Raw genomic sequence first — 144,179 nt, 5'->3', positions numbered from 1 at the left:
TACCAATTTTATTATTTGATAATATTGCGACATAGTGTCCACTTCTTAGCTAGTTTACGACCATGTAATATAGTCAGACGAACAATATCTCAGCTTACACGTAACAATGCATTGTTGGAATAAAAAACACCAGCACGCTCACTAACTCGGATTTATCTCAAAAATAAAATTCAATGTTTCATTCGACTATAAAATAATTTTTATCTATACGTTATCATTGGGAGCGATCTGTTTATAAAATATAAAAATAATGGAGAATACAAATCCCGCGCTCACGTCTTCTCTTTCAAAACAATATATCACGGCGATGTAACAATTTATAAAAGTCTCGAATCAAAACGGAGATCCGGTTGTCGTATCTTAAGCCCGTGTCTACGTCAGTGCTTTCCTGTTGAGTAGGTAGCTATTCTATATTGTGCGATATTGAGAACACTAGTGATAATTGTCGCTATATTTTCTTAATTTTTATATGTGCACGGCGATGCGTTCTCACTGCACCTGACGGTAAGTGGAGTGGGTTCCAATATAATGTCGACGGTCGATATATCCCTCGGCAGTCGACACATTATGCCGAACTGTATATATACAGAATGATTGCGGAACGCGACTTACTTACTTACACTATATATTGTTTCTGCTGTTAAAGAATCGGCATAAATGTTGATCATGAAGTCAGAATGTAGGACAGCTTTCTGAATGGACGGTTGTCCTCGTTTACGTAGCATCGTTCTTTATTGCCGTTATTTTTAAATCTTTTTAATTGCTTCAATAGTGAATTCGAACGTTTTATTGTGGAATGGTTATTATTAGGTTTGTTCGCGACTTTGTCCACTTTAAATATATTGTCCAAGTAAAGGCCCATGGACACGATACATATTACGGAATAAAAAGAGCCTATAATTCATGTTCACAATTCTTCGACCCTATAAAAACGTTTTTGCGTAAAAGGACCAAACATTAAACATTTCACATTTAAAATACAATTAAAAATTAATTTATAATGTTACTACTTTTTCTAGTTTTAGATGACAGCGGTGTGGTAATCTAGTAGGAATGAGGACCGTAGTTTTTCTTGGCCTTACATCAAAAGAAGGTATAAATTGCATAAAATATGCTAATACTCACACGTAGTAGCTAGTCTGGCGTAGGTATGTCAGGAGATCACGTTTTGTGGGTTTGGTAGCTCTAAAAAATTTAGTATGACGGTATCTTGTAACTAGTTTCTTTGTGCAGCCCTACCTAGTTAGCTATTAGTATTATATATGTGTGTTATGAATACATATATCAGATATTTATTATTTTAAGACGTGCAAAACCCTAACATTTTTCTTGCGAATTAAACAAAGACATATTCGCTAGTATTTGACTAACATATCCAAATGACATGACCAATAGAAGCGAAATCAATCAAAAAGATTTGCTGCGGTCCCTTGTACACAACACAAACATGTATTTCAAAGCGCAGTACATTTTATATTTTCGAGATTAACATTTCTTTAGAATACGTCCCTCCATTGCATACAACGAACGCCTATAATACATTGAACACGCCTAATGCATAAAATATGAATCTCCTCTTTGAATTTGTCATATCAAAATGGTATCAACCGATGAAGCATGATAAGCCACACCTCCCATACAACACTGCAACAGTATTTTTGCTTAGCACAACGACGCAGACAATGTATGCGCATAACTTTATATTTTATCGAGTGAGTTCCTATGATCACTATGCTTTCGAAATCAGCACCTTACATTTAGTCAGGTCGTATAAACTTGGGTGTTTTGTTGCCGATTAACAAGATTGATAACTCTGTTTGTTAATCCATTATTCATCAATAAAGAAATTAATTAGATGTGTTTTATAAATTACTTTTTGGACGCTGGCTGAATGAGTAGAGTTGATGGCCGATATATCCGAAAAAATGTAAACATGCGCTCTGGATTCCAGACGTCGAGCCAAAGTAAATTTAGTTTTCCGTATATTCGCACAACTTGACGTTCCCTAACTGCCTTTACTCGAACGAAACCTCGCGATGACCTTCAACTGTTTACTGTATTTTAATGCGAACAGAATTCAGAAAACCAAAGGAATCTAATTTGTCTATTGAAATTTGAAATACCTAAAAGCTTATATAAACATCGATTCAAAATTATTATCATGACTCATCATTAAGTCATAGCTAGAGTACAAATTGTTTAAATGATTTTATGTAGCTTTGATTTCAATATAATAACTTAATTTTCTGTCAATAGAGGCGTGATTAGACTTGCATCTTGAAAATTACATTCAGTATTCAAGCAAAGTGACTAAATAAATACTCAAACACGTATTACAATTACAGCAACCATGAGTCATCACTCGACTTCGTAAAAGGCCTGTTTGGAAAATAGTTTTGAAATAAATCTTGTTTCAATATAACCTTAATTACCTGCCCATACAAAAACAAGCCAAGTTAAGCTTAATAACCTTATAAGTATTTCGCTGGTGTTTTTCTTAATAACTAATGTGAAAACATATTATCCGTAATATAGTTTTTTTTCGCACTGATTAAAAATATAATTTCCTAACAAGGAGTCGGCAGAGCTAATAACCCATTCATCATATTGACAGGACACACCTTGCGAAGATGCCACACTTAATGACATTCGAGATGAAACAAAAACTACTAAACCCTGCACATTTTGTTAAATAAAAGATTTTATAATCAACATTACTGCTTTATGTTCAGTATCTAACTACCTCATTTGCAACGCGACCCACGCACACAAACCCATAGAAATTTAAGCTTCGTAACATCAGCTCACATTAAATAAAGCGAAATCAAACAGACGGCAAGTGGCATTTGCATTAAATCTTTGTTTATTTACGGTCCACATCGAAGCCTCGGAGTATTGTAAATTATTACGAGCCGAGTTTTAAAACGATAAAATGTACTTGAAATACAGTGCGATTAAGCGTGGGGTGTAAAGACCGGAAAGCAATTAAAATTAGTCAAACGGCAAAACTGGAGAACTTTATTGGCGGTTAACATCATAAAATTAGTAGATTTACGTCATGGAACCTGGCGGTTGACAGAGCTCTGTGACAGTCAGCCAAAGCCAGGTGGTTTAAAAATATGGTAAAATAAACATGAGTTGTAGATTCGGATGTGGCAGCATACATTTGCTAAGAATTTGTGTTAACGGTGTTGGAAATGTCTTAAGTCTTTGTATTTTATGTAGGATATAAAACTATATATCAATGTATTTATAGCCATAAGTTTATTTAGAATGTTACGACTATTGTAGATTTTTTCCAAGGCAGGATTTCATACACTAAAAGTAAATTAAAAAATGACAAACTCCAAGAAGTTATTTATTGTTGAAATTACTAGTAGTTTTGGTAGTTTATAGTTACATAATAAGCTTCCATGCACCTATATAGAAATGAATAGTACATCCGATGTACGGAATTCGAAGTATACATTAATACGTATGCAAAAACTCTGTACGCCTTATTACGAAAATTACGCGGATGGTAATGATGATAAGTTTATACGGACAAAGAGTGCAGATAGTATAATTTTTATATAATTTACATTAGAAAAACATTAGATTAAAAAAAAACATTACACACACCAAGTATTACACTTTTTTTTAACTTCGTAGTCAAACTGAGAATAGGTTACTATCTTTTAAGAATAATAAATATTATTCTATTATTAAAGTAAGTAAATCACTTTTCGTAATTACTAATTATTAAAATTGTTTCTAAAATCATAATATAGTACTAAATTCTAGTTTTAAACTATTAATGGATTAAGATCATGACATATTTCAATTTTAATGTTATGCTAATTTTTGCCTCTAGCAATAATAAAGAACATTACAAAATCATTCATTATCATTCAATTAATAATTATTATATATCTAAAGTATCAAGACAGGATGCTTCTATGGTTTCATTACACGTATTTTTTTCTAGGATTTACTACATTACTTGATTTTGACAAGAAACATAGTCATAAAAATAATTAAGACCTGTATAATATTAAACCCGTCGTGTTTTGCATGTATTTAAATAAGGCATCGCACAGACGCTGACGACTTGTTGCCGAGAAACACTACACTACTTTGACATTGACACTTGCTTGAAAAAATCAACCGCAGCTAAATTGAGTTACAATTTGGTACATTTTTTCTTGGCAATAAGAAATCGCAGACGTTGTCGTCTGCGCGATGCCTAAAAGAATTTAATACTTATGCAAAATTAAATTCTCAGCCCGATATGAATTTTTACCACGCATAATTAATTCGCAATATTTAACTAGCAGTTAACTTACGAATAAGACAAGTCGCATAAAACATCGATTAAATATTAAGCTATAAACTCGATTCAAACGTCACAATTCGATTTAAAAGTAAATTATCTCTGAATCAGCGCAATGGTAAATTGAATATCCGATCGTAATGACCTTCGTTTGTGCATAAAGGTGACTCTGAAGGCGGATGCCGACCGACTTCTTATTACCACCTTGGACACACGGATCGTACGGTTATGCAGCCCTAACAGCCCTTATTTGACAAAATCCTTTACAGTCCTGGTTGGATTTATTGGTTGTTTGTTAATGATTTCGATTGTTATTGTAGACATTATTACAGGCGAATTATATTTAATATTAATATTGTGAATGAGGAAACCTTGTAATAAAATTGTTTAAATGCAATTACAAGTCATAATTTAATCGGAACCGAAACTGGTTATATGTTTTCATCCGAATGTTTTGGCAGGAGCACAAATGCATCAAAACCCAGCCAAAGTTATAGTAATTCCTGTATGTGATAAACTACGTCTAAATATCAAAGTAGAATAGAATCAAAAGAAACTACCTATTCAAATTGATTTTATCCTAACTAAATTTTGGCCTCACCGGCCAATCTCAAAGGAGATCAGCCAAGTACACAGGAGATATCACAATGCACAGGGGTGAGCGCAATACACACGGGCTCTCTGTTCCTTCTGTCTCATAGTCCGGTAAGACGGCAATCCGATATGACCGGTGAGAGATCAGACGCAGTACCAATGGCTTTACGTGCTTTCCGAGGTACGGGTATCACACCACCATCTGCATGACTCCGAACTGCTACTAAGTAATTTATAAGATGTCAAAACCAGTTACAATTATTTTGGACCGATTCGAACCCAGGACCTCATATATAGGATAGTCGTATCCGTACTATGTACAATTACAACCACGCCACCGAGGCAGTCAACCTATTCACATTAACATCAAATAACAATGGATTAGTAAACGTATCGACGATCTTGTAGAGAATCCAGAACTTAGTGCATTAAGGCCTCGAAATTATAACCAAAAACAAATTAAAAAATTTAATACCCTCATTGTTAACTCACGGTAATCAACAACACTGCGAGAATCCCAGGCCGTAATTTAAAATTGGACCCTAATTATCTTGAATATATTATCATTTTAATCGGAAATTTGGATTTGGTATAATGAAACAAAAAAGACTCGGTGTCTCGAATTGATTTACAAACACCATTCCGGCCATGATTAAATATGCAAGGCTTTTTTCTTTGGTGTAATTATTATAAACCTTTTTCAATCACTACCTTAAACCTTCGTATAAAGGCAACGCGCTTATTACCGTAAATGATTTTAGATTGCTTTAATGTTTTTATGGTCAATCCTAAATACTTTAATATTTTAATAATATCACTTTATTTTATTTATAAAAAAAGTCTCCAACACCATAATAAGAGCAACCGTTTGTTATTGGAAATAACCTTTTATCCAAACTAAAACAAATGAATTTTAGAAGTTCGTCATAGTTCGAAACACAACCATTACATGAAGTCCTTTGAAGTATTTCATTAAATCTTGCTTAACTAAGCGATAAACATAATGTATATGCTACATTAAAATGTATGTAAGATTCGTTACATTACAGATCCTATAACATAATTTAGCAATGAGCTATGCCAATCTATTCCAATACTGAAAATATTTCTGCTACGTATGTACAAGAATGACAAAGCATCTTTAAACATTTAAACGATATCTAAAGTCTGAGAATCAACTGAAGGTAAACGGATCTTTTATTTCAGTGTTTATTTTACTTTGTAAGTCCCATCATAATTAAATCACTAACCGATTAAAAGCAAATTGATAGCGGAGACATTTTGAGTTCAATTTATTGACAAGTATCTTATGTTCTGTGTTCTTATGCGATAGCCTAGTTGGTTGTGAAACGGACTGCCGAGACGAATGTCCGCAAGTTCAAATCCCAAGGACACAACCCTCTGACTTTTCTAAAAAAATATGTGTGTATTCTTTGCGAATTATCGCTTGCTTTAACGGTGAAGGAAAACATCGTGAGGAAACCTGCATACCTGAGAAATTCTCTATAGGAATTTTCGAGGGTGTATGTAGTCTACCAATCCGCACTGGGCCAGCGTGGTGGACTAAGGCCTAATCCCTCTCAGTAGTAGAAAAGGACCGTGCCCAACCATGGGACAGTATATAATACAGGGCTGATATTATTATATTATTATCTTATGTTCTATTGACCACTATGTCACGATTTGTAAGTAGAGTTTCACGCATCGATTACTATCCAATTTTGAGCTCACCGAATACCTGTCGGGCGATCTTTTGTCGCCTTGTCACGTGCCACTGGACTTCCTATCTTATCGCCTTTATTTACTGAAACGAATCCAATGAAAACGTGCTCTTCCCTCAGCTAACAAAGTTTTATTGTTTGACCAAGATTATTTAACGTTTTTATATTTAAAGAATTTATTATCTTTCATTTCATTTTTGTGGTTAGTCAATTTCAAATCGGTATTCTATATTCAATTTCCAATGAAACTAAAATAAAGCTCAAATTGTTCTTTTAAGTCTTTTTAAAATCTGAACATAAACTATTTCGGCTAAGATCAAAATATTTAAATCTATCGAATAGTTATAGTTAGAATTACCTATATCCCAAGTAATAATATTAATTTTATATAAAGTTGCACAGTAGTCACGTATCTTGCTTTTACTATTATGGAAGTTTACTTTGTGTAACTAGTTTTGTGAACCAATAAAAATAAAAAAAAAATGATTAGGTGCGACTTATGACCAGGTAACGGACCACATAAAGCTAAGTTAAAAGCGGAAGTTTTATCTAATTAATTTATCTAATTACGATGACGAATCATTGAATAATGTGTTAGAATAAATTAGTAGACCATAGCTAGGCTACAAACAGGCCGTCAATCCCACCTTATCTAGATCAGATCGCATCTTGTGACTGATTAACCGCCATGATTAAAATTTATTCCTTTTGAGGCCAGTGTGGCCACGCTTTAATTCGATTAAAGGTTTATACTACGGATTAAAAGCGCATGTCAATCACCTTTATGAGCAATCCAAATTTGTTAATCCATGCGTGGGAGGGAGAGTAAAGCCTGGGTAATTACAGGCAATACGTTTACGAAGTAGGTCAATTATGATCATTAATTATAATTCTTTAATAACCCCTGCCGTGGTAGTGACGCGCCGTCTTAACCTGCTTTACGTGATCAAAGGCTTCATATAAATTGAACTATTAAAGCTTTCTCTGAATACTTTAGATATGATCCTTCAATATATATAACAGAGGATCAGGTTCTTTGGATACTAAACATTTTCAAATCCTTTATATCATGTCAGTGTAGCAAAAAAAAAAATGTTTAGTTACTAACGAATTATATTAAATACTAATTTTAGCAAGTACCTATCTATAAGTCCTATTTTATGTTTACCCTAATACAAGCTCACTAAAGGACTATACATTTTGAATTTAGGAAAACCATCAATGTTATAACAATAGATAGCTATTTATACAAAGACGTTGAACTGGATAGAAATAGCGTTGTTATTCAATTATGTGTTACTGGCCCCGTAGGTTCGATACCAATTATATTGTCATTAACTCAACGGCACTGTTTTATTTCTCTTTACATGTTAGAAATCATTGACTAATGGTTTCAGAAAAACCATTTGTAAGGTAATTTTTGTTTTTAAGTTGATAGGTACTTGGTTGGGCGTGTAAATAGCCCAACCAACGAGAAAAAGAAAATTGAAAATGGGCCAAGGAAATGCAAGGCCGAGCAAGGGCTACCAGGTAATACTGCGCAAAAATTACTCACCGATCTTGCAGCCACAGTCAGGAGGCGCACACCGCAAAGGAGGTCCGGGATACTAGGCGATGCTCCGGTTGCCGTCCACGGGTGATGCGGCAGGATGAGGTGCGAGGATCGTTGAGGTAAAGGGAGAAAAATTAAGAGGGAATTAGGATTGATTGCAGGAAAATGTAAAAGATGTTTTTGACGTGAAGAAATTTTCATGAATATAAATTAATGACAGTCGAATGCCCGTTTCGAACAAACGGAGCATAACGGCCAGTATTACATCCAAAGAGGCGGCATCTCCTAACTAAGCTACAAAGGTCGGATGAATAATTTTACGCAAACCGCACCCTTGCCCTTAGCTGATGTTGAGGAGACACCAAGCGGCTCAACCATACTCCCGGCCTTGGAAGTTCTTAGAACTTTCAAAGAAAGAAAAAGAAAACCAAGCCAGTTGTAAAGAGTTAACAGAGGATTATAAAATAGCGCCTAATTCGTTACGTATTTATGGCTGAATCAAAAAACTTAAATGAGTTTTTCGACCCGGGTTATAAACAAAATATCTTGACGTATAGAATAGAAATTAGTAAGAGTAAAATAAATTGTTTTAATAATATTTCACTTATTGCGTTGGTATTGGGTATAACTTTACGATTGGTCGCTTAAAGACGCCGAATCTCGTTTTTACCAAAGCTACGCGAACGATGTTATCTTTGCCCGGAAAAACCTCAGTTATGACCCCTAAAGGCCACGATAAAGGTGGCACGTTTTCTTGCCCAACTAAGACCACAGTGCCAACAACAACAGGACAGTCAGGTGTTGCCCACTTTTGCCGGACTTGAAGGGTGTGCAAGAATTCAATACGCCATTTTTGCCAGAAAGCGTGAACTAAATTATCAAGCATCTTTTTTCGATTAGAAAGATTGGTAGTTTCTTCCGGCCATGGCGGTGCCGGAAGGTATTGTAAAGGAGTGGACATAAGAAAGTGGGCTGGAGTTATCACTTCCGGATATAGATCCGAAGCCACCAGATTTAAAGGCCGAGAATTCAAAATACACTCTATTTGTATGAGAACCGTCTGTAGTTCCTCATACGTTAAAAGTTGATTACCTATAACTCGATACAGGTGCGTTTTCAAACTTTTTATATTGGATTCCCACATGGAGCCAAAATGCGGAGCTCTCGGAGGAATCATTTTCCACTCTATACGACGACTCGATAATTCGTTCGTTATAACAGATTGAAATTTACCATCTAATAAGAACTTATATAATTCATCTAATTGCGCTCGAGCGCCAATAAAATTAGTCCCGTTGTCCGAGTAAAGATATGACACCGGTCCGCGACGTGAAATGAAACGTTTGAATGCAGCTAAGAAAGAATCTGAGGTCAAGTCCGAGACTAATTCAATGTGAACAGCTTTAACTACGAGACATACAAATAAGCAAATATACGCCTTTTGTGAATGATGCCCTCTACGACGTGTGAGAGTGATTCGAATAGGGCCTGCATAATCAACTCCAGTGTGCACGAAAGCTTTAGCTTCAGTGACTCTGAACTCAGGTAAATCCGCCATTTTCGGAGTCGTATGCGCAGGATTTAAACGGAAACACTTATTACATCTTTTTATTATAGCCCTGATAGTTGTCCTAGCATCTAAAATCCAAAACCGTTGGCGTAAAATAGAAATGAGAAGCCCTGGACCTGTGTGACAATTCATGATATGATAATGCAGTATAATTAAATCAACTATATGATCATGCTTAGGAAGGATAGCTGGATGCTTCGCTTCAAAAGGCAAATCTGAAAACGATATCCGACCCCCAACCCGAAGAATGCCCTCTTCATCTAAGAAGGCGGATAAATTTCGCATTTTCTTAGAAGGAAGCTTATTATTCTGCAATTGAAATATATCCTCGCGAAAATGAACAGATTGCAAGGATTTAACAAGTATCTTCTCAGCGTACAATAAATTAGAAACGTCACTAGAAACATTTATCTTCTTAGTAAAACGTAATATATAGACAATAATCCGCAACAATTTATCCCAAGAAGAAATACGTCGAGAAAGGTCGACCAAAATTGAGCAATCATATCGTTCAACTTTAGAAATTAAAGCACTTGCTTTTGATTCAGGTAATACTTGGGAATCTAAAGCTGAGAAAGGTTTTATAGGCCATTCAGAAGGTGGAATGCGTATCCAAGTTGGACCATTCCACCACAAATCATTTAAAAGTAGTTTGGATGGCAAGGTGCCACGTGAAAGGCAATCACTGGGATTTTCAGTGCCTGCCACATGATAAAATTGTCAGATGCTAAATTCTCTTGACACTGGGCGACACGATTACTCACAAATACAGACCAGCGATGGGGTGATGAATGTATCCACGAGAGTGCGATAGTAGAATCAGAAAAAGCATACACTCCCGTAATGGGTACGCGCGGTTGATATGAATCAAAAACGATCTTCACTAATTTTGACATTAATAAAGCGGCACATAACTCCAATCGAGCAAGAGTGGTTATTTTAGTGGGCGAAACCTTTGACTTCGCACATAGCAATCTCACTACTATATTACCTGCAAGATCAGTGGTGTGCAAGTAAACCACAGCCCCGTAACCGACCAAACTTGCATCACAAAATGCTACAATATTAACTTCATTATCATTACAAACGCCCACATGACGAGGTATTTTCAAAGTTTTCAACAAACTAATTTCTTCGACTAGTATATTGAAACTTCGAATAACATTCTCAGGAGGAGTATCATCCCAACCGATATTACATAACCACAACTCTTTTATAAGTAATTTCGCATATAAAATTACAGGAGCAACTAAACCCAACACATCAAATAATCTCGCCACAACAGAGAGAATAATGCGTTTTGTGCATTTAATGCGCTCACTGTTTGTTATAAAGAAGAAATTATCCTTGACTGGTTCCCAACATAAACCAAGTACCTTGAGTGAATTACATTCGTCACCAGAAAAGTCTACAGTGCTACAGTGAGATATAGGCAAACTTTTCATAACAGCAGATGAATTACTCTTCCATTTTACTAAATCAAAAGCACCGCATTTAAACAAAGATATTAATTGATAAGCAAGGCTAATTGCATTAGCTTCATCAGGTACCGAATGTACTAAATCATCCATGTACATTTTAGATGCTGCGACTAAGGATGCTTCTGGATAAGTACTACCCATGTCCTCAGCTAACTTGCGAACAGTACGCATAGCTAAATATGGACTTGACTTTAAGCCAAAAGGACTCGATTAAATTGGAAGGTTTGAATCGTATCATTATTATTAGGACGATATAATATCTTTAAAAATTTACGATATTCAGGCAAAACATCGATTTGTAAATACATTTGTTTGATATCTGCTGAGAGAGCGATAGGAAACAATCGAAAATTTAACAAAAGTAAAAATAAATCTGCCTGCAAATTCGGACCAACATGCAAGATGTCATTTAATGATACCCCGGTGTGTGTTTTCGCGCTGGCATCTAACACCACTCGAGGCATGGGTTTATCTGACCTCGAAACTGCGTGATGAGGAATATAATATCCTTCTTCAGAGAGTTCCTTCTCGGAAACTCGTGATAAGAAGTTATTATCAATATAATCATTAATAACTGCATTATATTTTTCCTTAAGTGAGGCATCACGTTTCAGTTTTCTCTAATGCTAAAAAACGACGAAGAGCAGTACTGCGAGAATTACCTAACTCGGATGGCTGTTTACAAAACGGTAAACCCACTGAATACCGGCCATCTGCATCACGTGACGAAGAAGAAAGGAACATATTCTCACATTCTGTTTCTTCAGGGCTTAAGTATTTCAAATACGGAATTTCTTCAAGCTGCCAAAATTTTTGTACCAAATCATTAAGAACAAACCCTGTGAACGAGGAATTAATACAGTTATTAGGTATATCACCCATCAAAACATAACCGAATGCTGTCGACAGAGCAGGGGGATAGTGAGACCCTGATTCGATTTTATCTCCCAAGAAAATATGCGGAAATAATTGCGCGCCCAGGATCATATCTATATGACCCGGGATATTCCATGTCAAATCAGCCATAGGCAAGTCGACCAAATATGACATGTCCTCATTTTTATGAAATGAGATGGCAACTCGTCAGTTAAACAATGCACTACTAAAGCATGAATGCAATATTTATACTCAGAATAAACACGCGACTCTATATCTAAATATGCATAACCATAAATCGGTTGTGAAGTAGTCCCAATCCCTTTAACAAAGGAATTACTTAATGGGTATATAGGAATGTTCAGCGACTTACAACATTCAACAGTTATTAAATTATTTTGAGAACCATTATCGATAAGGCATCTGATAATTTGTTTGCAATTAACACCCCTAGGTTTAGCATAAATCTGCGCTGTTGCTAACAATATTGCTGAACGCGACTGTACATTTGCATTAAATGACATTGAAGGGGTATGTGCGGAAACCATGATATCTGAAGAGTGTTCATTCCCCACACGACTATCGGTCCTGCCAGATACAACGGCGGGACGCAAGTTTACTTCCTGAGGTAGCTCATTTACAGTTTCCACAGGATGAGAAACTAATACACGCGATGAAGACGGAGAGTCCTTATCACTTTTATCAAAATGTAGAAGTGTATGATGACGCTTGTTACAAATCCCGCAAACAGAATTCGAAGGACAATCTGAGAAAGTATGTTTTAAACTACAACAATTAACACAACCCGACTTTGACTTTATAAAATCATACCTACTCTGTGGTGAACCTAAATTTCTGAAAGTCATACATTTATACAACGGATGATTAAATTGGTTACAGCACAAACAGTTTTATTATACTGAGTGTCACTCTGACTTGCGACGAAAACTCGCGGTGGCGGATCTCTGTTGCTACGCGACGTCCCAACAGAAGTAAGCTGTCTATTGGCATTAACGCTGACCGTATGCGAACGAGGATTTGATGGTGCATTAGATCGTTGCAAACTTTTAGCTTGGTCTTGGATAAATGTCACTAATTCTAAATAAGAAGGAATTTCTTTTCCGCGTACTGTCAATTCAAATGTTTGAGCGACTTGACTGTCTAATTTACGGAAACCGCAATGAAAAAATATAAAATCAGTTAAATCCTCAATAGCCCACTGTTTCAACGCGGCTATTGATGCTGAATACTTCTCACCAAATGATTCTAAACTGCTGGCGGTATTGCTACACGTTTTAAATCGAAAATGGAATTCAAATAATGTGTACCTAACGAACGGACATCCTGATATTTTTTTATTAATCTATTCCAGATTATCTCATAAGTTTCCCCCGTAGGCACAATGCCTGCCGTGATCTTTATGGCACTGCCAGTGAGTGTACCCATGAGATATTGCATGCGTTGCGAATCAGACAACTGAGGATTATAATGAATGTTTGACTTAAATGACTCATAAAATAAAGGCCAATTCTCAGTATGCCCATCAAAAGAAGGTATATGAACTGGAGGCAACTTGATCGGGGATTTCGAGTACTTATTCGATCCTGATTCTGACCGAGAACAAGAGGCATTAGTAATATTATTGCGAGCTCTTTTTACCCGTATATATAAATCCTCAAAAGCAGACAGCTCGAGGTAGTTAGGCTCTGGATTCTCTTTTAATTGTATTTCTGCAATTTGATCTAGAATTTTCTCAAATCTTTCACGGAGCTCATCGATCGTTTCTGATTCAGCCATAAAATTCTCACTAGATCTTAGGTCTGAACCAGTCAATTTTGTCGACAACGTATAAATCCGGTTCATACGTTGAAAAATTAATTCTTTTTAGCTTTTAGAGATGGTAAGTAGGCAGAAGTCATGTTGAAAAATATAAAAATAAAAATGAATGAGTAAAGACAATTAAATTATGTTTTTATTCAAACAAAAAATTAATAATCGTGATCTTATCCGGCTCGAAGGACCAAACTATGGTTGGGCGTGTAAATAGCCCAACCAACGAGAAAAGAAAAATGAATGATTGAGGGCCAAGGAAATGCAAGGCCGAGCAGGTACTACCTACGATGTCCCCTCAAGGGAGGAGAGCAAGGGCTACCAGGTAATACTGCGCAAAAATTACTCACCGATCTTGCAGCCAAAGTCAGGAGGCGCACACCGCAGAGGAGGTCCGGGATACCAGGCGATGCTCCGGTTGCCGTCCACGGGCGATGTGGCAGGATGAGGCGCGAGGATCGGTGAGGAAGGGAGAAAATTAAGAGGGAATTAGGATTGATTGCAGGAAAATGTAAAAGATGTTTTTGACGTGAAGAAATTTTCATATATGAATAATGACAGTCGAATGCCCGTTTCGAACAAACGGAGCATAACGGCCAGTATTACATCCAAAGAGGCGGCATCTCCTAACTAAGCTACAAAGGTCGGATGAATAATTTTACGCAAACCGCACCCTTGCCCTTAGCTGATGTTGAGGAGACACCAAGCGGCTCAACCAGTACTCTTGTTCAACAATTTTATCTAATTTATAAAGTTTTAATGATTATAATTTTAAATTCCTAACATAAAAATATCTCCGTTAATAATAATAATAAAATAATATCAGCTCTGTAGTATGTACTGTCCCACTGCTGGGCACGGGCCTCCTTTACTACTGAGGGATTAGGCCTTAGTCCATCACGCTGGTGGAATAAGGCTCCGTATAAACTCCGTATAAAATAATGTAATATTTGACTGCACAATTATTTGTAAGTAGCAAGCACATTTTATATCCTCGCTATTAGCATATCCACAACACTAAATCTATTGCGTAAGTCTCTGCACAAGTTGAACGATGTCTATCAATCGCTTAATGTCAATTAAAGTAAGAATTGGCATGCCGATCACGATTAGGTTATGGGAAATCGAGTTTATTGAATAAAATATATTATCATCCGTTACATCTGATTCTACGTCTGCTTACCATTTTGTGATATCTTTTTAGAACATATTAGATGCTTTGCTAGTGATTGAAATATGAACACTAATTTTATTGCAACAGAAGTTCACTTAATGCTAATATTTACGCTCAATATCTCGAATTATTTAAATCGCATATAAGTATTTGTGAGAAAAATCATAGATTATTAAATTTAACTATCAAAAACAAATCTTTAACACCACAAACATACTACAGCCAGCACCACCACATAATAAACCCATAAAAACATATCCCACAACAAAATCCCATTTCATCCCAACAGAGGTGCTAATCTGCCTACTACGCGTCCATTATAAAACCATTTTGTAACGCGTCTCACTAATAGAACGATTTTGTGTGTACACGATCGGCTGTATCGAAATTACCTTTATTGCGGGCGAGACAAGGAATGTAAGCTGGAAAAGCCACGTCGTATAAATCACTGACGGCCGCAACCGATTCAGATTACCGGCACAGTAAACGGCAGGAGAGATGCTCACAGGATGTTGGGGGAGACGCTGTTCTGTGTAGATCCGATTGGCTGATACATCGCATGACGTATAGTGCCTGGATGGGATAGATAATATTTGGGCAAGGTGTTTAAAATTGTGATTGTTAATTGTTGGCTTTGAATAGAATGCATTCATATAATAATATGATTTTAATGATGTCATTGTATATTTTTAGTATTTGAATTGCAATAACTTCCTTAAAACTATTGTCGTTAGTTTACTGTTCCAAGTTTCACATAAACTACAGCAAGTTTCCTTAACAATAACTTCACTCGTTTACTGTTCAGTGTTCGCATACAGATATAAAATACAATTATTATTCTCATTAATTTCATATATTTACATTGAAACGATATGATATACAGTTATTCTGATTTACTGCTGCGCTGTTGAGAACTGGCATGTAAGAGCAGTGGACCAGTCAAAGTCGACATCGCCTGCATACTGAATAATAAACGAGTCTTCGAAGCCGGCTGACGGCGTCACAGCCATCACTCATCGCACGACAAAAAATGAAAGTCCATGATGTACAACAAGGTCATTGGTGCGAAGAATCCCCTCGAATTTCGAGCCGCTACGAAGGTGTCATTAGGGCTTAATTCTTATTTCTTATAGAATACATGCTTTTAAATTTCTCCGTTTTATTTGTTTCAAGATCACAACTAAGGGAAAAAAAATCTGACCGTATCTACAATTATTATTTACTTCATATCAACTAACTATACTCAATTTACATGCCAAACAACGTCTCTATATTTGATGCATAACCAAAAACCTGGTCTATAAAACAAACGATGTTATCGACATATTTGTACATAATAAACAGACTTAAAATTCCAAACTAATTGATAGCAATTTGATGAAATATAAAAACATTCTATCGTTATCGCATGTACTACATCTAGGCCTAAACATCCGCGCAACGAGATTGATTATACTGTATTACTAAAAAGTACAAAACGAGAAGCAGGCTAGACCGGCGCACACCGCCGCGGGCGAACCCGATAGAAAATTATTAAGAAAATTAAATGATCTACCGTGTGCCGGTTCACAGATATGCCAATTATTGATACGATCGCGACTGAGCTGCCTTTGAAAAATGTGTAGGCTGTTTAATGTATAGTTTACACAGCGCGGGTTACGTATTAAAGGCAGGAATGCACTGCAATTAATCTGTTACGGTCTTTGATGGTCGGTTTGTGTAATTGATGCTTTGAGAGCAAAGTCAATGTTTGTGTTTTTGGAAACACATTCATCATCTCATGAATCTTCAGGTTAAAATTTTCAAGCTTGATAATATTTATAATTTGGTTAGATATATGTAACGGCATGGTGGCCGTACAATTTAGATGTTACTAACGAAATTCCTTTAATTTACGTTATTCAGATACATTTGGAGTGAACTTTAATGAAACCATTGTTAGTGTATTTATCATTTTATGTTATAAGCTGGTCATAAAACTACTCCACTTACATAAGTAGACCAGTTATACTATGCTCTACGCACCCCAAATTAAATTCCTCAGGAGATTACAATAAAAACATGGAATAAATATTCAACCACGAAAGGTTATAAAATGTTCCAGCAAGTAAACAATGAGAAGTTAAGCCCCAAATCATCTGCTCGCAGTAAAAACCACCTATGGCAAACAGCTACTGTCGGTAAAGAAATAATTTAAGTATTTTATTGGAATAATTATTTTAATCCGTAGTTACAGTCGTCCTTAAGCAGGTATTTGCATAATGAAAACTAGCGCAGAGTTGCGTGTTACAATTTACTCATGTACTTTATCTGTTTCCTGTCTGAATTTAAAGTCTAGCTGTAATTGATTTTATGTAAAGTGAGAGAGGGAACTATAATAAGATTAAAATTAATTTATTCTTTTAGTAGATTTACGTTGCGTTTGTATGTAGAGGAATTAGGTAAAGGTATTATTGAGGATGTTCAAGATTAGGCAGTGAAAGAACTTTATAAAGAGACCAAATCATAGAAATAGGTTGGTTTGCTGCAGGGTACTAGAAGAAAGTATAAAACGATGCTAAATATTACTGTGGGTTCGGAACCACAGTAATGAGCTATTAAGTTGGTATTTATGTTGTGTTTGAACGTCATGTGACAGTTTTTCAAATTACAGATAATATGAGCGAAGAACGAGTTTGATGCTTGAATGTACGCGATTTACGTACCTATCTATATGAAGGTATTATTATTAGATGTAAATATGTGTGTAGCCTTTCAATTATAAATCGAAAATATTATGTAGGTTATCCCAATGTCCCAAACCAATATGTCCACAATAATGTCCCACATACAAAAGCAGCAAACACTATGTGTTCCTACCTGTCAACGCCTGTAAAATAAAAATATATATGCCGCCGAGTCAAAATGCTGCAATAAAAATAACATGCCCTAAAAATATTTATATGGATATTTGATAATAATATATTTACTAGAACGACAACAGAATCTTTATTGAAAAGCCTTCCGGTTTTATGTATTTGTCAACAGTATTTGTTATCTCAGCAACTTCAGTTATCCACTTGAGATTTGACTCAGTGGTAAGCTTATCTTGTTTATATTTGGTCCAGGTAAAGGTTTCTATCAATTTTATTCCATCCATGAGATATCGGAATCAAAAAAGTAGCTACTAATAAAAAAATATTCTGAAAAATTGATTTAAATGTATTTTTATATATTTTTTTCTACTACCTTTTAAGGACTAAAATGAAAGCGATTTTTTATATAACGGTAAATCATGATGGCCTCTTTTATATTCTTCACAAGATATTTTACAAATAACAAGGATCACGGTCGATCGAATTGTACTTGTAATTATCTTACCTATTTCATTAATTACCTATATAAATATCGATGACATCATCTGGATGACAATATAAATCGTGCCAAATTCAGCTATTATTACTTATTTATAATACGTATAAAAGATTTATTGTATCAGACTACGCCTGTGGTATATTGTAGTCGGGCTTCCCGAGGCTTAAACTGTCCCCAACTTGGTGACTAAGCAGCCTAATCAGATTTTTGCTGTCTGCCCTTTGTCGCATTGTTTGGGGGAACATGTTTACGCTGTTATGATTTGATATTTGGATTTGCACACGACCTTCTACCGTTAAGTGATTGTTGATATAACATGAACCTGATATTTTGATAATATATTAGTCTCAGAAATTTAATAAACCTGGCTCAAAAGCCAGAAACTTACAGCCTCTGACATCGTTGAGATTTAACGTAGATGTCGATATCTTTCTATCAGGTGACTTCTCGCCTCAGCTGAGGTATGGTACTTCCCCTATCTAATAAATGATCTTTTTTATTAAACCGATTTTTTCTAATCCTTATCGTTCTCATTACCATCTTTCTTTCATGACTATCATGACAAGATGGTCAATCGCATTTCTTTTTCTGCTTTTTATAACTCTAAAACGTTCGTCTATTGTAATTGTTTTTAACATATATTTATTTTCTAAGAACTAGTAAACATGATATTAGTGTATTTTCATACAAAATATTAAATACAGTAAAAATATCTACCGTCTTAATAAATAATGCTTAAATGACATGGAAATAATTACCTGGTCAATATGACATTATACCAATTGAGAGTCGAAAGTAATTAAATTAAGCGCAACGATATCTAAACTGGTGGAAATCATTTCTCGGTGTCTGCTTGAATCGATCGTGCCATTAAAAATTGTTGTATTTTAGATGGTAATGAGTTATTTCTATTATCACGAAAACTCACTTTCAAATTCCCAATTTCTTTCGAAATAACATATTTTTTTAATTGTTCTAGGTAACTTATTAAAAATTGTCGTACTTTACACTTCTCAATAAGATTTCCTTTATATTATTTTTTAATTCCTCAGTTAATTTCTACATACGTGTCCATATTCCCACGAAATGTTTTCTATCGCATTTACATACAAAATGCAGCTAACATGTCTCACTATAGCGTCACGTAGGCAATAAAACTCACAAATCCACCACGAACGGTGGTTTGTCACAAAAACTCCGCCGACAAACTTGCCGGTACATTAGAATATTAAAGTCTCTGTATGAAACCACGTTGGATCCAATGTTTGGCATGGTTGTCATGGCTAGATGCGTTGTTATGAGTGAATGATTTACAGCAAAATGTTTTAATTTAGTAACTTTTACAAAACATTTATTATATTTTATATTATGAAGTGCGCATCAACAACAGCGTCCAAAGTTACAAAACCATTCGAGACATGACCTGATATGTAAAATAATAACCATACATATAGATAGACTTTAAATAGAATAAAAACTAAACATAAATGAATCGATAACTTACTCTCCTAATACAAAACGATGACGATATTATAATGATCCCCAAAATCAGTATTACATTCTTGCAGGTCAACCATCTATTTTTTCATCAATTCCATCTCAAAGTGTAATTTGTCTGCCACGAGCCAGTTTTTGCTCACATTAGTAACGCATGTATAATAATAACGTTATAACATCACATACAATCGCGCTGTCTATTCGATTCTCCACGTAAGCTTTATGAAAAAGATCGGCAAAGTATTATGACAACATTTCTTTACGCAATGTGTTTTGCAATATTGGTGATCAAGCAGTTCTTGTATAGTTAATATTTAAAATTGTTTATTGACCAGATCTTGTTGAATTTGGTAGAACTCAAGAATAAAATTATTATAGTTCCATTGCTGGTAAGTTATTGATTAGTGAAACACACTTAACGTGCTTCACTACAAATTTTGTTTGAGCATCTATCTATACCTGAAATGTATAGAACTTCGCTTGTTGATGTTGGACCCAACATACACAAACATTTGTGTCTGGTGCGATGGTTTGGTCACGCGCACTACGCACGAAGCGAGCACGCGCACTGCAAGCTAAGTGGACTTTAGTAAATTGTGCCTTGATTGCTACGTGATATGGAGTTATTATTTCTTTTTAAATTCTTCAAAGACTTACAACTTTTTCGACGACTGCCAAGTAAAATTACAGTTGTTTTGTGTAGCGTGGCTGGAGTTTCGTCTTAATATTTTAGTTCATGACGTACTTATACTATGATACCTACCATCTACTGAAGCGGCGATAGCCTAGTTGGGTGTGGAACGGATGGCCAAGACGAATGTCCGCAGGTTCAAATCCCAAGGGCACACACCTCTGACTTTTCTAAAAAATCATGTGTGTATTCTTTGTGAATATATCGTTCGCTTTAACGGTGAAGAAAAACATCGTGAGGAAACCTGCACATCTAAGAAGTTCTCTATAGGAATTTCGAAGGTGTGTGAAGTATACCAATCCGCACTAAGCCAGCGTGGTGGACTAAGGCCTAATCCAGTAGTAGAGGAGGCCCGTGCTCAGCAGTGGGCAAGTATATAATACAGGGCTGATATTATTATTATTATTATTATTACCACCTACTAACTATTATTGTAGAGGTCATCAAAAATACTTAATTACGACTCGAGTACACAAAAGCTAAAGAAATGTACGCCGCATTCCAGTCACGGCTCGCAAACACGGCAGACATTTAAGGCCGTCGCTCACAAATTATGCTATACCGACGGAATAATTCTTCATATATCAGTGGCACAGGCAAAAAGGCCTACCGCAGACATGCGACACTTCATAGCCGCGTTTTAAATTATACGAGTCGAAGTCGCCGAAAAGCGACCACGCCTCAGACACAAGGCGCGAGTACCGCCCACTCCGCCCCCCACTAATTATTATAACCGGTTGTTTGTAACTGGCCGTAATTAATCGGTAACTGACTAGCGCCACCTGTTGTTCCCATTGAACTAGATACGATCGTAATTGCATTGAAATTGTTCCGAGCAGCAGATAGAGTTTTGAAGTTGGCTACTAATTCGTGCACGAAATTGCGCGACGGCTTTGGATATCCGTCCGAAACTAATAGAAAACTAATAGGTGTGTGGAGTGCTTTAACTAATCTAATATCCATCCTCGAATGCATGTCTCGTAGTACTTTTATGTGACTAGCGATCGCCCACGACTTTATTTAAATGGAATTTTTGAAAGGGAGAAATTCACCTCAGGAACAGTGTGAATCATGTAGGAATGATAGCTAAGGATTGTTGTAGATCACGTCATTATTTGTGTGAAATGGTAGTCCTGCGGCTTGTTTCCCTTTCATTTAGTTTATAATCTTTATGTAAGTCATCAAACACATGCCATCTAGTTCCTGTAGGCCGATGCTCATTAAGATCTGCGACTTATTATTTAGAAGTCGGAAAAAATGGTTACTGTTTCATCTTTAATGTATAACTTGGTTCTAAGATGTCTTTCATATAACGGACTTGACTGAGGGTATTATAGGCATAGTGGTAATACGAACAAAGAACGAGTACGACTATTGCGTTGAAGTCTTAGTTTTGAATCCCGGGTCGGACAAAAATAATTGCAAGTGGTGATGTCGGATTGCTGTCTCACCGGACTATGAGGGTAAAAAGGAACAGCGTGTGCAGCTCTAAGTATTGCGCACATACTTGTGCTCTAATCATTCTTGCATACCTGACTGTGACCAAAATTTGGCTAGAGGGAGTTCAACTTTAAATCTAATAAAGATTCACGAAACGTGGCAAAATTTGATGCCTTATTTGAAACAACAAATTACATCTTGTTTAATCACAGATATATTTATATGTAAATTTCGGTATATACAAAATAGGAATCTATCCTAACTGTTTGAAAGTTTAAAATTACATTACAAACTATATAATCACCGACCATATATTCTAATTCCGGTCCCTTATTAGTTTCAGCTTCCCATACTTGTTAACTATGTGCTACTTGACGCACTAACAAAATAGTAGGGATTCCTCGTTAACCTATTCAACGTTGGAGCTATTGAGAAATTACAAAGTTACTTCAAACAGAAGCGTTTCGAGATTTATAGCTCCCGTGGTAATTAACTTCGTGTTGTGCCAGTACAAGTATAGCAACATCCATATTTTCTTGGCGTTAATGCTTATTTTTTATAAGTTGCAGCTTTTCTGTGGTCTCTCGATACTCTTTGTTAATGCCAATGAACGAGGAAGTTCTTAAAGATCACTAATTTTAATTACAATGGAATTGCGATATGAATATGGATTATCGATTACTGGATTGAGTTCTTTTATGTTCTCCACAGCATTTCCTTTTGTGTCATTTTTGATTATTACAATAAAGGATTTAATGTGCTTTTAATTATGATTAATATTCCTTTAGATAGGCATTCTGCTTTTAACAGTAATGACACGAAGCCATTAATTTCTTAAATAGCACATGCATAAATCAAACACCAACACATTTCCTCACACATCTAGCAAGAACAATTACAGCAATTATATCGAAGACAAATATTTACCTTGTATTTACAAGTTGATGCTTAGCCGCCTACACGATGACAACCAGCCATTAATGCGCCCATGCAACTCCCTGGGGCTGGAGCCCTTTCACATTAGCCGGAGATCGCGAATGAACGAAACTGTCAGACTATCTAAACGAGATAAAGGGTTCACGGTAGTATTCAATGTTAAACATACAATTAAGCCTTTGTCGTTGTTTGAATTTGTAGTGTTTATTCAGTTGTTGCGATTACTAAAGGTGAAAGATGTCGTTTGAAATGTTACAGAATAAAGTAAAAATATACGTAGAATTTTTGAAAAGGTATCCATCGATAACATAAGGTATAAAAAATATCGTACGTTTCTTAAATTTTTTGCTGCTTAAACACACCTGAGACTAGGTCGCAAACATCAATTCAGTTTTATCAATAAAATTTAAAAGCGGCCGGCTGAGTCGCCGTTAATGTGAAGGGACTCGAAATCTTTGATAAATGCCCAGTCGACAGCAGAGATAAGCAGACATCCTCTGAGCCCCTTGAAATGTCCGTCTGACATTCGCTAAGTCCAGTGGTAATTGCATAACGTGAATTTCCGACACTTAATCTTCATAGTTAAATGATGGGACGTTTATGTGGGTAGATAATAAAATTACTGAACTCCAATTTATTATCGAACATAAATGTAATTTATGATTTTAGCGTGCTATTGTTGGTTTAGTATCTCGATAACGGTTGATGTAGATTTTATTGATTGACGAAAAGTTGATCTTGATTTATTTTATGATCATAATAATATAATCAATATTCATAATAAATGTCCCATTACTGGTCGCTTTGTTTCGTTAGTATACATGATTATGAATGTAGAGGCTAATTTAATATTCGTATCGCGAGGAAATAGGCGGACTAGAAAAAAACGTTTTTTCTTTTATTTTCTTTTTTTTCTTTTTAATGGTATGCATAATTTACTTTCTACACACACTATTATGAAAGGGCACAATATTTTATTATTTTGTCTGATTACCGAAGTGGAAGGTAGTTTTAGAAATTTATAATCGTACGGGTTTTTGGACTTTCATGCGCGTACCGCCACGCAATTCGTATTATCATTGATTCTACTAACCTAAATATGTTGTGTGAAATAATTTCTTTAAGATACTCCCCTTAACGGCCTTGAGCATTTGTTCTATATATATACTACGCACGAGATACGGATGGGATAAGTAAAGATATAATTTAATTTAATTTAGATTTATTGATACGTTATTGTGACCAAAGTCGGACAAGAATGGACGTGGGAGGCCCATGTCAGATATATGAATAATTCACTTACACTACTGCTGATTATTAAGATTCCCAGGACTTGTTATGAATAATATACTTCCAGTAATGCTAATTATAAATTTTTTGCTAGTTTCCTAGTCCCAACCGTTTAATATAATAGACGCATTATCATTATAACCCCAAAATAATTCAACTTCTCACTTCAAAGTATTCTTAGCTATATTAGCTCCACGAGAATCTTTCGAACGAGAAAAGAGCAACACAAACGCATCTGAAGTAAAAGCCTCATATAAATAGCTGCCAAATCAACAGTTGTAAAATACTGGACACTCAATTACACACGCACCGTATCTGCAAACTAGATAATAAACAAACGATATCAGAACACACTCGAGTTACATAAAAGATAGTTGTACTAAGAGGTCGTTAACAAGAAAGACTGTCCCACACATTTGCTTTGCATCGGCAGTTTAGATAGGATCAACTTAAAATATCCCGATTGCAACACTTTTATCTGTAAACCTCCGGGCACAACAATAAACATGCTATGATAGAGCGAGGCTGGTTAGTGCGGATTCGACGCTGCAGTTACTGTTCTTTTTACTTCAAGACTATTTTCCTTACCTGCGTTTATTGCCTTTATATTTTTTATTAATTACTTACCAATTTTGTAGGAGACAAATTCAATATAATATTTATATGATGTTCTTATAACTATTCTATAATCAATTTATCTGTACAACTAACAAGAGACGTGTTGTTAGTTATTTCCTCAGTATTTCTGCAGATTATAGCTCAAGCTTAACAAGCCTCGTGCTTTACAACGTTATACAGTAATATTCATGAATAATTTACATTTACATGGAACGACAAATCTCTGTGACGTTTTGCTTTGCTGTTCGCGTTTGCAATATGTACTGAGCTTTTAAAAAATCCCGATTGCAATACTTGTATCTTGCACATACATAATGTTATCTCAAGGTGGGGAATAAGGGATTTGTAATCGTCGGATAATCCAGATCATGGCCCATAAGATGTTACGTGTTATAGGGGATCACCAGACGCGTACCGCCTTGTAATATTAACTTACTACTTTGTTATTTTATTCAGGGCAAAAGCCGTGAATTACGATTTGAGTAATAACATTTCAATGGCTTGTGTCATTATTGTTGTAATCCTTTTCGTTGCCTGTCGTGCGGATGTATATTTTGCATAGTTTATTTAATATTTTACTATCGCAAACCCGTATGTATGGTGGGAGCGATAGAGATGCAACTAATGCAACCATTTGTTGACCATATTTCCATACCATGACACGATAAGTCATAAACAGATTTAATTCAGAAACACATTATGGAATCCAAAAACATTACCTGATTTTAGAATCGAGTCCAAAGAATGAATCTTTTAGTATGCAGTATTTCTAATCTTGTGGCCGGAGTAAATTAAATGAAGCTATTTTTAGAGCAGTTAAGCATAATAATTAAATTTGTTTAATGTAAACGCAATTTTTACGCGCTTTATCGGAAATCAAATAAAATTATGTTCCGGGATAAGTTTGTGCTATTCTAAGAATGTTATTTATCTTGGATCTAAAACCTCTAGCTTCAATGAAGTGACGGATACCGTCACCTGAGTTCCCTTCTCTTAAGTGAATTTTACTTATAATATTTTATATACTTACATTTTGAATGTTGCAAATAAATAATATCATATAAATTATATAATTTTAGGAAGATGAGAATACGAGAAGTGAACACTCAGAATTTGTAAAAAACTACGAGAAGTTTTTTATATAACCAATTATTATAATTCATACAGATTAATCTTAACCAAATTCAACCAAAAATGTCTACATTTAAGGGAATGTCGGAACCGAAGGCACATAAGGAATAAGTAATGTGCTCAAGTTCTGTAATAAATCTTAAAAGAATGCTTTGACCGCTCCCAAAAGGATACTCGTGGAAGCGTTCACCTTCTATTTTCCCCGTTATTTATGAGCCTATGCTTTATACTAGAACCGCGGGCCAAGAATAAAATGGGTAACTAAAATAAATGGCCGTATGTTACCATAATCATAGATTTTGGAAGCGAACTGTATAACTTTTTCTTAATGAAAACAAATGGGAAAACTGGAAGCCCATTCTAACCAAACTATCTTAACTGGCTCTTTATAAAAAAGACATGATCCTCTTTTAACGATGTAAAACAAAAAGCCTATATCTAATCTCTGGACGTGAATTATGGGAATCCATGGTCAGAGTCGTCTATTATAGTTCAGATTGTCGGCTGTCTTCCATTTACACGTAATTTACATTAAGATGCCTCCGCATTTGCATGTCGGAATAACCTTTTCATAATCGTCACGTCGGTGGCTCCCAACTTGGCGATTAGCTTAATGGATTTCTCAATTTAATGAAACTCAAACTTTGTAATTGGCTTTTAAAAAGATAGGACGGAATTTACGATTACTTATTTCAAAATTTTTCGTTCTTTCCTTTTAGTTGTTGAGTTTTACTCTTAAATAATGGTGATTCTTGAAATCCATTATTTTCAAAAGGATATTTAAGTATTTAAGCTTGCACGCTTGGGATGATGACAATGATAGAAATGAAGGGTTCCTTGGGGCTGTGTGACGTTGAGTCTTTTTGTTTGATCAGGCGTTTGTTGACAACAAATTCGTTGACGTTAATCCCTAGACAATGGAACCGTTTTATCTGGGATCGGGAATGGGAACACGACCAACGGGATCCTTTCTGACCTAAACCAAATCTATAAGTTAATGTTTGCTTTAAAGCTTTCGAATATTATTACTTTTTGCAAGTCATTGTCGTCCAGTTAAACGTTGCGGGTATTAAGCCAGCTGGAGATTTGAAATAAAGTGCTCAATAGTTAAAAAAAAATATGTCAAAATGAAATAATTATTTGTAGTTAAAATCAGTTTTTATATTCATTGATAAATTATGTCGGATGACCTACGAGACGTTCTTTGAAGGGGACGGAAATGCATGAGAATATAGTGCTAAAATATTTTTTTCAGAAGTCTAAGTAAAGCTATCATTATAATTATTCATAAGGAATCTTTGTGGCTCGTAAATGACAATATAATATACTTTAAAAGCTTTATCCTCATCTCACTTAGATATTTATACCTCGTTCTAGAAAAGAAACTGAAGTTTTTGAATTTCTACTCCGAATATCATGTGGTTTTTATTAATATTAAAATAAGTACGGTTAATTAATTAGTACCAACCGCAAAGTATGCCATTCACAAAAACGATAATTTCTCGCGTTCCCTCGTATTAGATCGCTAAGAACTTTAAGCAATGTGAAAAACTTTAGTGATTTCTCTTAGGTGTCGGAATCGTTCGTTAACCGTCATTCTTCGAAGCCAGACTAAATTATATAAATTAAGAAAGTATTCGGTTTTTACGTGCATCCGGCTAAGCCGTGCCGGTTGGTGAATTCTTTCAACAATATTTTGGAGACAAAGAGTATCAGAACAATAGCGATATTTTTTGTGTTTTAAATGTCTTTGTATATAACTATACTGAAATATTACAAGTCAGTGGTGTTTTGATTTGTGGTAGACGTACTATTTAATAGAAATAATATATTAAGTATCATTATTTTGTTTAACTAAAGCAACATGAAGACTCCAGGTTAATATCGAAGTACCGATTACTTTTGGAGTTAGAGTTTTAAAATGTTAATGCCTATAAGTAAATTTGATATAGTCCTAAGGTATATTATTCTAGAGTCTTGATATCACTTTTTTGCCATCGTAAAACGTTCTTATTTATGTAAATGAAAAAGACAATTTAATTTGGCAGACATATTTATTTATACTCGTTAAAGTTCAGCTTTGTCATTTATAGCAAGTAATATCCAAGAATATGTACATTCGGAGTGAAGGTACGAAATTAATCACAAAAATAAATTAATTAAGTTCCTAACTTACACCCTAAAACAATTTTGGTTGTTACAAAACCATCGTATATTTTTCACGGGAAACATAATTTTGGTCGTTTTTCACTACTAAATAAACTATTAAGTACATTGTTCAAAGCCTGTTAACGACTTTAAACACACCATTTAAAACTACAGTGTCTTATACAGCAAAGAAGTTGAATTAAACGTTACAATTTAGAACACATGAAATTCGTTAACAAATCTTGGTAGAGGGAATATTCTGAATGTTATATAATATAATATTAATACATCCACCCGTATCATTACAAATATTTCTATTGAAGGCCAAGAAAAATATAATTTCTCTGTATGTTTTTTACAATAAATGTTTCAAATATTTACAATAGATACACTGAATTTTATTGCTGAAGAAGACATTACAAAGTTCACTAGAATGATTAAGAACGTCATGAAAACTATTATATTAAAATATATTCTAATAACTATGTTTAACTAAACAATAATAAGGACTAGTTGTAAAAATAGTTCTAGATATTTATACCGCGTCGTTTGTTTAACGATTTAATACAAGAACATTCAAAAACAAGATCTTACTAACATCTACGTCATGAATTTAGAGTGTGGAATATTCAATTATTCTTACCTGTAAAACATCATTTTCGACTTTCCAATAGATATGAAACCAAGATAATTCCAACATTTACTTATCCTGTGACACGTAGTACATTCATTTATTTACAAGCAGTACAAATCCATTTATATTTAAAAAATTATGGTTACTATTTCATTCTTAACATATTTACAAAGCTAAGTTTTCTGGTGTTTACCTTACTGTGTTTCATAAATACGTACATTTTCATATATTTTAATTTACATTTGTCTATATCTACCAAACAAAATAACGATGATAATTTTACAGCAGCATTTACAGTGAGTGTTCCAAACATTGTTCTTTTAGAGATAGCAACGCAACGCACAGCGCACATCACACAAAACACCATAATAAACTTTCACTTATTGAAGTTTTTCGTTAAAGTACGAGTATATTATATTATCACAATCAAAACTTCTTCCAATCAACCGAACATGTTCGTCTTTAATAAAAGTTCACCCAAGAGTTTAGGAACTGAAGACGGGGTCTTCTACCGAAAGCATGTCAAAGCTGTGACGTCACACTACGACATCCCGCGCCGGTTCGTTTGATGGTGTCTCCGGAGCTAAGACAGGCTGGAAGCAATGCACCGTTGGAGCAAAATCTTCAACAAGTTTTCTTTTTAAAATTGATGAAGAACCTACATAAACATTGGTTCCGGGAAATGTGCCTCGCCGTCTTCGCCTCCATAGAAAAGCAGCCACTACCGCCAGCACGAAAGCAATCATAGCTGATACACAGCCTAGAAATAACTCTGAGTCGGGAGCACGTTCTGGTACTCGTTCTCCTCGCATCGAGCTGACTAGAACAGACATGAGCCTGTCCCCTTCGCTAACTTGTACGTCTTGGACGCTTTCTGTCGACACTCGTTGAGCACGGCTAGTGTCTATCGTCATTGTCTCTGATCTTTCATTTTCTACGCCTGGTGTACGTGAAACCAATTCAACTTGGATGTGATAAACTGTATCAGGCCATAAAGACAAAGTTACTCGAGTAGAATCGGTGAATAGGTTACCCTTGAGTCCACCTCCGTCTACTTCCCAAGTTACTAAGTAGACACCTCGGGCTATCCTTGGCTCCCACGCGATTTCACCTATCACTAGGACTTTCTGGTGAATAAGGGATATTTCTTTCAGGGTCCATTTGTGTTCATCGTGATTAGAAGTGTTAGTATCGTGTGCCACCCAAGTTTCATCGGGACTGTAAATGGTAACCAAACCCTGTGGATCTACGACAAGAACTCGTAGCAGTGCTCCTTCGTTGTTCGAAGGGACTCTAGTAGCTAACGCCTGAGTTTGTATGATTTGTCGCCAAGGACCCTCTGCGGCGCGGCGCATCACGACATACACGAGTGGTACGGGCCGGGAGGGAGCGCGCGGTGCTGGGGGTGGCCACCGAGCGAGTGCACCACTCACTCGCATCACCCCTTCCCCTTTCGTGTGTATGACGGGTTGTGTTTGCGCCGCTCTTGCTGCTTCTGCGTGGAAATCGCACGCAATCTTGCAGCCAGGAAACTGCAAAAATAATAAACGAATAAGTAAGGGAATTATTTAAGTGATATGAAAAGAGCAAAAATAAACTGTAACTTACACAGATGTCTTTCTCTTCGCATACCGCACCCCAGACTTGATAGTTGGACTGGAGAAGCTCACAATTTTCCCAACACTGCAACAAACGCATACCGTTCAGAATGATCATGACACAGATTTGTAATCATTAAACGGATCTTTTGAACTCCTCTGATTTATTTGTGTTTGAGTCATTAGTGTCTACAAATGGATTGTTGGTACTGACACGGACAAATTTAAAACTTGAATGCTCATCGTAGTAACAAGCGTTAGTTTTATATGAAATATTTCTTTTTGTCAAATTAGTCTTTATAGGTGGTGTCTGGTGTAGATACAGTCGTTTGTCATTACTTTCAAAATTGGGATGAGCTCGTTAGCTATGAACGCTGTAAACATTATGTTACTGGAAATGGCAAAAAAGAGACACGTGCTACGTATATAAAGGGACAATCAAAGTCATAATAAAGTGGCATTAAAAGACCTGGGCGCAGAAATATAAGTTTACCACGATGACGACAGAATAATAAAGTTAAAGGGCTCTTAGTTTAGAACGAGATTGTACGAAGTTTCAAAGAGAAAGTCCCTATCTAGAAGTCTAGACTCATGCGGGCCGATTATGCTACAGGTAGATAGTATCATAATTGTTATAATAGTACTTTCAAATTGTCTGTCGTGTTTAATAAAATAAAGATAACTTTATTTATAATTTAGCTACCTACCATCTTTACTATCATTAGTAAGTGTAAGTTTATTAGGGCATATATTAATTCATTCTCTTTTTTAAGATATGCTATAAAATTAAGATCTCGAGCAAAACATATCCAGTCATGGTCCACTTCAGTATCTCCGTCTACAGAATTTGTCATTGGAAACACTCATTAGTTGCAGTTGACGTTAACTTGACGCCCTCACTCGCCTCGGTAAGCTTTAATAATTATAAGAACCAGCGCCAACCTCGGTTATTAATTACTGGTATTGACAAAACGTTCCGTCGACTGGATTCCGTGCAAACGTTTGAAGTGAAAATTTTATTGGTTTTAGTTTTAATTTGGCTTACATTTGAAATGCTTCGGGCTTTTTCATTTAGATTTCTATTTCCTACACACTGATTATTTAGAAAAAAGGAAAGCAAAATATATTCGGTATCGCTACTGCAAAGTATATGTTTGCTATGATATTTTAAAATGTTTTAAAGGAAGACTATCAAAGGTCAAAGGGGGGGTTAAAGAAGATGGAGGACTTAGACGTTTTTTAGAGTTTAAACCCGTGTCGAAATCACAATACTTTACTAGGCAGTGGATACATCGCACTCTTGATAAAATAATTACCCATTCCAAAATTGTCAATTTGTGGGAATTATCAGACAACTAGTTTCTGTTTGCGACCTTTTAGTTTTTTCCCTTATTTTTCATGCTATAGGTTTAATTTTTTTAACTATCTTTAATTAATTCAACTTTATAGCAACATCAAAAAAAAGGCAGCAAACAAGAATTAGTTTTCCGACGACTGCCACAAATTGTCAATTTTGAAATAGGTCATTATTTTATTAAGAGTGCGATATTGTAAATTTATCAGCTAAAGACCTAATATGCATTCTTCCATTTGACTCGTGTCGGTTCCAATTGACGTTTCAACAATCAAGTTTTACGAGAGCTTTCAATTCCTTCTTCCATAAAGTAAAATTTAAACCTTCTTTATGTTCGGCGCTGTAACTACGTCATCAAATATAATAGTCATACGTAAACTTCGAAATTTTAATTTCGTCGACTATGTTTCCTTTGATTTTTTTACTTTGAACGGTTACATCTAGAGTCCTTATAACACTGTCAGGTTTTTTAAAAATAAAGTTGTGCTAGTTACTATTACATTTGAATTTCAAGGGTATATTGTAAATATTATTTTACAAATAATGAATCTCATCCTAGAAGAGTCAACTTAAATTCCCTTCATTTTATTCTGGCATAATTACACACAATTTTTATTACTTTAAATTTGGCTCTGCAATCGTATGCAGATTTAGTGTGTCAATATATAAATGTAGATGGGTTAATGGGTCTTGTTAAACCTTTACAGCCGAGCTAAGCACATTACCCGTGAACACTCACCATAAAGCAGTCGGGGCCTTGCAAACACGATGACTCCCCGCCGGGCCGCGGCGCCGCAAACTGCGAACAAACATCACCAGTGTCAGACGAACTTTTATAACGCAATATATTTAAAAATTATCATTTAAATACCAAATTAATATAACATAAAGTTCACATCCCTATTGATAATAATGGTTATTTTGTTGCTCTATAACGCCCGAGCGGTACGGTCAAATTTAGAGGCAAATTAAATGTGTTGTAAAGTGTAATAAACGTCGATAGATATTGCTATTTGTACCTAATGGAATTATGTTATTTAGCCCGTTTATATGTATATGGAGAGAGCGTTACAGTTTTTTCATTACGGGACCGAATGGGTAATTCTTTTAAAAGCCGTGTCACAAACGATTTTCAAGCGTAGGCGTCGAGTGAACGATATTGTTAAGCTTCAGCCAAACGCCGAAAAATGGTGGCAATAAAGGCAAATTTTTGTAGCGCCGTTTTCATACAATATTATTTTAAACGTGGCTTTAGTTTGTTAGTCTTCCGTATAATCGTTGGGATTGTATTCTATTTTGCGAACAATGGGGATTAAACATAATAGGATCTAACATGAATATATTTTTTGAAGTGTTGCGCTCGTATTTTCTAATAGTAAAAGATTATTATTTTTGTTGTTTCTTCCCTGAATATGGTATGGCGGTCCATGGTCGTCTACGGTGGCGAATTCGTCTTTTTGCAATCACGGGTATTCTAATGGAAGGACAACTTTGATAGTTGTTGAGTGGTACTTTATTTACCTATACAGATGAATAGGGGACTTTTGGACTCTTTTATCTAAAAGATGGATATGCCCCCGTAGACAGAATACAGGTGTCTGATTATGCCTTAATAAATTAGCCGAAACTCGTCTTTTTATTTTCATTAATAAGATTCATTATTGGCAAAACAGCTATAACCTGCTTAAATTGTTGATTGTGACCAGCGCCTATTGTGTTTCTTAAGCGACGACTTAAAGGATTAAGGGTGTATTATCCGTTCAAGAGTTTCTAATTCCCTTCCTTCAGATTAAAATTACATCAACCGCATTGTTTTGTAAGTACCATTTTATCCTTTCAATATTTTAGAGTTATTTTATATATACGAAAATATAATAGAGAGTTTGTTGTACGCGCTAATCTCAGGAATTACTAAACCGATTTTAATTTTTTTTTTAATAATAGGATGCTACATTATTCCTGAGTGCTATTGACAATTATATCCCGAGAAAATATTTATCTTGGAATAACCTTTTCACGCGGGTGGAGCAGCAGGTTTAAGCTAGTCTTTTATAAAACTGTAATGGACGATACACAGTCACATTTTTAGTAGCTTTTAGTAATTGATTTACCATGTACTAATTATAAATATCGTTTAATATTAATGTAGTCAACGCGATAACATGAATGTCAGCCTCGACAATTTTTTATTTTTAAAATTCATTAACAACTGAATATCGCAGTTTAATTCCTCCGACCCCGATAAAAGAGGACATTTAATTATTCGACGGGAACCAATACATTGTCCGTTATCTGGACTCTTCAGAGAAGGTTTTATGCGCGATGAGGAAAAAGAAGAAAATGAATGTTCGATTCGAGCAACGAGTTTAATGTATTTGATAAAAGTGACAGGCATCTGCTTACCGTCGGTGGAACGGTCTGTTTAATTGCCTGATATGCCAATGGGGACTGTTGGGCGTACGCGCTGCTCTGAGTCAAATGTCAAATGTTTTAACGTCGTGATGAAGTTTTTATGTACCGATGGACATGTTATATTTAGGTTTTGTAATCAATCGCAATTTCTTGGAAATTATCGGTTACCAGTACAGTCAATAGGTATTTAAGTGAAGTCATTCTGTAGGCCTACATTTGTAATAGTTATGAAGTATGTAATTATATGTACTTAGGTAGAAAACGTATTTATTGAAATTAGCAGAAATATTCTCCGGTTAAACTAAATGTCATGAAATACAGTCCTTATGGCAAATTATTCAGTTAAAAGGGGTTATTCAAATGCTTCAGATTGATAATAAAACACTTAGTCACGATTTTATTACAAGTTATGCAATGATACGAAATTTTATTTATTATGTATGCATCATAAATATAAGTTACAGCCCGCAAAGCTCTTTAAAGCAAAGGTAAACAAAGATGATGCACAGATGAAAATATATTTACGAAACAAACTGGTTTAGAAAGCATGCAATGTTAAACAAAGACTGGCAAGGAAAACAAAATTACTCTTTTAGGTTGCTATCATTGTGGCTAATGACGCCAATCTGTGGCAGAGGCCATCAAACGACTCCGGCCATCCACCCGTTATTAGATGTAATCATCGTAATTTTTCACACAATTTATTTTTTTAGACCACGGTATTACATCTCAGAAGTGTTACTCCACGTCAACTAATGACGACAAAAAACACACTCGAGATTGCATACGCGTACGCAACAAAAACACGAGCTATTTCCACTACATTCTTAATCAAGCCTCATTTAAAATGGGTCTACATAAATCAAGCGAAATTAGAAAGATACTGCCGAGAGCGAACTGACTGATCTAGACTAATTACTTTAGGACCCTAAAAGTTTTTATGAAACGCCTGGCATTCGCCGTCCACGTTCCAGAATACGCTGACAATGAAGTTTTTAACCAATTCAATTACTACAAGTATTGTATCGTGCGACTTCACTGGAGGAGTTTGAAATATGAAAGTCAAACAAAATAAAACGACGTGAATATACTTCGGCATCTATAGAGGGAAGAGTGAATAATGAATGACTGTGATTGAAAACATAGCCCGTCGAGTGGTACTGTATTTGTGTTAGATGCCGCCACAGATTATTCTTTTGTTAATCAAACAACGTTTATTGAATATTATTTAATTAATCTTTCGTGTTTGACTTTAGGTGCTATTTTGATTACTCAAAAACCTTTTTTTGGTTTGAAGTATTTCAAGTAACAATTAATATTTACAAGCTTTATGAGTATATAATATTCAACGTGCATTTGTATAAGTCAAGCAATAAGGTCAATATAAAATTGTAATTAAATATATCTTAGAAGCTAACACGTTGGAATATTTAAGTTTACGAAATCCATTAAAGATAATCGTTCATAAGGCGAGCCTCGGGGCTCGGGCTGCGGCCGGGCAGGAACTAATCGATCGATGCGCACACACACGTTCGTTTACAATCAATCCATCAGCGTTTATGTAACGCGTAACTACCGATGATCTTCATTTATCATTTTGTTTTGTGGGTAGCGAGCGGACGCTCTTGGGGGTCAAATCAAAGGTCTGTACAAAACAACAGCCACGAACTTACGAAATATGATATGTAAACATTTTTTTCGTTAATCAAACATTTCGTCTTTTGAGTTTAATCAATCTTCCGTTTGACGTACCTCTCATTGTATAATTGGGGAACAAAAACAAAATGGTTACAAGTCAACGGATCCCACTCAGTCCACTTGAGGCAGCATCAATTAAACTCTATCACAAATTGCGATCTTATCGGTAACAATAAACAATTGTGAGCGCGACATTTGCATGTAACGCAGATAGGAGGAAAAACATTAAACACCTAACAGCATCCGTTGTAGAAAGAAGCAAAAACAGCATGAATTATGATTTCGCATAAAGATAAAATACAATCTAAGCTGGCGCGCCAAATGGCGAAGAAAAAATGAAATTTTCTCGACAGAACAGATACTCTGAGTTGAGGAGCGGAACAAGAAATGGGGCAAATGTAGTAAGGCCGATGTGAACGACTATTAATATTAGGAAAGAAAAATATATTTTATAGATATCTGTTTTACAAGTTACTGCCGATAGCAATATGCTAAAACGAAAAGAAATAAAAAGTCGGTAAAATAAACTTTGTGCCTTTTTCTATTCTTTGTTTTTCCCGTGAAAGATATTGTCTGCCGTTCGTGTTCGTGTTTGCGCGCGGCTTCACCCGATTAATTGAAAAATACGGAAATTGAATTCTAACTTTATATCTGGAAATATACATAAATTTAAACTGAGACTTTAACGTACTGCCGGTTTTACTTAGTAAGTTATTTTGCCAAGCACAGAGTATATTTGCTGAAGTCGTACTAGTAATAGCACAGCCAATAAACGTTCCAACATTACTCTGAAACTGCGACATCGAACTATGAAATGCTTTGACATAAATAAAAAGCGGATAAACAGTAAACACGGTAAATCTGAGGGAGTAGATCTAAAGAGTACTGTAGGGTAAACGTGGACGGTGTCTACGCGCACTAGTTGTTATTTTATTTGATCAGTACTAGGTAAACTCTATTACCGGTCCGTTTTTACTAGTTGAAATTGAATTTCAGTTCCATTCGAAGTTCTTAGTGAAATGTTATTTGATGTGGAAGGATGAAGATAAATGAAGAAGCAGTATATGGGAATAACAAAATTTAGCTGAAACGAAATGTCGTAGATTATCTTAAGAACGTAACCAAGTTGATTTTGGTGTAACAAAATTTTATATATCTGTTTAAGTATAGACCATCATTGTAGCATTATTTGGTTTTTCTAGCATGCGTCAATCAGCGTAGTACTCTCATTCCACCAAAAATCTAACGGCAAAGTTTTCTATAGCCTTACACGTAAAATACCCTTATACTTAGTTTTTTCGAGTTTTAGTCATGGGAGAAAGACAAATTTAGACACAAGGATACAAAAGGTGATATATTTATTGATTTACTTGCTACATGATATATTATTGTAACAGATAACATGATATGACACACGGCTGAAGGCATGCGGGATTTTCAGTTAAAGCGCGGGAGGCTCGTCCTTGCTTTTTGATTATAATACTCTCGCGCGTAGACCGTGCAGCATGAGTTATGTTATTTATTTGTCGTATGTTTTATTACATTATTTATGTCATTAACTAAATACAGGCAGACCTCGACTTACGTCGTTTCGATTTACGTCGCATATTTCGAGAACCTAACATGCTGTAAGTACGAGGACTGTCTGTATATGCTTTTTAATAGTCCTATAATTACTTTCTTGAAAAAAGATTCGTTTTGAATCATATACGGGAGTATATTTTATGTGCGTAGATACATTTAATTATTTGTGAAGATATCCCGCAAAAGGCATACAAGACGTTGGTTTTACAATTCAGTGGTGTAAATCAGACAATATTTCGTTTTGTGTGAAAGAAACAAATGACGACTCATTGTTTCTAACAGAATGCGTAGGCAGAAAGTTGATTTAATAAGTCATTTCATTTTATAATACCTTGGGCAGGTAACTGAACGTACCGTCATAAAGCATAGGACGTAATAAACATTAATGAAAAATATGTCCTTGTTGGCAATAAAAGATGGCATCCAAATCATTAGGTCCCAACCACGATATGAATTTTTCATGAAATGTGGAGTCTTTCGTACATTGCGTTGAGTAGAGCATTATTATTATCTGTTCCATCCATGGTTCAAGTTTTTGCAATCGTTTGACAGACCACAACAATTTTGTCTCGACTTTAGAACAAGACTCTAAAAGACCTTTCGCCAACTTGTCGAATGACGGGAGACAGAATTTGCTAACAACTTTTAGAGTATAGCGCAAGAATGAGGTCCTCCAATAAAAAGTTATAAACAACTATTATTGGAATGGATTATATTAAACGTCTCAAAATATTACTTACACAAGCAAAAGTGTTGACCCATATTACTTATGGACGCATCCTGCCAATTTGCTTTATTGATGTTATATTATAGCATCATTAATTTTTTATACCCTTTGCCTTTATGTTGGGCCGCCTGTAATTATGATGATATGGGGCTGTAGTCCTAAAACTATTTTTAAATTACACCAATACTGTCTAAAAATCTGCTCCAATATAATGTTAATATGTACTACAAGCTTAATAACTTGATTGCTGCCCGCGTTGTCATAAATCGATAAGCTTTTTGAAGAATTTGTATTATAAAATATGGTAATAGATATAATTATGCAGCACGGGTGATCTTCGATTCAACTCTCGCCTTTGCTCATAATTTTTGTTAATAGACGTTACGATGTTTTATTCAGAGTAATAACAGTGACACATCGTACATACTAAACAAAAGTATTACAACGCGAAGACAATGTCAAATGTGGGCTTATATCACGTACCCCGTAATCGCGATGATTGTAGAGTCGGAAACTTTAAGCATTTCATTCTGAATGAACATTTAAATAGGGATTTAAATACGGACAATGTCACCCGCTCCGCTCCGGAGTATCCGAATAGAAAGCTGAATTAAATCAAGCTGCCACAGCTCTGCAGACCTAACAATGATATAAATGGTCACAAACACGTACCAAATTTGATCATGCGGCGAATAAATTAAATGGGAACACAATCAAGGATTAAATTACTGCTTCATTCTGCCTCCCACACGAGCGGGCGTTGCGACACATGTGCGACACATTGGTCGCAGCTCGCAGCCGCAGCCGCAGCTAGCCGCCCGTTATGTATGTAGGTGCCTTAACATATAATATCGTGGCACGTTGCGCGGCTCGGCGACCGCATATAAATGCACTGAGAGCAAATAAAACGGTGCTATAATTTCAAATCATACGGACAGAGAATGGGTGTGGACGGCGCTCTCATTGTGTGGAAATGATGTAACCGCTATTAAAAGTGTGGGCCGTATCCCTTGAATATTTCTTGCAACGAAGACGTCGTAGGATCATATCGGTATTTTATATCTCGGCGGAGACAATAGCGTACATTTCCCAACAAGAAAACAGGCTAGGCAGTCACTACGTTAAGTGGTGCCGGTTTTGACATACGATATTTGCGTCCACTTACAAATATTATTCTATGACGATTATGTTATTAATCAACGTACAGTTTAGAAATGCGATAGCTGGTCATGACGAGTAATAAATATACGTCGTTATCCAAGTGTAAGTTTATTAATAAAATTTGTATCCAAAAATACATAATCGATGGTAGTTTTATAGCCAACATCTTACACTGTCACAAATGAAACAACGACGATAAATTTAAATAGTTTATGTAAAATAAAACGGCCACTTTTATAGCACAGTAAAGCATTTTGGAATTAGTAACGTACAAAAACAATATTTTGTTAGTGCTATAAAATTTCCAATTTATTTGATTTGCCATCATAAATGACTTCGATGGACAAAATTATTGCCAGAATCAGTAATCATGAATTTATAAAATGGACACGCTGGTATCATGTGATATATAGTAGTTTCCGAATATATCATTGATTTTAAATCAAAATCCAAATTGGTATTGACTATAAAACAACTTAATGTTATTTTATCCTAAGAAAAGGATGGACGTTAGTTGAGGTCCGAAAAACTATAATTTGTTAGAGAGTGTTTTTACAAGCCTGCATCTGGCAATCAATTTGTCGTTAACCCCACTCAGGAGACGGTGACAAAATGTGTTTCCTTACCACATTGTAAGAAAACACATTTACTTTATTAAATACTGATGTAACTATATGAAGAAAATCTACTAAAGTATATTATGTGAAGCCCTAACAAATATTAGGCATAATATTATTGTAAAATTATTCTTCGCTTTAATTAAATCAGTGTTTTGGATATAATATATAATAAACTGACTCTTTATACGGCAAATTTATATTATCCTACATATATGTATTTAAATCCATGCCTTTTACGATGGGCTCAAGTAAAGGATTAAGCGAAACTATTACGTATTTGCTTTCGAAGAAATTTCTTGTTTATTCGTCGAGAATTCTAATTTGGGATTTATAGCATTTTAGTTCATAAAGTGTGTATACATAGAACATTTAATGCTTAAGCCTCTCTATATATCGGGTTAAATACATAGCTTTTGTGTAAACATTTGTCTGTTGATAAGATCGTCTATGACACGTCATGAATACCGATTAGCGCATTTTTTTCTCGCTAACCAAACAGTTTTTTCCGCGAAATTCATCGAACTTGAAGGACATTCTTGTATCCGTTGGGGATAATATTATTCTATTTCGTCCCTTTCTTCCATCTGGATCGCGTATACATCTCTCCTTTTCCCGCAGGCCCTGTCGCTTTTTGTGTGTCTCACAAATGCTGCGGACCATGTGACAGATGTACGCATGGTTGCGGTTGCTAACGAAGCATGATTCGATTGAAATAATCAATCATATTTCTGATGATTTGACTTTTGTGTATACGTGTAACGGATGGATTATAGATAAGGGAGTATTCGTATGCATTTGTAATGAATAATTGTTGAGCGAATTTACATTGTCATTTTAACAAATAGGTAAGTACATTAAAAACGTTATTACATTACCAAAAACCCAAGAAAATCTTAACTAATCTATAAAACCGAACCTCTGGCCTTATGTCGATATTACTGCCCTAATAAGGCTATCACCCGAATCGTCAACCTTATTCTTTATGGACACACTACACTCACAAAAATAATGCACACTATTAAAATCGATCTTATCTCGGACATAAATGAAATGAGATAAAACTTTAGAAGGAAATGCAGCATGATAGTAGAAACCTTAAGGTATATCGACACCAAATCCGATCGGGGCAATGCGAAAATTATCCGCAAGCGGCACGGTCGTGTAGCATTGTGGAGGCGTAAAGAGGTCTCAGAAATGGTTATGTTTTGCTATGTATCTGATTTAAACATTGACGTGTCGTTTGTACAGCTTACAGTGAGTTAGATGCGATCAATTTATTTCTATTTATGGTTATACGGTGGCAGTTTAATATGAATAATACAACAAATGATTTTTATGTTCTAACTAAGTTCTGTTGGGAGAAGATATTCTATTTTTGAAATAATTTTGAGAGTAATAATGGACGTATATACGTGAGATGTAGTCTAGACATTTGAAAACCAAATTAGGTGTATCAAAGATCAATGGATACCAGGCCTATGATCAAACAATTCCCAAGAAATGTAAGTCAGTATATAGGCGCCTGTTTTTATTGTCATATTTTTATGGATATTTGAATTCGCAATTTCAAAATTCCCAGATTACTCATTATTATAAGAGTTTTGCATTGAAGACTAGCATGAATCATTATTCAAAGCTAGCTAACACGGGTTGATAGGTCATCTGTTGGGCACAAGAGTATATCATTTACAGACGAGGTCAACCTGTTACGTGAATTTATATTAGAATAAACCTATTTTGATCTAAAATTTTCTCAGAATTTGCCGATCATGAAACATTGATTCTCATAGTAATATCTATAATGGAATATAATATCAGAAGCACTACAAATGCTAGTGACTTACAGAATCAACGTTATATTACACACATTTTCCTCACGAGCGAACCTATCGATCTGAAACGTGAACAATACGGATATCATTAGTCCAAATGTACTGTTGCTCGAAACAAGCTTCGTATCACTACTGAATCACGATAATAGAAATTCCCATCGACGGAATAATACATTTTTAAACTCCGGAATTAGGCGCCGTGTGAATATATTTTATCAGTAGAGTTTTTTTTCTCATAAAATATTTAAGCGATACCAACATTTTATACATGAAACTGGTTATTATTAATGCTACTTTATGTGATAATTTGATCATCTTTCAATTCGCTCTGTGTAAGCTGAAAAATAGATGATAATATTAGTATAGAAATTTAAAACCCTTAGAAAAGATCGGGCCTTCGCGGGGTAAGTTCGGACTCCGTTCTAATAAAGTTTCTAATGCTAGTATTATAAGGTCCACAAAATCAAACAGAAGTCTCAAAAATGTTAAAAAGAGCGAAATCCACCTCTTTTGTTTCAATGCACATAGCGCACCCGTTCTTGGTCGTAGCATCAACTGTGGTATATAGGTTGGAGCAAAAAAAGACAGCGTAGCCGCCTACATAGCTTAAACTAAGAAATAACCATAGATTCGTGGTATTTTTTTTCGTAATACGATCTTACCCCGTATCCGATCTTACCCGAACGCACCTTATATAATTTTTGCTTTTCTTGTTATAAAATTTAAATTCCAGACAAGTGTGTTAAATTTTGCCAATTTGTATCATGTCTAATGCCTTCCTGGCAAATCGTAAGGCAGTTTATTTGTTGCCTAGATCACGATAATACCGTAAAAATATTTCTACTCAGAAAAAACCTCGAACAAAGGTGTATAAGGTCTATTTATGTGACATTAAGATTACGAGAATTTTCAAACATTCGGTTCCGGAACATAGCCGGAACCCGCTGCGGTACAGAGGTCACAACGAGATTAACGCTACATTTATAAAACTAATTTGGAACGCGGCTTTTTTACGCGCGCGTTTACGAGCGGCAAAGCCTAACTTATCAAAGCCCATATTTCAGAGCACGAAATAAGAAGAGCAATTAAAGGGTTCATAACCGGGTAAGTAATAGACCGCGTTCTCCAATGTTTATGTAGGCAGTCGTGTAAACAGTAGCGTTAAAAGCAAAGACATACGTTTAATCCAAGACAAACAGGGTGAAAGAATTACAAGAGTAGGACAAGCACCATAAAGTTCTCTCTTTCTTGAGGGTAAACAGCGCTGTGCGCGTTAAGTGAGGTAATCCCTGCTAGGTACAGGAACTATGTAGACCTGTTAAGGCGAAGGGCAAATTCAAAATGCAAAAGGCTCACTTAGAAATTCACAGTTGGATTTAGATGCAACATGCATATGCATGAAGCTCACATATTCATAGACGTCCTTCGCCGTTGATTTGATTAATGCGTTTGATCGACTTTAGCATGTAGTGATATAAAGTCTTTTTTACACTATTTTGCACTTAAATTTTTTACGATTATAATTGTCATTAATCATTGACGTATATTCTATAGACACAAACGTCCATATAAACTATTTGTTCAATATCTGAAGTAAAATGGCAACAAAAACGTCACTGGTATAACTTATTTATTCACTTGAACAACAAATAATTGAACTTGACTAATATTTTTTATTCACATCCAGGTTTGCACTTAGACTCGCATTTTTATATTATAAGCGCCACTCCATACACGACCACGAGCATCAATATTGATACCATACTAATATCAGTTTGAATGGATGACAGTTCAATTCAGTTGAACACAGTGAATGTTCGAAACGCCAAATCTAGTACGTAGTACCTATATACCTACCGATGCTATTAACACAAAATCCATAATTTCGAAATAATCCAATACTCTTTCTTTATAAATAAAAATACGTATACAACTTCGCCTTAACCGCCGCGCATCCCCATGATTTGCAAAAGTGGGCGTACATCGCAGACACTTAAGTACTCTAGTTCTGCCGCTAATTGTGACTCCACCTTGTTTTAGTCCGCATCAGCGACTACGAACAAATGGGCGAAAGGAACAAGTGGTAGGGGTTACATGTCATATTTTATGTAAAAGCGTATAGTTTTTGCGTAGTGCTAGTGGCACAGTGAAGCCATCTTTGTTTTAAGCCCATGACATGTATACAACTGTTTTACTAAAGTTTTCCTATCTGAAAATATGTTATAAGCAAATGAGACATTACAAACATGTAGACATTGTTTTAACTAAAACGAGTGTAAATAAATTTACGTCTTTTTCCTAATTGAATTACGTTTCCTCTAGAAAATGACAAACTGACTAATGAAACGCGGTTTTGTACCCCGACTGCCGAGTAATCACAACGGATGTTTGTTCAGACGTAATTATGTGTAACAAGTTCAATAAACACAATCCAAGAGTACCAAGGTGGAAATAATGAAGTCTAAAACAATGAGTATTTACAATTCACGCAGAATCACAATACCTACATAAATTTTCGCATTTACTCGAATGCTATAGAAAGAGCTAACAAGACGAGGAAGCTCGGCGTTCACTTGGTAACTAGCTAACTCTCAGCTGCTTAATTTATAGCCAATTAAGTTAGTGTTAAGCTAAATAAACTGACACGAAGATAGCACAAGTAACCGTAATACAAAATATCCGCCCCCGGCCGCGGCGAGCAGCCGACGAGTTTGTGTAGGCGCATGTTCCAACTAAATCCTTGTCGACGGATAACATTTTAAATAACCCGGTTTATCTACCGAGCTTTGATATTGTAGCACCGATGACAACTACACGAGTATTTGATTTATAATATTAACTACTAAGACAGAAAGTGCACTTTAGAATTATAGCTTTGCGTTCTGTCTTTCATTATTGCTTATTCAATTGACTTCCAAATGAGGATTAATAAGGATTTATGTTCGTTGAAACAGAATGAGAACTTTCTGCATTATTGATTAAACTGCGCAGCCAACAGTATTTACCATTCAACTATCAACGTTTGTTCTTCAATCTGTTTTAATTCATTTGAGACTCTGATATTGTGGCGTTATATACAATGGCCCTTTAAAATTATCTCACAAGCAAAGTTTAAAACGACAAAGTTCTGGCAAACAGCAAGTGAAAACAGAAGTAAAGAAGCCAGATGCTGCAGACAGTTGGAAACAACTGGCCGGGTTGTTTTATAAAAAGTTAGCTTTTAAAACCGTAGCTATAAATCAATAGAGTTCAGAGGGAGTGGAAGCGTAATGCGGATATTTACGTTGATCTAAAGAGTACACCCGTTTTACACGGACTATAACTCGGGATAAATCACAACGCACTCTGCTTTGCTTTATTTTATCGAAGCTTCAATCTCAAAGCAGAATGGTATACCCGCTTCATAAATCTGATGAATGGTAATACTCTTATCTTATTAAAACTATTTGCGGATGATCATAAATTTTCGAACATGTTTACGATGAGTGCATGCAGTCGTTAAACACACGAAATTTATATACATCAAAATATTGTTGAACATGACATAACAAAACGTGCGTTGGTGATCAAGATTCGAAATACAAAGGGGTATCAACGATACCTCTCCATTGTCAGCTGAAAATTACATAAAAATACTCGAAGAAAGGATTTTTTGTAAGATAAAAATCGTCACGCAACGATCGGTTTCCAATTTACCAGTGACGGTCATCCTACCTGCCGCTTTGTCACGTGGTCACGCCACCATTCCGACACCGTTTGTGTACGTAATGGCTTCTTATTTGTACTTTCTAATTAAAATATTCGAGATGAAGTCGTGCTACAAAAAACTTACTGAGACACCGTTGATGAAAATAGACGTAAGAGACTCTTTGTAGGGTTAATGAAAGGTGAAATGCAACTTATTGCTGGGTGGTTAAACGTCCAACAAATTTCTATGCATTTGAAATTAGTATTTAAATGAAATTGTGTACATTCCTTTTTTAACTTGGGTCAATAAATGGACTTCTTTAAGCGGGTGATGGTGTCGTAAAAAGATTTCTTTGTCCATCGCAATTTCGATATGGATGTAAAAAATCAAGTGCTTTGTTTTGTACTATGATGTTTAATTATTAGATACTAGCTTCCGCTCGCAGCTTCGCCCGCGTGGATTTCGGACTTCAAAAATGGAGCCGGTCGCGGACGTTCGAGAATGTTCGTTTTACGAAGCTACTCGCTAGGTGATTCGCTAGCCTCTAGGTGCCAAGCAAGCCGCCTGCCTGTGCGTTCCCGACCTTATCTATACTTATACAAAAATAATCCTTATAGCATGATTCAGTATTCACGCATGATGGCTTATTATTAGCGTATTTCATGTATAACTTTGGTGTTTCTATACCGATTTCTATGATTCTTTTTTATGGAATATTTAATAATGTTAATTTTTTTAATTAGGGATGACTGAGAGTGTTATAAACGTAAGAGTAGACAAATATAATGAGAAAGCTTCGAACTGCTAAGCTATCGGGAGTTACACGTGTTATTGTGAGTCAACCATAAAAGATAGACATATGCTGTCGTGGGATATTTTTTACATAATTTTAAGGAGAACATTTCCGTCATACATGATTTCTGTGTAGCTTTAACCATTAAGGTTGCACACGCGACGGAAGCTTAAAAATGGAGTAACTTCTCCCGTTTTCCCAACATTTCCCTTCACTGCTCTGCTCCTATTAATTGTAGCGTGATGAAAAGTATACTATAACCAGCACAGGAGTATGACAGAAAATAATTGTACCAAGTTTCGTTAAAATCCGTCGAGTAGTTTTTGTTTCTATAACGGTTATACAGACAGACAGACAGACAGACAGACAGACAAAAATTTTACTAATTGCATTTTTGGCATCAGTATCGATCCCTAATCACCCCCTGATATTTATTTTGGAAATATATTTCATGTACAGAATTGACCTCTCTACAGATTTATTATAAGTATAGAAAATAAATTTATAACCTTTACAATATTTCCTAAATTTATCCAAATAACACGTCTTTAATGGTTACTCTGGTGCGTGCGGCGTTTAAAAAAATATATTTTATTTTTTGTTATTCATTCAGAACAGATACTGCGGTATACAATTAACATTTTGCTACTTAGACTTTCATAAATAATCTCAAACAATGGCTTGGAGAAAATCTCAAGAACATTAGAGAAAGACAAAAGAAAAAAATGCTTATCTGCTTGCCGAGTCCGACTAGCCACTTAGAACATAAACGCTACTTAATTCAGCAAAAACAAAAGCTGGCTAAGTAAACGGTTTTCACTACTGCCAGCACTTCGTACGGGAGTGTACGAAATACACGTATCTATGTGCTAATTTGAACTTTACCTACATTGTAGTAAGAACTAATATAGTTGCTGTAGTTTAGAGTAAGGCACAAGTTTTTGAATTTAGGCTAAGAACGTTTATAAAATCTGTGCCAAAACTTTGTGATAAGATTGAACCGAGAATTATCATCCAAAATTTTGTAGACAAATAGGGGTTGGCCGTCTATATTACGAAAAGTATGTTCCAATTTGCAATTAATTTAATAGAGTTCGCTACGGCCATTTTGAAATCTCTAGTTTATAAACAACACTTTTTATAGGAAAATTAAATGGTTATAAAAACTCGTTTGCCTCTAGAATACGTGTAGGTAGCATTGATATCTTAATCAAAGTTAATTCGCCCAGGCGGTATAATAAAACTTGCAGAAATTCTTTCGATATTAGTGGGCGTATAGAAGCTCCCAACTAATAAGACGTTTTAATACAAGAGCTGCTAATTAGTTACGAATATTTTTTTTATACTGGCAATGTAACCCACTGCACCTGATGGTAAGTGGAGTGGGATCCAATAGAATGTCAACCGACGAGAGATGATTACTCCTCGGCAGTCGACACAATTATGCCGGCCTGTTGGAACCGGATATACACAGGCTAATCCCGGAACAAGACACTTACGTGGGTCATTATGGCGGGTTTTATCACCTTGTGTACGGTGGTCGCTATCCGGGCGGATATGAAATATCTCCTACCATCAACGGGCAAGCGTTCGTTAATACATTTAACTATGAGAAAAATATAGCCCATAAAATATTGTTTATTACTAACATACTTACGTCATGCGTGACGCATTTAATTCTTTAAAAGCAAGGCGCGACTTAAAATTACAGGCTTCGGGCGTGGAAAATGCCTAAGCTCTTTATAATGATGTAAGTCCACATATCCCTCACTTTCCACAACATAAAAGATTTACGATCATAACTCCTGATCTGAATCATATTCGCGCATTACAAATGTTTTATATTATCCAACATACGTCAAACTATAAACCACAATATCGTATTATAAGCAAATAAATCTATAGAGCTCGCTTGGAGCCATATCTGAGCGTGGATATTCAACGTGATACGATACGCCGGCGGAGCCAGCTATCTTAGATAAGATGGGTTCAATGCAGCCGAGCTTGACAAATGGCCCAGTGACGTCACTCTTTCGAATAACCTACTCTGGAAGTAGTATAACTAACATTTTAGTTTTCGTTGAAATGGGTTGCGGAGTTTCTGTTGCTTTGTATATGAAATATTACGTTGGCTTTCGGATCTAAAGGAGTCATCTTTATTTAATCAATAAAATTATTTTCGATTGGTATCTGTTTATGCTTTATATAAAATATATATATTTGATCGCAGCTCCGCCCGTGTGTGTAAGTTTTCCGGGATAAAAATCTTGCTTTATATTTTACCCGGGATAATAAGTAGCCTATACCACTAATAGGTAGCTAACATTTTCAAAATAGCTTTATTAGTTCCTGAGATTTGCGCGTTTTAACACACAACTAAACAAACTCTTCAGCTTTATTATATTAGTATAGATAACCGACTCGTTTAATAATTATAGGAGTGACAATAAAATTATAATGTTTTTTTTTGTTTCTTATTATAAAAATGAAAATTTCAGTATGAATGGAATCTCACGTCAGTACAATATTATTAATTTAAGTAATAAGTTTTTTAGAGCTACTAATTTGGGAAAGAATGTGTATTATTTATTATAAAAATGTACATTTGAATACCTATATCAATAAAATTATAGGTTACCCTCCGAGATTTGAATAAACAAGATAAAATAAATATATATGGCGTAAATCGTAAACTTATATGTATTTAGAAATTTTAATAGGGGGTTTTAATATAGTTCACAGTCGGTAATAAAAATCACATAAACAGTTAACGATTGACCCACTAGGAGGTCCGTGGACGCGAGCCACGAGCAAAGCCCACCACTTAACATTGATCCGTTCGGTAATATTGTTGCTTCCTGTACTTAAATAGGAAACGGCGGCGAGGGGGCTCTTCGCATGCTGGTCGGCGCATCGTACACACGGCAACAGAATGCAGATGGAACTTAAGATAACGTCGATCACGATGTATGAAATATCGGAGAATTAATTATAAAAAGACATAATGCGATTAGTTACCGCCTAACCGTAGAAGCTATTGTACCGCTGCAGCAGTCCGCTGGCTGTATATTGAATATATGTTATTAATTTCTAAAGAATTTTTAAGTTTTATTTTCGAAATGTATTCTAACCCATTTAAAGTTTGCTTAATATCGAATGATAACCATAATTTATTGGATAATACCATCCTCATTACCGGAATGCTACATACGGAAATAAATCACATCGACAGGTTTTGGATCCTGTGTGTTTTTATAACAGTTTTTAAATCGCATGCAAAATTTCTTTACACCGCGTGCATAAATACTTAATTGTGGGCTACCAAAAAGGATGGAGTTTAAATAAGGAACGCACATAAATTTTGTTCAGAGTTTACACTTAATAAATGTCGATGCATCTTTATGAGTAACGGGATATTCTATCGATTTTACATATCAATTTATTTCTTTAGTGTTTAATTAGATTTTGAATTTAGAAATTTGCGGCATTAATGAAGACTTTAGTGAGTGCTATATTAATGCAAATTTTTCTTTGTAATAACGAATTTATTAACTTGATATTAGATTACAAATTAATAAGTCTCTGAAACTCTAATTGGTATTTATCTTTAGACAGCCCTATTCAATTTATAATTTATGTTTATTTCCAATATTTTTCATTTATATTTAAATTCCGTTCCTAGCATTCGCCAGTTTATTAAGTCATATTTTAATCTTAAGCATTCAACTATCATTCAGACGGCCTTTATGTTAGTGATATATGGCATTCTTATATTTCACACAACTCGTTTAAAGTTTGTCAAAAGGAAAAAAACGAAGATAGCAATCACTAATCAAGACTTGTATCAAAATTAACTGTGACATTAACGACTAATAAAATCTCATCAAACGCTATAATCTTTAAAAATATCGTTTAAATAAATGCTTGGCGAATTTTCTAGAATCCCATAAACACGTATCGGACTTTGGAAATCTTGAATTCAACATCTATATGTTAATTAACGTGGAGCTACGGGGGCCTAATTGATATGAACCATTAATTTTTTGGGTGAAAAGGTTGAACCCTGGTGTGATCTATGCATATTCATTTTGTTCCATTTAGAAATAGCTCTTTAAATATTATTTGTGTTGCTTAAAGGTCATGGTATTTTATAAATATATTTTTCATAGAAACTTGCAACATAACATTGTTTTTTAAAAATAAAAACGCGTTTCTAAATCGTAGCTGACGAATTCGTGTCAACTTAGGCTATGTCCATCAAGCTGGATCCCCTTCTAATACTGCTACATCCTGCCCTATAGATCGTATGTACAGACGTAAGGTTTAATGTTACTAAGTACATAGTGAATGCTAACTTATATTTAGGAAAGACGAGGTTGTTTCTCCATAACACGCCAATCTAATATATTTTAACAATAATATATATACAATTTTTTGTAAAAGTATTATATTATGTATTATTATTTTATATATATAGTTACGTATATATCTTTTTATCTACACCGTTATTTATCCTTTATTATTAATGCTTCAGTCTATCTCTGCACCACCCTAAGGTTCACTGAAAAAGAATATCCTTGAAATGAAGTCCGTCCGTAAGCCATATGTACTGTTTAAATAAATAAACAAAACTCATAAAACACATATAAAGAAGAATAAATCGTAGCTTAACTTCCACAATCCTTTTATAAAGGGTATGAAAAAAAAGATGATTAGAAAATACTGCATTGGCCGCAAGGATCATAAGGCCGCACAATAGGTCAGCGGACATTGGACGCGTTCCATTACACGTTCACAATGAACAAATTATAAACAGTCCACTTGCTTCAATACACGAGCTCACATCACTTCCTGTGCCACCCATTGTCACTATTTCAATACAATTGAAATGATCCTAGAACTCGGTTCTTGCCAAACATTGTTGGTTACATTTTATTTGTGGGTTCGGTCGTCATTGTTATGGGGCGCAGCCAATTTCAATACCGTCGATTTCCGTTCTATATCAAAAGAATCGTTGGGATGTTCAAAGAATATTTGCGAAATATCTTTCGAGTTACCGTGGTACAAAGAACGCGTGGCGGACCTTTATACGCTTCTCATGTGAGACAAATTTATGTCACTTGCGCGCATAAAGAATGTTCATTCATAGATCGTTATTGTGCGGTTAGAAACTTACAGTCGATTGTCAATGGAGGAAGTCATCCTTCCTGTTATAGAAATTACCTGTAACAAAGATTGACGTTACTTCCATCAGTGACAGATGCGCTTTGTGATAATAAAACGGATGTCAATTCAATAGAAACATGATATTTTATGACCGTACTTAATTTATGTGTCGCTTTCGTATTGTGCGTAAGTGTTAAGTTAGTGAGGATGTAATTTTTCTGAAATATAAACTGCTACCGACAAAGGAATGGTGTTTTCGGTTAACAAGATTTCACATATAGTGGCTTTCAAATGAATTTCGAGCAAGATGGCGGTTTGGAAGAATAGTTATATATGTTCTGTATGCATTTCATGACTGTTAGCATCTGCTATTGTCAAATATATAATAACGTAAATTGCTTTTGAAAAATCGAATGTCAATTATTTTTTAATCCAATAAAGTAAATTCCAATAAATTTTTAAATTTAAGAAAACAGATTTTTTGACAACTTCGAGATATCTTTCATTATTCGCAACTTCAAATCAAATTATTTGTAGTACAATCTCTTTTAGTTAGGTTAAATAGGTTAACTTGTATTTTTAACTCATTCAATCGTTTAAGAAACTTCATTGTTAACTAGATAACTGTATCATGAATGCGTCTGCGCAGATTATTATTTACAATCACAATCTACGAACTGACAAAACGGTGCACCTTCCAACCAATATAAAAAGAACCTATTTACCGCAACATTTAAAATTCTGAGAACCGATACGAAAGAGATTGAAGACCATTTTGCAGTAATAACAAGCACGTACACCATAAAATAATAAATCAGCATTCATTTGTTGGCAAACTGTCCAGAGCTATTATTATGGACACCATAATATCGCAAGTGGGTCGCATAATCAGTATGTACGCGGCATCGCTACTTAGGAAGTCATTTGGGTCTGTGTTCTGACATAGCATTATATGTAAAGTCATCATTAGGTACTCATTTACAGCAGGCAACGATGCGATGTCAATGAACCATCAAAGCAGTTAGGGGACAATGTAATGGAACGGTCAGTGGAGATCAAAAGTTGGCCAGATATTTATGATCATCATTTCAGCCGGGAATCGTCCATTGCTGGACATAGTCCTCCGCCATTGAGCGCCATTTTATTTCAAGATAATAATAAATAATTTATAAGGTTTTGTTTTATGCTGTTACTTTAAAGAACACGTCTTGATTTTTTAAGACATTAAATAAATCTAAATATATTATTATAAACCTAGTTATTAACTGCGAACTATACTGTAGTTTATACCTTTATTTAAATTATCATGCATACCGCATACTAAAATATACCATCAATTTTAGGTCACAAGGAAGTTAAATGTTTTCCGGTGCCATTACGAATTGACGATAAATATGTATCAAGACCCGATTCGTACGAATATGGTCAACGAATCGATACCGACATCCCTAATAGAGAAAAATATTGTGAAAGGAACACTTCTATCAAATTACAATGTTAACTCAGAATATGGGAGTAAACGTACGGAACAAGCCAATTGACTTGAAAGGTCTCCTAAGCACTACTTAAAGTGCATGTTAGGGCAAAGGACAAAGTTCCATTAAGTAAAGGATCTAATTTTCATGAGACATCGAACCGTGATGTGACCACTAAGAAGATTAGGCACTTGTTACTTCAGACATTCTGGGAAGATTGTGTATTGTAGGGATGCGAAGGGATTTGTCGATACAATATATTATACTAGTATTATATTGTTGTACAGCACTAGACGGTATTTATATCGAATATTTTTTTTAAAACGTAGATTTGAAAAATGCTTTACTTTTGCATCATTTAATAATATTATACACTGCTGTAAACTCCGTTACGCGATCCATAACGATACAATATTTTTAGTGTAGTTTCTCAAAATCGATTAAACTATTAAGTTAGAAAACCTATAATTATGTAGTAGGTAACAATCTTATATTCGGAACCTTATGATTCAGTTAATCGATTCATTGCAAAAACCTCACATCCCTAATTTGGTAAGGGTTCGCATAACCTTACATTAGCGGTTATAAGAGAAAGGCCCGGCATTAGTTATATTATAATTTGGGGTCTTATAAGAAAACTGATTATATCAAAAGTTTTTTAAAATACTTTATGAGATTAATTTAAATACGGAATGCATCATGTTCGTCTCTAAAATAACATTTGCTATATTTATTTAATAATGATAATAATAATATTTATTTCTCCAAATTATAAGGACATAATACCCTTCAAAGGTGATGTTCCCACTAGGCCTTGCCTGTATAGACTTCAGTTTCGTGTTATTGATTATATTACGTTTGTATAATGTTATAAAATAATCAAATTATTCACGTATTTTCAAGAATTTCTCTGTCTTTATAATTGAGTTTCATTAACAGACTTTTAATTTTGTTCTTTAGTTCACCCACGTATAATTCTTTCATATAACACTTATTAGTATTTTATATAAATATGGATATTTATTTTGACAAACATCAAATATACACCATACATATTTATTTTTACATGCAACAAGATAAATGGTAGCAGAGTTCTTTTACTTACAGAAACTAGATTTAGGGTTTGTACAAGTATCAACAATTTCAGTACTATCCAGACTTACTTTAGTAGAGTTCAGCAACACGACAAATTATCCGCATTTGAGTATATCGTTTAAACTATACAGGAAGATAACGGTCCATTCTGCATACAGATCAAACTCGTCTCTTTTATGTCTAGTATCTCTTATAAAACCTAACATAATTTATTTATTTTTGCGGTTATGGAGAAACAAAATAATAAAAATATAAGATATTTGAAAGTTGAGAAGACTAAATCGCGTGGGCATTGAATGCTTTTTGCTCTGTTTGTATGGAGAACTTTGCGAGCTCCGGTAAAATATATTTTATATATGATATTATTTCTTTGTATATTTTAGTCAAATTTATATAAATACAGTTGGTAGTCCCTCCCTACCTCAACACAAAGGAGGTAGAGCTCACACAAATTCATATGTTAATTACAAATTTAATTACATAAGAACATTTCAATAGGTGCCGCACGTTATGAAATAACTTGATTAGTTAACAAAGCGCGTTCAAAGCGTGTACGATCGCGCGCGCGGCAAACATCACCGGATTGTCGCCGACATACCTGCCGCTACAGCCAATATAATAAAGTGTCAATGACTTTGTACGCAAACGATACAAAATTGTAACAAAGCAACAATGGAATAATTACGAATGTACACTGCACAGCCTTTAGTGCCGATTGTAACACAAGCCCGCATCTAGACTCCGTTCCAGCTATTTCTAATACCACGAACGTTGTGTGCTAACTCCTTTAAACCCAATAGGTTTCCATTTTAATTGTACTGTGAACGTGAGCTTATTTAAATAAAATTTAACGAAGTCAAGATATAATCACATAAAAAGGAATAAAACCTCAAAATAATTTAAGCAAGCCAGCATTGCATAAAGTGTGCCCGATGCAACAATAAGAATACTTCATTCCAAACTTGACGTCACATAAAGTCGTGGGCGAGGAAGACAGCCAGAATAAAAACAAAATCTTTTTTTAATTTAAACCGAAGAGACAATGAGCAAACACAGCTGGTGGAATGTAAAACGAAACCGAATAAAGAGAAAAATTCACGATGTGACGCTACCCAAAGAGGATCCTCGGTAGCGGTACATTTCCAGCGGGCGAGTAATTTATGTGGAAACAAACTGTCGAGGATAAAAGAATTGTCACGTCACGTGCGATAAACGCGGCCCAGGGTTGCGGGGAAAATGAACCAGCCTCGTATCTCAGCCGAAGGACTCGCGGCCATCGACGAAAAGCGTTTATTTACTGTACCGATAAGTACGGGACAACGGATGTCTGACGTAGGCCGATATACCGCGCCGATACTCCGTACGACATCAGATAAGCCTCGAAAGCGTCCTCGAGCAACTAAGAAAGGAAATGGGACCGCTCAAGATGTATTATTGTTGTTACTATTGCTTCACATAAAACTTCCCGGCGAATCCTTAATGAACAGGAATCGGAATATGTGGACTGGATACGTATATTGTACAGAGCGTACAAATGCCTCACTTAGCAGATCCGTGTCTTGAAATAAATCTGTCTGATTAACACGATTCATGGCCAAAAACAGCGCTGTTTAGGATTCAATTAAGTATAAATTTCTCGGAATGCGTAGCTCTTCTCGCGTAAAATGTAACTAATAGCTGTTCAGATGGCCTCTTTGACAGCGGGAGGCCTCGTGGAGATAACCGTGGCATCTCACCGGGGGCGCCAAAAATCTCAACCCGGACCCCGACGCATTCTTATTGATTTCATTTATCAGAATCAAACAGCTTATTGTCAAACCATTATATTAAAGGCACTATACATTTAGTAATAAATTATTATCAAATTTAGCGTAAACAGGTTTAAGTTACTCGTGTACTTTACTAAATTACATGACGTTATCTCGCGAAATGCGGAATTCAATGGGATACATGTAATCTGCACATTATTAGGCAACTGTGTTACGGAACAACGGCCGTATCTGCTCCATAAAGATACAGGACATAAAGGAATCGATAAGCCTGGTAAATAGACGGAATTCCTAATAAAAGGACAATAGTAGCTATTGTGTAAGGCGATACCATTTTACGACTTACGAAGCCATATGAACCAGACTGAAGGAGCATTCAGGTGTCGTTTCTATAAACGCGATGTGGTAAGTTGTATCTTGTCTAAAATGTAAACGTTCCACCATTAAAACCCGTCATTGATAAAATATTTTCGTCACCGAAATAAAACTTGAAACGTGAACGATAAAATTCAAAGAATATACAAATCGTAAACATTCAAAAAGACTCAAAAGACGCGTCAAATTGTCAACCGAGTCCCCTTCAAAGTACGTCCCGAACACGTCAATTTGTTTACGAATTACGCATAAATTCGTCCCCGAAGACAAGACATCTCGTGCGGCGATCGCTGTTGCGACATTTCAATAAAATTTACGATTGTGACTTAAATGGCGTGTCCGATGAACAAAAAATCTTCCGACATGTACCTCTTTTATTTTAGACCTACGCTGTGTTCGTTAAAATATCTCTGCGCGTGATAAAACTGTCCGTACATTATGCCACGTATAAATATACCATTCAAATTGATATTATTCAGATAAAATATCTCCGTAATTTGATTTTCATTTCACGTCTTTAAACAAGCATATCAGATTTTATAGTATAGTGGGGCTTTTTATGAACAGTATATAGTTTTAGCGCATGAAATGATAGGTATATGGTCTCATTTTCATTTATATTATACTTTTTCAAGACGTAAATAACAAGCAATAAAACGTTGTGTTGATATAATAAGTTTCATTGTTTATATTACGTATTGGAAATAACATTATTTGAAATAACAAGTTGTTGCTAACAATCATTGAATTTCACATATTATACTAAGCCAAACGTCTCAATATAAATGAATGTATTTAATAGAATTTGTTCGCGAAAACCAATAATTTAATCCTGTCACCAACATTCAATGTATTGGCTTTTAGTTCAACTAAGTTATCGACGCTTTGTGCAGCTGTCGTATATTTCTTAACCAGCACAATACTTAGGATGCTTAGGGAATAATATTATTTCAGTAGGACAAAATTAGTCGTGTTCGAGCGACGTGGCCAAATGCACGCAACATTGATCTTTCCTATTGGCCGTGACAAGCAACTTGCCTACTGGGGCCATCGTTATGCACCCCATAGGTATTTTCGTCTCCAAACCAGTCCAATCGTTCATGTTTACTCAGATGAGTCGAAACTTTAAAATTAGGCAGTGATTTAAGACTGTCCATAAAAAGAATTTATTAACGACACAAATAAACAGACGGTGAGATTTCGGTGTGGCAACAGACGTAAAATATGATACTAAAGTCTTAAACGACCACTCTTAATTCCACGATGAGGCAAATTTTATTATAAGTGCTGATGGACGAACTGAATATTAAACAGTCATGTGAGATGGAACCGATTGAATATCGGAAGTACAAGTTGAGCCGGAAATCGCTTCCTGTCTTTTGATAAGTGTTCTTACAATAAGTCATTAACGACAAATAAAATGCAGATGTGTATTATTCGTGTTTTTTTCCGAATACCCGCTTTGTTTTAATTTGCTTTGCTAAGTGAAATATGAAAATAGAATAATGTATTTTTCTTAAACGGATATTTATAAAACGACGAGGATAAAAGAGGAATACATGGGCGAACTTCACTTAGCAAGAAACAGCTAATGATTATAATGATTTCAAAATGTTAATCACGTTTATTTAAGTAAGAAATTTACTTTCAATTACTATTCAAAATATGTTAATACAGCCAAGAATTAACCGTCTCAGGAATTTAAGTGCTTCCTTGGCGTAACGGGGGAGCGGCGCGTGGATTCAAATTGCTTGTCGAGACAAATATTTAGATATTAAAATTCCTCCTTCTATTGTGGGTGTTAACTAGAGAAATGATTCAGAGCCGAGGTCACGTCATGGTTGACTAGAAAAAATATTCGTAATCACCTACCCACACAACGATCGCAATTTTCCGTCTCCGCCCATCGTTAATACTTGTATGAATAAAAAAGTTACTATTTAATCCAATTTATGTCCGTAACGTTTATTAAATGATAATATTCGAAACAAAACAAACCATTGAATATATAAAATCTCAATTTCAATACATTAGTAGACGGCGAACGTGGCTCGCTACGGGTTACCCATTTTAGAAACACAACACTTAAAACTCTCAACGTTTTACATAAAAAACCCTATAAAAAGGCATATTTCATTATTTTTTCCCTCTAAAACAACGGGGTGCCTCGTGTTTTTTGTGTATATAGAATACCAACTGCGTCGCGCCCACGCGAGTAACCAATGATCGTTTCACACTTTAAGTGGCAGTACAGTAGTGATATTTATCTACCTACTCAAGCTATTTTTAAAACGACTAGCTTAGGAACTGCTCTTCACAAAAGTCGCAGCTTTTGATTTGAAGTATGTAAAAAAATGCTCAATGAACCTCAAGTTTCTGTACTCTATTATGTTCATTGTCGTGTCGATAATGATGTTATCGAATTATATTGTTGATTTCATACTAAAATGTACTGAATTTGCGATATGTTTGTACTGTGGATTGAAACGTCCAAACAGAATTTAATGGGTACTATGAAAAACAAAATGTTTTTATAAAAATTATAAAGTCTTGAAAACACGGAATATTATAATAATATCGCAATCCATTTAAAATTGTATGTTAATTTCAATGGAAATAAAAGAAAGAAACTTTGATCTCTCCCTTATGAAGTGATAAAAAATTTAATGTATATTAGGGAAATAAACTAAACACTTCTCTTTACAATTATGAAAATAACCTGTAATAAAGTACAATATCAAACATCTGTGACATACTCATGGCTTGTATCGACACCTCTAGGAATTTTGATCGTCGTACTGTATAGATTTGAGCTCTAGATAAGGAACGGTCGCCCATCAATTTCAGACAAAATATTTTGTAAGATCCAAAGATTCTTTTTATGGGTTTTAAAAGATTAATGCGATGATAAAACATTTGGGGCGATACAGGAATTTGGGGACACGATAAATTTTAACACCTTTCCCTTTAAATGTAGCGATCGATTTAAATTCTTTGTTTGTTTCTTTTCATTCACGATGATAGTTATTATGTAAGTAATCATATTTCTTTCCTCTTTTCTTTCGTTCCCCACCACATGTGTAAGTCGCTTCGCTTGCGCATACGCAAAGGCTAAGCTCCGCCCATTGCAGACATCCTACTGTGCTTTGTTTAAACAACGAACTTTTCCATGCGTGAAACATTATAAATTCCCATACTAGTATATTATTTAATGCTTAAACAATGTAATGCGTCGCACTTACAATAGTTACATAAGAAGTCGGAGTAGTAAATAGATTTACCAGTCTAGCAATATTTATTTATATCTAGTACGTAATAAGAAATAACTTTAATCTGTGAAAAAAAACTTGACCATGGTGAAAATATAGATCAAATAATGTTCTCGAATTATCATTTACATTTCGCATTATTTACTTTAAGTGAATAATAAATAAGTGTGACATTAATTACAAATTTAAGTTACGCACGTAACACCGGATTATAATCGTTAAACGCGCTCATCTCAACATATTAGACGTAAAATTTTAGTTTTCCAACTTCGCAAATACCTCGACCGAAGTTATTAGTCGATCGGACGTCGAAGTCTCGGAATGAAATTTACGAGCATTAAAACTATCTCTATTTCATCACGGCGCGTAGGGCTTATTCTACGCCTTGACTGAAGGCAGCTGCGTTTAATCGAATCCCAATCAACTACGGAACGATGTTAAATAGTTTACTGAAACATTAAATATGCAATTAAAACAACCGCCAGACTTACTAACTATCAAAACCTATAAAATGTTGTATTATATTGATCTTTACGGCCGCATTGTTTTGTTTATTATTCTCACAAGTACCCGTAACTTCTGGTCTTGGTAGATAAATAAAATTTAAGTAGATGCTATTTTTCGCACATATTCAACGTATGAGATTTATATTATCCAATTCAATGTTTTAGATTGTGCCATCGTTGACATATTTATGTTTAAAAGCCATCAATAATAAACAAATAAAACAAATACGCATCATTAGACAGTGCGCACGTGTTTGATTGATTACAAACACAGATAAGGGCGAAAGGGCCATTAATTTCTTATTTACCCAAACCTAAACAACGTAGGTGTCGGTTGTGGACGAAGAAAACGGTTAACGTCAAAAATTGGATGGCAACACAATGGTGGCTCGAGGATTAAAAGCGAAGCGGTGTAGCGGCAACGGACACATCATTTATCAGAACAAGTCGAGATTTCTACTGCGCTTTATTGCCTCTAAATTCCACCAGTAGGGAATACTTTTAAATGAACAAAACCATTTCTATATATTAATGAAATAATTCCGTTTTCATTTGTTGATAGAACACAGTAAATTTTAGCAGTACGAATCCCATATTTAAAATCACGTTGTAAAATGAATATTTAATCTTGGAATCTTTGTAAAAGGCATAATTAATAAAGGTTATCTGTCAACCGATCGGCTCAGGCACGGGATCGTCTTGGAACCAGTCGCTACCTATATATTTTACTTCATTTAGTCTGATGCTTACTTTATGGTCGGATCGCGTGACAAAGGCTCCTACATTAACTTTGGGACCAACGGAACGTCGTGTAATTTCCAGTAACAGCTTGTTTCTTTTATTGTCATATAGCACCATTCTGTTAGAATGTTAACTTACGCGTGCCGTACCCGTTCATTTAGAACAAATATGTGAAGCTTTATTTTTATCCTCGCTGCTCTAAAAAACCCATAGAAATTAAGAAGAACACGTAAAATATTTTATGGTTCTACAAACGTTACCTCGGAGTTTATGATCTTAAGAATAGTTTTATTGTCTTCATTTTCTTTTAATTTTAGCTGTATAATAGCTTCAACTCAAGATGCGTTCAATGCATCAACTAGTTATAAAAGTCGTAAGTTCACGCTCAAGACGTAGCTTATTATCATCAAATAAATACCTTTACGTTATCAAAATCTTTAAGAGAAACCCGAAACCGTAAACATGCACGTTGAGCAAACAGTGTTAACTATTCATTCGGTGTCACTAGGGAATATATTGAACAAAAGACGGGCTCAGCATCCGAGTACACTATTTCTCACTACATCGGTGCGATGTAATCAGAGAAGACGACGTGTCGCGCTTATTTATGTATGAACGGGGCGCAGGCAAGGGTGGGCCAAATGCGTGGATACAAACAGAATAATATTGATGACACTGCGCTACGTGGGTCATGAATCATTAATCGTCTGCTCTCGTGTACGGCTCTATTACGACTGCTTTGGCGGATAAGCCACCCTCCACGAGGTGAGGCGGTAAGCGCCAAGCCGGGTAGCGCACTTGCCTTTTTCTGTGTTATTATTTTAAAGCGGCTGTTCACGGGCGCGTGAGGGTACGTGGTTGTAAAAACGACCTTCTAACTTCTTTGTCGTCAAGATCTCACATTTTTGTACCTAATTTCATAAGTTAAAATGTATCTACCTAAAAGTACCTTAAGCAATGAAAGAATACCTTTGAAAATCTGTACTAATATAATCTCAAAAAGAGCTGGTCGATCTTGAATGTCATAGAAATTGGAACAGCAATTCTGTAATTTGTAATTATATAAGACAATTAAACTATGCCCAGGAATGGAATGTTAACTACTATAGATGATAATAAAGCTTGGAACGAGGCAATTACAATGAGATACTTAAAGACAGGTCTTTAAAATATTACAAATTAAGTACCTCATAGTATAAATCAGCAACCTTTACAAATTACAAACAAAAAGAGTAACATGTAGCAGGTAATTTTAATATTATCATGTAGATTACTTTTGTATGCTTCAATAAAATCTCATTAACGGTTGCCCGTCAAAAACGGAGTTTAATTTAAAGTAAACTGCATTAAATGTGTAGTAACGTTGTTCCGGTACCAAACGGTATCTTTGACGATTGCTAATGCTTTTAAAATTACATCCACAAAAGGAACATAAAGTAATTTTCTTAAACAAAAAAGCAAAGGCAATTTAAGTTAATTCAGTAAGCAGCAGACATGGCTACTTCCAAATGAACTCAAACGTAACAAAAACGACAACAAATCGTGTACAAAAACGCAGGTCATTTCGGCGTGGACTTTCTCGTTTATTTTTTCTAAGCGCTGCGTGCCCCGAGGACGTGCATCTGAAACCTTGAGACGTTTTTTCCGTTTTTTAGTCTAACATTTTTATTCTACCTCTTGTATGGCTGAACAACGATAAAATAATAATGCTCCGAGCGGAGGCCGCTTCGAAAAGGAACCGTAAGGGAAGGCCGGAACGCTCCTAAATTTCTAATCGAGATTTTATTTCGTGATCACCCGCCTGGTTCTTTATGGCTTCTTTTTTGCAATGTTTTAGGTCTCAAGGTGAAACCGCTATTATTTTTTTGCAAGTACAGTGTTTCTGGAAAATATTTGGGTGTCGTAAATTTAGTTCAGTAAAATTTTACATATTTTAAAAGTTTTTGATGCGTTGCCAAAATGATACGCTGACAAATAAGCTTTATAGGTTAAGTGCACATAAATATGTTATCATGGTCAGTAATACATAAAAAATATAGTGGGATTATGAAATAATTATAGTTAGTGTCAAAAAAATTGTAATATTTTCTACTTGACCCAGTTAACTAAAGAAATATTCCATTATATCCGAATAGTTTGCCGTGAGTCGAAGCTACCCATTGTATCTTTTTACATAATAGTTGTATGTTATAATATGAATAATAAATTAAGGATTATAGCAGTGTTGGACGAGAATTTAATAAGTAGAAGTTTCTAGCAATTTCTGCTACATTACTGCTATTTGAAACCAGTCCGAAATAATATATTTTTTGACCTTTTATGGATAATATCATAATCTACGAAAGACTGATGAGTAATTTGCCATGTTAAACCTTATTTTAATCTTAATATGATGTCAACGAAGACATTGCATTTCTTTAGGATCGGCAGAATATTGCTTTTCCACCTTACTTGCTAAAATCTGGGTATCGAGTGGCCGTAGCACGATTTGAGCGAAGGAGTCCCTATGGCGGAGTTTTCATCATGAATGAAAGGCATAACCAGTAAGATATACCTAAAATTAAAATCATTAAATATTAATGTTAAACTATATATTACAATATGGTATGACAAAGCCACTCATTCATCATTTTTTTTTATAAAAAATAGCATAAATAAACTATAAATCGATGAATAACATTCGTGGATGTTACATAAAATTAAATAAACGGAACGTTTCTAGCCGTATTGAACTAAACGTTTCCCGTAATTCCACTCATAGCATCCCGTTTGTATCCAGACATAAAATTTACATCACAAAACAGCTTACAAGCTTGAATGTAGTCATAACTATACTGTGGTACTTAAGGCACTTTTTAAAATTCATCACATGCTCCGAAACTTTGGTTGACATCGAGGGAGGCACGCTTCGAACAAAAACTCAACCAAAACGTCTAAGAAGAGACAGAAAACACAAACCAATATTTTAAAATGTCCTTTCGAGACACAATAGAGGAAAATGGTTAGTGGCGACAGAATTGTCTGTACGGCGTCCATTTTTTATGTTTTTGTTCTTACGGCCTCATGGATTTTTAAATGACAAACTCAATAGCTGTGTTTGTTTTAATATTCTCCGAACAATGTAAGTCACAAGAAGATGTTAAAATGGTTATAAAATTATCTCTGCATGTTTTATTGTTTTTCTTTTTTCAATTAGCCTTTATGAAGCAATATTGCTGGAGAAATTAGTCATTTATGCAGTATTTTTGCAATAAAAATAATAGCGTAACAGTTATTTGCACATTTTTGTTGTAGAACAATCAATATCGTGTTCAGATACTTAAAATTGCAGGAGAAGAAACAGTATTCTTTGTTTAAATATAATTATGTATTTAGTTTTCTTTCGGCTCAAAATTCATTTTTTATAGTAGTGATAATGAGGTATAATAGGTCCTACCTACAGTCAGCAATATAAATATTTGAGATGTCGATGAGAATTCATAGATTGCAACTCACTTTGTTTTGCATGCACCATTTTGTAATCAAGAATTTAGCAATACATTACTGATATTGATTAAAACAGGTTACTAAACGATATTGAGTTAACCCACATACCGCTATCAAGAAACAAATGTTCAAATAGACATTTAACATTTTGTATCAGTGCTGAATTCTTGCACGTTACACCACAAACAGGCCATTTATATAAACATAACGTACGAAGAAAAAGCCAAGCTATTACAACCGTTCCATAAATCCTTTCCGCTTGGAGGTATATTTTGTATAATTTGCGCATTTCTTCACGATACCATAATAATGTTAACAAAGAAACAACTACTTATCCTTCCGCCCTTGGAAACATCACGCACATCCCTTTACAAATAAAAAAATAACACAGGGTCGACTCATTGTGGCCCTTTGTCGCAGGTAGAATTTATGTAAAAACCGGCCTAATAAAAACCGATGCTTTAGGTAAAGCAAAAAAAGGTCGAAGCGTGATCCCACTAAATGGATCGTGAATTAAGAACAGATGCCAATATCCAAACTGATTGAGCATGATATGGATGCCGTTTTTTGCAATCCGTACCTGCAAACAAAAATATCCAGATTATAGAAGATATTTAAGCGTAGTTCGACGTAAATGGAGAGTGTATGATACAAACAAATTGAGACCAGATTAAGTATATCAATATTCTTATTTGGAAATTATAAGACATGAGACAGTTAGATACACGTGTAGTGAAAAGAGATCGGTGTCAATTTTTCACATGCCGCCATGGAAAGCAGCTCTAACCCAGCTGATACTGCAACCTAATGTATGCGATCAATTTACTCCAACAAAAGGTTCGATTAAGGAGCTATTTTCGTAGTAAGTAATTTGATTCAAGCATAAGTAGTTAACGTGGCTGACAGTGTTCATTTATAACGACATTGTACCCGACTAATGATGTATTACTTGATAAGAGTAACTGGACGCTCTTAATAGTGTCAGAATATTGATGAAGGACCTTTAATTGGTTATTTAAACGTGATAAAGTTCTATGGTTGGTCTTTACACATTAAAGACTTAGGCTTTCCCTCTTAACTATAAAAATATACCGGAATGAATTGAGAAATCAAATATATTGAGTCCTGTTACAGGAATTTTATTATTTAAGGTATCCCGCAGTAAAATCGCCTATTAACCGCATTTTTAGAAACTGTCTACTCGAAATTTATGAAACGTATAGAAAAAATAATTAAACATTATATTTCTACAATATTTGTAGAAATATAATGTGGATATTGTGTCAGTAATTTCACAATAAAAATTCCACTAAAACTGTTGATTCCGTGCATAGGAAGGTACACATCATTTTAATCTATAACCAACACTAAATAGACAATTTAATAATGAATATTTTAGTAGTTTAAACTTTCTAAAAAGACCTAAAATTATGTTTTAAAGAAATTATTCTTAAATCTTAACGCATTCCCGCCGTAACTCGTGCGCCAAAAATGTATGCAACAAATTCTCAAGGCCGTTTGTTCGGCTAAGATCTTAAAAAGAATATGTAGCGACAAGAATAGTCAGATTTATATACAGTCGGTATCAAAATACTTAAATCTCACTAGATGCAGTCTAGTTCATGGTATAATTTAAAATCTACAATACAATGAAAATAAATTAAGTAAAATTTATTGATGTAAGATTATTTGAACAACGTAATGATTTATGATGTAATCTCTTAGGGCTGAAACAAATAAGTTTATTCCAATTTAAAAGGGATAGCCGATACAAATTACATTTATGGTGGAACCGTCGCGGCACCGATAACCACCAAGCAACCTGTTCGGAATGGTTCAAATAAATAACACGACCTGTTTAGATAAATTCTATCTGTAAATATTGGTCTATATAAATCTAACTTATCTTTTTAGTGAACTGCGATTGTGTGTAATTGCATTTCTGGTTTGAAAGTCATAGATAATTGCGTGCATTAACATTTGTGCTACGTAGGGATTTCTTTAAATTTGGTTCTTGCATGAAGTACCGAAGAGTTTTTTTATTATCTGATTTTTTTTTTTATTAATGTTTTGTTTTGTATCAATTGTTTTATTGGCAATATCACCGATAAATGGTGACAGTCATAATATAAAAGAAGAAGAGTTGTAAGTTTGGCATGTGAAATATTTGTATCTAATATAGATTGATAATTATTTTGTTTAGGAATGTCATATATTTATTTTAATTTCGTAATTTAACAGCAATGCGATGTCTTATAAGGAAACAGTTTTTTTATACAAAAATGTTTTTTACTAAAACATTATATTATAACACAACGAATGAGAAATAATAATTGTGAGGTCATATCTACACCACATTACAAAATTAATATAAATACACTGTTTATGTTAGTTTGTACGCACCCACGCATTCCTACCAAAAGAGCTTCATAATGAATTCTTTCGGTTGTAAATAGGCCTAACTTAGTTTTCTTTATTTGTTGGACCTAAATGAAGATTACTGAGAGTGCGTGGAATACTTAATGAATTGTGTGTAATGCTATTATTACTCTGATGAAAAAACTGTTAAATTAACATTATTATTAAATACAAGAGAGAGAATTCATAGTTGATGAATACAGCAATTAAATATTGTATTTTGTTGAAAGTAAATATTGCGATAAATGAATATTCCAATGTGTTAATTGCTTTTTATTTTACCGCTGTAATGTCCACTAGTATAGTGAAATAAATAAAAACTAAGTTTTTCTTTTCGGACATGGTATAATATACCCATTTCACCTGATAGTAAGTGGAATGGGGTCCAATAGAATGTCGACTAACGAGAGATGATTATATCTGGAAAGTCGACACAATTATGCCGGCCTATTGGAACTGGATATACACAGGCTGATCCCGGAACTCGACGCACTTACGTGGGCCACTTTGGCGGGTTTTAACACTTTATAAAAAAGTGCGTAGTAGTAATAAGTAAAGTACCTGCTTACCAGCTATAATAATAGATTATTATTGGTTGTGCAAATAAATATTATGTTTGGAGTAGTTTTGACATTGATAAAGCGGTAACGATGTGCCATATAAAAATATTTACTTAAATATTTAGGCTTAACCTATTTTTATGTTTATAGTTATGACTTCAGTCACGGGGCAATAAAAATAACAATGTATAAAGATATTTTAAATATACTTCCGTACAAACCATAAAAATATCTGAAAATATATACACACAGATCCATTCAAAGCATTGCAGATAATAAAATCTTTAAACATAATGTGTAGTTCTATTGAATTGATGTGCAAGGTTTATTGTCAAACAAATTAAAGGCTAGTACTTAGTGTTATGGGCCTAGTTTACGATGTACTGTCGGTTGTTGGCCGTCTCGGTTCGTTTGAATGGCCGTCAATAGCTGTCAATGCCGTCATATTGTCTTGGATGCGTAAGGAAATATATATCGCCAATTGTAAGAGATAAGGGTGTAATTTATATTATTTATTGGCATTAGCATTAATAATTAATTCTATATCAACAATTGATTAAAAGTCGTTTTTAGAAATAAACAGTTAATAGAACGAAAAAGCTTTTAAGAATGATCTAATTAATGCCTGTACAACGCATTGTCGACGTAGTTGGTGGTCGACTTGCGACGGACTTGTAGCGCATTATGTTCTACGCCAAACTAAATAGAAAATATTTGGTTGTTATGCATTTAATTTTGTAACAATAAAGATGTTATAACGTTTGAATTAAATTTGAAATATATTTAAACTATTTAGTTACATTAAACTTACCTTTTGTAAGCATGTTGCTCTGCACTGAGCTACGCGTAACGGTGAAGACACTTCCTCCTCCGCAGTCACTCCAATCCATAAATTTAAAATAGAAAATAAAGAGAAACTATACAAAAACATTTTGGCACACATTTTTCTTTGGTATCCCTCTTTTTCGCAAAAAAGTTTCGGTCAAAGCTCCTCGCTTATCATAACCACGTAATCAGCCAGATGGTTATCATAACTTGACGAATTCTTCACGTGTTATCAGTCTATAAGTTTTTCGTCACGATAACATCATTTGTTTCGATATAACTTCAGTATGTTTGTTGTCCGGTGCAAATCCGTGATCCGTAACGCAAGAAAAAATTCAGCATAACAAGAAAAAAAACTTAAAATCAACACAAAACGTAACCGATATGAAAACACACTTGGGATTAATTTTCACAGTTCGGATTGTTTCCGTGCGAGTGTCGCTCGAGAGCCGACGCTACCGCCAGCGCGGTCGAATGCGGACTATCCACCCCGCTTGAAGAAGCTCGGTTCCTCTCCCCTCTGTTGGTTAATTTTTATTGCGCTCTCGCTCGCACGCGGGAGCTTTCCCTCGTCTCTTTCACTCCTGGTAGCGAGTACATCCATGGTTACTACTACATGTGTCGCTCTCTGTCCTCTCTACTACTGCATATACGTTAGTCTATCTCGTTTCATCTCAGGCGGTTTCGCGTTGTTTTTCCTTGATGCAGTTAAACGGATGGGAATGTAGTGGTTATTGTTAGACAAAGACGGTGGTAGTAAAAATTTTAGGGTTGTTCAAAAGGGGTGACAAAGAATCGAGCTAATTCAGGGCTTGAGTTTTTATGGGGAGCTCTGGCGGTAAAAGTATCCCGCCTCTCTCGTTTGTTCAACTTTATGGTCCTCGCATCGTGAAGCCGTATTAATAATATTAATGGCTGCCGAATCATCAAATGATAATGCAATTCCCTATTGTGAAAGTTTTTATTTATTTTTAATTATATAATAGTTTATAGCGCTCCTGTTACAGCTGTGCTGATCCTTAAAACAGCTTTTATTTTATATACGGCCATTATTCATTGTGACCAGAAGTATAAAATTTATATGAGTTTAAGAAAACTATTCTCATTAATGAACCGACGTTAGTTTTAGTTCTGAATGTTGGGAGTTTGTAAAGAATGTTCACCGTTTTATTTAGGTTTTGTTTCCATCTGTATCGTTATAGTTGAGAAAGCCCCGGAGGATCTTAAATCTCGCACATAAGACAGCTATACATAAGTAAAAAGTTCGCGACTATCTCAGTGTGCTAACGTACCACGCTGTTGGTAGAGCTGTAACAAGACAATTGTAGCACACGTTTAATAATTAAACCGCTCATTATAAGGAAAGAAGAAATAATATTTTTGTGAGAGGCGAATGCTCGTGTACAAGACCTCAGCAAAAAGATTAAATAAAAATACAACTATACAGTGTACGTGACAGCGCACAACCCTTTCTCCGTAAAGGCATTTTTCGTTTTCTTTCTTCACAAACTCTAGGCTCTTTCTATTCATTTCGCTGTCTTTAATCTTCCAGTCTCGAGCCAGACTTTGTCTAGACAAGGCCTATCCAAGCTTACTCCGCAATTTCGATAGGTTCCACAGGGGACTAATATCCCTTCTATCCGAAATTAATTTAGGTTATATTCACACAATCCAATTGGCCAATTTTATTTAAATATTGATAAAAAGATGTAGAAATAATGGAGTTTTTAAATATGCAAAACGTGTTTTATAATTTTGTGAATAAATTTGATTACAAAAACATTAAGGGCAGCTGTTTTAATATTTATTATGCTGTGACAGTTTTACAAAGATTATGATTTTTTTATATGTAAATTCTTACGCTTTGAGTAAGTTGTTCCATAATCCAAATATAATAACTAGTTTTATTAATAACTAGTTTTATCCCGTGAGTCCGTTAACGTGAAAATCTTTTATGGGGAAAATTACCCTATAGTGAATCTAGGACATAACGTTTTAAACGTAATTGAATAACACACATTTAAAATATTAGCGGAATAACAACTACTTGATCACAAAATAAAGAAGGACATTGTTAATATACGTATAAGTTTAAAAAAAAACTGGGATCACCCCTGACCCTGTAAGATAACATTGTATACATTTAAGTAAAATATTGTTTTTTCATAAAAACACGGAATAGCCCTTAGGTTGCCCACTGAAAACTCGATTTATTATTAATTGAATTAAAAAACAAAAATATCGCACCTTTATCGCAGAAAGGGTAGACAGACGTCCAACTAGAGCACCTTCCTTTCGCCGACAGTTTCCTTACAATGATGTGTTAGGGGGCGGGTCTATGGCCACATTGGCACGCGTTCTAGACATCGGGCTGATATTGAGCAGAAATACCCAAATATCCCTTGATTTGACTTGGGATTCGAATCCAAAACCTCAGGGCAGTGGCCGTACCACGCATGCAATACAACTACACCACCGAGGCAGTCAATTTCATTTTAAATTAATTCGCTTTATGTATTATATAGGAATTATTTTTCTAGATCCGTAGATTGGCAGTCGGAGGTTAGCCAGATTCTACTTAGATTAAAAAGTAAACTGAAGGTGAAATTGATAATCCCTCTTTGTGTCCCTTTATATTGAGTTTCGTATAGTAGTATGTCATGTAATCAGAAATGTAATCCCAAAGGAACTTTCCGAAATAAAACCAATGTATCCATCCATCCATCGCCCAACGACTCTGCCGGCATTGTACACTTTTCTTACTCAGGACCAAATATGGAAACCCAGGTGGGTTTCTATATATTGCACTCTTAATTAAATAATGACCTATTTCAAAATTATAAATTTGTGGCAGTCGTCGGAAAACAAATTTTTGTTTGCTACCTTTTTCTTTTGAAGTTGCTATAAAATTTAGCTTATTAAAGATAGAAAAAAAAAATGTGAAAAACTAAAAGGTCGCAACTAGAAATTGGTTGTTTGACGATTCCCACAAATTGTCAATTTTAGAATGAGTCATTATTTTATTGAGAGTGCGATGTATTGCAGGTAGGTACCTACATATACATACTATATATTACAGTATATTCTGAGACAAATAAAGCGCACAAACTTTTTATTTCAAAACATAAATGCGTGGAAGCACCTTTTAGTATGTAATGTGTGAAGCCACCGTAGAGCATAGGTCAAAGATCCTAACAAACGGTTCTTTGTATGAGAGTGCTCTGCTTTATATAAAAATAATATTTATCTGTTAGTGGGAAGGTACCAAAGAGATAGAAGCCATAGCACAGAGGGTAAGATATAATATGTAATGGTCTCTTGTTTCGAGTATGTTTAAGTAGCATCCCGGGTCAGCTGGCATGCATAGAGTAAGAAACAAGACACTAGTATATATAGAGCGGTGCAATGTCGTTTGTTCATTGATTTATAATATTTTGGATACAATGTTAAGTATAGAACAGTCTAGCAGTATAGGGCACTAACATGGTGCATTTTTTAAATAAAACTATTTATCAGATTTTCAGCAACTGCAGACTTCGTAGAGCGTCGGTGTTTCAGCTATACTTGTATGTTTTTTTACGGGGCCCTTGTATTGCTTATAGACTGCAAAGTCTTCGAAATGGCGGTAGAAAATTATAATAAATAAAAACGCAATAAAATCCGTAAAATAGTTTTATTTCAATTTCTAAAATTCGCATAAACATAAGAAATCAGTAATGCGCATTTTTATTAAGACTTCACATTAACTTAATTAATTATGAACTTGACATGACACAAAATCGCAACTACAACCTGTCAATTTTTAGTTTTTTTTCATGTTATGAAACTAAACTAGGCTTCAACTATAATGCTAAACTGACTGTTCATACCTAACAAACTGACAGAATCTGCGTGGCGCCTTTAACTTTCAGTGCACGTGTACACGCACGAATATACGCCATAAACACACATGTAGGTACTAATGTGCTATAAATATGACAGGAAATCATACACATGACTCGATACAAGCCAAACAAAGGCATAAATTCGTCTACTCATCAAATTTTCACATGAAAAGGAACTTCTAACTAAAGCAGAATAGAAGAATGAACCCTTATTTGCGGGGGCCGGGCCTTTTTGTAAGCCACGATCTCCAGTTTATATTGTTGACAAACGCGAGCCGCCCGACGTCGGCGGTTTACAGCTTTCCATGACAGCAAACGCATTGTCAAATTCGCTGAGAGGTTTACTGCGGCGTCGTAAAAACAAGTGGTCGACTTTCGAAGGTCAAAGATTCACAGAATTTACGAGTAATCGCAAAATCTTTGAAGTTATTCCGATTTTGAATTACGTTCGAAATATGAACAGATGTTTTTGCAGTTCTGATATTACTGGCCACCATCAGAAGTAAAGTTGCACTAACCCGCATTAGAGCAGCGTGGATAGTACATCTCTCCTTCCCTCAAATAAAATTAATACCCTTATATTTAGTACTATTATAGAAAGGCTGAAGAGTAAGGTTTTACTGTAAGTTACAATGACTAAATATGATGAAGTTAGAATAATCGCAGGACAAGGACAAACGTAGCCTCAATTTTTTGGGCTAAAGGCCGGCAAATCCACAAGTGGTTAAGTGATGGTAAGTGACGGTGTCCGCGGTTTTGGAACTACTTGAGTCATGGTCTAATTTTTATACATAAATAGTAAAATATTAATATATATACGTAATTGTGTTTTGTCTGGGTTATTTAGTAAGGATTTCTAAGCGATGTATTAATTACGTAATAATAAATATTGAGTTTCAGAATAACATGTATAGTGCTTCAGTGACGGAATTATATTACGGGCGCCTTACGTCTTTCGATCTAAGGTCTCGTGTTCGAATCCCGGGTAGGGCGAAGTATTGTTGAATTTTTCATTTCAGTATCACCCTTACCTACCTGATATGTCGATGGGCTCGCTGTAAGATTATTATAGCATGAAAATCGCATGACAAAAAGTAGGTGTACTAGTTGCGGCTTTGCCTACTTTTTCGGAGATAACAAGCGTGAGTGTGTGTGTTTGTGTGTGGATATACATATGTATGACAATGCTGTTAATAGAGCAATATATTATCACATAGTAACGCGCATCGTTTTATGTAGCCCGCATGAACAGGCAACTTCACAAGCGAGTATCGCTTTGTAACTAAACATACCCTAATCAATGTTAAAGTGTTTAACAGTAACTTATTATAAAAATAATTAACAATAAATTTATTTACTAACTTCTCCATTACACATCGCTGCTTGGTGATAACGATACACGAAGTATACTTACTCAGACGATATTCAGCGTACAGGACTTACCGCCACGAAAGTATGTACGATTGTTTTTAGAAGTAATTTACCGTTAGTTGTTATTCGGTATAATTTGGACAATAAAAATAATGACGTCAGATGTTTTAAACAGTTAATATTTTTATGGCATTTAGTTATACTTATATTTCAAGTCTGTAAATACATAAAATATTTATTTTGATATCCAATTTTCTGACTGAAAATGTTACCTACAGGTAAACAAAACACTGGTCGAATTTATGTACAACTTCTTTGTCGCTAGGTAATTCCGCTTGAAGAAACTGGAGGGCTAATTAGGACTTGTAAAAGATGGGCGTAGTAACTAACACTGAGGGCTCTGTAGTTGCGACTTTAATGGCATTATGTACTGTTACATAGGTACGTGAATCCAGACCACGCTTATACGTAAGTCTTGATTAATCCGAGATGTCCCGCAAAAAATCTAACCGACAGCAAGTTGAAACTCAAAGGGTAATTGATTTGTTCTTTTTGATGTGCGGTGACTTTAATAAGAAACGGACGTTCTTTTTTTCGAAAAACTAAATGAAATTGTGACTTTTTTATCGTATTAGTGGTATTTGGCTCGCTTTTTAGAAACTAGATACGACGGATTTATTTACTTTGTGGACAAGTTGGCATTTCAGCGTCAGAATTTTAGTGATTGATGTTTCGCATACGTTACTACATAGGTCGTTGGATTAACTTACTTTTGAAGACAGAACATCTCAAAATTACACTATCAGGCCAACATATATTCATTACGATGCTCCAATGGTAAAGCAATTTACTTAATTACATATCTGCCGTTTTTATAGATAAATAAAAACAACTAATTTTAAAAAGAATTATTAAAAATAAAATGTTTAATCCATGACTATTTTTTACAGCAAAACAACATAAAAACGGCATTAGTTTCACTCATATAAAGTTGCAAATCCAGACATCCATTATATAGTAGCGGTAATAACTAAATGACCATAAACAATCAGACAAAAAAATGGCGCAAAATATTTTAAAAACAATAGTCAATAACAATTTCTGCTTTTGTGGCGAATCAATGCGTGTTGTCAAAAAACGGTCGTAAATTTTCACGCTCACTGTAACAAATATAAAAAGCAACTAGTGTTGTGTATTCGCCATCCCACATAGTATGCATAAAACGTGCAGCGGGAGGGGAGACTGGGGACCGCAATACTGTGCTCCTTCATTGATTTTGTGAGAACTGCGAAACTAGACGAGTTGACACTCCACTAACAATTCAAACTTAAATCAAAACAAGCTCGCTTGCGAACAATACTGCCAACGGATTCCGCGGTTTGTCTGTCAAATATTTTTAATTCTTCTATTTGAAACCAACGCTTCATTTCTTTTTATTTCTATCTTAATGCCACGCCCCAACTAGCATTACTTGAACTCATTTTATTTTACATATATGATAAATTTCAAGGTCTTGAAGTCTAGACTAGGCGGCAATTGCTTGAATATTAATTTAGACGGGTCTCTCGGAAAAATGGAGCTAAAATAGCGATCTATCCATCCAAATATTCCTTTATATTAAACAGGCTATGACAGTTGTGATACTACTTACACTATATAAAGGGAAAGCTTGAAGGTATAAGTATTTTACTAATACATAACATCAATGTTTAAACTTTGCTGTTACAACGTCGCTGTTACAATTGCTTTTTGTATACTCAAAGGTACATTAATAATTAACATAATAACCAAATAATTTCATCTTCTTATCATCTTGAGTTTAATGAAGTATTATAATTCAATAAATTTATTTAAAATATATATATGACTAATCTTATAGTCTGCTACAAATTATTATTTTTACTCAAAATAATGGTATGAACTAAAAAACGTATAAATAAAGTTTATGAATGAAGTATCAGGGATTAAAATTATTAAAAACTGGTTAAAATTATTGCAGAATTACAATTACGAAAACTCGTTAAAAAAAGCTCCATAGATTAATTCTAAATTTAAAAATCCTCATTAATCCTGAAAGTTAAAAGTTTGTGCCATTAAAATAAAACAAAACGATCTTATAACGGTGTCGTAAATAATGAAAATTACATTTTCAGACACCAATTAAAACTAACGACATTTCAAAAAATTGTACGCGCAAGAAAGCTCCAAAGCTCGCAGTTCGAAATCGTCATCATAATAATGCATACTTTCGTTTATTTCTTCAGACTCAGCATTTTTATTTTTCTCGTTCTGTTCCGCTATGCAACTACAGGGCACTGAAATGTAGAGCCAAAGATATTTATGTTTTTAACTAATTATGTATTTGCTTTCAATTGTTTTGTTTTCACGGTTGTACGGCAGGTTATTAAAAAATTTCAAAATCACTGTTATTTTCTTAACTGTAACAGTGATTTTGAAATTGTTATATTAATGATTACCTAATTAGTAACTAATTTAACATTAGCACCATTGTAATTACCAATCATTAATAACAATTAGCATTTGGAATTATTATAAATCATAAAGCTAAATTTAGTACCGTGTTGTAGTAATAATATTTTTTATAAACAACTGATTTGTTCCGCCCTAATAAGATATTTATAATATACAATTCTCATATCATAAAATCTATTTACTAAAGATGGATTGCAGTAAGGTAATTTGAGACGATGTAGGTACAACCTTGTGTTATTCTTTCTAAAATTGCAATAGATGCCAAAAAGTCTTGTAAGATTCTTAATAATCGAACCTGTCCTGGTAAATAAAAAAACGAAGTTATATTTATATTTCTACCATGTTTTTTTAATAAACTATAAACGTGTAATATTGCTGACCCTTGAAATCTCTGCGACATAAGACTACTCTGTATGCAGAAATGTACAGTTGAGGAGATGGAACTGTTACACTGAAGGAAGAACAGAGCCATCTCTCTTTATTTAACTATTTTTACGACATTATTTTCACAACGAAATGAAATTTGTTGAGTTTTTATATTCATGGCGAAGGCAAGGTCTTGATTTTAAAAGCAGATCTTAGATGTCATTTTGTATGCGGTGTATTTATATAATCTTCTCTGTATACATCGCTCATTGCATGTTTTATGTAAGCTTTCTTTTATTAATTATAATGTAATGAAATCTAAATATTAATACTCGAAGAAAGAAATTTTTATTCCTCTTTAAGGATATTGCGCGCTCGGAAGATTTTTCACAATTATAGTTTATAGAGAAGTGCAGTAAAATTAAAATGATGTCTAATATGTGTTGCAAATATATTAAATTCGACGGTCGCACTTCGATCACTAGTACTAATTAGTATGCTTGATAACGATTTAGTTTTCAAAAAGAAACTATTAAACTGAATTTTATTAACGTTTCTCTCTTTTAATATCGTTCCATTACCGTCATTCGTAATTTTATTGCTCCAGTAATAATTCCACAATCATTTCTAATGGATCAATAGCTTACTTTAACTGACCTATTAAATGAAAGTCTAATCCATTTTTTGCCAAACCGTTTTAACACTTACGTCTTTATAAAATGAGAATATTACTGAGAAAATTTGAGTGGAGTGAGTACAATTTAGTGTTAGCAAAATATATTCTATAGATATAACACTGTAATAAGGATGAAAACTAACGTTACTCGATGAAATTATTTGATCATGTAATAAGAGTTTGGTCCCAAAGGAAGCCAAGAGCTCACAACGTTACTTCGATTACAACTTCGCTCGTCTATTGTTGAGTTAGAATAAACGCTGCTAGGTATAAATATAATTAGAGTATATTCGGCCACATCTCGGCTGTAGGGCATATTTTAGAATATAAGTTGTTCGTGGCTTCGGCCGTATTCAGAACCTTTCTCGCTACAAATATCAAGGTTATACTATCTTTACTTCAATAATATTATAAAATTTATCATGAAGATTTCATTATTAACTACACTTGTATACAAATATTAGGCTGATCATAGAGCACTAAGCATAATATTATTATTTCAACAATGTAGTTACCTATGTATCACAAGTGCATAAATGATTGATTGATTGCAATTTAAAATCCAAGCACTATACTTGAAAATCTTCTCAAGAGAAGAATTTCCAACAACGATCCTCTATATTCGTACGTAAACATGTTATTGTACCTTAAAATATTTATGTACATTTCTTATTTGTAGGTAATGGAAAACAATATGTACAGACTAAGGTATTTAGATATTTATTGCTCTATCACGGAGCAGCCTCTGAAGGATTGAAATGAAATTTTTCAAACACGTAGTAAATGGCCCGGTTTAGCTTTAGAGCATCCTAAATCTTGAACATTTCCCAAGACAGTAGCAACGCTCCCCCAGTTTGTTTACAGCTGTATTACTAACTTTCATGCACAGAATATTGTATCATAGTTCTAAAAAGACTAATTATTATACTCATAGTATTATTTTAAGGCTTTAATACCCAATCAATAACATAAAATTAAATTATATTGTAAAAAGCCAAAATGAAATGTTCATTATCGGAATATAAGATTTTTTATACAAATTAGCGATTACTAAAATATTTTAGATAAACATAAAATTTGTGTTTAAGTAGAAAAAGAAATACATTTAACAAGACTCAGAGAAAATCCTTTGATTAAAGATAGACTAACCGCAATCAGATTTAAAGGTGAATGACTTCGCACAACATAAAATTGAATCGACTCTTGCGTAATTGCATTGTATAAATAATAACATTAAATGGAGTAATAAAACTAATACTGAAACACTTGGGAAAATAACTAAGATAATAAATCTTACTTATAAAAAATTCGCGAAGCCTTGCTTAGTTAGAACACAAATTTACTCGATCAGCTGTAAGTTAAAACCCGCCATCTTGCCTCTTAATAAGGTTTAAACTAGGAAACCGGTGATGTTTTTGACAGCTATTTAAGCAATTCTTAATCACTCCTTATCGCTTAAACAAGTTTATAAGTAAGACTGAATATTTTCAGTAAAAATGTGTAGTAAATACAAGAGTTGTTCCCAGATCTGTAACTGGTATAGCAGCGTAACAAATTTTATAATGATTTTAAAATTTAACGGCTTCTTAACTTTTAAATACCCTCTAAGCCTTGGTAACAAGTGCTAAAATAGTACACAATAACTTTAAACTTGTAATGTACATTATATTATAACAATTAAATTTTATAACGTGGTAAATAATTATTGAACCCTAAGAATTTTATATAAGACGCGTAACTCAACAGTGTTGACCGTCGGTAGCTTGAAGCGAATCCAGAATTACTTGGACGGTATCTTCGGCCAACTTTAATGAAGTTTCCCTTTTATTACCACAGAGTCTTAACCCCAAGGATCTTTGTGTTTATGATCCTGTTATAACTTTAAAGATATTGCAACAGCGTAGCGAGGTTTAATTTTTATTTATATTTATAATAAGAAGCGCTAATTTGAAATGTTTTATTATTTCGTATATTTATGCGTATTAAATTTCTAATCAGTTACGTTTAATAATAATAATAATATCAGTCCTGTATCATATGCTGTTCCGCTGCCGCGCCGGGCACAGGCCTCCTCTACTACTGAGAGGGATTAGGCCTTAGTCCATCACGCCGGCCTAGTGCGGATTGGTAGACTTCGCACACCCCTAAAATTCCTATACCGTTAAAGCAAGCGGTAATTCACAAAGAATACACACATTATTTTAGAAAAGTCAGAGGTCTGTGCCGTTGGGATTTCAACCTTGGACATTCGTCTCGGCAGTCTATTCCATACCTAACTTGGCTATGGCCACTCTTAGGTAGTTATGTTACGTTTGAATAAACTGAAATTTAAATAAGAAAATACAGAAAATGATATTGCGTATTTTTTAAGACAAAATTGCATGTCACAGTTTTCTCCAAAGAAAAATTCCAGCGAAGTTTCATTTCACCCTCATATCGGACATAATGCGGAGATGCAATTTCCATAAATTTTACACATTGTGAGCAGAGCCCCATCCGAAAAGATTGGACGTGGCCACATGATAATATGAAGGAGACCTCTCCACTCATTCACGTTTCAAAGCCGATGGTTTTTCTTTAATATTTTACGATCTCATAAATATAACTTAAAGAACCCACGGAAGGATGGAAAATTTAAGTCATTCGAAAATGAGAAGTAAATTTTTCAATGTGCATCCGCAGGTCCATACATTTTCATGAGCACAACAAGGGGATGCGCGGTCGTAACAAACCAAATAAATTATAAAAAGAGATCTCGGGCAGGAGACAAGGCTTTCCCTGGGACAAGTCGTAAATTTAACGGTCGAAAGAATCTTTATTCCCCGAGCCATTCACGTGTTTTAGTTCGCAAAACTATCCACTATTATGATTTAATAAAAACCTTACTTTATCACGACATTTTAGAAAGATAGTGAACGTAAGCAAAATAATATTACGTGTTGTTGACATGGTTTTATTGTGGAATATTTCTATTTTACATAAAACTCATTCCCCGTTTTCGCTTTCTAGTTTTTTTTTATCAGACCAGTCAAGCCGAGAACCGCAAGGTTTTAATTACTAAGTTGAGTAGGTAATCTGCAATTTTATATGATTTATTATATTCGAAATTTCTCACATTTATGTTTGACTAGCTTTTGCTCGCGGCTTCGCCCGCGTGAAGGTGTTTTCCAGGATAAAATTCCACTGTTTGATAAAAGTCTTGCTACATATTTTCCCGGTACTTATAGGTTCAAACTAATTTTATCCCCAATCTATAATTTCAGTTCAATCAGTCGAAAATCTAAGAACATTTATACAAACTTTCATCCCCTATTTTATCCCCTTAAAGGTAGAATTTATCAAAATCCTTTCTTAGGGGATGTCTACGTCATAGTAGCTTTATGCATGTAAAAGTCTTAGCCCGATCCGTCCAATGGTTTGGGCTGTTCCTTGATATATCACTGTCAGTCACCTTTGAGTTATATATTATATTAACAACTGAAGTTAGCTAAAATTGAGTTTCTCGAAGCCGACCACTATTTATGTACTATGTATTTTGAGACTATGCAATTTTGTCGCGTTCGCGATTCACTTTCACTTTTGTTGAGTTTCAGAACGCGATATTAGATCCTCCAACGCGCACGCGAATTTGAACTTTATGCAGCGGTAATAAATTACAAATTGACTCTCCATTTTATTTAGAAAACGTTTGTATGGGAAATAGAAAAATGCTGTTTTGAGGATTTTCCCGGCAACTATTCGAATTTTTCTCACCTTTTAAACCTTCCCTAGACCTCCACGAATAATTCAAGACCAAGATAAGATAAATCCGTTCAGCCGTTCTCGAGTTTTAGCGAGACTAACGAACAGCAATTCATTTTTATATATATAGAAGATATAACAAAATGCTCGCCACTTATATCATTACGCGACACCTTACCCTACCTTTTTGAGCATAAGGGTGTTTATAGAGATACACTACTTAATTTACTTTTTAAAGTTAATTTTCTTAAGTATTTGTATGTCTGTTATAATTAATATCACGCGCTTACTTCTTAAAAACAGCAAAATATTATTTATATGTCATCATCGAGTTGATTTTTAAATGGAACGCCAATGCCATCTTATGGCATTCGACAGAATCTTCGCTACACAGCGCAATGAGGATGTCAGACGACATCAAGAAGGCCGGAAAGCTAGCAGTCAAAGAGAATGACAAGCCTATGAAAATTAGTAATGCAGTTGGTTTTAGATCAAGTGATCAAATAATATTATTGGAGGCTAGTGCTGTGGGTACGTGGAGACTGTCTCGCGTTCCGTAGTAGTTTGTGTTGTTGGAATTATAATTGTTTTGGGACAAAAACTACAACTACTAAAATCTGACATCGGCTTTTGTGATCCGACATATCCCCACATACGCCCACGATACTTAGTAGTAACAAGCTATGAAAGACGATAACGAGCATACACCAAGCCTGCCGTTATATACAATAATGGCGACAAGCTAATTTTAAATATAATGTATTTTGCAAAACTCTGCCTTCATTTTAAATAACCCCCAAGACTACTTAATTTAAATCGTATTATAATTTTAAAAGTGCTCTAAAAGCGATTAAACTTTTCACGGCAATCATTTTATTAACCAAGTTGTATATTTTCGTGTACTAATGGCGGCCCATCTCGCGCGTACAATCAAACGTTGCTCTATGTGTAACCATTAATTAACATAGACGATCTCCAATTCGCCTCAGAAATTGCTCCATTGTATAAAATTTGTAACGTAGTAAAATTCTTCGACCGCAACAAAATTACCGGGGAATCATGAGAATAATTTAATTAAGACATAACAGCACTTAATATCGATTAGTCACACGGTCCGTTGTTTGGGCGTAGTGGGTAATTTGAGATGTTAATGGTTTTAGTGGAGCCTGGTCATACCCCGGCTTCGAATAGCCAATCACGGTGCGTGCTTGGTGCTTCGATGGCTTCACTGATTCATCGATGATTAACACTTTGTGAGATTCTCTAATAATTTACTTACATATAGATGTATAGTTTGACGTAATTTACTGTTCCATTACAGTTTCATCATAAGCTGCTAATAAATGGTCATCATAGTCCATAAAACAGAAGCCCAGGTTAGTAATTTAGTTTAACTACTTTTCTTCATTACTTCCTTTAGCGTGCGTCGTTTGCTGTGCCGTGTACAGTTTTACTATAGCCCGTGTCATTTCTGAAGGGCTTTAGTGACATTAAATTTAATAACTCTTACTACTAACACCATGGGAATATATATTTGATGATAATGGCCTTACTTCACTTATATTTCATTTATGCAATATTATACAAAAAATATTACCAGAGGATATTTTGTATAGAAATGGTAATAAAGATTTACTAATAAATGCAGCTAATGCATGATATACGGTGGACAGTAATCAGGCATTGCGCAAGTATATACAGATCTGGCATATTCAGATATACTGACAATCCCTCGTATCAAAAACCGGGTAACAACTATTTCTTTACAACAACTATGAATATCATTGAAGGGAGATTTCAATTATCAAAAACTACGATGAATGAGCAAAATTTCAATAAGCTTACACGCATAAGCTAGACATAATGCAGAATCTAGTGCAGTTTCTACATCCGACCAGTGTGAACAAATAAAATAAAATAATTTGGAAATAAGAAAATCTTTTTTTTACTAGTAAAATGTATCGTAAAAGTTATCAATGATTGATTTAGAGAAAATAATTTTACAATTCCCCTTAATTGAACAAAGTAAAAGAACACAACTATTGAAATTGAATCACGTAAAACATTTAATTATTACTTCAACTCGTCCTCAAAGTCCCTCGTTCGTATAAACGAAGCCGCAGCCAATAAGTAGTATAATGTAAGACAATGCTCCACTTACAGGATGTCACAACGGGCGTGCTAATAAGCTCCTTACGTCAGATGACTCAAAGTTAGTATTATTTTTTCTTAAAGATAGCTTTGCGGGGTTTTCAATGTAATTGCCCCGCTTTCTTCAAGACTCTGACAGCTCAAAGGGCAGTCAGTGACGTGCTCATTGTCAGAACGCCCACGGTTTACCTTATTCAAACTTTGCGGTTTTTTCTTTGAATATTTATCGAGGAGTCAGTTGATAACATTCATTAATAAGAGTATTATTCCAAGGAGGATAAACAATTTTAATTCGAATGGGATATGTTAAAGTTTATTTTAATGATCATTGGGCTATCGTGTTTGGTTATAAAGTTTTTGTTACTCTACTCGATGATACGTATAATGTCGGATATTAGACTGTCGAAAACAATTAAAACCAACCTAATTTTTGCTAACAGCTTTTTATTACATAAAATTATGGGATGCCGTAATAATTCGTTTACGATCTTCGACGGTGCAGTGTATTTCATTTCACCAATAGAAAATGTTCCAATAGTAATAAAAACAAATTGTGGTTGTAAAATCTCGTAATTAGTGAATCTAATGGTGGTAATCGACTTCCATACAAAATATATTTTTTTGTGTCTAGAAACCGCTTCTATAAAATTAAATTGTTTCGATATTACAAAAACATGATTTATGGTGTCGGATAATCAATACATTAGTCGATCGTTATTGATATTTGTAAATTGATGATTTTTTAATTCCATTTAGTGAATTGTATGGGAGTGAAAAAAATACAAAACGAACAAGTCCAACCATTCTTTCCTCTTGGGTAACTTGATATTGCTCATTCAGTTGTTTTCTGGCTGTTTGGGTATAAGATTACAAGCAATTTATTTCAATATGGCAATCGAATTTACGAACGCACTCGGATTGTTTAAGAAGACCATTTTATAGTCGGTCATATTTTGTTTTATTTACAATACAGAACAGTGGGCAGTTGAGCCGGGCACACAAACAGGGCCCAGTAAATGCTCCTTGCGTACACACAACGGGCGAAACCTTTATTTATATAATTAACTTAAGGGTAAGGATTAATTACTTCCAAGATATTTACACTTATTCGTTCCATTTTACACAAGACGGTTGAGAATTTTATTGAAATAGATGTCTTAACAATTTTATGCCTTGATAACTTGAAAATAAAATATTATTTAAGTTAACAATTATAATAGAAAGAGTTCTGATAAACATCAATTAGCCTTAAATTAAAAACAGTTGCTAACGTAAAATAACGCAAAGTGCAAGTGAAACTTTCGTATATTTTACTTAAGTAAATATTTGTACCTTCATAAAAATGAATACCTTACCATCTCGATCAAGAATTTAAGGAACCGAACAATTTTCTGTAATAAAATACTACTGAACTCCCACAGACCCTCAACGGTAGAAACTTCGCTGGCGATATTATTTGTTCTATTTTTATATCACAAAACTTTATTTTTCATCTAAGCTTCGTGGCGGTTTTCGTATTTCAAGAATATCGGTTATCGGAACAATTACCGATAGCGAGCACTCGCGAACGTAAGATTGCAATCTACGGATAGGTTAGTTTAATCCGCAGATTTATGGGCCAGTCTACCGCGCGTTAATCCGTTCCATATAAAAAGCGTTCGTTTTTACAAACCGTTCTGTAGGTAAACATTTTAACGAATTCTGTTTTTATGCATTAAGGTTTTGGGATTGTGTTTAATGTTTGGAATACGTTCAATCAGATTTTTGGACTAAAATATTTTTTTTGTAGGATTAAAGTGTTTTTACTGAGCATTAATTTTACTCTATATTCACATGAATGTGTCTATATGTCTATTAAGGAGAAGACAAGTGAAAGTATATTTTGATTCTACACACACTCACATCACGCATTTATCCCCGAAGGGGTATGCAGAGGCGCAACCAGGGCACCCACTTTTCGCCAAGTGTGTTCCGTACTATGATGTGATAGGGGGCGAGCCTATCGCCATATCGGGCACAAATTTCAGACTTCCCAAAAGCCCAAATATCACTTTGCCCGACCCGAGATTCGAACTCAGGACCTCGGAGCGCTGTCGTACCGCGCATGCAGTACAACTACGCCTCCAAGGCAGTCCTTTGATTCAAAATTATTGAAAATTTGGTTTCTTTTAAAACTGTCATACGGTAAAACAATCGCAATATGGCACACATTTAGCATGCATACCTATAGACAGTCATAGATACCTATAGATATATCATAGAAATGGTTGATCAAATTTAAAAAATAAATGGGTTTTAAACTTTTCCCTTCTTACCCACAATCAGTTATTTTACTAAAATAATCTTCAGAGAGTTTACTTTAACTTAGATAAAGGAAAGTGAATATTTCGATTGAACTTAACATTATGTAGAAACGTTCCGAAGTTTTGAATTCCTTCACCTACTGTTCTAGCTGACTGTACCTATATGAGCACCATGTCGCTTCTGTTTCATGTAATAGGATAATGATATCCATTTAAGGTTGACGTTGATTTATTACAACAATGCGACAAATACGTAAAAACCGAAGAGGCGTGTTTATTTCACACAAATCTCGCATAGCGCTGTCGTCACGCCGCGCGCCGCCTCACGCGTAGAGCGCGATTTAAAACAACATTAGCATTATTTGCTCATTTTCAATCAAATATTACATCATCAAAGTGTGGTACTACTTCGAAAACTCTAAACACAGCACTAATAGTAAAAACAACCATTCCTAACAATGCCTGATTAGGCAATAAAGAGGGTACATAATTAAAATCTAAGTTACATTCAGATTTTCTCACCAACTGATCCGCTAATGATACTAATCAACCGGCAACTGTTTGTCTTTACTATTATATTGATCAGTTAAACTTGTTTGTACATCGCTGTTTGAATTTATGCCTCTCCTATTAAGACTAAACCTATTTACTGTACATTACCTTATCTCCATATATCTCGCAACGGATATCTTCTGCCTACATAGCTGTTTATTTTGTTATAATTATCATATTTTGAGAATACAGTAAACATCCGGAAGTAGTGGTTATGTACAGAGCAGTTTAAAAGCGGAGTGTGAAGTTTTATTTTTGGTGCGAAAACTATGTACAAATAAGTTTCTTTACGTTTAGCAGTATCGTGAATTAGCACGTGACTCTCATACAAGGCAGTGTATTTGTTTGCAATAGGGATAGCGTATTCTGTTTAAATAACTCTGTCCTGCTAAAATTATAAATGCGAAAGTTTGTGAGCATTAATGTAAGTATGTTTGTTCCTTTTTCACAAAAAAAAAAACTACTGAAGAGATTTTAATGGAACTTTAAAGTAATATTGGTTATTTATCAGAATAACACATAGGCTACAATTTATAGTAATTTTGTGTAATTAGGTCTTAATATAAAGATACATATCAAGTAAGTCAGAAAAAATGCTATCTTGGCGTACGCTGCCTAAACCGTGATGTACCGTAGGATTGTTTGTTTTAAATAGTTCTAAATAAAAGTCCGCGACAGCATATATCCACCTTTTATATGGAAGCCACTATAACCAAAATAGTGATCCATAAATATAATTCAATCGGATACTTTTTTAACAATGCACAGGCGTGACTTTCATCCCGGAAAACTCCTTCACGCGGGCGAAGCCGCGAGCAAAAGCTTGTAGTTCTATAATTTTTACTATGTGTACATAAACACTATCTATGTGCGGAACTACATTAGAAAATATTTCTTATTAAACTCTATATATTATTGTTATATGCATAATGTAATTTTCTAATTCCTAAATTAATCTCGTCCGGTCAGTCAATCTTTGCGATCACTATATTTTTATAGTGGTTCTTTACTATCTCTCAAAGCCATACAAGTTCTTTTTTATTGAAATTCTATTCAAATTCACGGTGCTTGATTGATATTTACAGAGCAATAGCAGTTGCGAGGCAGTAATAAAAGTTCATGTGGGTGTATGAAAAACAAAGTCAATACAGGACGTATCGCCTTTTTCAACAAAAATTACATTCGTCACAAATGCGGGAGCGTAGATATAAAATAAAATAGTTGATGCGAGATGTTGATGTGAATTTTGTTGATTACATTGGTTAAATATGGCTTCATAGTTCATACTAATATTTTGAATTCAAAAATAACTGTATCACATATTTACTAAACCACTAAACCGATGTTGATGAAATTTGGAACGGAAATATATTTATTTCCAAGAAGGGATTTTTTATCAATTTTTTTGCTAAAACATATCTTACATTACTGTAGGAATACGCTGGATGCAGGCCGCTTTTGATAAGTTCGTATGGAAATTTTTAGAAGAGGCCTATGTTCAGCAGTATACTTTATGTAGTTCATCATTATGAGGAGGATAGGACGTCATTGCAGTAAAATAACATATCATTGCGAGACTAAAGAAGAAAGAGATAAAAATTAAATAGGAAACAACAATTTTTTAATAGCAGAGCGTGGTTTCGATCCACGGACCTCTGGGTTATGGGCCCAGCACGCTTCCACTGCGCCACTCTGCTTGCGTGGATATATCTTTAATCTATTTGCTGGGTAATAGTAGATGTTAGTTTTCAATATAAGTTCGTTTTTAAAAGCTAAAATATAAAAGTGACATATAGCAGAGCGTGGTTTCGATCCACGGACCTCTGGGTTATGGGCCCAGCACGCTTCCACTGCGCCACTCTGCTTGCATGGATATATCTTAAATCTATTTGTTGGGTAGCAGTAGATGTTGAGCTCAAAATTATTTTCATAATGGCGACTCCGTGTTCCCATAAGTTGAAAACGTAAACATACGAGTACATCAATAAAAGTTAGTTTTTACCGGTCAATACTTTACTTCATCAGTGTACAATACAATTACTGCGGCATTCTGCAGAAAAATAAACATGGACAACGCACGCACTGCAATACCGGTGTGGTATAATTTTGATGACTTAATAAGAGCCAATGTCCGGAGGTTAACAAGTAAATTGCAGATGCAAAACGTTTCGTTTCACATTACAGCGCACTGAACAAACAAAATCTTGTAATTATTTTATGTAGAGCAATTTTACTTACCGCCGACAAGAAGACGCTTATAGTCTTAAATTACGAATGAAAAACTTGGAATGTAAATGGGTTTATTTAAGGATTATCCATGCGTATTCCGAACTTGAAGTCAAGTAAGAATTATGTAGTAAGTAATTTTTATCACAGGTTATTGACAACTGCCTTTATTATTGGAAATCTGTTGAAAATTCTATTAGCCTACTGAATGACGTATTTTGACATGACCTATCATGATATGAAAATTAAATAAGTAATAATTATTATGATGTACTTATATAACATTTCAATGTGGAAGTGGCTACAGTTTCAAAGGTATATACTTATTATATATTGTGAAGCTATATAATTTTATACAACGCATTTTAAACCAAACAAGAAATCGATTTAATATTTCTTCAAAGTGACTGAAACCTAACGTGTTAAAAAATAACAATACTATTTCCTTTGTTACAAATTGATAGCATGTTTTATCACTGTCGTTTCTAAATATAAGTAGCTACAATTATATTTGGGCATGTTGAATCATAAGCAGAGTGGCGCAGTGGAAGCGTGCTGGGCCCATAACCCAGAGGTCCGTGGATCGAAACCACGCTCTGCTATGCTATATGTCACATTTACACTTTTGCTCATTTAATATAATTCATATTTGTACCCAATAAATAGTTCACAGCTATGTCCACACAAGCAGAGTGGCGCAGTGGAAGCGTGCTGGGCCCATAACCTAGAGGTCCATGGATCGAAACCATGCTCTGCTATACATGTCACAAATTATTCTTTTGTTCATAAAAACAAAATAAAATACAAATGTAATTGTGGGCTGGATTTAACTGTGTTACATCTATTGGTAAAAAAAATCTACATAGTAATTAAAATTTTCAGTTTAACTTACTAAGCACTCTCAAAGAATTTTTAAGTGAGAGAGGTCATAAACATTTTTTTTTTAAATAAATTGATACTTATACATTAATATATCCCATTGATTGTATTTTCCTGCTGCTGTAATCGCTTATAATCTTAGATGTTAAAACGCTACCTAAAATAAAGTGACATCTATTGCTACCTTATAAATAATTTAAAACCATCCACGCTGTGCCCATAAACTCAGAGGTCCGTGGATCAAACCCACATTCAGTTATATGTCACTATTGGTATTTTCGAAAATAAAAAATAGGAAAATGTGTAAATCGTGAAAAAATAAAAAAAAATTAACGGTAGTGTTTTTTCAAACCCTTTATTGAGATACTAGCCCAAAACTTGGTCTGCGTTACATATACTATTATATAAAACTGAAGAGTTTATTTGTTTAAACGCGCTAATCTCAGGAACTACTGGTTCGATTTGAAAAATTATTATAGTGTTAGATAGCTCATTTACTGAAAAAGGTTATAAGCTATATAACGTCACGTTATGACCAATAGGAGCAAATAATTTATGAAAAATGTTGTATAAACGGAGAAAATTTAATTCTTTTGAAAGCTTATGTTGCGTGCGCTGCGCATTCCAATATACAAATTTAAAACGTATGATGAATTTGTTCGTAAAAAATTCCAAAAATATATTATTATAAAACAAAGTCCACGCCGCATTTGTCAGCCTGTCAGAACGTCGTATACTCAAAATTACCAAACAGATTTCGATGTAATTTGGCATCAATATCGTTTGAGATCCTGGAAGGGACATAGGCTACTTTTTATGCAGGGAAATATATAGCGGAACTTTTATTCCGGAAAAACTTAATCACGCGGGCGGAGCCGCGAGCAAAAGCTATCTGATATAAAATGTTCGTTTCCACTGCGCTACTTTGCTTACATGAACATTGTTTAAAACTACTTGTTAGGTAGATTTATATGGCATTTTGCAAAATTTTATCTTTATCAACAAAACGGTAAAAAGTGACACATAGCAGAGCGTGGTTTCGATCCACGGACCTCTGGGTTATGGGCCCAGCACGCTTCCACTGCGCCACTCTGCTTATAAACGCATGGGTTAAAAGTATTTGTTAGGTAGATTTATATGTCATTTTGCAAAATTGTGTTTTTATTAACAAAACGGTAAAAAGTGACATATAGCAGAGCGTGGTTTCGATCCACGGACCTCTGGGTTATGGGCCCAGCACGCTTCCACTGCGCCACTCTGCTTATAAAGGCATGGGTTAAAAGTATTTGTTAGGTAGATTTATATGTCATTTTGCAAAATTGTGTTTTTTATTAACAAAACGGTAAAAGTGACATATAGCAGAGCGTGGTTTCGATCCACGGACCTCTGGGTTATGGGCCCAGCACGCTTCCACTGCGCCACTCTGCTTATAAAGGCATGGGTTAAAAGTATTTGTTAGGTAGATTTATATGTCATTTTGCAAAATTGTGTCTTTATGAACAAAACGGCATAAAGTGACACATAGCAGAGCGTGGTTTCGATCCACGGACCTCTGGGTTATGGGCCCAGCACGCTTCCACTGCGCCACTCTGCTTATAAACGCATGGGTTAAAAGTATTTGTTAGGTAGATTTATATGTCATTTTGCAAAATTGTGTTTTTATTAACAAAACGGTAAAAAGTGACATATAGCAGAGCGTGGTTTCGATCTACGGACCTCTGGGTTATGGGCCCAGCACGCTTCCACTGCGCCACTCTGCTTATAAATGCATGGGTTAAAAGTATTTGTTAGGTAGATTTATATGTCATTTTGCAAAATTGTGTTTTTATTAACAAAACGGTAAAAAGTGACATATAGCAGAGCGTGGTTTCGATCAACGGACCGCTGGGTTATGGGCCCAGCACGCTTCCACTGCGCCACTCTGCTCGTAATATATACTTCTAAAATTAGCCAGTTAATGATTGAAAAGACAAATACACTTAAAGATATGCGTTCCTTGACCAACGTAACCCCCACACTCCTCGAGCGTACATAATGCTTCCTGCTAATAAAACTGCATGTTCTACAGGATCTTGAAAATATGGATAACTTTCAGTATGATTTGCATACTATTGTATAATATATACTTCAGTCACTATTTGTTTTTATTTTGTGTGTAGAGTTTTATGTTCTCTCTTATAAGTCAACAATATGTATATGGTTGCTTTGGTGCCGTGCCATGTAATACACGCCTATGCCCAGCGGTGTTTTAAATCGTGTTTTCACACCTGGTAAGTTTGTAGAGCTAAGACGGGAGCATTTGAATCGAGCCAGTTTGTCTGTAACTTTATAACTACATTCGTTTATTTATGCAGCATGCGAATAAATTGCACTATATAATGCGTGCTCACAGCGGCACGCATGTTTCAACGTTATAGGTACGTTTTTGAATCATTCTTCAATCTGCATATACTATAAATGATTTTTTATATTTCGAATTATTCCAATAAAATAAACTTTTGTTTTGTTAATTTCACCAAGATGATTCTCTATATATCGTTGAAGGTTTACGTGAAACAAACATCCCTACTTTCTTTTATAAAGTACAGACATTTACCTACGATAAAGAAACTTTTACCAATGAACGAAGTAATTGAATAGATAATTATTTTACAGTTCGATTGGAGCCGTCTTCGATTCATCGATGTAATTATTTTCTTCCGCTCAACTAGTAACGAACAAAGACAATCTGAATGGGTAGGTACTGTTCTTCAACCCAAAGCGTTGTCCCGTGAAATTGACAGATGTTCAAAATAATAACAGAAAGTTACAGTCCATCGGCTACAACTGAATATAATTGGGTTGACGATGGTTTCGAATCAATCTCTGCGTTGAGAATCATCAATAGACCCAATATGCGGTCTGTGTCTTCGTCCATAACAGGAGTTTATGGCTCTGTGGTTTTATTGAGAATACCCTCTGTTGTTGTAGTTTAAAATTTAATATGAAGCGAGATTGATTAATACTTATTTCTTATGATGATATAGCACATGAAAATATAAATGCGGAATTGGATAAACTAGTTACTTTTTCGGAGACACAAACGTCTTTTGTAGCATTGTGAAAGAGTTTTTAATTGTTTTAAAACGTATTAAAATAAAGAACATTAAAAATATATCATTTACTTTGTAGCGGCAAGGAATGCTGTGTTTCGCGCTGAGAGAAATGTATGAAATAACAGCAAAGTAAAGTTGGCGGAAAATCACATTTATCACGGTTAAGCTGACTGTTGCTTATGTTTTATTACAAGCAGTACAATGTAGAGCAAGCAAGTTGTGCTCAACCTTATTGTAGTAGAATTAAAATTATTTTTTATTGTATTTTTGTCATTCATTTCTTCATAATAGTTAGGGCTGTCGGTCACCTGAAACGCCTCATTACATTGCAGCAAAACGACGCCGCGGGTGAGAACCCTTGCATTAAGGTATGCGACATCGCTATCCAGCACTTAGTTTGTTCATGTAATCCTCTATTATTAACTAAATAAATCATCTCATTTACGATTAACTAATTACTAACATAAGATAGGCTCTTTCTATTTTTGAATTTTGAGATTAAAAGGAAAACTTTATTCCTAAAAACTAAATCACGCGGGCGGAGCCGCAGGCAAAAGCTCTCTGTTTTTCCCTTGATCATCACATCACGAGTGAATGGATGGTGCTATTTCTTTTTTGTTGTGTTAATTACTGTCAGCAAAAGGTTTTTATGAAAGAAAAAAATGAGAAAATTGAGCAGAAAATTGGAAAGTTCCAGAAAACTTAACGACTATTTTAACTTTTCGCCTTTAATGAATATGATAGCAGACAGCTACTTTTTTTAAAATATAAAACAAATATATTACATATAATTATTCTTCTCTACGTCTGTACGTCACTGAATCTTGATAAATCACTGAATCTGATTTTGATAAAAAATTTATGTTTTAGACTGGGTCTTTGGATGGTTTAGAATTTAGATTTGGTTCTGGTAGGTGGCGCTATACTCGGGTTTTACGATTTTATCACCTTTTTGGGCAAGACAACCTCTTTAGGGCTGCTAGTATAATATATAATAATATACAATATACTTAATGCAATATTTCGCGAACCAACGCCCCGTAGTTTCAGCGAGTGTTATTATGTTAGTCATCATTTTAATTTATATTAATCTTCATATGATGAAGTCAAGCAAATTATGCATATCAATGCTGTTTTTATCGTGTCCTACTTGCTGAGTATTGATTCGACGATTGCTCATATTAAATATACATTGCGCAATGCAAGTTAGTAGGTATGTATGTACGTATCAGTAGCGGGAGTTTTAATAATATAAGAAGTATGACAAATCCCTAAGATTATTGTAGCAAGTAATCCTAATATTACGTCGTAACCACTAATTTCGACAATCATGAACATAAGCAGAGTGGCGCAGTGGAAGCGTGCTGGGCCCATAACCCAGAGGTCCGTGGATCGAAACCACGCTCTGCTATATGTCACTTTTTACCGTTTTGTTTATAAAGACACAATTTTGCAAAATGCCATATAAATCTACCCAACAAATACTTTTAACCCATGCGCCTATAAGCAGAATGGCGCAGTGGAAGCGTGCTGGGCCCATAACCCAGAGGTCCGTGGATCGAAACCACGCTCTGCTATATGTAACTTTTTATACTTTTGTTTTAAGAAAGAGAATATCTTAAAGTGACATGTATTGCTATATAGTGATTAAATTAAAGCTGTGATCACACAAGCAGAGTGGCGCAGTGGAAGCGTGCTGGGCCCATAACCCAGAGGTCCGTGGATCGAAACCACGCTCTGCTATATGTAATTGTTTTATACTTTTGTTCTAAGAAAGAGAATATCTTAAAGTGACATCTATTGCTATATAGTGAATAAATTAAAGCTGTGATCACAGAAGCAGAGTGGCGCAGTGGAAGCGTGCTGGGCCCATAACCCAGAGGTCCGTGGATCGAAACCACGCTCTGCTATATGTAACTTTTTATACTTTTGTTTTAAGAAATAGAATATCTTCAAGTGATATCTATTGCTATATAGTGATTAAATTAAAGCTGTGATCACACAAGCAGAGTGGCGCAGTGGAAGCGTGCTGGGCCCATAACCCAGAGGTCCGTGGATCGAAACCACGCTCTGCTATATGACACTTTTTCTACTTTTGTTCTATGAAAGAGAATATGTTAAAGTGACAACTATTACTATACAGTGAATAAATTAAAGCTGTGATCTCATAAGCAGAGTGGCGCAGTGGAAGCGTGCTGGGCCCATAACCCAGAGGTTCGTGGATCGAAACCACGCTCTGCTATCATTCATTTGTTTGAAACGACACAAACATTAGAGTGTTCTGCATAATCACTGTTTTAAATATTTGTTTTTACTTTAAAAATGTTATGAAGGAGTTATTTTAACTAAAAAGTACTTCATAAGCATATGGCTTTTGAACAATACTATTTTATTTTTCTATTAACGGGTCAGATAAAATAATTTCAGCATAGAACGAGGTTCAAGTGCAAGTTCATTTTCATTACAGCGCTGGACATAGGGCACGCTGTGTGCCACTGAACTCGTTCATTGGCTTCAATTATCCAGTCAGTGTACGCCGCTTTTAACAAGTATAACAACAAGGCATCTTACTATCCAACTAAGATTATAAATGAAAATAACTAAAGATTTTATAATGATTTCTCATGTTTACGCGAAAGCTAGAAATAAGAATATTTACGGATTTTATCGCTATTACTATTTTCTTCCGACGTTTCGAAGGCTTTGCAGCATTCATGGTCACGGAGTGGACTGACCATAATATAGTTGTATTTAAATATATATTTTTTGTTAGAGGTTAATGCATAATCCGGCGAATGGAAATAAATTAAATTTAGCATACAGATGAAGTGCTAGATTAACATAAGACCGCTTTATAGTCCGGCATGATGCAGAGAGGGAATTGAATTTCAGGTTTTCAAGCAGGCGGAGTCCCCTGTAAAGTATATCATTATATAAAACGTGCTCTACATGAACGTAATATCATCTGTAATCAAACAATCGGATGGTTTATAAGTGACCATTCGGAACATAAACATCTATACAGCCTAAGAAATTACAGATGCGTTCCTAAACTTTAAAGAGCGATTGAACTGAGACCGTGACCTTCTGTCGAATTTTGCAGACAGAACAAATCTCTGACAAGGCTAGAGAAACACTTTATTTTATTTACAAACAAGTCATTAATGCCACAGCACCACGGTTTGTTTTCGTTTGAATCCATGATGACACATGACATTCGACTATACACATGACATTCACAAATAAGTAGCATAAATCATCTCGCTAAAATTGCTTCACATTGCCGCATCTTCAATCCTTTAAACTTTGCTTCCAGTGCAAATTCATATTTCACATAGTCATGAGGAATCGATTTTAGCGGGATATTCTTTTACTGTTCTATTATTCCTTTCTGTCACTTGATACTTGCTCTTTGATATCCCCTATTTTCTTAAGTTTTCAGTGAAAGCTTCTCACTTAATACCAACTGTCTTTAAATTCAATATGAAACAGAAAATCGCAAATATAAAACAGCTTTAACCAAACCAAACCCTCAATATTATGATTTTTTAAATTATTCAAACAAACCCTCATCTTCTTTTGTGGCATAGTATCTATACAGATAACTTAACTTAGTCTTTTGTTAGACCGTAATAACTTTAAACGATTTTATTAGTGCAAATGTTGTAAATGATCCCTATAGTTCGGCAAGGATTAGGTAAAAATTCAAAGAATTGGGTGCATTCCGATTGTGTTTTATTGTATTACCTGGATTCCGACAATTTCGTTTTTGTCAAAAGCCGCCATATTACGTGAGTGGATCATTATTGCATCGTTCCGACCACCCGCGACACACAGTCGGCTGGTTTGCGGAACTATGCGGGTAAAACGCAATAATTTCTAAGAATAGATGCAAGTGTCAATTTCTTTATGCTAGCCGATCCTGTGACTCACGACACTTATTCGTTGTTATTTTGTATTTCATAGTGACTACTGAGAATGGAATGTGACAATGATTACTATTATGTGGAACAGAAATAAGATTACATAAGTATAAATCGTTTGAGATATCCAGCTTCTAATTCCTTCGATAATTCTTTTTATTTTTTCATCATTACATTATTATAAAGTATGTAACTCGAACATTATAAAGAATTTTTACTATAACTTAGACCAATCTAGATAATTCTCATAAATAACCTCAAGATAATAATTTAAATTCATAGAATCAGGAAAAAAAACTCTAACTAAGATATATTCGGGCAACATATCAAACAAACAAATAAATAATTCTGTTTGTCACACAACTTTAATGTTGGCTACACATAATATAGGTTTCCAGTTTCTTTTATATTCGTTGGTGGCCGCTGACGAAACTATTCCAAATATTCTACAAATTGCAGGATCGTCTGTATCTTGTGTGGTACGGACGGCGTTCCAAGTTCCAATGACGAAGCGGCCTCATAATTTCTAAAAATATTAATTGCTTTTGTTCTTTTCTGAGTATAAATATTATAGATTATTAATAAAATATCACGGTATCACATAAATGTATAAATGTAGAATTAAAACAAGTATAAGTTTGATTAAAAATAATGTCCTTCAATTAAATTTAGAAATACAAAATTATTTCTATTTATTAATTTTATTTGTTTATTTTATCGATTGCTTTTCCCAGCCACATTTTTCGTTTAGTATACTTAAAGGTTTTCAACAGCTTAAAGTCGTGAATGTTTTCAATACGCTGACCTTCACATTTCCGCATTCCATAGCTATTTACTTCCTCAACGAAAAATAAAATTTCCACTAAAATCTCGAACATTCTAACAAACGGTAAAAGCAATACAAAGGTCCATCCACCAGTCCAGCATTCGAACCGAAGAGTAAACATATCGATACATCCGTTCAGTTTGTGATAATTCCAAAATACATACACATAAAAGCTATCCACGTACTATATTTAACAATAACATATTTTAGAACGAAAGTTTTGACAATACGAGGTCACTTATTGCGTTGGCATTCCGATCATGACGCCATAGCAGTTTTGGTTATGTTGAAAAAAAAAAGGAAATATGCATATTAATGGAATATAAATGGTGGTAGAGGAACACTGCAAAGTTTGGTCTATTTTCTTAATAGACAACTATGATAGATATAGGACTTCTAACTCCTATGTATAAACCTTTTTGTATGCACCTCTGTAAATTCCATCACTTATGTTAATGCTCATTTTTAAATTATGAAGCTCAACGCACCTCTTGCGCTAACTGCGCCTCTGCCTACTCCTTCGTGAAAAGAGGCGTGAATGTGTATATAGTCCACTATACATTATATTAGTTGATTGACAACTTTGTTACTAACTGATCAACAAATATTGATACGGAAATAATGTCATGTTATGTTATAATACTGTATTAATATGAGAAAGTTTGGGTACTTAAATAGATTATAAATTATATCACAAATTCGCTTGCAAACACTCATGTCAGGTATAAAATGAAATTCTCTATAAATAACAAAAAGATAGAAACGTTCGCAGACGTGTCTACTGTTCAAGATACTTGGCCTCGGTTTCATTACAACGTCTAAATAAATGACTCTTGATGGAAGTTTTCAATAGTCCTGGCTTGAAATAAATCAAATAACTCCGCTGGATTCGCTGTCGTTGGCAAATGTGTCTTCATTCATGACGGCACAGCACTGCAAAGCTGTGGAGAAGATGGCTCATTGTTTTAAAATTGTAATCTCCGCTCAACCGAGTCTGAACGTTTCGCTCTTACAGCTTTTTATACTTACGGCTGAATTTGAATATCGAATGCCGTCGTTAGTACATTGCTTTTTTGAAGTTTTGTTTTTAAATCAATTCATTTTAAACTTATTTTCTAGTACTTCTTTGAAAAGCAATACAGTACCAAGTCACTACATTTTATAAACAGATGAATAGACGGGCTGTTTCGCTAACGAAATAGTTTCATCCATTAATCAATTTGAGTCCCCTAATGTGATGTGATGGGTCTCATCCTCACTTCGCATGCAATTGTAATAGAGCTGCGAGAAATTTTGTTACTATATTACAACATTAACGGAAGCGTGATTTTAACCTCAAACTATTAAATACTAGGTTTTGCTTGCGTCATTGCTCGTGAAAGACTTTTTCTGATAAGTATAAAAAATTTCACTGTGTATTTTTATCATAAAATAGTCTAGTTCTATGTTAATTTTGGGCACGGTTTCGACTTTTATATCTAACAACCATCCAAATATCTTAACAAACTTTTGATTTAATAAAATTAGTACGTGTTACAAACTAAATATACGATACGAAATTTCAGAATCATACTAAAATACATCATCGAAGTTACAAAGTACACTGAGCACCAACTCTATGCCAATTTTTCCTTTGACAGACGCAGACAGGTTTGAGCAAAAATAGTCTGGACTGATCGAGTACGTGCAGTCGGACAATGCGTTCATTATTGAGATGCGAGCGAGCACCCAGCTCACACTCAACGACTTCGTATAAAGGCTTATGTACTATATCTATGCTTATCAATTGGTGACGCTGTTTTTCGCGTTTTTACTCTGTGAGCTGTAATTTTAGTTTGGTTTGTGATGTTACTGCAGTCAATAAATGGTAAGATTTTAGGTATGGATTTTGTTTTTTTTTTGTTATTAGTATAATTTTCTTTATGTGACGTACAATTATCGAGATTTATTTATATTGTAAATGCGAAATTTGTGAATATATTTAGATATTTAGAGGATCGGATGTTTGTAAGAAGTAAACGCAGAAACAGTTGAACGGATTAGATAAAATTTGGCACACAAGTAAACCCTGTCTTGGACTTACACTTTTATCCCAATAATTCCTTCCCATGGGAAATAATAGAAGTTTTAATCTTATTTTTTAAATAAATGTTACTGGCGTTGTATAGGTGCCGCTTAGATTCGCTACAGTATTTTTACAGTGTTTGTTTTAGGGACTTTAGTAGTAGGAAAAACTATTCATGTAGGCGAAGCCGCGAGCAATACTTAGTTTATCATAAACCTATTGGGAACTAATAATATTAGTGCTAACTATTATTATAAAAATCTGACAAAATGAGAGACCTTGCTCTACAACCATAATTTTAAACACAACTACAAAACATACATGACCACAAACTGCCTTTTTATGTCACGCAAAAATTTTAAAATACGATTCTGTTTTTTTCACAATATTCGCCAGTATTTTAGTATTAAGTCTATCCCGAAAAACATATTCATACTGGAATTACAACTCTCAATAAAAAATCCGTTGACAAGCTTCGTTGACTCGCAATTTAAAAGCCCATTGCAACACCAATGGCTGTGAAACGGATTCCCACATCCAATGAATAAATGTAATACATGTTTGTTATTCAAAATATCTAGCACCTGTACAAAAACATTTTGAGGTCAACGTACTAAGTATATGCATACACATATTTTACGAAAACAAGACCAATTGACAGTCAAAATTACTTCACGTAAGCCATCATTACGAGACATAACATGTATTTAAGTATCAAAGTAATGTATTGGTTGTGTAAAAATTATTCCGAGACATCAATGAAAGCCTCATTTCCATGTTATCTCCCAACGTCTATCGGCAAGCGATCTCACACCAAAACGAAATAAAAGCTAAAGATCAGCGTTCGACGACCAAAATAGTATTGGACTCTATTCAAAACTCTTTGGAATTACTACACTATTTGTTGAGATCGCCCATTCAGTAAGTCAACGCTTCAACATAATTTGTTTGCTCCAGGAATTCGACAGTTATTAGACGAATATAAATTTTTAACGTCCACGTTTAGACGGTGTCTGTTTACATTGTGTGTTGGAACGAAAATGGATATGGATATTTATTGCTGCCGTTATTAATTTCGTTTAATTTTAGGCACTTCGCATGGCAGGTATGCTTTTATGTTTTCCGTTTAGCATTGTAATGGGGGTTCCTACATAGCATAGAAATTGAATCAGCTATTGGTTCAAAAGATTTTAAATATCATTGCTAATAAGATATATTTTTTTTTAATTATAAAGATACATACAAAGTGTGATAGAAGTTACCGTCAAACAAAAGCAGAAAATAAAAAATTGCCAATAAAAAATTCAAACAAAGACTTGTTCGCAAACTTATGTTTGTGCAGAACACCACTGACACTTTACACATTAATTACATGGAAAAGGCTAGGGCCTAGCGTTTAAACAAAAGGTAATATAACTTGCAGTTAATCTGATTCGTATTATTGCAGTCGTAACGCAACATTCCCTACGATTTATTACAAAAGAGCTGTTAAGAAAGTACTTTAAGCACTCCATCGGTTCACTCGATCAGCAAAATGAAGCGTTAGAATGTTTAAAACGAAACATGATTTATCGAGTCGGCTTTAAGTTTTAAGAGCCTTTGATGCTTACGCGAAACGCTGCTTCGTGCAAAATGGAATTCTAGTTTCACACGCAACAAATGTTCTCATTATCTGATGAACTTTGCGAAGCGCAGGCCTGCTCATAGATTATACGTAAGGAGAAGTGATTGTAGGCAATGCATATGCAGAAAATAAAAGAATTAAACTAAACCATGCAGAAATAAGATTCGTTGTGGAAAGACTGGTATTTCTTAAACGATTTATATTGTTCAGCTATATTCGCACGACGTCGCCAAATTAGTTGTAATGTTTCGACACTATTATCAGAATTTGCGTACTTAACACTAAGTTAATATTTGTTTGGTAAGGTATTCAGTAATTTGTCGTATAATTGTGTTCACAAACACAATTACGTATAAACAAGTTACTTGTCACTATTAATCTTATTAACGTGTTTATGTGGATAAGGACCATAGATTATATATAATTATATAATGTTTGTATTATAGAAATATTTTGTATATATTTTAAATGTAAACATATCGCTTAAAACTAAACTAACCTAACTCAAAAAAGGGTATTTGCAGAAAATGAACAAAAGAAGTTAAAACTTGAAGGTCACTCGATAGCAAAATATGTACACAAATCTTGAGTTACGTCGTTTTAGTTCTAAGGTTATATGCAAAGTCGGAAGTAGCGAGCATTTTTTTCCTACTTATACACCATTCGGTCTCCAGAGAGTTGCCATTTGTATCGCCTGCATTCTCTATAAAGATCGCAAAACGCGTGAAGCATTTCTCTTTATTTCTTCTCTTGTTATCATTGGATAACGGAACGACTCAGCAATCAATGTTAATTACCGCTACAAGTCGTTTAATTATTACTTCCGACGAACGATGCGTGTACCGTGAGATTGTTATCGAAAGAGTTATAAATGATGTATCAATATTATTCAATTACTAACGGTTTAATTACATGTGAAGACAAATATTATGATTTACTTGTGATGCTTCGTAATTTGTGCAATATTGGACTGCATATTTTATAGTTAAATGATGTTTTTATTGATATTCTATTATAATATTATAAGTAATTATAGATTACTAAAATGTGATCTTAATTTATCACGCTGCATTGTCGATTGCTAGAATAAAGTGTGAATTACTCACTATGAATTATTATAATTTTCTAAAAAGTATTACTATTCATATCAAATGTTCTAGAAGTATACTATTACCAAAAATGCTTTTAGTTTGTTAGGTAAGTAATGAATAATTAACTCTTGAAATGCACTTATATATTATTGACCAAGCAAATTTAATAGCGTGCTCTTAATTCAAAAATATTCCATAAACGGTAGAAAATAACATTCAAATTTTTATGAGCCACGCTATCCGCCAGCTAGTATTAGATAGTATTATTCCAATAACCTATAATGATATTCAGTTGAGCAGACATGCACTTTGAATGAAAATTATACCGAATTACGTAAATTATCTCAAATTATCGTCTGGGTGCTTACTGTGGATGCTTCCCGTCATCAGCAAAGGAGCATTAAAGTATGCCCCGAGGGTCACCCCGTTGCGTGACATGAGCAAAATATTAATAATTATTATAAATAATTATAGCCGATCGAAACACTAAACGGTATACAGATATCATGTAAATTACTATGTTCGAAAAATGGGCCAATTTACCTTGGAAAATATGTTGCAAATATTTAAATTGATAGCATTGCAAAATAAAGGCATAGCATTCGTTTCAAATTAACTCCGCGTTACTAAGAAGTTGATGTTTACTCGCATTGTTTATGTTTACGTGTGCAAAGCTAGATTTTATTACATTCTTTGAACGACATTTATCGTGAAACGCGTTAGCGGAAAAATATTTACTTTGCCAATGGAATACTCTGTATCTAGTAAATAATATTCAACTATCGTTTATACTTTTTGCAACACGGTCTTTCTTGTGTGCTCGAACTGGATCACTTATTTATTGTCACCATACTTTTTCTATTCAATATTTATTGCAGCCATGGGTGGTGATCTGTTCACCGCGTCCGACACGTATGATTCATGTATGAGATACCTTCCGATAATTTTCTTGCATGCTAACTTATTCTTCGTTTTTAAAAGGACGCAACACAGAGTATTTATTTATGAGTCATCTACATCACGGTACAACTACAAGACTGAAACTAACACCACTAATATCTGTTTTATTTCAAGCACTTTGAGAAACAAAAATGTTTCGAAACAGAGTATCTAATGTTAATATTTGTGTGGTCCGGACATCATTACATGTTGGAGATTTACTCCAAGAGCAGGCGGCATGGGGATTATGGACCCATCTCAAATTTTAAAAGAGAAAAAGTTTAATGTAAAGATCACTGACAAATTTGTAACAGAACAATGAATCGGATATTAAAGTATCTTCTTACGTGACACGGGCGAGCGGATGGCCACGTTGGGTTGCGGTCACAGTAACATAAGAACATCATTTCATTTTACTATCTGGAGTCCACATCTTAAAGCACTGATTAATTAAAATACTTTTGGTTACCCATTTTTTTTATACAATAAATAATAGTTTAAATAAAACGTCAATTGTTAACTTCAGACGCATCGTACAAAAAGCTGTTAAGTTTCTTTGGTAAAACTTAAAAACTAAGTAAAAAGCCAAAGCCATGCTAACTGGTACAAAGCACGTAGTGAACGTGCGTGACATCTAGTAGTCTCCACAAAGATTACAGTCGCATTGGAATAACTTACCTGTGCAAAACTATCGGCGCCGTCCTTCGGCGTACGCTCGCCGCATCGCTCATCGCTCCGCTTAATGCGCTGCTCTCACGCGATACGACCGCTTGCAAACCTCTCGTTGGTGTTAAATGTATCCGCCTGCTTATATCAAGTTACCGTACCAAAGGCGTGGGCATTGACATGTCCAACTTGTTTTGTTTTGTTCACTCAAGCGTCGTAAAGGTTGACTTTCTACGCGCATCGACGTGACGTTCCCGCCGGTTGAGTTACGTTAAACTTTATAGGAGACGCTTGTCAACTGTCACATCGATACATCCTTACACCCGCATAGTATCATGAACGGTTAACTATGTTTTGTTTTAAAAATGCATTCATTATTTTTAATGTTGTCCCTATAAAAATTATACGAACCAATCGAGCCGTTGAAAATTGAATTTAAATTAATTCGTTCGTTTTGTGCCGAAATAATTAAATTTCAGCCGATACGAAATTAATTCGCGCATTGAAATTAATGTAGCCGTAATATTCAGGACCGATTCGTATTATTTATTTCAACGTTAAGATGTCACTTCGATGAAAAATAATTGTGTACGCGGGCCGCGTCATGCTGGGTCGACACGGCCACTCAGCGGATTATTAAGATGTTAGACTGCGGTGTGCATTTAACGGGTTGTCTTTCATTGTTGGCGAGGAGAGATATGCCTTCTGATAATCGGAATAACCCAGCTCGAAACGACACGTTATTTAATGCTTGTCGATTTGAATGCGAAGTGACTTCACCCTGGATTACAATGTCGATATGTTTTAATTTTTAATCATCTCTCAACGCCGAGAGTGCTCTTAAGAGAATCACCTTTTATATCGGATTTTAAATTTTTACAGCACCGTGTAAACATAATATTAATGATGTTATAAATATTTAAAGCCTTTACAACCATATATATTTATGAGTTATGGTATCTACTGTTAAGGGCATAAAACGTTGTATTCTGTCGCCGCCAGATGACGCCACATATACGTGCGGGCGCTCTATTATTTTGGTCATGCTATCTTAGCTTTTGTCACGAAGATTTAAGAACCAAATAACTTTGCAACACGTTAAAAATATGTTAAGCGTGAGACCACACGGTGAATGTATATGTGGTTATTATGATGATAAAAATTGTCGTGCAAGTTGAAACTAAACAGACTCATGATGGGAATTGAGTATTTAAATACTGTTATGTGTGTTATAAGAACAGCGGGATGCAGTTATTTGTATACGTAAATAGGTATAAATAATGCATGAAATATACATTTAAAATTACTTTGTCTTTTTCCATATTCAATGCAAGAATGAGCATTTTGGTACAGAAATTATTAACTTTTAATGTTAAAGTTATGAGATTGTGCAAGTCTCTTAAAATTTTAATAAAATCTATTTCTTCAAAATCAACGTGTTAGTCTATGTACCTAGTAACTATACTACTAGTTACCTAATTGTGGGACAATCACAGACATATAAAAAAAATGTTAGTAAGGCTGGTATTCTGAAAACTAACATACCTACCTAATAATATTATGTTCAATTTTACCATTCAATATCCATCATTAGTCTCGGAGATTAATAAGAAATTGTCAGTAATTTTCACCTAAATATATAAATAACCTACAAATTGACATATTAGAATAAAAATGCGACATACCCAAGAATAAACCGTAGTTCACTTTATAAAATCCACTACTTACTTATTCAATAAACGTTTGTAGTGTGGGAACGAAATATAACCCACTTTGTTCTGAAGAAACTACGGCCATTTGTCAATGTGCATCCGTATTCTGTGAATTGTGGCATGATTTACGTAATAAGGATTCGGTGTGCATAAAATAAATAACACGATGTATTTTACGAAAATGCGCTTAAACAAAACGCATTTATGAAAATAATACAGACTAAAAATTCGTTGTTTTCTATGGACAAAATATAAGATGATATTAATATAATTATGGTGTTTCGATTCTTTACTTGCACTATAATTATTAAGAGAAACTCTTTGATGGAAATATTCGATAATATATAAGCCTCGTTATAGGATACATACAAATTATTAACAGATTACTATCATTACAATAATGAATATCAAAGACTATACCAATATTAATTAAAAGACAATTAATTTACTTACATGATAAATATAATCCACCGTGACGTTAACTTTTACGTCAACAAGAAAGCATCAGATTTATCACCTACGAAATATTTTTTGCAAAACAAGTCTAGAGCATTGTCGCTCAAGTTGACAAATATCCCGTCATCCCACACAGCCAAAGGAAACGTTACATCTAAATTTTACAAGGCTATACCGGGCTTTCATAAACAAATTCCACCTATCCGTGGAACAATTTCACGCCTTATTTTATTCGTACGAATTTTCTAGTATACAAATGAAAATCTTGTGTGAACGTTGCTTTTGGCGTGTTTTTATTGCGGGCCGTTTTAGTGTTTTGTAGACAAATAATGTTCTTTATACAATTTAGTTGTGTCAACCAAGAGATGGGTCGGATGTTTCTGTCTATTTTCGTGATTGAGTCATTATTTCTGGGAAGTGTAAACTATAGAATGGTATTTTTATGCTAGCTGTGAATTGTTTTTTTTTGTAATTTATTTATTGATTATTACGGACTGCTAAATGAGTTTACATTTCAATTTAAATCCAAACATGTATACTATATACATACAGGTAACAGTCACATTAGTTATTGTTACTCTAATTACAAGCAGTCACAGCATAAGCTACAATATATAATCTTTTTTTAATATAAAACTATTATTATGTTTAGTACAACAGAAATACAATTACCTTAAACCTTAAATACGTTATATACTATAATAATGTCTGTCTGTCATCAAATATTTTAAAAAATCATTTACACTTTTTGTAAATAAGTTTCTCCTTTTATTCACATCACTGTGTTTTTGAATGGAATAATCCCTTCGAAAAAACATTCTTTTTATTTTAAAAATCAAGATACGCGTATGACCATAATTTTACATCAAATGACTTATTACAGTGCCTAGCGCATGCGGTTCTTTATTCCTATAATCTGATTAAAAACCTGTTTTCCTCGAGAAAGCCAGTCGGAAGCTATCAGGGCATATCAAAAGGGCAGTGATGAGAATTGGTAACATAATATACGGGAGATACGATGCTCTTGTTGGTGACTTCATTTTATTTTTTATAATGTTATGGATCCTCGACTATTTTTCAATCTGCAATGCATGCTACAGAGTTAAAGTTATGGAAGAGATAATGTCTAAATAACCAAAAAGCAATGGGTTAGTCATGATTGCTAATACTTCAAAATACGCAAAAAACTTCATAAGATTTAAGGAACGTTTTTAAATAAAAAAAGTTGAATGAATTTTTTTACAATTGCATCATAATGTGTGATAATTTACTTTTTACTAAATAGTTTTTCGGCGAACACAGTTGTAATATCCTGAGAATAAAAAAATGAGACGTCATTCTATAGTTACTGTTATTGACGCCATGTCCAATTTGCAAATCATGTACCTTATCTTTGATGGCAAATTTATGTAAATAACTTCACCGAAAATGGCTAATTAAATTTCGTTGGAACGTATCAGCTTTGTCAAATCATATGACGCCAGCTACCACTTGGAGTTCTGGTTACACAACCTTCTTCGCATAAGTAAAAGGTAAGGTTGCGATTGGTATTCGGTAGGTGTCGATTCCGGGTACATTTTTAACTTCACAGTAGCAATCAACAATGAAGATCGATGATTTATTCAGAAAACGTAGTGAGAAAAGTATTTATAATCGACATTACCAGTGACGTATCCCACGCTAGTTTTATCTAATCGGCAGTTTGAGATTCTAATAGAGTCAATCTAGAGGAAAATTTGGGACCTCCTGTGACCGATAGCTATGCCAAGTTCATTGAATTGTCATATACTAGGTAGACCAACAAGTTCTTTACTACGTCAGTTGGATTATGTCGATCAATGTCTTTATTTTATTGTTTTTTATTTGCAGGAACCTTACCACCTTCTTAATCGTTTCTTAGTAAAATCCTAGTAATATCTTAATCCTTCCAGTGTTTTATATCAGCGTAGGCCGCAGTAAGCGGTAGATGCTCTCCGCAGGACGCCACTCCGCGGCTAAGTGATTTTATTTGTGTCTACATACCGATGTGTATCAAATTACGTGCCCTTACGACCAACTGCTTGATCGATTGTCCGGCATGTCGCTAAAAGCACAATATTGACTAAAATAATTATCGCAGCGTGCTCGGTTAGTGAGTAAATTATACGCAGCATGGTTTGTCTAACTCATAAATGGTTGGCGATTTGTAACGCCATAAAAAGCAATGCCAGAGCACCTACTGAGATTTAGTTTCTGTATTGTGGTACATATTGGGCGACTTACTAATCTCTATTAGTTATATTTGGTTTTATGAATGTACGGAAATGTTTTAATCGAGTTCAGGAAAGGAAAGTTCTTGATCGCTTTATATAATAATTATGTTAATGTGATTATTACTAATAAAAATTGTTAAGTTACTAATTTTAGGCCTCATTGAGGTTACTAAGGAGGTAGACCAATATTTTATTTTCTCCTGCACTTATTACTCTCAACTATCGAAAAAAATGTAATATTGGTGCTTTTCCAGTAAAACTTACTGTATGTAGACAAACGCTCTTAATCTCAGCAGACTTAGGTGCATTGTCATGTGTCCACGTAATTTACCGTGTCATAAGGTAGTCTCATGACGTAAATATGCCGTACGAAGCAATTACTTCGTGTGTGCTTAAGTTCTAAAGTACTTTAAGCTAATAATGGTTTCAAACCAGAGAAGAACGTCACATATTGTAAATGCTATACAAGATGCCGCAAGACTAGTTTAGAGCATATAATAATTCTGCAAGCAACTTCACTTGGCATTTAGCACGCTTTTCTAAGCATTGATTTTTTAAATAAAAATATGTCGAATATTCAAAACTACATTGGGATCGTAATTAAGTTTTCATTAGGCTAGCTCGTACAACACTGGATCCTGCACTACGGTTCGGACGACATTTTTGTAGATTCCATCAACAGGGTGGTATAGTTTATGCCTAGACTATGAATCATGAAGACCCAATTTTGGGAAATAGCTAGTTCACATCAGCAATAATTTATAATAAATGATCAGTAAATTAAAGACGCTCATTATCATTTTTGTTCTATATCCAACAAATCGTACATTTTTATTTGTATTTTACATAAATGCAATATTATTAAATTTTTCAAATAAAACAACAATAAAGAACTTAACAAAACATGCATAGCTAATAACATAGCCGTTTTATTCGAAAGCAATTTCATTATTTTAAAACGAAACACAAGTTACAGTGGCTTGTTGCGAACACAAGCCATATCCAATATACTTTCCATTCTTTATGCAAATGTAGATGGAACGGGCCAAACCTTATCCACGAGTGTCACTCTCAGCTGCGGAATCGATTTGGAAGTTTATTCAGAGTGACAACGCGTGAAGCAAGGTTGAGCTCGGAATCTATTCCATTACATACACCGCCAGTATAAGCCGATGCGACGTCTTGGTACTGCGAGATACTCGAGCGTTCATGCCGATTTGAATTTGGATCACTATATCGCCTATCTAAATCAGATCTATCGAAAAACATTACATTCGGATAAGTTATTACGAACTCCGGCTGACCAGTCTGGTTGTATCTTTAATCATTTGAACCAAGATAATGTCTATAAATGCCTCCAACTGCGTTTGAGCTGCATAGATTTGCATACAGTTTGTTACGTTCGTTGTCTTATTCTGCCCCGATATTAGATTCGGTTTCATCTGTTTTATTAATATTTATTACTTGCTCGTGGTATCGCGATGTGTGTGCGATTCGTTTTTTATTACTTTATATTGCTGTATTTATTATCTTTGATTTATTGGAATATTATTCAGTCAAATTGGATTTTAATATTTAATCAATTGGTTATTAAGATACAACACTGCAACTGCCCTTTGGCATGTTTTAAAAACTTTCTAGTAATTTATGACTGAAATAAATAACTTTTACGTGACACATAAAATGTAGCAATTTCCAAAAGAATCTAAAAGAATAACGTTGCAACATTTTATCGTAAATTATACCAGAGAAATAATTCTTCTCCCTCAAATTCCTTCAAAACGCAATCCTACGCCCAAGTTATTGTGTCACCTACTGAATATCTAAATTAGAATGGGGGTTGTCATTGTTCAGATCGGACACTTTGTGCCGGTTATCTTTTGTGACGTTGTACATTTAAATAACTCGGTTGCGTTGGAGATAGCATCGAAATTTATGTGGTAGGGTTGCGAAACGGTGGCTGCGTACAATTGGATGTGACAGACTACATACTGTTTCCCAGAACGGAGCGCTTGAATAAAGACACGTCACGGGATTGGTTGTTCTAATAATGGACGCTGTCACTAACGTCTTTTGGATATTGATCATTTTATTGTGAATAAGAAATTGTCTTATTATTGCTTCTGTGTGAGTAATTTTATGTATCGCTTGGCTGGTATTGGTATCGTGGGTTTATAATATTGTACGTGAGTAATGTAGTCTGTTTTATAATTGGCTAATATAGTATTAACTTCTGACTTTATGTCCAATATACATAAGTCGAAGGGTTCCTGAATATGTGGTAGCTATTGTATGGTTGAACGCTTTGTCCTTATTGTCAAATTCAGAACTTTCTAAAAGTATTCTTTTGGAATATGACTCAAAATAACTATGACAATATTGTGCAAATAATAAAATTAATTACCTATAGAAAAATAGACTTAGCTACTAAAAAGTACAGGATTCACCAAGTCTAATGTGATGTGTTTGAAACTAAATAGAATACGGTCCCACGACACTAAACTTAAAGCAAATAGTTTTAAGTATACAAATATTTGTCACGGTAAAGGATTCTGGTTCCAGTAATTTTGCGACCACACCATTAATGTTGTCAACATTACTATAATGCTTGTATTATAAAGTTTAGTAATCCAACCAGTTGTCAATATTTGTTGTTCGTTAGAAACGATTATGCAAATGCTGTTCTGTTTTATATTAACCTAAACATAAAGAATTACTTAACAAGTTATGAATTTAGGTGTTTTGATTATTAATATTATTTTTATAACCACTGACTCGGTGGCGTTGCGGTATTATGGTACTACTGTAGTGCTAAGGGCTCGGGTTCAATTCCTGATTCGGACAAAATGATATGGGTTTTTTGAAGTCTGAAATATGTGCCCGATGAGGCGCAACCCTATCCCTTCGGGGATAAAAGGCGTGATTGTGTATGTGTGTGTGTGTTTTATATCATCTCGACACATGATCAACTGGATCTTTTAAATCTAGTAAGTAAAATTCGACGCTTAAAAATACTTCTTAGAAGAAATGCGAATGCCTTACTACCTTGCGTTACCCAAAAGTAAATGTGAAATAGAGATTAAGTAAGAGGGGGTGTTTGAGCCTCGGGAAATCTCACCCACCATATTAAACGCAACAGCAAAACGGATTTCTCGGAGGAAGTAGAAGTACCGCGGTAGAGCAGGCACATTATGATGTAGACCTATGATTCTTTAGACACGCACATTTGTATCTCTACCATTTTCAATCATCACTGTTCTGCACATAATAAAATATGTGTGTAAGATAACGCAGAAAAATATTTTATTTGCGAGGACAAAATTCGTAATCATTAAGCTATATACCATCACATTAATTAATGCACAATAAAAACAAATTACTTGGCTCCCTGTTCTTAAGAACGTTGGTATTTAATATAAAATGGTCGCATTAAAAGCTGTAATTAACAATTTACAGCACATACTTCAAAACTTAATTAAAGAGTACTAGCGAACTATAAATAATTTATATAGAAGATTCATCTGGTAAACAACGGCACAAAGCATGGATAAAAATAGAATAATTATACGCGATCGTTGTAATTGCAAGAGTGCGGGAAAGTTTTTTATCTCTAGCAACTGGAGTTGTCGAACAATAAAATCATTCATTTTCACACGCAAGCTTCGTTCGCGTCTTACTTTGTTGCATTTTATGAATTATGTATACTATTATTTACAAATTGTGAGTTATCGTTCTGGAAATTATAATGGATTTTCCGTTACCTTTTAGCTGTATATCACTATGAATAATGTATTTGTTTTACTAGATTTTGATTCTTATAGAATAATAAGCAGTATCAGTGTTTGTATAGGTATTCTAGCTCGCATAGCGACCACCAAAAATTTAAATTTACAATTTCCATAAGGATTTTTTTAATAATTAAACTAACTATATTGTGAAGTGCAACAAATTATTAACACTACTCAAGTGTACGCTATACTTATTTCTTCTTTGTTTGTTTTTAGTATCTAATACTGTGCTTTTTATACTCAGTAAAAATCTATCAGGTGAGCTACTTGCACGTATCGTTGTTCAGTAGTTTAAAAAATACCATCTGCATTACATCAGTATGCTGAATAATAAAATAATGCTAAACGAATTCTTCGACGTCATTTATTTCTTTACAATCATAGTTCAAAAAGTGGTATGTAGTTCAGTAGTCAGCATTCTGAATTAAAACGGGATTATCAAGCTAAAAACCGGTCGAAATTGCATCGGTAAGTTGATATTAATCACGAATCTAAAGGTCATTTTCATCCCATATAGCTAAAATAAATATTTATTTATACCAAAAGCATTCACGTATATTCTATAGACACGAACGTTCATATAAACTATTTGTACAAAATCTGAACTAATGGCAACCATAACGTCACTGTTATAACCTATTTATTTACTTGAACAATAAATAATTTTACGTATTTGACTAATATTTTTTATTAACATCCAGGTTTTCACTTAGACTCGAGTTCTTATAAGTGCCACTCCGTACATAGATAGCCACACGCTGTCAATGAAATCATACTAAAGTCAGATGTACGGATTACAGTACAGTTGAGTCGCACACAATGAGTGTACGGAACGATGACCGAAAGCGATAAAATGACCCAAATCTACATTTGAATGTATAAACCCCACGAGAGTAAAACTAATAAACAGCAGTAACTGCACCATGTTGCTTTTGCGAATGTCTTTTACGATCGTAAGTTAATTATAATAAAACTGGATAAAACCGAAGCTACTGCCTTTTATTATTCCACTGCGGTACATAAACGGAACATATTACAAAGCTTTCTGTACGACAACAATAACACGTTAATTAACAACAATAACAGTGCAATTATTTACGATGAGTTCTCTTTAGCTTATATTTATTTATTTATTTATTTATTTATTTAAGGACCTCCAACAAAGGATACACGGCATATAATAAATACAATGTCGTAATATTGGTATAATTAACAATGTGACGTGCTTCTTCAATTAAAGGAGACCACAGCATGCAAATTTATGTATTAATACAGCGGCAAAAATAATAATATTTGTTACTAATAAAATTTAGAATAACAAACAAAAGGGATAAAACATAATAAGAAGTGACAAAACATAAAATAAAATGTGATTAATTATAATTATTAATTGTGAGTACGTAACAGTTGCAGGACTTGTTTCCTGTACTTAGAAATGTCCGTGATATCAAGGTCATGCGTTTTTGCAAGAGCATTATAACATTATACATTATAACATTATACATTATTATTATATTATTATACATTATATTATTACATTATATCAATGAAATAAAATTAATTTATTGTAACTTATTTACGCGTATGCAGAATCACATCGAAATAATGAGAGTAAATAAATATTAATTGATAATATTTAATTTCCAGTTTTTTTATATTTTTGTAAAGAATTTAATTAGTTTGCAATTATGCAAATTGGAATCCCTATCGGGAATAAAATAAAGTACTTACTACCTTTGATATTAATTAATAATTATATTCTCATTTGCCAAGTGTGTCTAAAGAATAATTATTAAACACTATGACTGGCATTGGACGTAAGTAATGCCTATTACATTAATAAAAATAATTTAATAGCTTCTTAACACTAAAACTAGACTTAACATACAATACTAAACCTAGGTGTTGCTCGCAGCTTCATCCACGTTAAACGCCTTTCCTACTACAAAAGTTCCCAAAATAGTGTAACCTCGCGCCACCTATTAAAAAAAAAACATTATTTCCCAGAACACCAAATTACCGGTACAAAAAGTAGCCTACTACAACTAGGCTGAGGCACAGAGATAGACCATGATCTTTCCCTGTGCCTAAATTTCACCCAAATCAGTTTAGCTGTTTCTGCGGTTACTTCTAGCAAATATTTGGATATTCACACATTTATTCATTTTTACAAACTTTCGCATTCATAACATTAGTAAGAAGTAAGACCGTGAGATTATTAAATTCACTAGAAAATAAAAATTAAATTAAGAAACAAATTTTTATATTTTTACTATGTACTTGCTATACTTACTTCCAATAGGCCTAGCCTATTAACTTTTCGTCGAGTGGTCGAGATAGATAGGGATATAACAATCAATACGTGACGCCTGGAAATGCTCTACGTAATTTAATTTTCATTTGCTTAACTCAATAATCGTTGTAACTGCATAATTACTATTTCAAACAAGACGATAAAAAACTTCATACTGCAAATTCATGCAATTATAATTCCGCGGCATGCAATTTTTTGCTCCAATTATAAAACCGATACCGTCATAAACAAACTTTACGAGATAAAAATAAAACTGCAGTAAATATTTTCGCGAACTAAAAAGTATCATTAACGTTCCCAGCAAATGGCTGTAAAGAATATGACATGAGTACACGAAGATCGCGTCGTTTTAACCGTCATATCATGTCGGTTCGCTTTACTTTCTTGGCCTTACAGCTCCGGGCCTTTGCGTTGGGTGGCCCGAATGACGACAGTATTATCGGCAATTGAGCATCAAACGTCAGCCGACTGCCATCTCCGGATGTTAAAGCGTTTTTAATTGCCACTCTGAATTGTTTTATTGTTAAAATACGTGTAACTTCTAAGAATTGTATGAGTAATTATGTATAAGATGCTATAAACATTTATATTGCTAACTGGATGATTAAATATGAGGCAGGTTTCCTGTGTGTACGTTAGCTTTTGTAATTTAGATAATACTATTCGTTATATGGGAACTGTAGAGCCGCCTTTATAACTAAAATATTATTAAATTACACTTGATTTAAATCGTTTATGATTCATCATTAACGTTTATTATTCTTAATTTTTACGCTCTTATTTGTTTCCTTTTAATATTGAATGCTCGTCTTTTTATTTTATAATATATATTCTAATGATGCTTGTATCACGTCAATTTATTAAAGAATACAATCCGCAGTAATGGCAAAACTAACGTAATTCTGATAAGCCTTATGGTAATTTAAAAAATCGAAAATACATTGATAGCTAAATAATGTAAAAATAATTACACAACACTTACGTTACAACATTATTCCATTTAAATTTTAGTACATTATATATTTTATTACAAAAAGCTTAAATCACTGCCTAACAAAGTCCATACTTCAGAGTTTGTTCAAGAGCAAGGGCCCTTCTGGTCCATTGATTGCAAGTCTTTCGCATGTCATCGTAGCTCTTGGCTGGAGTACGTGTCTTACAATACCATTACAATATCCAAACACAAACAAAACGTTTTATCTAAAGCTCAAAACATACGCATAAATCCTTCGAGCAAACCTTTTATCCATTACGAAATGTTACTAAAACAATCCAATTCTACAATAAAGGCTCAAAGGTTAGCCTGCGTATTTTTAGTTTTCTCAATTGACTTTCATCCACGAACCAATAAAGAAATATCGCGAGAGTACAAGTGTTAAACATTAAATCAATAGTATTTATGAGCCTCACGTGTTTATCTCGCGTCAGAAACACATTCGCCTCGACCCGGCGCAAAAACGAGAACAATAAAATCGCGACCTCGTACGTATCTTCGACAAAGTTCGCAACCTTATAGCCAATTGACATCCAGACACGAATACCATGTTCGCACTACGCGTTAAGGGAACAGTATGCTAAAATATAATAGGGACGCCTAGACGCAAGGTTCAGTAAAATTTCGATCTTCGCCTGTTTACAAGTAGACCGTAAGCCTCGAAGACTTTTATGCGGCTATATTTTCTGAAAGATTAATTGTATCAACGTCAAGCATATATTGAATTTTGTTCCTCCGTGACGAATATAATCAAAACTTATCAATATATGGTAAAATTTAATCAATATTCTAAGTGATTAGTGTTTTCTTTTCTGTTTGAGATGACATTAATGAATCACCATAACCGTCCATAGTTCTTGATGAATCATGACGATCACAAAGAATAAGAAAATAGAACGTGGGGACGTAAATATAGGTATTTGGATAAAAAAGCCTTTACTGAAATATTACTCACAAAAATACATTATAATAACTTTGTGTTATTGATTAAAATATTAAGACCTTACCCGTCATGAGACCTCTAAATTTCCAAATTCTTTCAGAAGCTTCTGTGTTTATTTCTACCGAACATCTTCACGAACTTTCGTATTATAAGTTTATACTCCTATATTGTACATTTATTACATTGCGCGCCGGGTCGTGATCGAAAGAAAGAAAGATACTCGTTATTTGCGAGTCGGCGTTCAGCCATAAACGTTATCACTAACTAGCGATCTGGGCGGATCGATCCCCTTGATTCGCTTCACGAAATTAAGGAAATCGCTCATGGGGATATTATTCTCGGGTCTCAGATACCATCTGCTCTGGATGTAGGAGATTTTCGCACCGATTTCCTCAGTCTTTTTTGGTATGTGACGGCAATTTTTCTTTGCGGTTAATTTATTTGTTGCATATATCTTGTGACAGATGTCTTTGATTTACAAAATTAATTTGTAGAGTAGATCATTTCAAAATTACATTTTTAATATTACTTAATTTGGAAAGTCTACTTTAACATTATAATGATATCACAATCTCTGTCCTGCTTTTTGCTATAAATTAAAATAAAGCTTAAGTAAAATGTATTATCAAAACACAACTACATACCTTCATTCTGACACATGTCAAAAATAACGGTTGTCATATCCCATGTTTTTTCGAGTGGTAACAAATTGTTTTAGGCAGTCATAGCTGACAATGGCAGTCACCCATCATTTTGACGAGCCGCTGGGTGGTCCCGCTAATTGCGCTCTGTCTACCCACTCTGGTGACAAATAGGAATACGACAGCCAAAGATAACACACTGATCAATTATATGAGGTGATTAATTTTTTGTATTAATTTGAGTAGAGTTTAATGAAGCGCATTTTATAACAATAGCATCTTTCAATCATAGATAAGGTATCTTGGGTTAGTGGTTGAAATTTTAATTGGCCTCAGATGCGTTATCTTCCTGTCTTAAGTGAACGATGGCGTAGTCCCGTGTTGGTGGACATTATTTTGACCACAATGGTCTTACTATAGTCAGTCTACTGTAGTCTTATGTTTCTAAGGCATGTCCCGCCTATTCCAAAATATTAACATGTTTGGGATTTTACTCGCCTGCATGATGAATATTAATAATTTTAGGAAACAGGCCCCTAAAAATCATCTGAGAGTCAATCTTCGTATCCAAAATATCACGTATTCCAAAATATTAATATTTTTGGATTTTTTTTGTAATACTACAAAAAAAAATCACCCCTAAAAGTCATCTGAACTCAAACAATTCTCACTTATTTAAAGTTTCAATTTGGATTTTTTAAATATGCCTAATTATAATACATTTAGGTTCAATATTGTGTAACACATAATTCGTATCAAACATAATTTCTTGATACGTTGCTCAAAGAGGTCTCATAGAACTGACGACAAATTATTTTCATCCGATGACATTACCAAAGGGTGAAGTTCGGCGAACAGATATTGATCATGACTTTAATTGTATGTGGCGCTAACGTAACGTTTGAGACGCAAGTGCTGTAAGAGTTCGTTTACATGCGTCTCTTTCGTGTTATGAATATTTTATAAAAAAAAATATTCAGGTATTATTTTTTCTTTTAGTGATTTTCAAATTTTTATCGTAGGGACGAAATTTTAATGACTAATAAAATAATAAACAGATTTAAACTGATAATGATCATTAAATTGCTTTTCCAATGTTTATGAGATACATATTAAACACTTTATTACAAAAAAAAATATAGTGTGTAGAAAGTATAACCCATTTACAGTTATTTAACACGAATAAAAGTTATTTTTATTCGCATAAATCTATAAATAGGCTATAATTCTTAAAGCAGTATTAACAGCAGATTCTATAATCCGTTATTCAAAATAATTTTAACAAAATCAATACCGATAAAAGCAAACTAATCTAGTTTTTATGACATAATTATGCCAGTGTTTCTCAATAAAGTAAATAGACGGCTCTTTTAGACAATAAAGAGCTATCTTAGCACAATTTAGTGTTATTTAATATTGAAATTGAATACCTTAAGAGTGGACTTAAAGGGCCCGTAACAACAATTTTATTGTTAACCGTCACGGATGACTTAACTTTACTGAGGTTAAGTTATTCGAAACTTAGAAAGGTCTACACATAAACATTGTTATAGTGGCTATTATCTTACATTTCGTGCCAAAGATCTACGAATTTGATGGAGAAGGAATTATAATTAAAATTTGACAACGCACTTATTTTTTTTGTAAAATTTGTTAATGTTGAATTTTGTATAGTTTTCTGTCAAACACTATGTACAAAATATTATGTAAATACGGTTATCTGCAAAATAGGGACAACAAGTATTTTCACAAAAGTCAGAAGTGTTTATTTGAAATATCTTACAAAAAACCGTTATTAATGTAACTTTTAAAGCACGACACACCACCATGTAAACCAAGTCGTGGTGGTTGCGTCTAATTTGGGCCAAGTTGGTTTCGTCGTTTTCTCATTATAGCGAATGCCCGGGTGGCCGACGGTTGACAAGAGGAAATTGTCCTCAGGGATAAATAAAATTTGACTCATTCTAAACTTGCATTATTGTTAACGACTGCAGCTTGATAATAACAAAAGAAAACCAACCCTCAGTGCATTGTAAAGGCAAATAATTAGTTTGTTCTCTTTGCTTTAGCATTGTGACATTACCAGGGGAAATTAATTACAGTGTAGCAAGTTTGAGTTGCACTTATAGTCTTACATTAACTGATATTACTTTTCCTAAACCAAATATAGTAAGTTAATTGCTTGAAAGCAAATATATGGGTGCATATGTTGATTAAAAGGAGTAATTCTAATATGTGATTTGTTTCTATAACGTTTAAAAAAAGTCTCTACTATTAATTTTAGTATCAATAAGGAGAATAGAAGAGAGGAGAGAAATATAAGTATAAATGTAAAGTACCTAACAAAAGCATTCAAATTCGTTTGTCCATTGCTATAAATCAACTTCAATTTAACATTTGATATAGTACTGATCATTAATGCACTAGATACCAAGTTATTGTAATTTAATTGTACTTATAATAATGTCTGTTTAATTATGAATGAGACACCGATAAATCTATTCTCTTCTGTAGGTTATATTATAGTAATAAAATCACGTAAAGACATTGGCCCTGCCTCTAATCTCTCTCCGGTCATGTTGGATAGGCGTCTCGCAGGACTATGAGAGTGAAAGATCAAAGAGTGCACCTGTGTAATGGGCACACACTTGTGCACTATAATATCTCTTGCGTACCTGGCTGATCTCCGTGGGGATTGGCCGCCATGGCCAAAATGCGGCTAGGAAGAATTCATGATTTAAATGCGTCACAAAGCGAGTAGATCGAACTACCAAAAATATTTGCATAGACGCGAACACTCAGCGCAGCGTAACTTTGCATACTATATTGCTTTACAGGCAATGTGTAACTGGTATAAGCTTCAAAGGCAAAGTTTTCGCATTGGGTGCAACTACAAACCCGGAATATAAAACGATTTCCACTACTGTTATTATGTACACTGCTGGTTAGTATCGAATAAAACACGCTATTTTAATGCCACTGTATTCAGGGAGGCCATCCATTTGGCTCAACGCTACACCAAAAGCTACCCATAACCCATACTAACACCATAGAAATATTTTTTGTATAGGAATATCAAAGTGACCCCACTACATCGTGGTAAGCGGAGTTGGGTCTACATAGAGTGTTGACTAACAATAGATGTTTATGCCAATTAGATTGAATAAAGTAATGCACTGCACTATAATCTTTATACTGGATATATTTTATATCCACGCGGATGACGGCCACTGTACACAAGGTGTTAAAACTTGCCATAATAGCCCACGCACGTGTGTCGCTTTCCGGGATCAGCCTGTATATATCCGGTTTCAACAGGCCGGCATTATTATGTTGACTCCGAGTGGTAATCACTCGTCAGTCGACAATCTATTGGACCCCACTGCACTTACCATCAGGTGCAGTGGGACCAGTTTACCCTGCCCGTATAAGAAAGTCATCACTCCGAGATTTAATATTTAATTTATAAGAATTTATTATTATAAGGCGCTTAAGCTATTGCCTGAGAGCAATAACAATGACTACCCATAGAACATAAATAAGACCAACAACATAAAGATTTAAAGAGTTGCAACTACGGTTGTCACTCTGATCTATAATACCCCATAATTACAGTAGGGATAATGTCTTTCGAACCGGAACATAACAAACATGTAGACCGGAACCTAACAGATGTACACGCAACGATGTCGCACGGCAGCTGTATATAAAGTGTCATGACAGTGGGGATAAACTGTGGAAATTACCCAGATATTTTTGCATACTAGATTCCTACTATGTAACAAATAGTGGTTATGTTAAAAAAGACATATAAAATATTAAATATAATTTTATTTAATATATTCTTTCGCAGTGAAGTTCATGCATACTCTGTGTAAAATTTAATTTGTTGTCTGTATCTGTACCTATAAATAAATAAATAAATAAATAAAATACTACATAGATTCTATCCGCCGTCGTGCGTTTGCATTGCCCTTACTTATCGCGCACGTGCAAACTTTGGAATGAACTCCCTACATCGGTGTTCTCGGAGCGCTATGCCTTGTCCTTCTTTAAATGAGGCTTAAAAAGAGTGTTCACCTCCTGGTAGGCAACGCCTTGGATGTGCCTCTAGCATCACAAAGTCCATGGGCGATGGATGCTGCTTACCATCAGGAGGACCGCTTGCTCGTATGCCTACTAAAGCAATAAAAAATCATATTGTATATAATATGAAAGTTTTATCACAAAATAGCGGTGCAAAGATTTTTTAATGATCCAAAGATTCTCATGATCAGTTCAGTTTCAATAAAGTCCACCTGATTGAACTAAGTTTAACGCGAGTAAACATGTGAACTGAGTGGTCCTTCGTATCAGTTAGTGAACAGGATGCAAACGAGTTTATCTTGACTCCGAAGATATTTGTTCGAAGAAAATAAAAAATATTAATTTGATAAATTGGAGTGCTACCTGACAACAGTAAGTTTAAACGCTACCGTAAATAAACCTGTATTCGCAGGACGTATATTTGTATACACCAGGAAGCTTTATGTTGCATTAAAGTGTATACGCTAAATAAAACACATAGTGGACAAGTACGCAATTACCGCAGATCGACAAATTGCTCCACTTATATTTTATGGATAATGAAATTCAGATTTTATAATAACGTAGCCAGTTTCGTTCTCTCGTTTACGCGTTTGTTGTACAAGACCATTATTTTAAACAGCCTACGCGCGACCTGTTTAAACTTTAATATAACTGTCGTGCTGCCCTAGTCTTTGCAAATTTATCACTCATTACCTTCCTAAATATGTTGTAAGAATTTTTAGAGTTCTGCTTTCATTAGAGTTTTATGTTCTGCTTACATTTTAGGGGTGTTATAGTTATCGCTGCTGTGTGCGCTTGATGGTATTCGTCCCTGGAGAACTCTTTATTTTCTTGAGATAATACTATCATGTACACTTGGTCAGACAAACATTATGCCAGTTAAAGGTTATGTTTTCTCGATTATGTACCTAATTAAAAAGAGAAATAAATCTTTATTTTTTATTTATCATAAATATTATAACTAGTAAGCGAAATCTTCTAATTCAGAATACCCTGCTTACGTAATTTACGTTTCCTAAACTTACGAAATAAATATGAATGTTTCTCAGCATCAAGGGAACGATGTTCGTGTTTGCTATTTTTTGACTTATTATTCAAGCATGGCAAAGTAATTGCACCAAATATATAAAAAAATACCAATTAAACTGTTATTTCCGGCTTTTAAAATCACAGCACAAAGAAACATAATACAGGCCACAAATATAATTATAAATTCCTGGTTAATATAAAAATCACGTAATTATTAAGAAACTGTTCCGCCACAAACAAGACGATCCATTAAGAAAGCTCTTTTTATTTCCGCTGAAAACACTTCAGTTTGCGTAGCTTCACGTCACGTTGCTTTTATCCCCGTAACTTTTTATATTATATCTGAATATTAACCAGTTTCATCCCCTTTGAATTCGTGACTGAGGATATAGCCTTCGAAAAGTCCATCAAAAGGTAATTAAGATGAATTAACGATCACAGCGGCGTGCTAGCCCTCCCTTGTAACCTTTATAATTTCTAATTGGCTCCCACGGCACATAATTTTTAAAGCAATTTACTAAACTAAAGATTAGACTTATTAGATGTCTAATTTTCTGGGACAATCGTCCAGTAAAATTAAAGAAATATGGTAATTCTTTTTTGTCTCGGACCACCAGAGCGGAAGATTATAATTATTACGAAATTGTTAAAAAGCACCTGCCTTTATATTGAAACCATCCACTCGGATGGGTGCTTAATGAATCTTGTTCTAAATCTTTCTCAAGTTGAGCAATGCAATCATTTTCCTTATTCATGTTCGGTCTACGTTACAAAAGAAAAATTAACGATAAGATTTCAAAACGCATTTTCTTCTATTGTAAAGGTTTTATTTTCTTTTTCTTATATAAAACTAAATAACACATATGACTTCTAAGTATAATCTCATTAATTAATTATAATTATTAGTTTTTCTTATATTAGAGTAAAAATCCGTATTCAGACGGACTTGCAAGGTATAAACGATTTTATTCAAGGCTTGATAAACTACTTTATCTAAAAAGCCAAATAAAAATAATAGAAAATATACCTACATAAAATGAAATAATATTTATCATGTATTTGAATAACAACACTAGTACAAACATAGCTAGCGCAAATTGTTGCCTCTCATCCTAGAGATAAATTCCCAACTTTTTCTCCGCATTTAGCACTGCACAAAGAAACACTTGGAAGAAAAACCTAATTATTTGTCAAAACGAACATTATATTAAGTGCCTACGCTTTTGTGTAATAATATTGCTTTTTGCCCTCTTCCTTTTCATTTATCTGTTTTCCCTGTCACACGGTAAAAATCAAATGTGAGCGAAATCCCTTTTGACTCTCATACGTGACCAGTATAAAATGGTCTCCGCCATTTCATGTGTTATTACACTTTACTTGAATAAAACCCGACAATTTGTTTGTGGATCATTTACATTAATAAAACCTAACAGTGTGTTTGTTGATAATAAAATTTCGTCTCGTTTTAAATTGCTGTTTTTATTTGACTCTTTTTTAGCGTTTGTCTGGACAACGAGAGTTCAACGGTCAATGGGCGTTGCAAAATACTGTGCTAGGTTTACGACCAACTTCACATGGTAATGTTAGTACAATTTTCCAAAATAATGATATCTATAGTAATAAAGATTTTGTCATACTTCATAGCTTAGCTTGGATAGATAATATTCCTTGTTCGGTCCCCCTTATGCGCTATACCCTCGCTCCGTGGTGGGGTCGGTTTAAACATTAAATGTTGCAAAGATTTTGACTGAGATATAAGACCAACTGATCCGATGCTTTTAGGCAAATTATGATAATAAGATCTTTAAAAGTATTGCCAAGTCTAGGATCATGCCCTGGACCTTTCGATCTTTACTACATACGTCGTCACGAGTAAATACTTTCTATTTAAAAAGTCTTGATGATTACTAAGATCTGCACAATAAATCTATTGTAACGTCAGAAGATGACTATTGGATATACTTTTGTTTACTATATAATATATTTTACCAATAAAACACGCTTTACTACGTCTTCATTCAATTGATATTAAAATCACAAAGGGACCAATTACAAAATACTTCGGAGAAATCATCAATATTTATATCCGTAGATTGAAAATAACTTTGAAACACGGATAATCTTTGTCGGAATTTAATTTTGTTCACCTATTTTGCGGAAAAAGCGTTGTAATTTATGGATGAACGTCAAACAGAATTCCAATGAAATAGCGAATCTAAAAATAGATGTATGAAGCAATCCTGTGATTGAATTCGGATATGAAAAACATTTTTAAATGACATCTCTACTGATCGTTTTACTACTACATTCGCTTCATATACCAACAAAAACCTTCTTACATAATTTCACATCCAGTCAACAATACCGAGTAATAAATATACATCCAACCACAATGATTTATTGTATTAATGGTATTATCCAACAGTCAATGACGAGTCCGTAATATGATTCGGAGGTCACGATATACTGGTGAGCGCTTATCTACCTTGGCACCGCGCGTCAGCGGTCGTTATTCAATAAAATGTCGCCGCTGTAGGTCTCGCCCTTACTTCTCGGCATTAGTCGCAATATCTTTCACTAGCAGGCAGAACAGAATGTCAAGGAGACTGCTTGTACTAATACTTTTTAAGCTTTGTGAAGAACGTTTGAATGATTTTATATAATATATATTTCAGCGGCACATAATAAAATTCTAGTATATTTTCATGGTTTTCACAAACTATTTATAATGTGTTAGTGATATTAATTATAGTATCGTTTTAATGTCTAATTTAGCTGTCTAAAGAAAATGAGGAAATGATTAAAAAAATTGTCTATTTCATGTAGTGAATTTGACGTTAATTAATGACTACAAATAATAAAATAAAATTATACTATCTGATATAGTACCATCGACTGGAGATCATGGTTGCAATCCGTAAAGTATTGAGTGCAAAGCGCACAGTTGATAAGGATCGCCGGCTGCAGGGGACAGCGGTGATACGCTTAAAATTAATTTCATATAATTTTTTATTGCGTACCAGTAGTCTTATTTATTTTTGTAGTCGCATATTATACCTTAATTATTCCAAGTATAATAAATATATTACTGGCTTAAATGGTAACATTAACACGGTCTACTCTATTGCAATTTAAATAGTACAAAACTTCCCCATACACTTTAACTTTAGGACTAAGTCCATCCGAGCAGGGTCCGTCTTTCCACAAAATGAGATAATTTAAATTAATGTTGCCTTTCACAGTATAAAAGAATAATGTGACGTCACATAAAGGAAGTTGAAGAAAATTTAATCGGAACAGCTATGTAATGATAATAATAATTAATGATTTTTTTCTGAATATTAAGTATTTTTGCAAAAGTAACAGGAAGATGAGAGTAATATGCAACAGAAATTATTATTAGAACACAATTTATATATATTTTTTAGTTTTCTGGTTTATTAGTTCTTTTGTAAATGCGTTACTAAAAAGCAACTCATTGGATTCGAAATATAATTACTGAAAAATATAAATATTTAATTTGAGTAACAATTTGTTGTGGCATTATGTTCAAAATCGATCTTTAGAACTAAAAGATATGAAATATATTTTTTTGGTTTAGTTAGAATTTTCTTAGTACTGCGCCGCCGCGCGGTTGGTATGTCGGGTACGTGCGTGCCTAATATGAGTGAGCAAGCATAGTTCTCCACGCAGACGAAGTTACGGGCACTGTTATTAAATAATTATTATAGTTATACAGGCCTTTTTATATTATTTATCAATTAATATTTAATTGAGTTATAACGTTACTGAGTTTATGTGATTTAAAACCTACTTTGTTTATACATATAACATCGCTTTAGTACTTTACTATTTACCTAATAATATGATTTTATAGATATGTATAACAGTAAATAAATTAAAATAATTTTCTTTACCATTTATAATATTATATAATACGACAAGAGCTAAATAAAATAGATTTTACGTAGTACCGACGAGAAATAGGTTAAGCCTCTTAACAGTTTCTTTTCTTCGCATACAATAAGTTTATAATACCTTTATTCTACGAAAAGAAGATTTTCCTATAAAAGTAACAGAAGACTGAGAACCTGTATGCTTTTATTTGACAACGTTTTCTGTTACCGTACAATGGGTGGAGAATTCCATTTGTCCTAAGCTTGTTAAATTTTTTGCATATCAAAATTATTATTCATGTAATTTATTGTATTGTTCTAAAACCGATAACCAATTCAGCAAGTTTGCATACTCGACGATTGATTTGTACTCTAAACTTTCATTTCAATGATTGATTGTCAATTGTCTATGTTTTATTAGTTTACGTGCTTATATTTTAAAATATTTAAATGCAGATTATTTTTCTTTCTCTATTGATTTCTATTCTACATAATAAAATTATAATCTATCTAAGTTAAAACTTATGGATCTAGTATCTTGAATATTTTTGTAAATTTACGTCTCACAAGTGTTTTCTTATTAGTCTCTTTCGTATACATTGTTATTACAATTCGTAAAATTTGTACCAACATTAAAATTGGAAACGGAACGGACTACTGTGACATATGACTACAGGTTCCAAATCCAAAACACACACCTCTGACTTCCAAATTGCGTGTGTATTGTTTATCAATTATCGTTCGATTTGACGATGACGGAAGCCATCTTGAGAAAACCTATATTAACCTAAGAATTCTTCTTAACGAATTTCGAAGGTATCGAAGGTCTTTTTTCCTTTGAATTCACAAAGCTTCATATATTCCACGTTATTATTTTGTCTCCTTTATAAGAAAGTGTCGCTAGGTCGCCAAGGTCTGTTTTTTTTAATGCGTAGCTCGCCCCTAAGTATGTGAAGTCTGCTAACCCGCACTAAGCCAGCGTGATCGATTAAGGCCTAACCTCTCTCAGTAGATGAAGTTCGTGCTCTCCAGTTGGACTATATAAAATACAGGCCTGGCATTATTATACGAACATTATACGTGTTTAAATAGCATGTCACTAATGAGCCATTAAAATCATTATATTTTTTTTATAAATTCCGTGACATTAAAACAAAGGTAAACGTTTCCTGTGTTTGCCCAGCGGAAACAAATAATTCCACTTAGTAGCTCGGTCAACTTTTGTTTTTGACAATTTGTTATCGTTAGAAGTTTACTAAATTTATCCATTAGGTGGTAATGTTATGGGTGTCCATTAACAAGTTATTGCTTTTAATAGCACATTGTTTGAATCGAAAGTCGAGGCTTTGTTTAAGGAAGATACAAGTTATGAAGTTTAATTTTTTTAAATACATACCTCTTAGGAGGCAACTCGTTTTTGTATATTCTGTAGTTATTTTAGGTATTAGGTAGCAGTGGCGAAGAGGGAAGTTTCCGAAAGGTTACCCCACACACCATATCGGTACTAATATGCATAGATGTTGTCTGTAAATTATTCTAATGATTAAATTTTACATAAATTACGAAAGGGCAGGAATCGGGTTATATGGACACAAGTAAGAGTTAGATACTTGTCGGTCGGAGTAGGTACCATTTCACTACTTATATTTGTTAGCAAGTCGCATATTGCAAGAATTACTCTGCTTTGTAAAACATGCAATAATAACGCATTATAAGACTGCATCAGAACTATCAATGTGACTAAAAGTTTAGTGGTGTTGCTATTGTGTTGGGCAGTGGTGGCGTAAGCATCTTGCTCGTTTTATCTAGGTTCTAAAAAATGAGTGATGTAGAACATTAGAGAGGAGACAGGAGATGATTTTCGGATTTTAATATTCAAACTAATTGTGCGAAACGTCGCAGCGATGCTCTTTCGTGAGACAACTATATCGACAGTCCATGACAATAAAACCCGGACTAACGATACAATTTAAAGATAAACAATTTATGACAAAAGCAACGATATTCGAACTGTGAAACATTCACAAGTGAAGCAAAGAGACTTATTACCGAAACAAACGATAAATATCACTTTGTTACACGTGGGTTTGTACATAAACAGGACCACACGCGATCAAAGAGACGAAGGGAAAGCGATATCTATAAAAGTTCTTTTCCCTGAAATAGCCGCATTCGATTTCCCGTGTGTTTTCAGTGCAGTGATAATAAACATATCAGCAGTTCACAATTTAAACGGTGTAACGATCCATTTTACAAAACTTTAAAATTTTATTTTGATATAATCCAGTTCTTCGGTCACGTGACGGTAGATGGGGGAAGAAGTTAAACAGTTAATATTTTAATGACCTTTCTGAGGCTTTTGCATACGCTTTTGTATGCCTTCTTTGTGCATTCGGCTTTCTTTGATCCCACCGTTTTATCAATCAATGTAATGTTAAAACGCCATTCATTTTTTTCTAAGCTGATTAAATGCTAGCCTTTTGTGTACGCTAATGGAGAAAACTAATTAACAGTGCTCAACAGTACCATAAAAACAGTTTGATTTTGTAAGAATGCATGAATTAACTATCAGCATACATACATCGTATTGGTTTGCCTTGCCTTTGAAATGGAATGAAAAGCTAGTATAAATATTTTGTTATGCAATCTACGACTTTATTTAGTATACATTCTTGACATTAATTCGTGGATATATACAGCATAAACGTAAAATTACAAACCAAATATCACAAACCAAGTAACCCTGTTAGAGGAACCTGGATGATATTGCGAAGCTTAGTATATGTCTTCTCCGTAAAGTATGTTTAGATTACCGCTTAGGACTCTTTAAAGACAAATCAGCTTTATATTAAATGTTAGTATTATACAGCCGCTACCCCTATTGTTGTTCTTTATAACTTGCCACAACTGTGAACACTATTTGGTTTAAAAAGGAGAAAAATAAGCACATTCGACTCGCTGTTTGTAATCTATATATATAAAAATGAATTGCTGTTCGTTAGTCTCGCTAAAACTCGAGAACGGCTGAACGGATTTATCTTATCTTGGTCTTGAATTATTCGTGGAGGTCTAGGAAGGTTTAAAAGGTGAGAAAAATTCGAATAATTGCCGGGAAAATCCTCAAAACAGCATTTTTCTATTTCCCATACAAACGTTTTCTAACTAATACGTAGAGTCAATTTGAGCTTTATTGCTATTGTATAAAGTTCACTGTTGTCTAAGCAATGTAGGTGTGTTCCTAACATCAAAGCAGTTGGAGCACAGAATATAATAATGAAAACTCAACTGAAACTGAAACTCAACAAAAGTGATATCGCGGACCCGACTAAATTGAACAGTCACAAAATTTAATATATCATTAGTTATTTGGTTGGCTTCACGATATTATTTCTTTTGTTTTACTTTAAAATTCATGTTTTCGTTCTGGACAATTTTGAGCTACTTTTGCATATCTATACTTATAATAAATCTGTAGAGAGGTCAATTCTGTACATGAAATATATTTCCAAAATAACTGGGGATGATTAGGGATCGATACTGATGCCAAAAATGCAATTAGTAAAATTTTTGTCTGTCTGTCTGTCTGTATAACCGTTATAGAAACAAAAACTACTCGACGGATTTTTACGAAACTTGGTACAATTATTTGTCATACTCCTGTGCTGGTTATAGTATACTTTTCATCACGCTACAATTAATAGGAGCAGAGCAGTGAAGGGAAATATTGGGAAAACGGGAGAAGTTACTCCATTTTTAAGCTTCCGTCGCGTGTGCAACCTTAATGGTTAAAGCTACATAGAAATCATGTATGACGGAAATGTTCTCCTTAAAATTATGTAAAAATATCCCACGACAGCATATGTCTATCTTTTATGGTTGACTCACAATAACATGTGTAACTCCCGATAGCTTAGCAGTTCGAAGCTTTCTCATTATATTTGTCTACTCTTACGTTTATAACACTCTCAGTCATCCCTAATTAAAAAGTTAACATTATTAAATATTCCATAAAAAATAATCATAGAAATCGATATAGAAACACCAAAGTTATACATGAGGTACGCTAATAATAAGCCATCATACGTGAATACTGAATCATGCTATAAAGATTATTTCTGTATACATATATATAAGGTCGCGAACGCACAGGCAGGCGGCTTGCTTGGCACCTAGAGGCTAGCGAATCACCTAGCGAGTAGCTTCGTAAAACGAACATTCTCGAACGTTCGCGATCGGCTCCATTTTTGAAGTCCGAAATCCACGCGGGCGAAGCTGCGGGCGGGAGCTAGTTATTAAATATAAATCAACTTTTCCAACACAAAAGTTGGTAACCGCCGCCAGTTTAAAATGGGTGTAGCGTGAGAAAGAATACAATTCAATCCGCTAAGCCCACGCAATCTTGTTATTCTCATTTTGCTTTTTAACGTTTCTGTTTAAACGGAATAGTTGCGAACACTGCCGCTATGAGTTTAACTCGATTTTAATTATGATTTGTATTACCACTACCAGTTCTAATATCAAAATGAAAATTAAATTGAGTTCATAAAACCCGGTTAAAATTATTAGTGTTTGAGCAATTATATTGTAATCTGCATTCTATTTAGATATATCAAAGAATTTAGTGCTTTTATACAATAAACTATAACCGAGAACAAAAAAATCTTGATTTCTCATTTCCCAAAACAAGCTTACTTCTCCCTGATACTTCAAAAATCTATTTATATTTTGTATTTAAGTAACTATCCAAGACCTCACATTGATATCGAAATAAACACACAGTAATAACATTTTAAATAAGGCGTTAGAAACACGTGCAACTATAAATTCATACCTGTCAAGAATGTCTCCTGTCGACTTTTATCACACAATCGAGAAAGCGTGGTATCTCAGGCGACAGGAAATAAGGGCCCGATGTCCCACCCCCGACCACGGGAGATTAATTCACTGAATAAATAAAAGTCAGCGGATTAGGCCAAAGTCGTTTCCTCCCTCTTAAGCTGACCTCGCGTGCTTTTGTGGAAAAATGCCCACGACATAAATAAAAGTGTGGACGACACCAAATCAAAGTGAAACACACGTATTTGTTTCGTTGATTAATTTGGTGAAGTAATAAAATATGTTTACGTTTATGGACGATTGACATGTGGCCGAGTATGATTAAGTTTGCGTGGTGGCCATTTTTATTGATTACGTCAATTGAATTTGGTGAGGTGTGTTATATTGTGCTCCATTCATTTATTTGACTACTTAAAAAGAAAAACATAAAACTTTACGACGTTGGAATCGAATCTATAGTAGATTCGACTTTGAAGTACTAATGATACGATAATCGGTTTGTTTAAAAATATGTTTATAGTAATTCATTTACAGCATTTATTAATGGCTTCTATTAAGCATCATAAATATTTATTAAAACTAAAACATAATCTCTGTGCAAAACAATACAAAATAATCTTGTGCAAAACAATACAAAATAAACCGAGAAAAAATGCATCGATTTCTATATCGCAAATAAAAACGGCAACTTTACCACTTTCAGAAGGCATGGAAATCCAGGGCAATGTTTGCGATGAACAAATGTTTAATGTGCTCAGGTTAAACAATGATTCGCGTACGATAGTTTCCATGCCCGGTGCCGGTTGAAGGAGAATCACAAAATTTTAAAAAACCTTTTTAAATTTTCCCGCGTTGCCAGACGCTTGGAGTCGTAAAAAATTCAACTTACGGCTTTTACGCTTACAAAATGAAATAATGCTTTGTTTTCAGCGACGGGCAATTGTTAACGTGATGTAGTTTAATTTCTTAAGTGCATCTATACCTTATTGTTTGTTTGGTGTGTCTCATTCAGCAAATCGTTAATATTAAAATATATGGCTTAAAGTTCGAACGTTGTTACTGCACTATTTACTTACAGCTACATTTTCCAATTGGATTACAGTGTAGATACCTAGCACTTAAGACTTTTGAAATAGAGGCCGTATTAATAAATCAATCCACTCTTGAGTAAAATCTCAAGTAGTCATTTAATGTATTGAACTACTTTATAAGCCAAGCTTAAGTAGTAATTTAAAACTTGTACCCAGGTGAGTCGAAACTGTTATATACAAAACTCAGCTCTCATGATGCATCACATATGACTTAAAATGTCATTTGAACTGATGGCAATATGGGTTTATTGAATGGGAACTATCTTGAGATGCTGATTCTATTTTGACAATATCTCATAATATCGCACTCCAGAGCGTAATTGGATGGTATCTATAAGTATAGCCCTTAGACTTGACTTCTAATGACTAATCCCGAAAAATTAAAGTTAATAGGGTGATATCTCATTTTAAACTTATTTTCCTATAAAATACCAACAGATCCAGAAAAATAAACACAGATGCTTTTATTGACCAACATTGCCAACGATACCACTTAATTATATAACTTCATCTGAGAAATGAAATACTTGAGTAACATAATCTCTCATACTCCACAGTTCCATCCAACGTGATTAGCCAAGCGTGACTACAATTTAGTAACGTATTTCAGTACAGTTGGCGCAGTAAGCGACGTACAGTCGGTAAAGATCGGCCGCTTTCGGTGTACACTGTACTAGGCATCCTCGAACGCTACATTACCACAAATTGCATTAAGGTTTGTGTGGATATTATGTGGTATATGCGAAAATCGTACATCATTTCTGCTTTACTGCAGTTCTCTATTTGATATATGTTTATGTTAAAATTGTTAATGCTGGTAGATTTTTTTTTAACTTTGCTATTTGTTTACGTATTATTGACTAGCGTGTGTTATGTGGGGTAATGGAGATTCAGTGCTTATTTATTAACCGTATTCTATTATTAAATAATATTTGGGAACTTATTAGCGTCCATGAACTCCTGTTTATTTTTTTGTATACGTGCACAACAACGTGACCCCACTCCACGTTATGATAAGTTGAATGGGGTCCAATAGAATGACTGACGAGAGATGATTACCCCTCGACAGTGCAAATAATTATGCCGGCCTATTGTAACCGTATTTACCTCTTGTTGTGACGCGCTGTTTGTGTAGCTGCAGTTTAGAGTTATTGTAATTTTATTTACACTGCTTTATTTTACAGTAACAATCATTGAACATACTGAAAACACAACAACACATTATGATAAAAAAAATCGAATACTTCACATATTAATGTAAAAAGTTTAAGATATACCTCATATATCTTAAAAAAGCCAAGTTAGGATCACGTTTATTTTAAATTATTTACAAACTTTAGTGAGCTTTGTCTATCACATTAGTTTGTTGATTTAAGTGTGGAGATAAAAGCATAAGTTCAATAAAAGCGAATCTGCAAATAATACATTATTCAACGTAAACCGCAATATTCAACTTCAAAATGGCCACATTCATTCCATTAGTGCTACTTAAATAATAAATGATGCTTTATAATTAGTAATTGGTTCGAATTCGCTTTTTAAATATTAAGAAATAAAAATAAAAAAAGAAATAGAATTAATTCGAATCATAAACATCAGACGTCAGTATAATAAAATAAATACTATGATTTTCGCATTTACTACAACATCGAAATCGATCGAAGAAGTAAAACCGATCATAAAATGCACGTCGCTCGAGAAGTCTCTTCACTCAATCACGGACTAATCGAAAATTCCAACTCAATAAGCGAAGAGCCGATCCGGGACGGATTATGTGTCTCATCATTAGATATTACTCGATTTAATAGAAGTTCTCATCGGGCATTAAATTTATCCATTCCGATCTTTTATATTGGAAGAGTAATGGCTCGCTTACTGTTCCAGTTGCAATGTTCAGGGGATGTATCCAGGATCCTTTCAACAATCCTTGACGCTAAAGGAAACAAACAAATATGGGAATGACTCCGAACGATAAGTCTGTTGCTAGGATATAGAACTCCTTCTATTTACATCCAAAGAGCTTTGTCGGGGGACCAGAAATATACCCCCGAGTCGTGTTTCAAATGGTAGCACTGGGATGGCTTCAGCGTGTTAGGTTTGAGGACCCGGAGTCATTCTTAAGTGCTGATAGAGACCGCCATAGGGTTTCTAGTCGGTAAAAATCCGACATACCAGTCCACCTTACATAAGCGCGACAAGGATTCGACAGGATTTTCCCCGTGACAAAAAAAAAGATATGTGTATATATGACGTTATCTTTAACTATTATAGTAAGGCATTTTATACGTGATCAGTTTGCATGCTTATGTGACGTTGTTTGTGTATCAAACATATCAATGCATAGTAATCAAAAATATAATATTATGTTTCTAATTTATGAAAGTTATAGATGAAATATACTTAATATTTTATTTATTCTCATACTTATCAAAGTATAGTGCACCTTGTATTTTTATATATAATTATTATAAATCATTACTTCTCTCTGTTTATTTGTACCATACCATTACAAAACCACCGCGATACATAAACTCTATTTAATGGCTCATTCATAAATTGCACTTCACTGCCACGAATAGTAAAATATAACTTGATAAAGACCGGATCGCGGTTTCCTGATATCACGAATTCAAAGTGTCTAATTTATGACGAATTAATTCCGTAAACTTTTATCGTGAAACAGTACGAGGGTGAACTTAAATCTATTGTACTTAAGAGTCCAATTTGCATATCAAAGTTTTCTAAGGAATACCAAATAGAAGTTTGCATTTGAAACGAACCACAAGCATCAATAAGAATTAAATGAAGCATGTTTGAACTTTAACTTTTAAGGCACTTCAATTTTCTCGAATTAGTTCGCTAAACATAAACAAAATTATTTGTTGTATTTTCTTTATGGTTCGGTTGGTTTAATTACATTTCTCGAGGATTAAAACGTAATCTTATTACGGGTACCTCTTAAAGTAGTAAAACGAAGGAAACAGCGTTATCTTGTTCCCTGGCTGTGTGAACAGCACAGAGTTATCTAACATTGCATAAAAAGTGAGAAAATGCTTATGTACAGCGGTCGTTAAGTTTATTAAAAAATATATTTCTTCCGGGAATGAAACAGCTTTTAGAATTTATTATCAAAAGGCTTTTAATACTAACGGTGGTAACTAAAATGGTGGTATGTGCTGTATTTACTATTTAAAAAGTATAGTTATACGAAGTTAGATAAAATCACTCTGTACTTAGACTTAGTTAGCAATTTAAGGATAGAATAAATTTAGAGTTTAAAATATAATACTAGAGTATAAAATAAAGTTTTCGTTTTATTTATATTACCAATAATGGTCAATTTATATTAGCTGTAATGGTCGTAATGGTCAAGAGAGCTGAAAAATATTCTTCTATTTCCTAATTCTCATTCGAGTTTGACGATGCGAATACATGTTATATTTCTATAAATCGATATAGTAAATTTTAATTTAATAACTTCGAAATATAACACTTGTAACGCGCGAGTTTTGGCGGCAGTAATTTCAAAATAGCGCGCGCCGAGCTGGGGCTCGGCGTTTGTTATTATACGCAATCCGCCGCGTCGCTAGCCTCACTGATTGGCCGAAGCCGCTCCGACGTGCGGTGTGCGCGTCGAATCGCGCGAGGCGTCTGTCGACCGGGTTTCGCGAAGTTAGCCGACAACAATAACCGCTCTCGAGCTCACGGACGCGCGAACGCCACCAATCCTTTTGTTATTATTATAATTGTAATTGTGATTGTGATTAAATGTTTAGAACACAAACAGGTGTTTCTATAGTGGCGCTCAACTTACGGCACGAATAATTACCAAAACGATAAACGCAATTTGTCGTTACGTACCTACTACCTACGTTCCGCGATAACGAGCCGAGATGCCTAGAACAACACGCGCACGGACCGGGGACTCCAGCAACGACCGCGACTCTGCAGAAGATGACTGCGGGTCTGCATTGGATCCGACTCCCCTGTTGATAACCGACGCGCAGCTGACGGCAATGATTGCCGCGATCTCGTCGAGCCAAGCAGAAGCAAGCAGACAAGTTTTTGAAAACTTCCTGTCCAGCGCTCGAGTGTCACCGTCACCGGGGCCCGATGACTCGTCGCGACTCCGCGCCGGCAACTTTTCAAAGTGTACCGCGCGGTTCGACGGCGTTGGCGCACCCCACGATATCGATGAACAGCTCGAAGCGTTTATAGACGCCATTCAAGTGTATAAGGAATGTGCGAACGTAAGCGACGAGCATGCATTACGCGGTTTGCCGATGTTGCTGACGGGCGAAGCCGCTACATGGTGGAGAGGTATTCGGCCCACTACCACGACGTGGCAGGATGCATTGAAGAGACTTCGAGGGCGATTCGGAACGCCGCAACCAGCGTACCGAATACTTCGCAACATCTTCAAGAACGAACAAGGAAGCGAGCGCGCGGATGCCTTCGTGTGCAAATTACGCGCATTGTTGTGTAAATTACCGTACGACGTACCCGTGGACATGCAGATCGATATAATTTACGGACTGTGTGATAGAAAGTTACGTAAACATGTGCCGCGTGAAAGTGTTACGGATTTAGATATGTTCATCAGGGTGGCTAGAAACGCGGAGGAAGCGCGTGCGGAATACGACGACCGTAAGCATCCGCAAACCGTAAGTAAACCCTCATTACCTTCCGCTGATTCGAACCATGTGACTCGAAGTGATAATATTCCACAGCCTAAACGCATAAGGCCGCGATGTTCTTTTTGCAAAATGTTCGGTCATGCCACAGAAGAATGTCGAAAAAGCGCGAACCGTGCCGTCGCGAATAAACCCGTCAATGACGTGTCACCTAAACCTGATCCCGCGATCTCCAGTATACGGTGCTACGGGTGCGGTCAGTTAGGGGTAGTGCGCTCGAAATGCGAAACGTGTCGTCCTAAACACGATAACTCCCCTACGTTATCTAAACACGTCGAATTTAATAGCGCGACGTCGGTCAACGCCGATTTACCTATGGTAAATATCACCATCGTAGGTAAAGTAGGAGTCGCAATTATTGATACCGGGTCAACGCACCGTATAGCCAGCCCGTCATTGTATAATATTCTTGTCCGCCACGGAATACAGTTTTCTAAAGCCGAGCGGAAGTTTAGTTTAGCTGATGGTTCAAGTCAAACACGCGAAGTATTGTCGGCATGTATCGATGTAACGTTACAAAGTAGAATAGTACCTACCCAGTTTTTAGTGCTCCCCGGCGCCGACAATAAGACTTTGTTGGGCCGCGATTTTATTATTAGCGCAGGGTTGACTATAGATATATCCCAAGACATATGGTACTTCGCGGACACTCCGGAAGATCGGTATGATTTTGTACGTGAGTATTCTTTGTCTTCCAATGAGTCGCAACTTATGACAGTATCGACTGTCGACATCTCTCTGAGAGATGACGAGGGGTCGCAGCTTACCCCAGAGCAGAAATATATGCTTAACGCATTTATAATTAGTAAGGCTGAGCAATTTGCACCCAGTGGTCCTCCTACGGAATTCGCAGTGCATCGTATAAAGGTAAGTGATAACCAGGAGCCCATTGCATCACCCCTGTACAGGATGTCTCCAAATAAGAAGGAGGCCCTGAAGGAGGAGTTGGAGAAGTTGCTCCAGGCCGATGTCATTGAGGAGTGCGAATCGCCCTGGGCGGCGAACGTCGTACTCGTAGGCAAAAAGGATGGTGGTGTCAGGTTGTGCATCGACTACCGGAGGCTTAACGCCGTTACCGAAGCCGATCGCTATCCACTCCCGCGGATAGAAGATGTACTTCACGCGGCGAAGACTACGAAATACATGACCACCCTTGACCTTCGAGCCGGCTACTTTCAGGTCAGTGTTCACTCCGACGACCGCGATAAAACCGCGTTTGTGACACCCCTGGGAACGTTCCGTTTTAAGCGGATGCCCATGGGCCCAGCGGAACTCAGGCGCAACCTTTCAACGCCTGATAGATCGTTTTAGGTCTAATCTTCCAGAAGTTACTACTGTCTTGACGTACCTAGATGATTTGATCATTCTCTCGGAATCATTTGAAAATCACGTGCGCGACTTAGAAACCGTTTTCAACAGGTTGAGCCTATTCGGATTAAGGGTGAACCGTGAGAAGAGTCACTTCGCACGAGATTCCGTGAAGTTTTTAGGACATGTCATCGTACCAGGCGGCGTCCATGTGGATCCCGACAAGGTGAGTGCCATTAGAGATATGACAACACCGCAGAACGTCAAGCAGCTGAAGACTTTTCTCCAAACCTCCAGTTGGTTCCGGCGTTTTATTCCGGCATATGCCGATGTCGCTCGACCGTTAACCGACCTGTTAAAGAAGGCTAGCATTTGGCGCTGGGGCGACCCTCAGCTACTGCTGGGGGAGGGCGCCGATGAGCGACCAATTGAGTACGCCAGTCGTTTGCTAACTAGTGCCGAGAAGAACTACAATACGACTGAGCGCGAGGCCCTAGCCATTGTTTGGGCTGTTTCAAAATTTCGTGGATATATTGACGGAGGTGAAGTGATCGTGCGATCTGACCATCAACCGCTTCGGTGGTTGATGAGCCTAAAATCGCCGAGCGGTCGTCTGGCCAGGTGGGCACTCACATTGCAAGAATACAACCTGCGTATTGAGTACACGCCAGGCAGAGCGAACGCAATCGCCGACACATTATCGCGACCAAACTGTCCAGAGGAAAGTGAGATTTGCTTAGCCACCGTCGATTTACCAACAAGATCCCCAAGCGACATTCGAGCTAGCCAATTGAAAGACCCAGAGGTTTGTAAGATAATTGAGGACATGGAGTCCGACGAACCCTTTAGGGGGAGACCATGGGCCGACCGTGGATATGTGTTATCCGACGGCATTTTATACAGGTACAGACCGGATGCAGGCGATGATGATGAGCATGCTTGCCTCGTCGTCCCACAGTCCGAGCGACAGAAAATCCTGCAAGATTTCCACGACGCTCCGACTGCCGTCGAGCGCACGTTGGCGCGCATTGGATCGCGCTATTATTGGCCAGGTATGAGATCTTATGTGGCAAATTATATTAAAGAATGTTCGGCGTGCCAGAAGTACAAGGTGGACAACCGGAAACCAGCAGGCCTCCTGCAAACCCCCGCCACTGCGATGAGATTTGAGGTCGTTGCAGTGGACTTGTTTGGTCCCCTTCCTGAGACTGCCGACCACAATAAGTGGATACTTATTGTTGAAGACGTTAGCACAAGGTGGGTGGAATTGTTTGCGCTCAAGAGTGCGACCAGCCCAGAATGTGCACAGACGCTATTAAGCGAAGTATTTCTAAGGTTCGGCGTACCGCGCCGCGTAATAAGCGACAATGGTGTGCAGTTTATAAGTGCAGTCATGCAGCAGGCGTGCCATTGTATGGGTATCAGTCAAACGCTAACTCCATTATATCATCCTGAGGCCAACCCGGTTGAAAGGAAAACCGGGATTTGAAGCCCCAACTTGCTATTCTCGTCGGCCGCGACCATGCTGCGTGGGATCAGCACTTGCCAGCAATTAGGTTTGCAATGAACTCTGCAGTGACAGCGAGCACGGGATTTTCCCCTGCGTACCTCACCTTCGGCAGAGAACTCCGAGCACCCGCAGACACTGCTGTAGACATGCGTCGCATACTGGATGGTGATAATTTTGTATGTAGTATTACTCCTTACCTTAAAAGGCTTTCCACAGCACTTATAGAAGCCAGGGACGAGCACGAGAGAACTCAGGCCGTGCAAAAGAAAAATGCTGATGAGGGTCGCCGACCCCCACCAGATTATGAGGTGGCTGACCTGGTCCTTTGGAAAACCCAGGGAGCCAACGACACCAGCCGAGGGCAAACTCCCAAATTTATCCCTTGGCGAGACGGGCCATATCGTATCCGAGATATTGTAAGCCCCACTACGTATACGCTAGAGCGGACGAGTGATGGAGACGTGATAGGTAAGTACCACGTTTCCCAACTTACCCCTTTCGTTGGTCAAATCCGGGCACCGATACAGGAGAAACGCAAACGAGGTAGACCGCGTAAAGTTGCTAACCCGAACGTGAGGTCACATGGTTCGGATTAGAGGGGGAGGGTGTAACGCGCGAGTTTTGGCGGCAGTAATTTCAAAATAGCGCGCGCTGAGCTGGGAGCGTTTGTTATTATACGCAATCCGCCGCGTCGCTAGCCTCACTGATTGGCCGAAGCCACTCCGACGTGCGGTGTGCGCGTCGAATCGCGCGAGGCGTCTGTCGACCGGGTTTCGCGAAGTTAGCCGACAACAATAACCGCTCTCGAGCTCACGGACGCGCGAACGCCACCAATCCTTTGTTATTATTATAATTGTAATTGTGATTGTGATTAAATGTTTAGAACACAAACAGGTGTTTCTATACACTTTTCGTCTATAATTGAATCAAATACCTAGCTAAAATTTAAATTAAATGCCGTATTGTTTCACTTTAGCACAAAAGCAGCGCAATTACCACTTGTGCAATAAAGAACTGTAATAACTGGATCATTTGGCGCAGATGAATTTCATTTACGATTGTAACAGTTTTAAAATATGTCTCTTGGAGCCAACTAAAATTTAATAAACACTGAGTAATTTAATTTAGTGGCATCGCTCGTGCGTGGAGGATGGCCAATAAAGGCGATTTTATAGCATTTTTATTATGATGCATAAACGTGAATCACCTATAATGGGTTCGGAACGTTCGAGAAAAATTACGCCTTGCACTCGACAAATATTAAATTATACATTTTTAAATACGGTGGCCGATATATACAATTTACTACTTCGTCTGGAGTTTTGGAGCGGCCGCGAGAGGAGAGTGCTCACGCGAAACGAGCGCGTTTAAAAATTCACGTAAATGTGCCAACAATAAATAATTCGAATTCGATAAAAATATTAGCGATCGATTTCAAACAAATGTCGCGTGTTTCGTTAAAAGCTAAAGTTAGATCGACCTAGTTCCGAGTATTGGAATGTCTCGCTTTTTGCTACAGGCATTGCTCGGTTTTATCTCGGACGGGTCAGATAAGACTAAAGCTATAGAAATTGTATATCGCAGAGAGCAGTTGACGTCTTAGATACTGCATTGCAAAATAAACGAGAAAATCTGAAATCAAGTAAGCAAGGAAGCCCAACATCGACTTATTAAGACAATTTGCTATCTTTATTCTAATCTACTGTCTAATGAAACTATGCGGAATAGCAATTATATTTAGTACATTTTCAAAAAAATATCTAAAGTTTATGATGATTAATAGTCCCAGCTAGTGGGTTGACTATTTGCAACTGATTTTGTAAATGAGATGACGGCAAATAAAATAGTAATAAAACAACAATACGCATAGTCGCCTCTTTAATTAGATGATAATCTAGAATTGGTCATTAACATCAAATCGGTTTGCATCTTATTATAAATGCTAATGATGCTAATAAGACATTTGACCCTAATTCATTATTGGAATACGTTTATCAATGGTATAGCCAGACATGCCTTAATTAATTTATTTATATAAGCAACAATCGTAAAACAATTTCATGACAGTGCAATTGTTTTAATCACCATTTTAATAGCAGCCATAACTTTTATTATAATAATTTACTAACATCTTACAAACACAATATTATTTTATTAAGCAAACTTAAATTATTAATAAACCCAAACATAAAATAGAAGAAAATGTTAAAAATAATAAACAATGCGAAACCATAACTAATTTTAATTATGCCATTCAAGACAAAGAACGAAAACATCGATATAATTTCTATTAGTTTAAAATGGCTATCAAATCTAACTGTATAAAGGGGCGATCTAAACAAGCAGAACCGGAGTTGAGTGGTATTCCACCTGCATTATTTATCGCGTAACATTATTAACTGCGCTATCGGTAAGATGACTATCATGTGCACTACACGCTCGACTCGAAGTGCGCGGGCTTTCGAGTGAGAAGGTGATATGAATCGGCTGACGCGTTTCCATTGTCGTTATGCAACGATTTTTTTATTAATTTAAATTTTAGTGATTACGAAAGGCTAATCCAACTCGTATTAGGTAATCGTAAATGTTTAAGATCGTTGGTTGCAAGAAATTTATTTTAATACTTCAAGACATACCAAGAGACAAGTTAGATGGTAAAATATAAAGTATTCTGCGTCGTCTTAAAATATGTTGATTAATTGTAGGTAGACCTGCAACATATTAATGTAATAATGCAATTATGATGAAAATTGTTAATTAAGTATATTGTTACTGTTATCGCTTATTCTTCTACAATTGGTATTTCCACATCGGCGGAGAAGGGGACTACGAAACTCAAACCTAGAATAGAACTACAAAATCAGGAAAAAATATGAATGTTTATCATTTGTAACAATATTATGAATTTTCAATGTAAACTCCACTATATTTAGATATCATACATATATCATACAAGCTAAGAATATATTTAAGGTTTTAGAATTTGCCAATTTAAAATATATACTTACATAATACAACAATAATAGTACAATTTGAAAATAACCGTAACCAAATGATAATATCGATGTGATGTACTCACTGAAATGTCGTACAAAAACATACTTATAGGACAGCATTGGAAATGTGCCTCCTTGAGTTTAGCGCGCACATAATTCTTTTGTCTTGGCAATTATACTCGAAAAATATTGATTTTAATCTTTCCACTATTACAACGCGTAGGAAATGCTTTTTTATTAGATATTTTTATTTCATACGGATTATAAAATGATATTGGACTAGTGATATATTTGAACGATAAAAATAAATGTTCATAGGGAATGTTTTTCTCTAGATATGTCAGTGATAGTCCCATAATGTAGTCACGTAATCCTTCTCCAGGCATCTCTTACTGCGATTGAATTTTCAAACGGACTTTGATTGATTGAAACGAGTGGAGACCGGATTGATTTTTAAGTAGACTCAAAGCGAGTAAAAGCTTTAATAAATCGGGCAACATTCGTTAAAAAGAAACAAGAGGATGAAATTCTATTTACAGGGATTCTGACAGAAATGCGATTAGGGATTTAGGTACTCTGTGGAAAGGCTTTCACTTTATTTTAAATTAATTTTGTAAAATGTTTTCTTTGCATCTTCTTGTAATTGCTGTTACGAACTTTTTAATTTAAAGATTAGATTCGTCTTATTTTTAAAAGCAAATTACTTTAAGTTATTATCATACCAGAGTGTGTTTACTAATTTCGTAAACAAGGTTACAGTTGATTATAAAAAAACATTCCTTATCATAAAATTATAGTGACTTAATGTTTTTTTTTATTTAATAAGAGTATAAATACGTTCTGTAAAAATAAAAAAATAAGTATCTCCTTTCGAAACCTATTGTACTCTAATTTGTTATAGAAAACTATTCTATAATGCTTATTAATATTTTTCTCAAGATAAATGAGGCACAGAATTAATTACCACGCACAAGTTCCGGGATTGTACGCATACCTGTACAATATTTATAACATCTATTCCCTTTAGTGCCACATCGGCATTCAGGTAAGACCCAGAATTACCATGAACACGGGCCTAGTTCATTTAGGGAAGACAGTAGTAAGCAGCGACCTAAGATAACTGGATAAGGCATGTGGTAGATAGAAGGGACGTTTTCATAAATCTGAATCTAAACATGTTTCAAAGCTTTGGAGCTTTGTTAAGAAATTATTATTTATATAATAGTTTTAAGTAGTTGTATAGGTTTTTTACCATTTTTAATAATAATAATAGAAATAGAAAAATTATATTCAATTTATTTTCTTTGTTTATAATTTTATCGTTTACATGATTGTTGTTTGATCAGTCAAAGGGTAAAAATAGAGGTCATGCATTATTTTGTAATCCGCTGTAATACATTCTAAATATTTTTTTTCTAATTATTAATTTTTTATATTTAATAATTTAAATGGTTTAACGTGTTTAAGTTATCATCGTCTATAGAATCTAAATTTAATTTTAGTAATTATTACATGATAGATCTGGCAATAAGACAAATTCAGTTAGCTTATTAGATAGCCGAAATCCCTTCTAGACATTATCGAAATAATTTAATTCTGGGAATGCGGTCGCTTCGCCTCGGGACTTGTCCCAATGCCGTAATTACGAGTACACACCCTACTAGCGCAAATAGAAACAAAACCACACATCCGCATATGTAAATAAGGGAGGATCACCGTCAAAATTCAGCAACGTGTGGTTACTGGCTTGGCAAAATTCTAGTTTTTTTTACGTACGATGGAGTTCAATTTTGGAGAGCCTACGTTTTTCGACAATTTGCGAAAAATACTTGAATTTTACGTGAATAAAATTTAACGTTTCGAATCTGTATTTAGAATATAAAAATCCTAAGCCAATTTTGTAGTATTGCGACGCAGTTAACTGTTACGTACGGTCGCTGCATTTGCATATATAAATTGAATTCAACCTGCCATCAACGTCATAAATACAATATGTCAATATTCAATTCAAATATTTCATGATATAATAAATAAAATTATATAAATACAAAAATCCGCAGACTCAATAATACAACTCTTAAAAGCTAATGAACAAACAATATTCTAATCGCAATTTGCTCAAATATCTCATCCCTATCTAACTCACCCAATTTTAATGTTTAACAAGGGCCTACCACTTATTTATTCACGGCACACGGCACAGCAAACAGCCTAGAGTTGTAAACTGACCGCAAACTAAATAAACAAAATATTCGAAGAGCCAGTTATAATTTTAGCTGTATTGCGGTGTACGTAAACGTATTTCGAAGGTATTTGGGTGTATTCATAGAGAAATTAAATGGTCACAAATAATCTACTTTAACAAACCGGGTAGATGAACTTTAGAGGATACTTTATTGACAGTAAAGTTTATTTCCAGCGCCATCTAGTAGTCATGTTGGATATTAATAATTTTAGAGCGGCAGTCGATGCGTTAAATTATAATCAACAATATTTATATGAGTATTACAGTGGTAGTACAATAGCTGATGATTTAATGCTGATGATAATTGCGACAATCATCAATTTAGTGAAGACGGAAGAACAACACATATTAATACACATAACCTCCCCTGTTTTGAAGTCGGTAAATATTCAACATCTCTACTGCAGGAGAGGAACGTTAGGTACATGCTGTATGGACTTAAAGCCGCATCTTGGCACGGGAGAAGTTGGATTATCCATTAGTCTACCGCAACTCGAGTTACACTGTCGGTTT

General features: G+C 34.8%; 1 protein-coding gene and 11 non-coding genes across 12 annotated transcripts; 5 read left to right on the top strand and 7 right to left on the bottom strand.

The window, feature by feature from the left end:
• Positions 1–28,102: 28,102 nt before the first annotated feature.
• LOC115442332 lies at positions 28,103–68,481 on the bottom strand. Its single transcript, XM_030167340.2, has 4 exons — positions 67,988–68,481; positions 32,541–32,600; positions 30,458–30,532; positions 28,103–30,381 (listed from the first exon to the last, which is right to left on the bottom strand). Exons 1-4 carry the CDS (start codon positions 68,117–68,119, stop codon positions 29,386–29,388), a joined length of 1,263 nt encoding a protein of 420 aa, XP_030023200.2. The 5' UTR covers positions 68,120–68,481; the 3' UTR covers positions 28,103–29,385.
• An 18,682-nt stretch (positions 68,482–87,163) lies between these two features.
• On the bottom strand, positions 87,164–87,235 carry Trnam-cau. Its single transcript has one exon. It is a non-coding gene; the product is annotated as a tRNA-Met (tRNA).
• Positions 87,236–87,331: 96 nt separating this feature from the next.
• Trnam-cau lies at positions 87,332–87,403 on the bottom strand. The gene has a single exon. It is a non-coding gene; the product is annotated as a tRNA-Met (tRNA).
• An 891-nt stretch (positions 87,404–88,294) lies between these two features.
• Trnam-cau lies at positions 88,295–88,366 on the top strand. The gene has a single exon. It is a non-coding gene; the product is annotated as a tRNA-Met (tRNA).
• A 1,301-nt stretch (positions 88,367–89,667) lies between these two features.
• On the bottom strand, positions 89,668–89,739 carry Trnam-cau. Its single transcript has one exon. It is a non-coding gene; the product is annotated as a tRNA-Met (tRNA).
• Positions 89,740–89,833: 94 nt separating this feature from the next.
• On the bottom strand, positions 89,834–89,905 carry Trnam-cau. The gene has a single exon. It is a non-coding gene; the product is annotated as a tRNA-Met (tRNA).
• Positions 89,906–89,999: 94 nt separating this feature from the next.
• On the bottom strand, positions 90,000–90,071 carry Trnam-cau. The gene has a single exon. It is a non-coding gene; the product is annotated as a tRNA-Met (tRNA).
• Positions 90,072–90,165: 94 nt separating this feature from the next.
• Positions 90,166–90,237, bottom strand: Trnam-cau. The gene has a single exon. It is a non-coding gene; the product is annotated as a tRNA-Met (tRNA).
• Positions 90,238–93,077: 2,840 nt separating this feature from the next.
• Trnam-cau lies at positions 93,078–93,149 on the top strand. Its single transcript has one exon. It is a non-coding gene; the product is annotated as a tRNA-Met (tRNA).
• Positions 93,150–93,409: 260 nt separating this feature from the next.
• On the top strand, positions 93,410–93,481 carry Trnam-cau. The gene has a single exon. It is a non-coding gene; the product is annotated as a tRNA-Met (tRNA).
• A 95-nt stretch (positions 93,482–93,576) lies between these two features.
• Positions 93,577–93,648, top strand: Trnam-cau. Its single transcript has one exon. It is a non-coding gene; the product is annotated as a tRNA-Met (tRNA).
• A 94-nt stretch (positions 93,649–93,742) lies between these two features.
• Positions 93,743–93,814, top strand: Trnam-cau. Its single transcript has one exon. It is a non-coding gene; the product is annotated as a tRNA-Met (tRNA).
• The last annotated feature ends 50,365 nt before the right edge of the window (positions 93,815–144,179 follow it).

This window comes from Manduca sexta, chromosome 11 (genome assembly GCF_014839805.1).
Source record: "Manduca sexta isolate Smith_Timp_Sample1 chromosome 11, JHU_Msex_v1.0, whole genome shotgun sequence".
In the NCBI taxonomy this organism is placed as follows: domain Eukaryota; kingdom Metazoa; phylum Arthropoda; class Insecta; order Lepidoptera; family Sphingidae; genus Manduca; species Manduca sexta.
The sequence above is the reverse complement of the archived record's forward strand: the minus strand, read 5'-3'. Positions and strand labels throughout refer to the sequence as shown.

Bases quoted from the DNA above. Each gene is read 5' to 3' on its own strand.
- LOC115442332 (XM_030167340.2), bottom strand. From the start codon at position 68,119: ATGTGTGCCAAAATGTTTTTGTATAGTTTCTCTTTATTTTCTATTTTA. The intron at 32,601-67,987 runs GTAAGTTTAATG...GTTTGTTCGCAG, and splicing joins GAGCAACATGCTTACAAAAG to TTTGCGGCGCCGCGGCCCGG. The intron at 30,533-32,540 runs GTGAGTGTTCAC...CGTTTGTTGCAG, and splicing joins AAGGCCCCGACTGCTTTATG to TGTTGGGAAAATTGTGAGCT.